The sequence below is a fragment of the Ammospiza caudacuta genome, chromosome 37 (genome assembly GCF_027887145.1).
Source record: "Ammospiza caudacuta isolate bAmmCau1 chromosome 37, bAmmCau1.pri, whole genome shotgun sequence".
Taxonomy (NCBI): Eukaryota; Metazoa; Chordata; class Aves; order Passeriformes; family Passerellidae; genus Ammospiza; species Ammospiza caudacuta.
The window spans coordinates 502707-638519 of NC_080629.1; the positions used below are offsets into that span (position 1 = coordinate 502707).

The window sequence follows — 135813 nt, forward strand, 5'->3', positions numbered from 1 at the left end:
ATTGGGTTGTTGGGTCATGGTGGTCATTGGGTCATGGTGGGGTTTGGGGTCGTCATTGGGTTGTGGTGGTCGCTGGGTCATGGTGGGTCTTGGTCATGGTGAGGTTTGGGGTCATCGTTGGGTTGTTGGGTTATGGTGGATCATGGTGGGTTTTGGGGTCATCATTGAGTCATGGTCATGGAGGGTTTGGGGTCATTGTTGGGTCGTGGTGGTCGTTGGGTCATGGTGGGGTTTGGGGTCATTGTTGGGTTGTTGGGTTATGGTGGATCATGGTCATGGTGGGTTTTGGGGTCATCGTTGGGTTGTGGTGGTCGTTGGGTCACGGTGGTCATGGAGTCGTGGCGGGTCTTGGTCATGGGGTTTGGGGTCATTGTTGGGTCATGATGGTGATTGCGTCACGGTGGGCGTTGGTCATGGAGGGGTTTGAGGTCATCGCCGAGTTGTTGGACCATGGTGGTCATGGGCTCATGGTGGGTCTTGGTGGTGGTGGGGTTTGGGGTCATTGTTGGGTCATGGCGGTCATTGGGTCACGGTGGGGTTTGGGGTCATCGTTGGGTCACAACGGCCATTGGGGTCGTTGGGGTCTTGGTGGGACTGGTGGGGCTTGGGGACATCGTCCTGGTCACTGGTGGCGCTGGTCGGCGAGTGGCCACACTGCTGGCCGCCGTTGGTCACCATTGGTCACCACTGGTCAGTCACTGGCCACACCAGTGGTCACTGCTGGTCACCATTGGTCACCATTGGTCACTGATGGCCACCATTGGTCACCGTTGGTCACCACTGGTCAGTCACTGGCCACACCGGTGGTCACCGGTGGTCACCATTGGTCACCATTGGTCACTGATGGCCACTGGTGACACCGGTCACTCACTGGTCACACTGGTGGTCACCGTTGGTCACCACTGGTCACTGCTGACCACCATTGGTCACCATTGGTCACCACTGGTCAGTCACTGGCCACACCGGTGGTCACCGTTGGTCACCATTGGTCACCGTTGGTCACTGCTGGCCACTGGTGACACCGGTCAGTCACTGGCCACACCGGTGGTCACTGCTGGTCACCGTTGGTCAACATTGGTCACTGCTGGTCACTGGTGATCACCATTGGCTTCCATTGGTCACCACTGGTCACTGGTGACACCGGTCAGTCACTGGCCACACCGGTGGTCACTGCTGGTCATCATTGGTCACTGCTGGCCGCCATTGGTCACCACTGGTCAGTCACTGGCCACACCAGTGGTCACCATTGGTCACCACTGGTCACTGCTGGCCGCCATTGGTCACCATTGGTCACTGATGGCCACTGGTGACACCGGTCAGTCACTGGCCACACCGGTGGTCACCGTTGGTCACCGGTGGTCACTGCTGGTCACTGCTGGCCGCCATTGGTCACCACTGGTCACCGTTGGTCACTGCTGGTCACCATTGGTCACTGCTGGCCGCCATTGGTCACCACTGGTCACCGTTGGTCACTGCTGGTCACCATTGGTCACTGCTGGTCATCATTGGTCACCACTGGTCACCGCTGGTCACTGCTGGTCACTCCGCAGGCCGGACCACCTCAACAGCCACGTCCGGCAGGTTCACTCCACCGAGCGGCCGTTCAAGTGCCAGGTGAGGCCACGCCCACTGACCACACCCACCGACTGACCACGCCCATTGACCACGCCCACTGGTACCTGACCATGCCCACCAACTGACCACGCCCATCAAGCATGCCCATCAACTGACCACACCCACTGACCACGCCCACTGACCACACCATGAACTGACCCCTTGACCACCTGAGTGACCCCTGAGTGACCCCTTGACCACCTGAGTGACCCCTTGACCCCTCAAATGACCAATTACCCCTCGAATGACTCCCGAGTGACCCCAAACAAGCCCCAAATGACCCTTTGACCCCCCCAAACCACTCCTGAGTGACCCCTTGACCACTCCAATGACCCCAACTGACCCCTTGAGCGCCTGAGTGACCCCTTGACCACCTGAGTGACCACTGCCTGACTCCTTGACCCTCCAAATGACCCGGGTGGCCCCGGACAAGCCCCGAATGACCCTTTGACCCCCTGAGTGACCCCTCAGTCACTCCAATGACATCCGAGTGACCCCTCGGCCACTGTGCTGACCGAGTGACCGCTCGAGTGTCCGGCAGACGTGCGAGGCGGCGTTCGCCACGCGTGACCGGCTGCGCGCCCACGCCGTGCGCCACGAGGACAAGGTGCCGTGCCACGTCTGCGGGAAGCTGCTCAGCGCCGCCTACGTCAGCGACCACCTGCGCGTGCACGGCCCCGCCCCCGCGCGCCAGGCCACGCCAGAGGTGGGGGAGGGGCCGGCGGGGAAGGGGGAGGGGCCGGCGGGGAAGGGGGCGGGGTTTGGTCAGCGGTCAGTGGTCAGTGAGGGAGGGGACATTGTGGCCACTTGGGGTTGGGGGGGGGATAAAGGGCCTCAGGGGGCGTGGCCTAAATCGGTGTGGTCGGTGGGTGTGGTCAGTGGTCAGTGGTCAGGGTCAGTGGTCACTCAGGGGTCAGTGGTCACTCAGGGAGGACTTTGGTCACTCCGGGAAGGATCAGTGGGTGTGGTCAATGGTCGATGGGTGTGGTCAGTGGGAGGGGTCAGTGGTCAGTGGGAGGGGTCAGTGGTCACTCAGGGGTCAGGGGTCAGTGGGTGTGGTCAGTGGTCACTCAGGGGTCAGGGGTCAGTGGGGGAGGGCTCAGTGGTCACTCAGGGGTCAGGGGTCAGTGGGTGTGGTCAGTGGGAGGGGTCAGTGGTCAGTGGGTGTGGTCAGTGGTCACTCGGGTCAGGGGGTCAGTGGGTGTGGTCACAATGGTCAGTGGTCAGTGGGGGAGGGAAAAAGGAGAAACGAATCGTGGCCAATAGGGGGCAGTAGAGAACCGGGAGGGGGGGCGTGGCCTAAATGGGTGTGGTCAGTGGGTGTGGTCAGTGGGGGAGGGGGCTGAGGGGCTGTGGGAATTTGGGGAGTGGCAAAAAAGTGGGGGAGGGGCTAAAAGATAAGGGGAGGGGCTAAAAGTGACAGGGAGGGACTTTAAAAGAGGGAGGGGCTTAAATTGTGGGAGGGGCTAAAAGAGAAGGGGAGGGGCTTTAAAGGAGGGGGAGGGGCTAAAAGAGAAGGGGAGGGGCTAGAGGAGAAAGATTAAAGTGAAGGGTTAAAAGAAAGAGGGGGGCTGAAAAGGGGGAGGGGCTAAAGGACTGTGGGTGGGGCTAAAATAGGGGGAGGGGCTAAAGGGGAGAGCCCAAAGGGGTGTGGGGGGAGTGGCTTTAAAAAGGGGAGGGGCTAAAAGCGTGGGGGAGGGGCTAAAGGAGTAGGGGAGGGGCTCCAGTAAATGAGGGAGGGGCTAAAAGGGGGAGGGGATTGAAAGGAGTGGGAGGGGCTTAAGTGGTAGGGGAGGGGCTAAACAAATGAGGAGGAGCTTTAAAAGGGGGAGGGGCTACAAATGTGGGAGGGGCTAAAATAGCTGGGGATGGGCTTTAAAGGGGGAGGAGCTTAAGTGGAGGAGGGGCTAAAAGAATGGGGGAGAATTTTTTAAAAAGGGGGAGGAGCTAAAATAATGGGGAGGGGTGAAAGGGGGAGGGGCTAAATGGAAGAGGGAGGGGCTTTAAAAGTGGGAGGGACTTAAGTGGTGGAGGGGCTGAAATAGTTGGGGGAGGGGCTTAAAAATGGGAGGGGCTCTGTGGGTGGGGGAGGGGCTTTGCTCCACTCACCTTTCATGGTGGGGGAGGGGCATTCATTGACCCCGCCCCCTTTTTTTTTTCCCCTTTTCTTTCCCCTCCCCCTTTGCAGGTTCCGGCTGCCCCGCCCCCTCCCCAAGCCCCGCCCCCGCCCCTCCCCCACCCCTGGACGGGACCCCCGGGGGCAGCCAGGGCTGGTGAGGGGGGAGGGGCCAAACAACCCCGCCCCCACCCCAAGCTCCACCCATTTCCCCCCTCGAGCCCCGCCCCCAAACGGGGGTGGGGGGAGGGGCCGGACGGGGCCGACCAATAAAAAAATTGTGTGTAAAAAAAAAAGGCTCCGCCCACTTTTTATAGGGAGGGCTGGGATTGGATGGCGAGGGAGGGGGCGGGGCTAAGCAGTGATGATGTCATGGCCACGCCCAGGTGGGGATTTGGACCAAAATTGGCAATTTCGGCCCAGAAATATACATTTTTTTCTTAAAATTCGGACTTTTTTTCCCAAAATTGAGAAATTTGCCCAGAAGTTAAACTTCTTTCGTCCTAAAATTTAAAATTTTACCTCCAAATTGAGACTTTTTAACCCAAATTTTGAATTTCCTGCCCCAAATCCAAAACTTTTCTCAAAAAAGAATCAAAAGTTTTACCCAAAAGTTGATCTTTTTTCCCAAAAACTTGCATTTTTTACCTCCCACACCACTTTTTATTCCTTAAAACCACACAGTTTTCCACAAAATCTTTGAGTTTTCCAAAACTCTTTTTATTTCCTGCCTAAAATGTATTTTTTCTTTTAAAATCTGACTTTTCCCCCCAAAATTTCATATTTTCAAACAGAAACTGGGTTTTTTCCCCAAAAACCCATTTTTTCCTCGCAAAATACCTTAAAAAAATTGGATTTTTTTCTCCAAAATTTTTGGACATTTTTCTCCAAAAATTTTGTTTTTTTCTCCAAATATTTTGGGTTTTTTCCCTAAATTTCCTTTTTTACCTCCCAAAATTCCATTTTCCCCCCTCCAAAAAATTCAATTTTTTCCTTCTAAAATTCTACCTTTTTCACCCCCAAACTTAAAATTTTCCCAAATTTTAATTTTTTTTTTTTTTTTTTTTGCATTTTTAAAAACCTTTTAAGTTTTACTTGCTGGATTTTGTCGGAATTTTCCCAAAACCTGGAGTTTTTTCCTCAATTTTTTGTAGTGTTTTTTTTTTTCCTCCCAAAATTTCCCAAATTTTCCCCCAAAATCTTTCGGTGTTTCCGTGTCCAGTTGTGGTCACTCCATGGTCGGTGGTCACTCAGTGGTCACTCAGTGGTCACTCGATGGTCACTCAGTGGTCAGTGGTCACTCAGTGGTCACTCCATGGTCAGTGGTCACTCAGTGGTCACTCCACCGTGTCAATGACCAATGGTCACTCAGCGGTCACTCAGTGGTCACTAGATGGTCACTCGATGGTCACTCCATGGTCAGTGGTCACTCCATCATGTCGATGACCAGTGGTCACTCAGTGGTCACTCTATGGTCACTCCATGGTCAGTGGTCACTCAGTGGTCACTCCATTGTGCTGATGACCAATGGTGACTCAGTGGTCACTCGATGGTCACTCCATGGTCAGTGGTCACTCCATCATGTTGATGACCAGTGGTCACTCAGTGGTCACTCAGTGATCACTCCGTGGTCACTCCATGGTCAGTGGTCACTCAGTGTTTAGTCCATCATTTCCCTGACCAATGGTCACTCAGTGGTCACTCAGTGGTCACTCGATGGTCACTCCGTGGTCAGTGGTCACTCAGTGGTCACTCCGTGGTCAGTGGTCACTCAGTGTTTAGTCCATCATTTCCACGACCAATGGTCACTCCGTGGTCAGTGGTCACTCAGTGGTCACTCAATGGTCATTCAGTGGTCAGTGGTCACTTCAAGATCTCGATGACCAACTGGGGAATGGTCACTCCGCAATCCCGATGACCAGTGGTCACTCAGTGGTCAGCTGGTCACTTCAGGTGGTCGATGGCCAGCTCCTGTTGGTTGATGGTCACTCTGTGGTCAGTGGTCATTCACTGGTCACTCAGGCAGGTTGATGGTCACTCCCAGAGCTCAATGACCACGGGTCACTCAGTGGTCACTCAGTGGTCACTCAGTGGTCACTCAGGGATCACTGGTCACTTGGCGGTCACTCAGAGACATCAATGACCAGCTCAGGGAGGCTGATGACCGATGGTCACTCAATGGTCATTCAGTGATCACTGAATGGTCACTCAAGCAGGTCAGCGGTCACTCAGGGAGGCCAGTGGTCACTCAGTGGTCACTGAATGGTCATTTAGCCAGGTCGATGACCAGCTCAGGGAGGCTGATGGTCACTCCATGGTCAGTGGTCACTCAGCGGTCACTCAGGCAGGTCGATGACCAGCTCAGGGTGGTTGATGATAACTCAGCGGTCACTGCAGGGGGCCAATGGTCAGTGGTCACTCAGGCATCACTGGTCACTCAGTGGTCACTCAGTGGTCACTCAGTGGTCACTAGGCCGTCATTCGGGCAGATCGATGGTCACTCAGGTGGGTTGATGGTCACTCCATGGTCAGTGTCACTCAGGCAGGTTGATGGTAACTCAGGAAGGTCAGTGGTCACTCAGTGGTCATTCAGTGGTCACTCAGTGGTCACTCTGGTCACTCAGCGGTCACTCTGGTCACTCAGTGGTCACTCTGGTCACTCGGGCAGGTCGATGGTCACTCAGCGGTCACTCTGGTCACTCTGGTCACTCGGGCAGGTCGATGGTCACTCAGTGGTCACTCTGGTCACTCAGCGGTCACTCGGTCAGGTCGATGGTCACTCAGTGGTCACTCAGCGGTCACTCTGGTCACTCGGGCAGGTCGATGGTCACTCAGGGAGGTCGATGGTCACTCTGGTCACTCAGCGGTCACTCAGCGGTCACTCTGGTCACTCGGGCAGGTCGATGACCAGCTCGTCGTCCCCGTCCAGGGGGTCATCGCTGCCCTCCCCCTCCCCCTCGCCGGGGTCGCTCAGGAGGCGCCGCGGGAGCGTGGCCGGCACGGGGGGCGGGGCCGGGGGCGGGGCCAGCGCCGGCGGGGGGAGGGGCGAGCCGGGGCCACGCCCCCCGGACAGCCCCGCCCCTCCCGTGCCGGTGGTGAAGGCGAGAGGGGGAGGGGCCGGGGGAGGCTGGGGGGGGAGAAAAGGGGAGGGGTCAGCGAGGAGTGACCAATGAGGGACCACTGACACAATGACCCCTAAGTGACCCTTGGGAGGCCCCAATGACCCCTCCCCCTTTAGCCCCTCCCCCTTTGCTATTCCCCCAATGACCCCTCCCCCTTTAGCCCCACCCCCTTTGCTATTCCCCCAATGACCCCTCCCCCTTTAGCCCCACCCCCTTTGCTATTCCCACAGTGACCCCTCCCCCTTTAGCCCCTCCCCCTTTGCTATTCCCCCAATGACCCCTCCCCCTTTAGCCCCACCCCCTTTGCTATTCCCACAGTGACTCCTTCCCCTTTAGCCCCTCCCACTTTAGCCCACTCCCCCTTTAGCCCCACCCCCTTTGCTAATTCCCACAAAGACTCCTCCCACTTAAGCCCCACCCCCTTTAATCCCTCCCCCATGACCCCTCCCCCTTTAGCCCCACCCCCTTTGCAACTCCCCAATGACTCCTCCCCTTTAGCCCCGCCCACGTTTCCGGTTCCACGTTGACTTCTCCCCTTTTAGCCCCGCCCACTTTGCTTTTCCGCAATGGTTCCTCCCCCCTTAGCCCCGCCCCCTTTGGCATCTCCCCGTTTAGCTCCGCCCCTTTTGTTATTCCCCCATTGACTCCTCCCCCATTAGCCCCGCCCCCTTTGTGTCTCCCTGTTTAGCTCCGCCCCTTTTGTTATTCCCCCATTGACTCCTCCCCCCTTAGCCCCGCCCCTTTGGCATTTCCCCCATCAGCCTCGCCCCCAATGAGTCCTCCCCTTTTAGCCCCGCCCCCTTCGGCCCCGCCCCCTTTACCTGCCCCCTCCGTGTCCCTTTGCTGCGCCGGGCGGGGGAGGGGCGTGGCCTGGCCCCGCCCCCAGGGGGGAGGGGCGGGAACTGCGCCGGGAAGGGGCTGTAGGGCGGCGACGCCATCTTGGGGGGAGGAGCAAAGGTTAAGCCACGCCCACTTTTTAATAAAGTGGGCAGGGCTTTAAAAGGGGGGAGGGGCACTCACCATGTAGGGGGAGGGGCCAAAGCCTGAGGGGGGAGGGGACGGCGAGCGGCGCCTGTGGGGGGAAGGACAGCATTGGCCACGCCCACTTTGTGGCGGCCATCTTGGATTGATACCCTCATAAAGGAAGCCATCTTGGATTTTGACCTCTGTGACGGCAGCCATCTTGGATTTTGAGCTCCATTATGGCAGCCATCTTGGATTTTGACCGCCATGACGGCAGCCATCTTGGATTTATACCCTCATAAAGGAAGCCATTTTGGATTTTGACCTCTGTGATGGCAGCCATCTTGGATTTTGAGATCCATTATGGCAGCCATCTTGGATTTTGACCGCCATGATGGCAGCCATCTTGAATCCTACCCATTCTGATGCTCCACCCACTTAAAGCTGTGACCACGCCCACTTCATGTGGAGGCCATCTTGGATCTCCCACTTTCCCTATAGAGGCGACCACATTGAAGCCACGCCCAGTTCAGGCAGCCATTTTGAATCAGTCCCACAAGTGCAGCGGCCATTTTGAAGCTGCCTTTTCTTTAAGCCACACTCACAAAAGTGATTGGCCATCATCAAGCCCCACCCACACCGAGCAGCCATTTTAAGCCCCACCCACTTCTGGCAGCCATCTTGAATCCACACCCCCTTCAAGTGCCACCATTTTGAAGTCCCAGTCAAACACTGGGCAGCCATTTTGAAGCCACGCCCACTTTGGCTGCCATCTTGGCTCCCTTTAACCCTTTCCTGACCTCTTGGCGGGCGTTGGCTCCGCCCCCTTGGGGCCGTCCCCGTCGCTGTTGTCGGACGACGCCGTCGCCTCCGAGTCTGGGCAGGGGGAGGAGCCAATCAGAGGAAGGGGGGCGGGGCCACGGCCAGGGTTGACCTTTGACCCTGCCCCGCCCACCCCGAGGTACCTGAGGAATCATCGTCGACGTTTTCGTACTGGAGGAGGCGGTCCAGGAGAAAACTGGGGGGAAATGAGGAAAAATTGGGAAATTTTAATTAAAAATAAAAAGAAAATCTTTAAAAAATATTAAACCAAAAAAAAAATTGGGAAATTCGAATAAAGGAATTAAATCGAAAAATAAAAATGAAAATGGAGATTAAATAAAAGCAAAAATAAACAGTAGGGAAGTTCAAAGGTAAAATAAAAATGCAAATTAAAATTAAACTTTAAAAATTGAGAAAATTGAAGGAAAAATAATGAAAATGTAAACAAAAATGAAAGAGAAAAAATTTGGGAATTTTGAAAAAAAAAAAAAGAAAAGAAAAATTATAATGGAAATAACAATAAAAATAAAATATTGGGAAATCTGAGGGAAAATTAAAACTAAAACTAAGCGCAAAAATAAGGGTAAAAAATAGAAAAACTTGAATAAAAAATAAAAATTAAAAAAATACAAAGAAAAAGAAAACAAAGTTAAAATAAAAATTCAAAAAATTAATAAAAACTTCATAATTTCAGCAGAAATTAAAAATTTAAAATGGACAATTTTAAAGGGAGGAGAAAAATTATTTTACTAAAAAAAAGGAAATTGAGGAAAAGAATTTAGAATTAAAAATGAAAATATAAAAATTGGGAATTTTGGGAATGAAATAAAAATATAAAGTATAAATTGGGAGGTTTGGGGAGGAAAAAAAGCAAACCCAAAACTAAAAATCGAAAACAAAAATTGGGAATGCCAGGAAAAAAGACATAAATTAAACTAAAAATTGGGAATTTGGGAAAAAACGAAAAAATAAGCAATATAAAATAAGAATTTTGGAAAAAACTGAAAAATAAAATTAAAATAGAGAAATAAAAAATAAAAATGGGATTTTTGGGGTGAATGTGGGGGATTTTTGTACCTTTTATCCCGTGACACTTTCAGCAGTTTGCGCTGTGCCCTTCTCAGCTCCTCCTGGAAACATTCCTGCTCCTGTGGGCGGGGCCAAAAGGTGGGCGGGGCCAATTTAGCCACGCCCACCCACAGTGGGGGAGGGGAAAACAACCCTGAAAACCTCAGCCACAAAATCCTGGGGATTTACCCCAAAATTGCCTCTAAATTTCACCTTTTTTACCCCAAAATTTGGCTTTTTTGACACCCTAAAATTCTTCTTTTCCCCCCTAAATTTTGGGCTTTTTTTCGCCAAAAATTCAGCTTTTACACCCCAAAATTTGGCTTTTTTTCCCCACACCTATTTGATTTTTTACTCCTCCAAATTCACCTTTTCCTCCTCAATATTTGGCCTTTTTAATTGCCAAAATTCAGCTTTTATTCCCTAAAATCTGGGGGACTTTCCCACTAAAATTTCACATTTTTTCTTCCAAAATTTGGGTTTTTCACTCCAAAAATTTACCTTTTTCCCCTCTAAGCTTCTATTCTTTTTCTCCCAAAATTGAGATTTTTCCCCTTAAAATTTGGAACTTTTCCCCCCAAAATTGGCCTTTTTTCCCCCCTAAAATTCATCTTTCTTCCCCCAAAAATTCGGCTTTTTTCTCCATACAAATTTGGGTTTTTTAATTGTCAAATTTCACCTTTCCCACTCCTGAAAATTGGTGGTTTTAACCCCCAAAATTCACCTTTTTTCCTCCCAAATTTGTGGTTTTTCCCCATAAAAACCCGGGTTTTTTAATAGTTAGAATTTACCTTTCTCTCTCCTAAAATCTGGGGATTTTACGCCCCAAAAATTCATCTTTTTTCCCCCCAAATTTGCCTTTTTTCCCCATAAAACTCAGCATTTCCCCCAAAATCGAACAATTCTCCCCCAAAATTAATTTTCCCTCAAAAAATCAAAGTTTTGCACTTAAGAACTCCAATTTTCCCCTTTAGTATTTCAAATTACCCCCCCCAATTCCATTTTTCCCCTAAAAAACCCCCAATTTTCCCCCCAAAACCCCAAATTATCCCTCAGGTTTCCAATTTCACGCCCAAATTTTCACTATATTTCCCCTCATATTTTAAATTTTTTCCTCACATTTTAAAGTTTTCCCTCAAATTTTTAATTTTCGCTCACCCCCCCCCGGGACCCCCGGGCTCCCCTCACGCTTAAGCCCCGCCCCTTTCCCTTCCCGCCCTTTTTAGGCCACGCCCTTCACGTCAGGTCCCGCCCCTCACGTAGAGCAGCAGCTTCAGGCGCCGTTTCAGGGCCCGGCAGCGCCGTTTGTAGCCGCCGACATCGCCCTCGCTCGCCCCGTTCATGGCGGACGAGCCCCGCCCTTCCCCTCGCTGCTCATTGGTTGCTACGTTCGCGCGCCGCCGCCTGATTGGTTGGCGATGCGGAAATGCCGCTTGCCGCTTCCTCGTTCTTCCCTGAGCGTGGCTGGCTGGGCGGGATAAGTCCCGCCTGTTCGTATTGCTGATTGGTTGAGCTTTTAAAATCCTAAAATCTCATTAGATCGCGCTGCTGTCAGTCATTTCTCAGCCTCTTCCCGTGTGGGTTTTACCGGTATTGAGTCAGCGGCTTTGTCCCACCCCCAGACGCTTCCTATTCGCTGCTGTAGCTCAAATCAGCCTTCTGACTGGCTGAAGGGGCCGCCGCTCACTCCCGCCCGTTGTTCCGCCTCCCCGTCAGTCCTATTGGCCAGCGCTGCTTTCTGAGGCTTCCGATTGGCTCCTTATGCTGTCACTCATTTACATCCGGCCTTTTCCTTGCCTCTATTAGTTGTTTTGACTTCCGGGTATATAGCGCGTCCTTGTAATTGGTCCCGCGCTTTAAGCCCCGCCCCGCTGTCTTTTATCTCAATCCTCATTGGCTGCCGCCCTGAGGGCTGAAAAATGGCGGCGGCGGCGGCGCCGAGCGGCTGCGAACGGTACCGGGAGGGGGAGGGGAGGCACCGGAGACCCCCCGGGGCCACGCCCTGAGCTGGCCACGCCCTCGGGGAGACCACGCCCTGCTTGACTCCGCCCTTTTTTCCTCCGCAGGGCGCCGGATTGGAGCGAAGCCGACAGCGCATGCGCGGATCTGGGAGGGGGCGTGGCCAGTGGGGACCACGCCTTGTGCGTGGCGCGCCCTAGCGGAGAGATGGAAGGGCGGGAAAATGGCGGGAAAGGCGGGAAAAATGAGGAAAAAGGCGGGAAAAATGGGAGTGAGGATGAGGAGGAGGAAGAGGAGAAGGAAATTGCGATGAAAAACGGGGAAAATGGTGAAAAAATTGAGGAAAATGGGGTGAAAATGAGGGAAATGGAGGGGGAGGAAAATGGGGAAAAATTGGAAAAAAATGGGGAAAATTTGGGGGAGATTGGGAGCGAGGAGGAAGAGGAGGAGAAAATTGGGGTGAAAAAGGGGAAAAATGAGGAAAAATCCAAAAATTCTGGGGAAAATGGGGTAGAAAAGGACAAAAGTGGGGGAAAAGAGGAAAAAATGGGGGAAAATGGGGCAAAAAAGGGGAAAATTGAGAGTGAGGATGAGGAGGAGGAAGAAGAGCAGGAGAGGGAGAAAAATGGGGCAAAAAAGGGAAAAAAGGAAGAAAAATTGGGGGAAAATGAGGCAAAAAGGAGAAAAACTGAGAGTGAGGAAGAGAGAGGTGAGGATGAAGGTGAAGATGAGGAAGAGGAGGAGGAGAGGAAGAAAATTGGGGTGAAAAAGGGAAAAAATGAGGAAAAATCAAAAAAATTGGGGGAAAAATTGGGGAAAATTGGGACAAAAAGGAAGAAAATTGAGAGTGAGGAAGAGGAGGAAGATGAGGAGGAAGAGGAAGATGAGGAGAGGAAGAAAATTGGGGTGAAAAGGGGAAAAATTGGGGAAAAATCTGGAAAAAATGAAGAAAAAATGGGGAAAATTGGGACAAAAAGGAAGAAAATTGAGAGTGAGGAAGAGGAGGAGGAGGAAGAAGAGGAAGATGAGGAGAGGAAGAAAATTGGGGTGAAAAAGGGAAAAAATGAGGAAAAATCTGGGAAAAATGAGGGGAAAATGGGGCAAAAAAGGGAAAAAAGGAGAAAATTTGAGAGTGAGGAAGAGGGAGATGAAGATGAAGATGAGGAAGAGGAGAAGAGGAAAACTGGGGTGAAAAAGGGAAAAATTGGGGAAAAAACGGGGAAAAATTGGGGGAAAAGGAGGAAAATTGAGAGTGAGGATGAGGAGGATGAAAATGAGGATGAAGAGGAGGAAGAGGAAGATCCAGGTGGGCAAAATAGGAAAAAAACAGGAAAAATTGTGAAAAAACCCCAAAAAACAACAAAAAAGGGGAAAAGTGACAGTGAGGAAGAGGAGGATGAAGATGAGGAGGAAGAGGAAGATTCAGATGGAAAAAATGGGAAAAAATTGGGGAAAAACGTGAAAAAAACCCCAAAAATGGCAAAAAAAGGGAAAAGTGAAAGTGAGGAAGAGGAGGATGAAGAGGAAGACTCAGAGTGGGAAAATGAGAGAAAAAAAGGAAAAAATGGGAAAAAAATAGAAACAATCGTGAAATCACCCCAAAAAACGGCAAGAAAAGGGAAAATGGAAAGTGAGGAAGAGGAGGATGAAGATGAGGAGGAAGAGGAGGAGGAAGATGAAGATTCAGACTGGGAAAATGAGAGGAGAAAAGGGAAAAAAGGAGGAAAAAATGGGAAAAAACCCCCAAAAACAGCAAAAAAAGAGGCAAAAAAATCCAAAATGGAGAGTGAGGAAGAGGAGGATGAAGATGAGGAGGAGGAAGATGAAGATGAAGATTCAGACCCGGAAAATAGGAGAAAAACGGGAAAAAATGGGAAAAAACGCCAAAAAATTATTAAAAAAAGGGCCAAAAAAGGGAAAATGGAGAGTGAGGAAGAGGAGGATGAAGATGAGGAGGAAGATGAGGAAGAGGAAGATTCAGAGCGGGAAAATGAACGAAAAAAGGGAAAAAATGGGAAAAAATCGGGAAAAAATGTGAAAAAAACCCCAAAAACGGCAAAAAAAGGGAAAATGGAGAGTGAGGAAGAGGAGGATGAAGAAGAGGAGGATGAGGAGGAAGATTCAGATGGAAAAAATGGGAAAAAATCAGGAAAAATCGAGGAAAAGACCCAAAAAATGGCAAAAAATGAGGCCAAAAAATCCAAAATTAAGAGTGAGGAAGAGGAGGAAGAGGAAGATGAAGATGAGGAAGACTCAGATGGAAAAAATGGGAAAAAAACGGGAAAAAATGGGAAAAAAGGAGGAAAAAACGTGAAAAAAATCCCAAAAATGGCAAAAAAAAGGAAAAGTGAAAGTGAGGAAGAGGAGGATGAAGATGAGGAGGAAGAGGAGGAGGAAGAGGAAGATTCAGACCGGGAAAATGGGAAAAAAACAGGAAAAAATGGGAAAAAAACTGAAAAAATGGTGAAAAAAACCCCAAAAACAGCAAAAAGAGGGAAAAGTGAAAGCGAGGAAGAGGAGGATGAAGATGAGGAGGAAGAAAAACCCAAAAAATCTCAGAAAATTCCCAAAAAATCCCCAAAAATTCCCGGAAATTCCTCGGGCTCGGATTCCGAGGATTTGCCGTTGGCGAAATGGGCGGAAAAAAGGAAAAATCGGGCAAAGGAGGAAGAGGAGGAGAGGAGGAAGAGGAGGAGGAGGAGGAAGGACGAGGAGGAGGAAGAGGAGGAGTGGTGGAGGCGCGGGAAGGTGAAAATTTCAGAATTTTTGGGGTTTTTTTTGGAAAATTTGTGGATTTTGGGGGGAGATTTTGAGGGAAACAATTGGAAATTTTGGGGGAAATTTTGGGGATTTTGGGGGGAGGAATTGGGGAGATGTGGGGGTTTTTTGGTGGGAAAATTTGGGATTTTTTGGGGAATTTTGGGGGAAAACTTGGAGGGAAATTTGGGGGGAAATTTTGGGGGGAAATTTGGAATTTTGGCAGGAATTCCCTGAGAAAATTTGGGAATTTTGAGGGGAAACTTGGAGGGAAATTTGGGGGGAAATTTTGGGGGGAAATTTGGAATTTTGGCAGGAATTCCCTGAGAAAATTTGGGAATTTTGGGGGTAAAATTTGGGGGGTTTGGGGGGAAATTTGGATTTTTTGGGTAATTTTTGGGGGAAAAATTCGAAAACTTGGGGGAAATTTTGAAATTTCTGGGGGACATTTTTGGGAGAAAGTTTTGGGAATTTGGGGGAAAATTAGTGGCAAAAAAAAATTGGATTTTGGGGGGGAAATTTTCGGGGAATATTTGCGGCGATTTCAGCAAATCTGTGGGAGGATTTTTGAGAATTTCACTCAAATTTCGGTCAAATTTTGCATGAATTTCATGAAATTTAACATTAATTCCTGAATTTCCTCTGATTTCCCCACACCCCCCCTGAATTTTCCCCTCAAATCACTCCCCACCCCAATTCCCGCCAAAATTCCCACAAAAATCCCCAATTTTCCCGCATTTCCCGCCAATTCCCCATGAGGGGGCGTGGCTTCATACAAGCCCCGCCTCCACGACACAAACCCCGCCCCCTCACGCTAAGCCCCGCCCCCAGGACCCGCCGGAAGTGGCGCGGTTGAAGCGATACCTCCGAGCCGCCGGGGGGCGCCCCAACTACAAACAGCTCTTCCGGAAGTGCCGCAGCCGCCGCGAGGTCCTGGAGGCGCTCAGGGGCGCCCTGCGCGACCTGGGGCTGCGAGGTACCGAGAATTTGGGGTGAAATCCGGGAAATTTGGGGATTTTTTGAGGATTTTTGTGGGATTTTGGGGGGTTTGGGGTGGATTTCAGGGGGTTTTGGGTGGGTTTGAGGGGACTTTGAGGGGTTTTAGGGCGTTTTTTGGGGGGATTTGGGATCTCGGCGTGGAGCGGAACTCGATGGTACGTGAGGGGAATTGGGGAATTGTGAGGGAATTTTGGCAAAAAATGGGGAAAATTTCGAATTTTTTTGGGAAAATTTGGGGAATTTTGGGGGGAATTTGGGGATTTTGAGACGATTTTGGTGGAATTTTGGGGAAATTTTGGGGAGATTTCAGGGGATTTGAGGAACTCAGGGGCGCCCTGCGCGACCTGGGGCTGCGAGGTACCGAGAATTTGGGGGGTAATCCGGGAAATTTGGGAGTTTTTGGGGATTATTTTTCAATTTTTGTGGGATTTTGAGGGGTTTGGGGTGGATTTGAGGGGGTTTTGGGTGGGTTTGAGGGGACTTTGAGGGGTTTTAGGGGGTTTTTAGGGGGGATTTGGGGGCTGGGCGCGGAGCGGAACTCGATGGTAAGTGAGGGGAATTGGGGAATTGTGAGGGAATTTTGGCAAAAAATGGGGAAAATTTCGAATTTTTTTGGGAAAATTTGGGGAATTTTGGGGAGAATTTGGGGATTTTGAGGCGATTTTGGTGGAATTTTGGGGGAAATTTTGGGGAGATTTCAGGGGATTTGAGGAACTCAGGGGCGCCCTGCGCGACCCGGGGCTGCGAGGTCCCGAGAATTTGGGGTGAAACCCGGGAAATTTGGGAGTTTTTTGGGATTATTTTTTTATTTTTGTGGGATTTGGGGGGTTTGGGGTGGATTTGAGGGGGTTTTGGGTGGGTTTGAGGAGACTTTGAGGGGTTTTTAGGGGGATTTGGGGGCTGGGCGCGGAGCGGAACTCGATGGTAAGTGAGGGGAATTGGGGAATTGTGAGGGAATTTTGGCAAAAAATGGGGAAAATTTCGAATTTTTTGGGGAAAATTTGGGGAATTTTGGGGGGAATTTGGGGATTTGGAGGCGATTTTGGTGGAATTTTGGGGGAAATTTTGGGGAGATTTCAGGGGATTTGAGGAACTCAGGGGCGCCCTGCGCGACCTGGGGCTGCGAGGTCCCGAGAATTTGGGGGGTAATCCGGGAAATTTGGGAGTTTTTGGGGATTATTTTTCAATTTTTGTGGGATTTGGGGGGTTTGGGGTGGATTTGAGGGGGTTTTGGGTGGGTTTGAGGAGACTTTGAGGGGTTTTTAGGGGGATTTGGGGGCTGGGCGCGGAGCGGAACTCGATGGTACGTGAGGGGAATTGGGGAATTGTGAGGGAATTTTGGAAAAAAATGGGGAAAATTTCGAACTTTTTGGGGAAAATTTGGGGAATTTGGGGGGAAAATGGGAATTTTGGGGGGAATTTGGGGATTTTGAGGCGATTTTGGTGGAATTTTGGGGAAAATTTTCGGGAGAGTTCAGGGGATTTGAGGAACTCAGGGGCGCCCTGCGCGACCTGCGGGGCTGCGAGGTCCCGAGAATTTGGGGTGAAACCCGGGAAATTTGGGGGTTTTTTGGGATTATTTTTTTATTTTTGTGGGATTTGGGGGGTTTTGGGGTGGATTTGAGGGGGTTTAGGGGAAATTTGGGGCAGTTTTGGGGATTTTAGGGCGTTTTTTGGGGGGATTTGGGGTCTCGGCGCGGGGCAGAACTCGATGGTACGTGAAGGGAATTGGGGAATTGTGAGGGAATTATGCAGAAAATTGGGAAAAATTTGGAATTTTGGGGGGTATTTTATAATTTTGGGGAGATTTTTGGGATTTTGGATGGAATTTTGGTGGAATTTCGGGATTTTGAGGATATTTGGGTGGAATTTTGGGAAGATTTCAGGGAATTTTGGTGGAATTTTGAGATTTTGGGTGGAATTTTGGGCTATTAAAGATGATTTTGGTGGAATTTTGGGTGAAACTTCGGGATTTTGAGGCAGATTTTTGGAATTTCGGGATTTTGAGGCAGAGTTTTGGGTCCATTTTGGAATTTTGGGTGGAATTTTGAGATTTTAAGGCAATTTATGGGGAGAATTATGGAGTTTGGGGAGGGGGGGGGATTTTGGGAAGGACTTCAGGATCTTTGAGTGGAATTTTGGGATTTTTTAAGGGGGATTTTGGGGCTTTTTGGGGGGATTTCCGGGAATTTTGCGGGAATTTTATGGATTTATTGGAATTGCGTGGAATTTGTGGATTTTGGCCGGATTTTGGGGTGGATTTTGGGGTGGATTTTGGCCTTTTCCAGGCGCCCCCTCCCTGGCCCGGTGCCGCCGCCTCGGCCGCCGCCGCGAGGAAAAAGCCGAACTCGCCGCCCTCGACGCCTCCAACATTTTACCCGGTAAAAACCCAAAAAAACCCCCCAAAAAAACCCAATTTTCCCCAAATTCACAATTTTTTAACCTCTTTTTCTCCATCCCCAGCGAGATCCCGGCGGAGAAACCCCGAAAATGCCCCAAAGTCGCCCCCGAAATCGCCCCTGCCCCCCCCGGATTGGTCGCGGCTCCGCGGCGTCGTCAGCTCCGACAGCGAGTGAAGGATTTCGGACTTTTTTTGGGGGCAATTCTCGGGGTTTCGGGGTTTTTATGGGCTTGGGGGTTGGTGTTGTAAAGTTGTAATAAAGATTTAAGATGTTGTTGTAAAAAACGGCCTAAAAAAATCGATGGGAAAATGGGCAAAATGGCCTCAGGAATTGCTCAAAAAAAAAACCATAAAAATCCCCAAATTCAGCCCAAAAATCACTCAAAAATAGCCCAAAATCGCTGTAAAAATCCCAAAAAAATCATGCAAAAATCAGCCCAAAAATGTCCCCAAAAATCACCATAAAACCCCCAAAACCACTCCTAAAAAATCACTAAAAAATCCCCAAAATCATCCCAAAAATTGGCATAAAAATCCTCAAAAAATCACTTAAAAATTGCCCAAAAATCCTCAAAATTCCCCAGTAAATCCACATAAAAATATTTTTAAAAATCCCTGAAAAATCAATTTAAAAATCACTCAAAAATCACCATTAAAATCCCAAAATTACAAAAAAATTCACCCAAAAATTAACATAAAAATCCCAAAAATCACCAAAAAATTCACCCCAAAATCAAAATAAAAATCCCAAAAATCACCAAAAAATTCACCCAAAAATCAACATAAAATCACTGAAAAACCACCTAAAAATGCCCAAAAAAATCAATACAAAAATGCCAAAAATCAATGGAAAATCACCGAAAAATCACCTAAAATCACCCAAAAATGACCCAAAATCACATCTAACACTGATAATTTTATATTTTTGATTTTTTTTTGTGATTTTCAGAATTTCCTGGTCCTGAGGAAGAGCCCCGGGGGCCGCTTGGGGCTCTGGGGGCCCTCGGGGGAGAAGAGGTCCCGGCCAAAAATCCTCCAAAAAATCACCAAAAATTAATGTAAAAACACCAAAAAATCACCAAAAAATCACCATAAAAACCCCAAAAATCACCAAAAAATTCACCCAGAAATCAACACAAAATCACTGAAAAACCACCTAAAAATGCCCAAAAAAATCAATATAAAAATCCCAAAAATCAACGTAAAATCACCAAAAAATCACCAAAAATCACCCGAAAACGACCCAAAATCACATCTAACACTGATAATTTTAATTTTTTAATGTTTTTTGTGATTTTCAGAATTTCCTGGTCCTGAGGAAGAGCCCCGGGGGCCGCTTGGGGCTCTGGGGGCCCTCGGGGGGGAAGAGGTCCCGGCCGGTTCTCAGGATTTGCTCCTCGAGTTTCTTGTGGCGCTTCATGTCCGACAGGACCTTGTCCAGCCGCGCCTCGCGCTTCTGCCCGCGGCTCGGGGGCCCTGCGGGGAATTTGGGGCAAAATTCACAAATTTGGGCACTTTTGGGATGCCTCAAACCGCCCCCAAAACCACCCTGAAATCGCGGTGAGGATGCACCAAAAATCCTCCCAGAAATCGCTGTGGAAATGCCCCAAATCAGCCCCAAATCAGCCCAAAATCTCCACGAGAATTGCTGTGGAAATTCCCAAAATCGCCCCGAAAATCACCCCAAAATCGCCCCAAAAATCACCAAAAAATCGCCTCAAAATCACTCCAAAAATTGCCTCAAAATCACTCCAAAAATCACCATACGAATCCCCAAAATCCCCCCCAAATCACCCCCAAAATCAGCCCAAAAACCGTCACAAAAAACCCCAAAATCGGCCCCAAAATTTGCCCTAAAATAGCCTAAAAATCACCATAAAAATCTATAAAATCATCCTAAAATTGCCCCAAAAATGCCCCCAAAATTACCTCAAAATTGCCCCCAAAATCACCCTGAAATCACGGTTAGAATGCACCAAAAATCCTCCCAAAAATCGCTGTAGAAATGCCCCAAATCAGCCCCAAATCAGCCCAAAATCTCCACGAGAATTGCTGTGGAAATTTCCAAAATCGCCCCGAAAATCACCCGAAAATCACCCCAAAAATCACCCCAAAAATCACCATAAGAATCCCCAAAATCCCCCCCAAATCACCTCAAAATCACCCCAAAAATCAGCCTAAAATCAGCCCCAAAATTTGCCCTGAAATCGCCTAAAAATGACCATGAAAATCCATCAAATCACCCAAAAATCACCCCAAAATTGCCCCAAAAAATCCCCAAACCCCCAAAAAAACCCAAAATTCACCCCAAAACCACTGAAAAATCCCCCAAAATCACTCCAAACCCCCAAAATTTCCCCAAAATTTGCCCCAAAACCCCCAAAAACCCAAAATTCCACCAAAAACCACCCCAAAAATCGCCTCTAAAACCACCCCAAAAACCCCCAAAATTGCTACAGAAATCCCCCCAAAATTTCCACAAAAATCTCCAAAAATCCCTTTCAAACCCCAAATGTCCCCAAACCCCAAAATCGCCGGAATTTGCCCCAAATTTGGGGATTTTTTGGGTACCTGGGGTTCGGCGCCGGTCGATGAGGGCGGGGTTGGGGGGGAGGGGCTCGTCGTCAAAATCGAATTCCGTGGGGGGAGGGGGCCTGAAAATGGGAAATTTGGGGTTAAAATGGCCCCAAAATCTCCCTAAAATCACCCCTAAATCACCAAAAAATCCCATTTTTTTCCCAAAAAATCCCAAATTTTTTTCCCCCAATTTTTACTTTTCCTCCTCGTTGTCGTGGCCGGGGCTGCCGGGGTTGTCCCCGGCGGGGTCGGGCAGGCTGGGGGGCTCCGGGGTGGGGTCCCAAACCCCCTAAAAACCCCCAAAATCCCCCCAAATCCACCCAAAATCCACCCCAAACCTGCCTAAACCCATCCTAAATCATCCTAAATCCACCCTAAACCTGCTTAAATCCATCTTAAACCTCCCGAAATCCATCCTAAATCACCTGAAATCCATCCTAAACCTTCCCAAATCCCCCAAAATCCACCCAAAATCCACCCAAACCTTCCTAAATCCATCCTAAATCCCCCAAAATCCATCCTAAATCCATCCCAAACCTTCCCAAATCCATCCTAAATCCCACAAAATCCATCCTAAATCCATCCTAAATCATCCTAAATCTTCCTAAATCCATCCCAAATCCCCCAAAATCCACCCAAAATCCATCCCAAACCTTCCTAAATCCATCCTAAATCCCCCAAAATCCATCCTAAATCCATTCTAAATCATCCTAAATCTTCCTAAATCCATCCCAAAATCCATCCCAAACCTTCCTAATTCATCCTAAATCCATCCCAAACCTGGTAAAATCCATCCTAAACCTTTCTCAATCCATCCAAAATCCCATAAAATCCACCCAAAATCCATCCCAAACCTTCCTAAATCCCCCAAAATTCAACCCAAATCCAACTTAAACCTTCCCAAACCCATCCCAAACCTTCCCAAATCCTCCATTTTCCCTCTGAAATGGCCCCAAAATCTCCCTAAACCACCCCAAAATCCCATTTTTTTTCCCAAAAAATCCCAATTTTTTTTCCCAAAATCCCATTTTTTTTCCCAAAAAATCCCAATTTTTTTTCCCAAAATCCCATTTTTTTTTACTTTTCCTCCTCGTTGTGGTGGCCGGGGCTGCCGGGGTTGTCCCCGGCGGGGTCGGGCAGGCTGGGGACCTTCCGGAGCGGGAGGGTCCCAAACCCCCTAAAAACCCCCAAAATCCCCCAAAATCCCCCAAAATTCACCCAAAATCCATCCCAAAATCCACCCAAACCTGCCTAAACCCATCCTAAATCATCCTAAATCCATCCTAAACCTTCCGAAATCCATCCTAAATCCATCTTAAACCTTTCTCAATCCATCCTAAATCCACCCCAAACTTGCCTAAATCCATCCCAAACCTTCCCAAATCCATCCCAAATCCCCTAAAATCCTTCTTAAATCCGTCCTAAATTATTCCTAAACCTCCTTAAACCCATCCTAAATCCCCCAAAATCCACCCAGAATCTTCCTAAATCCATCTTAAACCTGCTGAAACCCCCCAAAATCCACCCAGAACCTTCCTCAATCCATCCCAAAATATCCTAAATCCACCCTAAATCCCCCAAAATCCATCCCACACTTTCCTAAATCCATCCCAAACTTTCCTAAATCCATCCTAAACCTTCCTAAATCCATCCTAAATCCCCCAAAATCCATCCTAAATCCATCCCAAACCTTCCCAAGTCCTCCATTTTCCCTCTGAAATGGCCCAAAAATCACTCTAAAAGCACCCCTAAAACACCCAAAAATCCCATTTTTTTCCCAAAAAATCCCAAATTTTTTTCCCCCAATTTTTACTTTTCCTCCTCGTTGTCGCGGCCGGGGCTGCCGGGGTTGTCCCCGGCGGGGTCGGGCAGGCTGGGGGGCTCCGGGGTGGGGTCCCAAACCCCCTAAAAACCCCCAAAATCCCCCAAAATCCATCCTAAACCTTCCTAAATCCACCCTAAACCTTCCTAAATCCATCCTAAACCTTCCTAAATCCACCCTAAACCTTCCTAAATCCATCCCAAACTTTCCTAAATCCACCCTAAACCTTCCTAAATCCACCCTAAACCTTCCTAAATCCATCTAAAATCCCCCCAAATCCACCCCAAATGGATCCTAAATCCATCGCAAATCCCCTAAAACCCACCCTAAACCTTCCTCAATTGATCTCAAACCTTCCCAAACCCTCCATTTTCCCTCTGAAATGACCCCAAAATCCCTCAAAATCCCGCTAAAAGTCACCCAAAACCCCCCCATAAAATCCCACGAAAATCACCTCAAAATCCCATTTTTTTCCCAAAAAATCCCAATTTTTTTTCCCAAAATCCCATTTTTTTCCCAAAAAATCCCAATTTTTTTTCCCAAAATCCCATTTTTTTTTTACTTTTCCTCCTCGTTGTCGCGGCCGGGGCTGCCGGGGTTGTCCCCGGCGGGGTCGGGCAGGCTGGGGGGCTCCGGGGTGGGGTCTCTGCGCGGGAAGGGAACGTTCCGGAGCGGGAGGGTCCCGGCGCGGGCGATGCCCTCGAAGAGCTCGCGGATCTCCTCGGGCCGGGGGGTCCAGCCCTCGGCGCCTTCCTCCTCCTCCTCCTCGCTCCAGGGCACGCCCCACTCCTCATCCTCATCCTCCTCATCCTCCTCCTCCTCGTCCCCCTCGGGGCCGTTTGGGGCCGATTCCGGCGCTTCCGGGGGGTCCTGGGGCCGCTCCGGGGGGGGGAGGGGATTGGGGGGGGATCCCGGGGGGGATGGGGGGGGAGGGGTGAGGGACAGGGAGTGCAGCGAGGGGGGGGAGGGGCGGGGCGTGGACATGGGGGGCTGGGGGGGATGGCGGGGGTGGGGAAAAATGGGGGAAAATGGGGGAAAAAACAGGGAAAATTGGGGGAAAATTGGGGGAAAAAAAGGGGTAAAAATTGGGGGGGAAATGGGGGAAATTGGGGGAAAAATGGGGAAAATTGGGGGAAAATTGGGAAATTTGGGGGAAAATGAGGGAAAAAAACGGGGAAAATTGGGGGAAAAAATGGGGAAAATTGGGGGAAAATGGGGGAAAAATTAGGGAAAATTGGGGGAAAATGGGGGAAATTGGGGGAAAAATTGGGGAAAAATGGGGGAAAATTGGGGGGAAAATGGGGGAAATTGGGGGAAAAATTGGGGAAAATTGGGGGAAAATGGGGGAAAAATTGGGGAAAAATGGGGGAAAATGGGGGAAACAACGGGAAAATTGGGGGAAAAAATGGGGAAAATTGGGGGAAAATTGGGGGGAAAATGGGGGAAAAAAACGGGGAAAATTGGGGGAAAAATGGGGGAAAAAATGGGAAAAATGGGGGGAAAAATGGGGAAAATTGGGGGAAAATGGGGGAAAAATTGGGGAAAAATGGGGGAAAATTGGGGGGAAAATGGGGGAAAAAAACGGGGAAAATTGGGGGAAAAATGGGGGAAAAAATGGGAAAAATGGGGGGAAAAATGGGGAAAATTGGGGGAAAATGGGGGAAAAAATGGGGAAAATTGGGGGAAAATGGGGGAAAAATTGAGGAAAAATGGGGGAAAATGGGGGAAATTGGGGGAAAAATTGGGGAAAAATTGGGGGGAAAATGGGGGAAAAAAACGGGGAAAATTGGGGGAAAAATGGGGGAAAAAATGGGAAAAATGGGGGGAAAAATGGGGAAAATTGGGGGAAAATGGGGGAAAATGGGGAGAAATGGGGAAAATTGGGGGAAAATTGGGGGAAAATTGGGAAATTTGGGGGAAAATGAGGGAAAAAAACGGGGAAAATTGGGGGGAAAAAGGGGTAAAAATTGGGAGAAAATGGGGAAAATTTGGGATAAAAATTGGGAAAATTGGGGGAAAATTGGGGAAAAAACAGGGTAAATTGGGGGAAAAACGGGGTAAAAATTGGGGAAAATTGGGGGAAAAATGGGGAAAAATGGGGGAAAGTGGGGGGAAAAACAGGGAAAATTGGGGAAAAAACGGGGGAAAAACAGGGAAAATTGGGGTAAAATGGGGGAAAATTGGGGAAAAAAACCGGGAAAATTGGGGGGAAATGGGGGAAAAACAGGGAAAATTGGGGGAAAAATGGGGAAAAATGGGGGGAATTGGGGAAAATTGGGGGAAAAAAGGGGTAAAAATTGGGGAAAATGGGGGAAAAACGGGAAAATTGGGGGTAAAAATTGGGGGAAAATGGGGAAAAATGGGGGAAATAATGGGGAAAATTGGGGGAAAAATGGGGGGAAAATGGGGAAAAATTGGGAAAAATTGGGGGAAAAAACGGGGGAAATTGGGAAAAAAACGGGAAAATTGGGGGAAAAAAAGGGGGAAAAATTGGGAAAAAAAGGGGAAAATTTGGGATAAAAATTGGGAAAAATTGGGAACCCTGAGGGCTCCCAGTGCTCCCAGTTTGATCCCTGAGCGTTCCCAGTGCTCCCAGTTTGATCTCTGAGGGTTCCCAGTGCTCCCAGTTTGATTCCTGGGGGGTTCCCAGTGCTCCCAGTTTGATCTCTGAGGGTTCCCAGTGCTCCCAGTTTGATCTCTGAGGGTTCCCAGTGCTCCCAGTTGGATCCCTGAGGGTTCCCAGTGCTCCCAGTTTGACTCCTGAGAGTTCCCAGTGCTCCCAGTTTGATCTCTGAGGGTTCCCAGTGCTCCCAGTTGGATCCCTGAGGGTTCCCAGTGCTCCCAGTTTGATTCCTGAGGGTTCCCAGTGCTCCCAGTTTGATCCCTGAGCGTTCCCAGTGCTCCCAGTTTGATCTCTGAGGGTTCCCAGTGCTCCCAGTTTGATCCCTGAGGGTTCCCAGTGCTCCCAGTTTGATCTCTGAGGGTTCCCAGTGCTCCCAGTTTGATTCCTGAGGGTTCCCAGTGCTCCCAGTTTGATCCCTGAGCGTTCCCAGTGCTCCCAGTTTGATCTCTGAGGGCTCCCAGTGCTCCCAGTTTGATCTCTGAGGGTTCCCAGTGCTCCCAGTTTGATCCCTGAGCGTTCCCAGTGCTCCCAGTTTGATTCCTGAGGGTTCCCAGTGCTCCCAGTTTGATTCCTGAGCGTTCCCAGTGCTCCCAGTTTGACTCCTGAGAGTTCCCAGTGCTCCCAGTTTGATCTCTGAGGGTTCCCAGTGCTCCCAGTTTGATCCCTGAGCGTTCCCAGTGCTCCCAGTTTGATCTCTGAGGGTTCCCAGTGCTCCCAGTTGGATCCCTGAGGGTTCCCAGTGCTCCCAGTTTGATTCCTGAGCGTTCCCAGTGCTCCCAGTTTGACTCCTGAGAGTTCCCAGTGCTCCCAGTTTGATCTCTGAGGGCTCCCAGTGCTCCCAGTTTGATCTCTGAGGGTTCCCAGTGCTCCCAGTTGGATCCCTGAGGGTTCCCAGTGCTCCCAGTTTGATTCCTGAGCGTTCCCAGTGCTCCCAGTTTGACTCCTGAGAGTTCCCAGTGCTCCCAGTTTGATCTCTGAGGGTTCCCAGTGCTCCCAGTTTGATCCCTGAGGGTTCCCAGTGCTCCCAGTTTGATCCCTGAGGGTTCCCAGTGCTCCCAGTTTGATTCCTGGGGGGTTCCCAGTGCTCCCAGTTCTTTATTTCTCCCCTGAGTGAATCTCCCACCATTTCCCTCCTCCCCTTCCCTCACCCCCCTCACGCCGCCGCCGCCATCTTGCCCCGTGACGTCACCGCGACCCCTCCCCATCAATTCCCTCCCGTCCCCGCCACCCCCGCGACCCCCGGGTCCCCTCCGGGCCTCACTCACCGAGCCCCGGCCTTCCCCCAGCGCCTCCGGGGGGCTCCGGAGCGGCGGGGCCGAGCCCGAGCCCTCACTCAGCTCCCCACCGCCATCTTGGCCGCGCTCCCGCCATTTTTTAGTCGCGGTCTTCCGTCCCCCTCACGCCACCGCGCATGCGCAAGCGCCAGAACTACACCTCCCATCATCCCCAGCAGCAAAACAGGAGGAAAGACGGGGCTTTATCGCTGTCGACCAATCAGCGGAGAGGGAAGGTGGGAGTGGCAGCGGCTCCGCCCAATCGGGGTTGAACGATGGCGGGGGTGCTGCGGGCGGTGCTGTGCGCGGCGGGCGCGGCGCTGTCGGTGTACGCGCTGCATGTGGAGCACCAGGCGGCCAAGGACCCGTCCTACCGAGCCGCCTGCGACCTGGGGCCCTCCGTGTCCTGCACCCGGGTGTTCTCCTCCCGGTAAAAAGACCGGGAACGGCCCGGGAGTAACGGGAAGGGGAGGGAGGGAACGGGAGTGGGCGGGGCTTGCGTGAGGCGGCGGCCAATGGGAGTGAGGGGAAGGGCGGGCCGCTAGGGGTCGCGGAATGGGAGTGGGCGGGGCTTGCGTGAGGCGCCGGCCAATGGGAGTGAGGGGAAGGGCGGGCCGCTGGGGAGCGCTGTGAAAGAGGCGGGGCTTAAAGTGGTAGGAGTGGGTGTGGGGGGCGTGGCTTGGTTTATGGTAATTAGACCCATATATGGCATAATGACGGGTGCTGTACGTCCATGTATGTCGATAAAGGTGTGGCTTGTGTCCATACATGGCCACAGGGGCGTGGCTTGCATGTTATGTCCATATATGGGTGCGAAGGCGTGGCTTCAGATGGTGCCATGTATGGTCGAGGCTGTGGTTGTGTTACACCCATATACAGCTATGTGGGCGTGGCTTATGTTTATATTAATAAAGGGGAGGGGCTTGCATCACTTATGTCTATATACGTGGGAATAAAGGGGATGCCTATGACCATATATGGTCATAAGGGTGTGGTTTGTGTTAGTAATTTCCATATATGGACATGAGGGCGTGGCTTGGGAGTTTCCATATATGGGCATGAGGGCGTGGCCTCTGCTTGTTTGCCACATGGGGTGTGGCCAAGCTATGCCCATATATGGCTATGGGGGGCGTGGTTTAACAATTTATAACCATATATGTGCATGAGGAGTGGGAATTGGGTGTGGCCTCACTAAGTGGGCGTGGCTTAGAGAAGCAAAACATCTGTGCAATCGGGGGCGTGGCTTAAGACTGATAAGGGGCGTGGCTTATCCACCTGTGCACACCATAAATGGGCATGGGGGTGTGGTTTAGCCTAGTTATGACCATATATGGACATGAAGAAGTGGAAATGGGTGTGGCTTAGCTAAGGGGGCGTGGCTTAGCGCAGCAAAGCAACCTGGGGCGAGGCTTAACAACAATAAGGGGCGTGGTTTATCCACTTATGCACACCATATATGGGCACAGGGGGCGTGCCTACCTGGGTGGCGGGCGTGTCTCAGCGTTGCCCCGCCCCTTTTTTCAGGTGGGGGCGTGGCCTGGGGCTGCTGGAGCTGCTGGTGGGCAGGGACAGCGCCCTGAACGTCCCCAACGGCGCCATCGGGCTGCTCTTCTACCTGCTGCAGGGCATGCTGGGTAAGCAGGGACTGGGACAAACTGGGAGGGACTGGGAGGGACTGGGAGGGGATTGGGACAAACTGGGAGGGACTGGGTTATACTGGGAGGGACTGGGAGGGACTGGTTTATACTGGGAATGGGTTGGGTTATACTGGGGGGGACTGGGAGGGAACTGGGATAAACTGGGAAGGGATTGGGGCCACACTGGGAGGGACTGGGGACAAACTGGGGATACTGGGAGGGACTGGAGGGAACTGGGGACAAATTTGGGATGTTTTGGGGACACAATGGGGACAAACTGGGGACACTGGTGACCCTTTGGTGCCATTTCGGTGCCATTTCGGTGCCATTTTGGTGACCCTTTAGTGGCCCCTTTAGTGACCCCTTTGGTGCCATTTTGGCGCCATTTTGGTGCCATTTTGGCGCCGTTTTGGTGCCATTTGGTGCCCCCTCCCTCCCCAGGTACCTGGCGGGGCCGGGCGGCCGCGCTGGCGCTCGTGGGCACCTCGGTGGCCTCGGCGCTGGCGTCGCTCTGGCTCGGCGCCGTGCTGCTCTTCGGCCTCAGGGACCTGTGCGTGGTCTGCCTCAGCACCTACGGGGTTAACCTGGCCCTGCTGGCGCTCAACCTGCAGCGATGGAAACGGCACAAAACCAGCCCCAAAACGGAGTGAAAGTGGCACAAAATGGAGTGAAAGTGACAGAAAATGAACCAAAATTGAGAGAAACCCACCCAAAATGGAGAGAGACCCACCCAAAATGGAGTGAAAGTGACCCAAAATGGAGTGAAACCCACCCAAAATGGAGTGAAACCCACCCAAAATGGAGTGAAAGTGACAGAAAATGAACCAAAATTGAGAGAAACCCACCCAAAATGGAGAGAGACCCACCCAAAATGGAGTGAAACCCACCCAAAATGGAGTGAAACCCACCCAAAATGGAGTGAAAGTGACAGAAAATGAACCAAAATTGAGAGAAATCCACCCAAAACTGAGAAAAATGCACCTGAGACCACCCAAAATGGAGAGAAACTGTCGCAAAATGGAGTGAAACCGACCTGAAACCACCTAAAATGGTGTGGAAGTGACCCAAAACCGAGAGAAACCCACCTAAAATGGAGGGAAAGTGACCCAAAATGATCCAAAATGGAGAGAAACCCACCGAAAATGGAGTGAAAGTGACAGAAAATGGAGTGAAACCCACCCAAAATGGCCCAAAACTGAGAGAAACCCACCTAAAATGGAGTGAAACCCACCCAAAATGGAGTGAAATCCATTTGAAGCCACCCAAAAATGAGAGAAAATGACACAAAATGGAGTGAAAGTGACCCAAAATGGAGTCAAAGTGACCCAAAATGAACGAAAACTGAGAGAAACTGGCCCAAAACTGAGAGAAATCCACCCAAAACTGAGAGAAATGTACCTGAAACCATCAAAAAATGAGAGAAACTGACCTAAAACCCACCTGAAACCACCCAAAATGGAGTGAAAATGACCCAAAACTGAGAGAAAATGACCCAAAACTGACTGAAACCAACCCAAAATTGCCTGAAACCGACCTGAAACCACCCCAAACGGAGAGAAATTCACCCAAAATGGAGTGAAATCCACCTGAAACTGCCCAAAACTGAGTGAAAATGACCCAAAACTGAGGAAAAACAACCCAAAATTGAGTGAAAATGATCAAAAACAGAGTGAAAACCACCCAATATTGAGTGAAACCGACCCAAAACCGACTGAAAATGACCCAAAATTGTGTGAAACCAACTGAAACTGCCCAAAACTGAGAGAAACCACCCAAAACTGAGAGAAACAACCTAAAAGTGACTGAAATCCACCCAAAATTGGGGTACAAGGAGGCAAAGTTACAGGAAATGGAGGAAAAGTTACATTAAAGTGTCTTAAATGGAGAAAAAATGGCATTAAAGTGACCAAAAGTGACAAAAAATGGCATTAAAGTGATCAAAAATGGCATTAAAGTGACCAAAAGTGACATTGAAGTGTCTTAAAAGGGTCAAAAATGGCATTAAGATAAAGAAAAGTGACATTAAAGTGAGCAAAAGTTACAGAAAAGCGTCTTAAATGAATTTAAAATGGCATTAAAGTTACCAAAAGTGACATTAAAATGATCAAAAGTGACATTGAGGTGTTTTAAATGAGTAAAAAATGGCATTAAAATGATCAAAATTTACAAAGAGTGTCCAAAATCCACCAAAATTCTTTGTGTGACCCCTTGTACCCTAAATCTCCCCCCCCCCCCCCCCAAAAAAAGAGAATTTAGGATTTGAAATTCACTTTTTTCCTGAATTTTCAACCCAAATGTCTCCAGAATTTCCCCCCATTTTTTTTTTTTCTTAATTTTCACCTTAAAATTCTCTGGGACCCCCTTTTCCCCTCAAATTTCCTCAAAAATCTTGGATTTGGAGCTTTTTCCCCTCAGAAAAAAAAAATCCCAAAATCTCTTTTTTTTCCTCAAAAAAAAACTCCAACTCACTTTCTCCCTCAAATTTCCCCAAAAAGTTTGAATTTAGAGCTTGGGGATCCCTTTTTCCCCTCAGAAAATTCGCAAATTCACATTTTTTTGCCCCAAAATCCTGAGCCCCCCTCACACCTCGGCCGCCAGGGGGCGCCACGTTCCCGCCGCTCCCCCTCAGGTTCCCGCGCACGCGCACTGCGGCCGGACCGTACCACCCTGAGGGGAACGCGCGGGGGGGGGGACAAAACAACGGGAGGGGCGGGAACGGACGAATCCATTACGAGCCGAACTCGGGGGAGGTGTCGGGGAGGCCCCGGGGCCGCTGGTTGGTGAGGGGGAACATTTGGGGGAGTTTTTGGGGAAAATTTAAGGGATTTTGGGGTAAAATTGAAGGGGTTTTTGTGGGAAAATTTCAGAGGGAAAAGGGAGTGTCCGGACACCGGGGTTGTGTTTGGGACACGGGGTTGTGGAGAAGGGAGGGCGGAGAGGTGGGAATGGAGGAGGGTTAAGGGGAAAAAGGGGTCCCTGAGCAGTTTTTGGAGTAATTCTGAGGGGAAAAAAAGGGTCGTGGAGCGGTTTTGGGGGGAATTTAAGGAAAAAAAATGAGTTCCGGACACTTAAATTCCCTTGTAGGGGTGTCCTGAACCTTTTGAGTTTCTATTTTGAGGGAACTCTGAAGGGAAAACGGGGTTTCAGAGCGGTTTTGGGTGGAATCCTGAGGGGAAAAAGGGGTCCCGGAGCGGTTTTGGGGTGAATTTGAGGGAAAAAAGGAGTTCTAGATACTTAAATTCCCTTACAGGGCTGTCCTGAACCTTTTGAGTTTCTATTTTGAGGGAACTCTGAGGGAAAAAGGAGGTCCCGGAGCAATTTGTGGGGGATTCTGAGGAGAAAAGGGAGTCCTGGAGGGATTTTGGGGTGAATTTGAGGGAAAAAATGAGTTCCGGACTCTTAAATCCCTCATAGGGGTGTTCTGGACCTTTTCAGTTTCTATTTTGGGGGAACTCTGAGGGGAAAGGGGGTCCCGGAGCCATTTGTGGGGGATTCTGAGGGGGAAAAGGGTCCCCAAGCTCTAAATCGTGAGGGGATTCTGAGGAGAAAAAGGGATCCCAGATACTTAAATCTCTTTTTTTGTGGTTCGGCACCTTTTGAGGTTTTATTTTGGGGAAACTCTGAGGGGAAAAGGGATCCCGGAGGAGTTTTGGGGGTAATCCTGAGGAGAAGAGGGATCCCGGAGCGGTTTTGGGGTGAATTTGAGGGGAAAAACGAAGGTGTTGGACCATTCAAATTTTGATTTTGGGGAAACTTTGAGGGGAAAAGTGGTTTTGGGACAGTTTTTGAGGGGATTTTGAGGTAAAAAATGCGTCCTTGAGCAGTTTTTGGGGTAGTTCTGAGGAGGAAAGGGAGTCCCAGAGCGGTTTTGGGAGGATTCTGAGGGGAAAAAGGCTTCCCAGATACTTAAATCCTCTTTTTTTGGGGTTCTGGACATTTTAAGAAGAAATTCTGAGGGGAAAATTGGTTTTGGGACAGTTTTTTGGGGGATTTTGAGGGAAAAACGGGTCCTTGAGCAGTTTTTGGGGAGATTCTGAGGGGGAAAAGGGATCCCAGATACTTAAATCCTCTTTTTTGGAGGTTTTGGGCATTTTGAGAAGAAGTTCTGAGGGGAAAAGTGGTTTTGAGACAATTTTGGGGGGAATTCTGAAAGGAAAACGGATCCCAGATACTTTTTGAGGTTTTATTTTGGGGAAACTCTGAGGAGAAAAGGGATCCCGGAGCGGTTTTGGGGTGAATTTGAGGGAAAAAAGAAGGTCTTGGACCTTTCAAATTTTGATTTTGGGGAAACTCTGAGGGGAAAAGTGGTTTTGGGACAGTTTTTGGGGGAATTTTGAGGTAAAAAATGCGTCCTTGAGCAGTTTTTGGGGTAGTTCTGAGGGGGAAAAAGGGTCCCCAAGCTCTAAATCCTGAGGGAATTCTGAGGGGGAAAAGGGATCCCAGATACTTAAATCGTCTTTTTTGGGGGGTTCTGGACATTTTGAGAAGAAATTCTGAGGGGAAAATTGGTTTGGGGACAGTTTTTGAGGGGATTTTGAGGTAAAAAATGCGTCCTTGAGCAGTTTTGGGGTAGTTCTGAGGGGGAAAGGGAGTCCCAGAGCGGTTTTGGGAGGATTCTGAGGGGGAAAAGGGATCCCAGATATTTAAATCTTCTTTTTTTGGGGGGTTCTGGACATTTTGAGGTTTTATTTTGAAGAAACTGTGAGGGGAAAAGTGGTTTTGAGACAGTTTTTTGGGGGAATTTTGAGGGAAAAAAGGGATTTTTGAGGCCAACTCTGAGGGGTTAAGGGTCCATGGGTGATTTTTGGGGTAATTTCAGGAGATTTTTAGGGGTTTTGGGCTGAATTTTGGGGTCCTTGGGGAATTTTTGGGGTTCCTGAGAGGATTTTTGGGGTCATTTTAGGGGTTTTTGGGGGTCCCTGAGGGGATTTTGGGGGTCTTTACTTGAGGGGACTTTTGGGGTTTTCTTGAGGGGATTTTTGGTGTTCTTTGGATTTTTGGGGGTTTTGGGTGAATTTTTTTGGGTATTTTGGGTTCCCTTCCCTATTAACCCTTTCCTTGCCCCCATGCAGGAGATGGGGTGGGATTTTTCATGTTTTTTTGGGTGGATTTTTGGGGGTTTTGGGTGGATTTTTCGGGGTTGGGATTTTGGGGGTTTCGGGGGGAATTTTTGGGGGTTTTTTTGGATGGATTTTGGGGTTTTTTGGTGTTGGATTTTTGGGGTTTTTTTGGGTTTTTTTAGGTGGATTTTTGAGGTTTTTGGGTGTCTAACCCCATTAACCCTTTCCTTCCCACACAGGGGATGCTGCGGCGCGTTTTGGGGGGGATTTTTGGGGTGAATTTTGGGTTTTTTTGGGGGGGATTTTTGGGTGAATTGTGGGTTTTTTTAGGGGGATTTTTGGGTGAATTTTGGGTTTTTTTGGGGGGATTTTGGGGTGAATTTTGGGGTTTTTTGTGTGGCATTTTTGGGTGAATTTTGGGGTTTTTTGGGGGGGATTTTTGGGTGAATTTTGGGCTTTTTTGGGTGGGTTTTTTGGGTGGATTTTGGTGTTTTTTTGGGGGGATTTTTGGGTGAATATTGGGGTTTTTTGTGTGGGATTTTTGGTTTTTTTGGGTTCCTAACCCCATTAACCCTTTCCCCCCCACACAGGAGATACTGGGGCGCGTTTGGGGGGGGATTTTTGGGTGAATTTTGGGGTTTTTTGGGGGAGGATTTTTGGGTGAATTTTGGGGTTTTTTGTGTGGCATTTTTGGGTTTTTTTGGGGGGGATTTTTGGGTGAATTTTTGCGTTTTTTTGGGTGGGGGTTTTTGGGTGAATTTTGGAGTTTTTTGGGTGGAATTTTTGGGTTTTTTTTGTGTTCCCCACCCCATTAACCCTTTCCCCCCCCCCACAGGAGATGCTGGGGCGCCTTTTGGGGGGGGATTTTTGGGGTGAATTTTGGGGTTTTTTGTGTGGGATTTTTGGGTGAATTTTGGTTTTTTGTGTGGGATTTTTGGGTGAATTTTGGTTTTTTTTGTGTGGGATTTTTGGGTTTTTTTGGGGGGGATTTTTGGGCGAATATTGGGGTTTTTTGGGTGGAATTTTTGGTTTTTTTGTGTTCCCCACCCCATTAACCCTTTCCCCCCCCCCCACAGGAGATGCTGGGGCGCCTTTTGGGGGGGGGTCTGCGGGGGGCTGGGGGAGGGGCCCCCCTCCTGCCCCCCCTCCTTCCCCCCGCCCGCGGCGCCGCCGACCAAACCCCCCCGGACCTGGCGCGGGAGCGCTGCAAGGCCGTCACCTCCTTCTACCACCAGCCCGCCATCGACGCCGCTGCAGAGAGGGTGAGACCCCTCCCCAAATTGGGGAGACCCCCCCCCAAATTTCCCAGGGATTTGGGGCCGTTTCGGGGAGATTTGGGGCCATTCTGGGGCCATTTGGTATGAATTTAGGGGGATTCTTCAGGGATTTTGGGGCCATTGATGGTGATGCAGAGAGGGTGAGACCCCTCCCCAAATTGGGGAGACCCCTCCCCAAATTCCTCAAAATCCGGGGAGACCCCGCCCCAAATTTACCTCAGATTTGGGGTCGTTTCGGGGAGATTTGGGGCCGTTTTGGGTCAGTTTGGGGGAGATTTGGGGTCATCAATGCTGCTGCCGAGAGGGTGAGACCCCTCCCCAAATTACCCCAAACCCGGGGAGACCCCTCCCCAAATTTACCTCAGATTTGGGGTCATTTTGGGGAGATTTGGGGCCATTTTGGGGAGATTTGGGGCCGTTTTGGGTCAGTTTGGGGGGGATTTGGGGTTACTGGTGTGGCCACAGTGAGGTTGAGACCCCTCCCCAAATTACCCAAAATGGGGAGACCCCTCCCCAAATTTCCCAGGGATTTGGGGTCATTTCAGGGAGATTTGGGGCCATTTTGGGGAGATTTGGGGCCATTTCGGGTCAGTTTGGGGGAGATTTGGGGTCATCAATGCTGCTGCCGAGAGGGTGAGACCCCTCCCCAAATTACCCCAAACCCGGGGAGACCCCTCCCCAAATTTACCTCAGATTTGGGGCCATTTTGGGGAGATTTGGGGCCATTTTGGGGAGATTTGGGGCCGTTTTGGGTCAGTTTGGGGGGGATTTGGGGTTACTGGTGTGGCCACAGTGAGGTTGAGACCCCTCCCCAAATTACCCAAAATGGGGAGACCCCTCCCCAAATTTCCGAGGGATTTGGGGTCATTTCAGGGAGATTTGGGGCCATTTTGGAGCCGTTTGGGGCCATTTTGGGGAGATTTGGGGCCATTTTGGGGGGGATTTTGGGGGATTTGGGGTCATTGATGTGGCCACAGAGAGGGTGAGACCCCTCCCCAAATTAGGGAGACCCCTCCCCAAATTTCACGGAGGTTTGGGGCCATTTTGGGTGATTTTGGAGGGGATTTGGGGTCAATTTGGAGCCATTTTAGGGGGGATTTTTCAGGGATTTTGGGTCATTGATGCTGCTGCTGAGAGGGTGAGACCCCTCCCCAAAATCCCCAAAATCCGGGGAGACCCTGCCCCAAATTGGGGAGACCCCTCCCCAAATTAACCGCAGATTTGGGGCCGTTTTGGGTCACTTTAGAGAGGATTTGGGGTCAATTTTGGGCTGTTTTGGTTGAGTTTTTTGGGGGATTTCGGGGGGATTTGGGGTCCCTGATGTGGCCACAGAGAGGGTGAGACCCCTCCCCAAAATGGGGAGACCCCTCCCCAAATTCCCCAGGGGTTTGGAGTAACTTGGAGGGGATTTGGGGCCATTTTGGGTTAATTTGGGGCCATTTTGGGGGAGATTTGGGGGGATTTGGGGAGGATTCTGGGGATTTTTTTGGGGGGAATTTTAGGGGGATTTTGGAGCTTTTTTTGAGGGTATTTTAGGGGGATTTTGTGCCCATTTTTGAGGGGATTTTGGGGCGTTTCTGAGGAGAAATTTGGGGTGGAATTCGGGGCCATTTCAAGGGGATTTTGGGGCTTCTTTGGAGAGAATTTTAGGGGAATTTTGGGGGAATTTTCAGGGGATTTTGGGGCCATTTTGAGAGAATTTGAGGGGAATTTTGGGGCCATTTTAGAGCTGATTTTGGGGCCTTTTGGGGGGGAATTTTGGGGGCATTGTAGGGAGATTTTAGGGAGATTTTGGGGAAGATTTTAGGGGAATTTTGGGGCGCTTTTTTGGGAAATTTTAGGGGGGATTTTGTGGCCATTTTTGGGGGAATTTTAGGGGGGTTTTAGGGCCATTTTTAGGGGATTTCGGGGCCATTTTTTGGGGGGAATTTTATGAGGATTTGGAGGTAATTTTTGTCTGATTCTGTGTCCATTTTGGGGCCATTTTAGGGCTGATTTTGGGGCCCCTTTAAATTGATTTTGGGGGGATTTTGAGGGGATTTTGAGGGGATTTTCCGGCCATTTTTGGGGCTTTTTTGGGGGGGATTTGGGGCGGATTTTAGGGGGATTTTGGGACCATTTCAGGAGGATTTTGGGAGGATTTTGGAGCTTTTTTGGGGGGGAATTTTAGGGAGATTTTGGGGCCATTTGGGGAAGATTTTAGGGGAATTTTTGGGGGATTTTGGGGCTTTTTTTTGGGAATTTTAGGGGGATTTTGTGGCCATTTTGGGGGGAATTTTAGGGGGGTTTTGGGGCCGTTTTTCCTTGATTTTGGTGTCATTTTTAGGGGATTTTGGGGCTTTTTGGGGGGAATTTTATGAGGATTTGGAGGTAATTTTTGCCTGATTCTGGGTGCATTTTGGGTGCGTTTTGGGGCTCCTTTAAATTGATTTTGGGGGGATTTTGAGGGGATTTTGAGGGGATTTTCTGGCCATTTTTGGGGCTTTTGGGGGGGGGATTTGGGGCGGATTTTAGGGGGATTTTGGACCATTTTAGGAGGATTTTGGGGGGATGTTGGAGCTTTTTTGGGGGGAATTTTAAGGGCATTTTGTGACCATTTTTGGCCGATTGCGGGGCCTTTTTTGGGCTTTTTCGGGGGGGATTTTTAGGGGGGTTTTAGCTCCATTTTGGGATGGATTCCATCCCAAATTTGGGGTCCCCCAAACCCCAATATCTCCTTTTTTGCCCCCAAACCAGCCCTCGGTGCGCCTGACCCCCACCACCATGCTCTACTCGGGGCGCTCGCAGGACGGCAGCCACATCCTGGTGAGGGGGGGGTGAACCCCAAATTCGGGGCTCCCCAAAATCTGGGGGAGGCTCCCCAAAACTTGGGGTAAAAGAAGAGGGAGGGCCCCCCAAAATTGCACCAAAATTTGGGGATTTTTCCCCGAATTTTGGGGGATTTTGGGGGGAAAAAAAGGGTTAAGGAGGCCAAAAGTTGGGGGGGTCCCCAAATTCTGGGGGGGTGCCAAAAATTTGGGGTGTTCTAAAATTGGGGGGGGTCCCCTAAAATTTGGGGGAATTTTCGTGAATTTTGGGGGTGAAATGGGTGGGGAGTCCCCAAAATTTGGGGAGAAATAAGAGGGGGGTCCCTAAAAATTGGGAGTTTTCCTGAATTTTGGGTGTTTTGGGGGAGGGAGAAAGGGATGGGGGTCCCCAAAATTTGGGGGTGAAAGGAGAGGGGGGGATCCCCAAAATTTTGGGGGGAGATCCTTAAAATATGGGGGGGTTCTGAAATTTGGGAGGCTCCCCAAAATTTGGGGGGGGCGTTTTCCTAAATTTTGGGGGTGAAATGGGTGGGGATCCCCAAAATTTGGAGGGTGAAGGGATTTGGGAAAGGAGTCTTAAAATTTGTGGTAAAAACTCAAAAAATTGGGGAGATACATCAAAAATTTGGGGTGAAAGTCAAGATTTTGGGATGAAACATTCAGAATTTAGGGCAAAAACTTGAAAATTTCAGTAAAACTTCCAGAATTAAGGTTGAAACCTGAAAATTTTAAGGTAAAACTTCAGAAATTTGATGAAAATATTAAAAATTTGGGGGTAAAACCTCCAAAATTTGGGGTGAAAATTTAAAAATTTGGATTTAAAACCTCAATTTTTTAAAAATTTTGTTGGTTTGGCTGGGCAGGATTTGGGTGTGAAAATTCCCAAATTGCCAGAAATCCCCAAAGGTGCTAAAAATTCAGGATTTGCCCAAAATTTGGGGCGAAAACTCAAAAATTTGGGGCAAAACCTCCAAAATTTGGCTTGCAAACTCAAAATTTTGGAGCAAAATGTTAAAAATTTGGGCTGAAACCTAAAAAAATTTGGGGTAAAAAGTAAAAAATTTGGGGCAAAATATCAAAAATTTGAGGTAACAACTCAAAACTTTGGCACGAGAGCTCAAAAAATGGGGGTGAAACTGAAAAAAAAAATTGGAGTAAAACCTCCAAAACTGGGGGCAAAATACCAAAAATTTAGGGGAAAGTCTCAAAAATTTGAGGTAAAAATCCCAGAATTTGGGGTGAAAACTCATAAATTTGGGGGTAAAACTTAAAAAGTTGGGGTTAAAATTCAAAAGTTTGTGGAGAAACCTTTAAAATTTGGGGTGAAAAATCAAAATTTTGGGGTGAAACTTGAAAAAAGTTGGGGTGAAACCTCCAGAATTTGAGGTGAAAGCCTCAGGATTTTGTTGGTTTTGTGGGATTTGCCCAAACTTTGGGTTTTTTGGCGCAGAAAAGCGCCCGGTACCTGCAGCAGGAGCTGCCCGTGCGCATCGCCCACCGCATCCAGGGCTTCCGGAACCTTCCCTTCATCATCGGCTGCAACCCCACCATCCTGCACGTGGTGAGCCCCAAAAAGCACCAAAACCACCCCAAAATCACCCCGGGAATTATTGGGAATTCCCAACATTTCTAACATTGCCAAAATTCTGAAAAAATTCTGAAAAGAAATCCAAAAAATATCGTAAAAACTCTGAAGAAATCCCCCCCAAAAGATTCCTAAATTTACCTAAATATTATCTGAAAATGTTCCCAAAATATTCCCCAAATATTCCCAAGAATTTTAAGGGAATCCCAAAATTCCCCAAAATTAAAAGAAAAAAAATTCTGAGAAAAAAACAATCTGAAAAAATAATAATAAAAAAATTTCCTCAAAAAATCTCCCCAAAATTAAAAAAAAAAAAATCCTAAAATTAATCCGAAATTATCTGAAAATAGTCCCAAAATATTTTCCAAAAAATTAAGGGAATCCTGAAGTCCTCAAAACTAAAAAAAAAAAAAAGATTCCAAAAAAAATCCCCAAAAATCTGAAAAAAATCCGAAGAAATCCAAGAAAAAATCTAAAACATTCCCAAAATTACCCAGAATGAAAGAATTCTCAAAATTCCCAAAATTTCAAAGTATCCCCAAATTCCCCAAAATTACCAAAATCTCCCAAAATTCCAAAATTTCCCAAAACCCTTAAAATCCCCCAAATCCGCCAAATTTCCCGAATTCCTAAAATGCCAAAAATTCTCAAAAATTTCCAGAAAATTCCCAAGAATTCCAAAATCCCTGGATGGCCCAGAAAATTCCAAAATTCCCAACATTTACCAAAGTGCTCAAAATTTCTAAAAATTCTCCTAAAATTCCCAAGGATCCCAAAATGCTCAAAAATTCCCAGAATTCAAAAAATTGCCCAAAAATCCAGAAAATTTCCAAATATTTCAGGGGGAATCCCAAGAATCCCCAGAATCCCAAGATTCCCGAAATTTCCCTGGAATTTTCCGGAATTTCCTGATGTTTTCCCTCTCTCTGCCCCCCAGCACGAGCTGTACATCCGCGCCTTCCAGAAACTGAGCGACTTCCCCCCGGTGAGTGACAAACACACCCGAAACACACCCGAAACACACCCGAAACACACCCAAAATACACCTGAGATACACCTAAAAATGCATCTGAGATACACCAAAAATACACCCAAAATACACCTGGAACACACCCAAAACACACCCAAAGTACATCTGAAGTACACCCAAAATACACCCAAAAATACACCCAAAGTACACCCAAAATACACCAAAAACACGCCCAAAATACACCCACACTACACCCAAACTACACCTGAAATACACCCAAAAAACACCCCAAAAATACACCCAAAATACACGTGAAATACACCCAAAAAAACGCCCAAACCACACCCAAAATAAGTGTAAAATACACCCAAAACACACCCAAAATAAATGTAAAATACACCCAAAACACACCTGAGGTACACCCAAAATACACCCAAAAACACACCTAAAATACACCCAAAATACACCTGAAATTACAGCTGAGATACACCCAGAACACACCCAAAATACACCCAAAAATACACCGAAAATACACCTGGAACACACCCAAAAATACACCTGGAACACACCCAAAACACACCCAAAAATACACCCAAGCTACACCCAAAATACACCTGGGATACACCTAAAAATACACCTGAGGTACACCAAAAATACACCCAAAATAAACGTAAAATACACCCAAAATACACCTGGAACACACCCAAAACACACCCAAAAATACACCAAAAATACACCTTGGATACACCCGAAATACAGCCAAAAATACACCTGAAACATACCTGGGATACACCCAAAAATACACCTGAGGTACACCTAAAAAATACACCTGAGATACACCAATAATACACCCAAAATAACCGTAAAACACACCCAAAATACACCTGAAACACACCCGAAACACACCCGAAATACACCTGAAACACACCCAAAGTACACCTGAAATACACCCAAAATACATCTGGGATACACCTAAAAATACACCCGAGATACACCAAAAATACACCCAAAATACACCTGGAACACACCCAAAACACACCCAAAGTACACCTGAAGTACACCCAAAATACACCCAAAAATACACCCAAAGTACACCCAAAATACACCAAAAACACGCCCAAAATACACCCACACTACACCCAAACTACACCTGAAATACACCCAAAAAACACCCCAAAAATACACCCAAAATACACGTGAAATACACCCAAAAATACGCCCAAACCACACCCAAAATAAGTGTAAAATACACCCAAAACACACCCAAAATAAACGTAAAATACACCCAAAATACACCTGAGGTACACCCAAAATACACCCAAAAACACACCTAAAATACACCCAAAATACACCTGAAATTACAGCTGAGATACACCCAGAACACACCCAAAATACACCCAAAAATACACCGAAAATACACCTGGAACACACCCAAAAATACACCTGGAACACACCCAAAACACACCCAAAAATACACCCAAACTACACCCAAAATACACCTGGGATACACCTAAAAATACACCTGAGGTACACCAAAAATACACCCAAAATAAACGTAAAATACACCCAAAATACACCTGGAACACACCCAAAACACACCCAAAAATACACCTGGGATACACCCAAAATACAGCCAAAAATACACCTGAAACATACCTGGGATACACCCAAAAATACACCCGAGGTACACCTGAGATACACCCTGAGGTACACCCTGAAATACACCCAGAACACACCTGGGCACACCTGGGGGCACCTGGGGTTGCAAAAAGACACCTGGGCACACCTGGGGTGGTAAAACACCTGTGTCACAGCTGTGTCACACCTGTCTCACCTGTGTCTCACCTGTGTCACAGCTGTTTCACACCTGGCTCACCTGTGTCTCACCTGTGTCACAGCTGTTTCACACCTGGCTCACCTGTGTCTCACCTGTGTCTCACCTGTGTCACACCTGTGTCTCACCTGTGTCTCACCTGTGCAGATCCAGACTCACGCTGACGAGTCGCAGTACTGTGTGTCACCTGTGTCTCACCTGTGTCACACCTGTGTCTCACCTGTGTCACACCTGTGTCACACCTGTGTCACACCTGTGTCACACCTGTGTCTCACCTGTCTCACCTGTGTCACACCTGTGTCTCACCTGTCTCACCTGTGTCTCACCTGTGTCTCACCTGTGTCACACCTGTGTCACACCTGTGTCACACCTGTGTCACACCTGTGTCTCACCTGTGTCACACCTGTGTCTCACCTGTCTCACCTGTGTCACACCTGTGTCTCACCTGTCTCACCTGCAGATCCAGACTCACGGTGACGAGTCGCAGTACTGTGTGTCACCTGTGTCACACCTGTGTCACACCTGTGTCTCACCTGTGTCACACCTGTGTCTCACCTGTGTCTCACCTGTGTCTCACCTGTCTCACCTGCAGGTCCAGACTCACGGTGACGAGTCGCAGTACAGTGTGTCACCTGTGTCACACCTGTGTCACACCTGTGTCACACCTGTGTCACACCTGTGCAGATCCAGACTCACGGTGACGAGTCGCAGTACAGTGTGTCACCTGTGTCTCACCTGAGTCTCACCTGAGTCTCACCTGTGTCTCACCTGTGTCACACCTGTGTCTCACCTGTCTCACCTGTGTCACACCTGTGTCTCACCTGTCTCACCTGTGTCACACCTGTGTCTCACCTGTCTCACCTGCAGATCCAGACTCACGCTGACGAGTCGCAGTACTGTGTGTCACCTGTGTCTCACCTGTGTCACACCTGTGTCTCACCTGTGTCACACCTGTGTCTCACCTGTGTCTCACCTTTGTCACACCTGTGTCACACCTGTGTCTCACCTGCAGATCCAGACCCACGCTGACGAGTCGCAGTACTGTGTGTCACCTGTGTCACACCTGTGTCTCACCTGTGTCTCACCTGTGTCACACCTGTGTCTCACCTGTGTCTCACCTGTGTCACACCTGTGTCTCACCTGCAGATCCAGACCCACGCTGACGAGTCGCAGTACTGTGTGTCACCTGTGTCACACCTGTGTCTCACCTGTGTCTCACCTGTGTCTCACCTGTGTCTCACCTGCAGATCCAGACCCACGCTGACGAGTCGCAGTACTGCGCGCTGCTGCGGCAGCTGCTGGAGGATCACAAGGACGTGGTGACGCTGCTGGCCGAGGGGCTGAGGGAGTGCCGCAGGCACATACAGGTAACCGACACACCTGGGACACACCTGGGACAGGTAACCCTCACCTGGGACACACCCATACACACCTGTGACACACCTGTGTTACACACGCTGCTGGCCGAGGGGCTCAGGGAGCGCTGCAGGCACATACAGGTAACTGAGACACCTGGGACACACCTGGGACACACCTGGGACACACCTGGGACAGGTAACCTCACCTGGGACACACCCACACACACCTGTGTTACACACGCTGCTGGCCGAGGGGCTGAGGGAGCGCTGCAGGCACATACAGGTAACTGACACACCTGGGACACACCTGGGACAGGTAACCCTCACCTGGGACACACCTGACATACACCCACACACACCTGGGACACACCTGTGACACACACGCTGCTGGCCGAGGGAGTGCTGCAGGCACATACAGGTAACTGAGACACACCTGGGACAGGTAACCTCACCTGGGACACACCCACACACACCTGTGTTACACACTCACATACAGGTAACTGACACACCTGAGACAGGTAACCTCACCTGGACACACCTGAGATAGATAAACACACCTGGGACACACCCACACACACCTGTGTTACACGCACTGCTGGCCGAGGGGCTGAGGGAGCGCCGCAGGCACATACAGGTAACTGAGACACCTGGGACACACCTGGGACACACCTGGGACAGGTAACTCACCTGGGACACACCTGAGACAGGTAACTCACCTGGGACACACCTGAGACACACCTGGGACAGGTAACCCTCACCTGGGACACACCCACACACACCTGTGACACACACGCACATACAGGTAACTGAGACACCTGGGACAGGTAACTCACCTGTGCCTCACCTGTGCCTCACCTGTGTGTCCCTCACCTGTGTGTCCCTCACCTGTGTGTCCCTCACCTGGCAGGACGAGCGGCTGCTGCGGCCGTTCCTGGACAAGACGCTGACGTCGCGCCTGGGCATGCGGATGCTGGCGGCGCATCACCTGGCGCTGCACGAGGACAAGGTGAGCGCTCACCTGTGCACACCTGGACAGGTACACAAATCACCTACAGCTCACCTGTGCGGGTGCGCGTCACCCGGCGCTGCACGAGGACAAGGTGAGAACTCACCTGTGCAGGTGTGGCAGGTATTGATAGCTCACCTGTGTGGGTGCGCATCACCTGGCGCTGCACGAGGACAAGGTGAGCACACCTGTACAGGTGTGGCAGGTATTGATAGCTCACCTGTGCGGGTGTGCGTCGCCCGGCGCTGCACGAGGACAAGGTGAGCACACCTGGATACACCTGGACAGGTGTTATAGATCCCTAAAGATCACCTGTACATCACCTGATAGAGCCCTGTAGCTCACCTGTGCAGGTGTGCCAGGTACCAATAGTTCACCTGTACAGGTGTGTGAGATCCCTATAGCTCACCTGTACAGGTGTGGCAGGTATTGATAGCTCACCTGTGCAGGTGTGTGAGATCCCTGTAGCTCACCTGTACAGGTGTGGCAGGTATTGATAGCTCACCTGTACAGGTGTGTGAGATCCCTATAGCTCACCTGTACAGGTGTGCCAGGTACCAATAGCTCACCTGTGCAGGTGTGTGAGATCCCTATAGCTCACCTGTGCAGGTGTGCTAGGTACCAATAGCTCACCTGTGCAGGTGTGTGAGATCCCTGTAGCTCACCTGTGCAGGTGTGCCAGATACCAATAGCTCACCTGTGCAGGTGTGTGAGATCCCTGTAGCTCACCTGTGCAGGTGTGCTAGGTACCAATAGCTCACCTGTGCAGGTGTGTGAGATCCCTGGAGATCCCCGTAGCTCACCTGTGCAGGTGTGTCACGTACCAGTAGCTCACCTGCACAGGTGTGTGAGATCCCCGTAGCTCACCTGTACAGGTGTGTGAGATCCCTGGAGATCCCCGTAGCTCACCTGTACAGGTGTGCCAGGTACCCATAGCTCACCTGTACAGGTGTGTGAGATCCCTGTAGCTCACCTGTACAGGTGTGTGAGATCCCTGGAGATCCCCGTAGCTCACCTGTACAGGTGTGCCAGGTACCCATAGCTCACCTGTGCAGGTGTGTGAGATCCCTGGAGATCCCCGTGGCTCACCTGTACAGGTGTGTGAGATCCCCATAGCTCACCTGTGCAGGTGTGCCAGGTACCCATAGCTCACCTGTACAGGTGTGTGAGATCCCCGTAGCTCACCTGTGCAGGTGTGCTAGGTACCAATAGCTCACCTGTGCAGGTGTGTGAGATCCCTGAAGATCCCCGTAGCTCACCTGTGCAGGTGTGTCACGTACCAGTAGCTCACCTGCACAGGTGTGTGAGATCCCTGGAGATCCCCGTAGCTCACCTGTACAGGTGTGCCAGGTACCCATAGCTCACCTGTACAGGTGTGTGAGATCCCTGGAGATCCCCGTAGCTCACCTGTGCAGGTGTGCCAGGTACCCATAGCTCACCTGTGCAGGTGTGTGAGATCCCCGTAGCTCACCTGTACAGGTGTGCCAGGTACCAATAGCTCACCTGTACAGGTGTGTCGGGTCGCTCATCTCAGTTTTGCCCGGTTTTCCCCCGTTTTCCCCCAGTTTTTCCCAATTTCCCCTGTTCTTTCCTCTTTTTTAACAATTTTTTTCTCGACTTTCCCCCCGTTTTTGCTCGTTTTTCCCGTTTTTCCCGTTTTCCCCGTTTCTGCCCCCGATTCGCAGCCGGATTTCGTCGGCATCATCTGCACCCGCCTGAGCCCCAAGAAACTCATCGAGAAATGGGTGGACTTCGCCAGGTGAGCGCACCTGGGCACACCTGGGGGCACCCAAAACACGCCTGGGCACACCTGGGTACACCTGGGACACACCTGGGGGGGAGAAACACACCTGGAACATACCTGAGATACACCTGGGCACACCCCAAACACACCTGGGCACACCTGGGGGCACCCAAAATACACCTGGGCACACCTGGAACACACCTGGGCACACCTGAGATACACCTGGGCACACCTGGGGGCACCCAAAACACACCTGGGGGCACCTGGGCACACCTGAGATACACCTGGGCACACCTGGAACACACCTGGGGGCACCCAAAATACACCTGGGGGCACCTGGGCACACCTGAGATACACCTGGGCACACCTGGGGGCACACCTGGGGGCACACCTGGAACACACCTCAGATACACCTGAGCACACCTGGGGCACACATGGGGGGGAGAAACACACCTGGGCACACCTGAGATACACCTGGGGGCACCCAAAACACACCTGAGATACACCTGGGCACACCCCAAACACACCTGTCGCACACCTGTCACACCTGTCCCAGGCATCTGTGCGAGCACCAGTGCGGGAACGCGCCCCGCGTGCGCATCAACGACAGGGTGGCACTGAGGGACAGGGGGTGGCACAGGTGTCACAGGTGTGTCACAGGTGTCACTCAGGTGTGTCACACACCTGTCACACACCTGTGTCACACCTGTGCAGGCGTTTATGTGAGCACCAGTACGGGAACGCGCCCCGTGTGCGCATCAACGGCTGACACTGAGGGACAGGGGGTGGCACAGGTGACACAGGTGTCACACTCAGGTGTGTCACATACCTGTCACACACCTGTCACACACCTGTCACACACCTGTCACACCTGTCCCAGGCGTCTGTGCGAGCACCAGTACGGGAACGCGCCCCACGTGCGCATCCATGACAGGGTGGCACTGAGGGACAGGGGGTGGCACAGGTGACACAGATCACACCCAGATGTGTCACACACCTGTCACACACCTGTCACACCTGTGCAGGCGTCTGTGCGAGCACCAGTACGGGAACGCGCCCCGCGTGCGCATCAACGACAGGGTGGCACTGAGGGACAGGGGGTGACACAGGTGACACAGGGGACAGGTGAGGTGTCACTCAGGTGTGTCCCAGGTGTCACTCAGGTGTGTCACACCTGTGCAGGCATCTGTGCGAGCACCAGTGCGGGAACGCGCCCCGCGTGCGCATCAACGACAGGGTGGCACTGAGGGACAGGGGGTGGCACAGGTGACACAGGTGTGTCACAGGTGTCACTCAGGTGTGTCCCAGGTGTCACTCAGGTGTGTCACACCTGTGCAGGCATCTGTGCGAGCACCAGTACGGGAACGCGCCCCGCGTGCGCATCAACGACAGGGTGGCACTGAGGGACGGGGGGTGACACAGGTGACACAGGTGTCACACTCAGGTGTGTCACACACCTGTCACACACCTGTCACACACCTGTCACACACCTGTGTCACACCTGTGCAGGCGTCTGTGCGAGCACCAGTACGGGAACGCGCCCCGCGTGCGCATCAACGGCCACGTGGCCGCGCGGTTCCCGTTCATCCCCCTGCCCCTGGACTACGTCCTGCCCGAGCTGCTCAAGAACGCCATGAGGTACCCGGGGCAGGGGGTTTGGGGCAAAATCCGGCGATTTTGGGACATTTTGGGGGGAAATTCTGGGCATTTTGGGGGGTTTTGGGGCAGTTTTGGGGAATTTATTAGCGATTTTGGGGTGATTTTAGGGGAGTTTTAGGAGGGGGTTTGGCAGCTCAAGAATGCCGTGAGATACCCAGGAGGGGCATTTTGGGGGAAAATTCAGGGATTTTGGGCAATTTTGGGGATTTTGGGGGGATTTTAGGGGATTTAAGGGTGATTTTGGGGGATTTAGGAGCGATTTTAGGGCAATTTTGGGGCGATTTTAAGGGAATTTTAGGAGGAGGTTTGGCAGCTCAAGAACACCGTGAGGTACCCAGGAAGGGCATTTTGGGGGAAAATTCAGGGATTTTGGGCAATTTTGGGGATATTTTGGGGGGATTTTAGGGGGTTTTGGGGCAGTTTTGTGGAATTTATTAGCGATTTTGGGGCGATTTTAGGGGAATTTTGGAGGGGGTTTGGCAGCTCAAGAACGCCATGAGGTACCCGGGGCAGGGGGGGTTTGGGGGAAAATCCGGCGATTTTGGGACATTTTGGGAAATTTGGGGGGAAATTCTGGGGATTTTGGGGGGTTTTGGGGCAGTTTTGTGGAATTTATTAGCGATTTTGGGGCGATTTTAGGGGAATTTTAAGAGGGGATTTGGGCACTCAGGAACGACATGAGGTACCCGGGGTGACCCCGGCGCCATTTTGGGGTGACCCCGGCGCCATTTTGGGGTGACCCCAGCGCCATTTTGGGGTGACATCAGTGACATTTTGGGGTGACATCAGCGCCATTTTGGGGTGACCCTGGTGCCGTTTTGGGGTGACCCCAGCGCCATTTTGGGGTGACATCAGCGCCATTTTGGGGTGACCCCGGCGCCATTTTGGGGTGACATCGGCGCCGTTTTGGGGTGACATCAGGGCCATTTTGGGGTGACATCAGCGCCATTTTGGGGTGACCCCGGCGCCATTTTGGGGTGACCCCAGCGCCATTTTGGGGTGACCCTGGCACCATTTTGGGGTGACATCAGCGCCATTTTGGGGTGACATCGGCGCCATTTTGGGGTGACATCAGTGACATTTTGGGGTGACATCAGTGACATTTTGGGGTGACCCTGGCGCCATTTTGGGGTGACCCCGGCGCCATTTTGGGGTGACATCGGTGCCATTTTGGGGTGACCCTGGCGCCATTTTGGGGTGACCCTGGCACCATTTTGGGGTGACGCCGGCGCCATTTTGTGCCCCAGGGCCACCATGGAGTCGCACCTGGACACGCCCTACAACGTCCCCGACATCGTGGTGACAATCGCCAACAACGACATCGACCTCGTCATCCGGTACGGGGACACCAGCGTGTCCCCGAGTGTCCCCAGGGTGTCCCCAGGGTGTCCCCAGAGCGTCCCCAAGTGTCCCCAGGGTGTCCCCAAAGGGTCCTTGTGGTGTCCCCAATCCCCTGAATGTCCCCAAATGTCCCCAAATGTCCCCAAAGTGTCCCTGAACTGTCCCTAAGGTGTCCCCAATGTCCCCGAATGTCCCCATTGTCCCCAAATGTCCCCAAACGTCCCCAAATGTCCCCAAATGTCCCCAAATGTTCCCAATGTCCCCAATGTCCCCAATCTCTCAGATGTCCCCAATGTCCCCATTGTCCCCAATATCCCCAAATGTCCCCAAATGTCCCCAGGATCTCTGACCGTGGCGGTGGCATCCCCCACGAGCTGCTGGACAAACCCAATGTCCCCAGTGTCCCCAATGCTCTGAATGTCCCCAATGTCCCCAGTGTCCCCAATGTCCCCAAATGTCCCCAGGATCTCTGACCGGGGCGGTGGCATCCCCCACGATCTCCTGGACAAACCCAACGTCCCCAATGTCCCCAATCCTCTGAATGTCTTCAATGTCCCCAATGTCCCAAATGTCCCCAGTGTCCCCTTTGATGTCCCCAGGATCTCGGACTGGGGCGGTGGCATCCCCCACGATCTCCTGGACAAACCCAACGTCCCCAATGTCCCCAATCCTCTGAATGTCCCCAATGTCCCCAATCCTCTGAATGTCTTCAATGTCCCCAATGTCCCCAAATGTCCCCAATCTCTCAGATGTCCCCAATGTCCCCAATCTCCCCAATCTCTCAGATGTCCCCAATGTCCCCAACATCCCCAACGTCCCCAATGTCCCCGATGTCCCCAAATGTCCCCAAATGTCCCCAGGATCTCTGACCGGGGCGGTGGCATCCCCCACGAGCTGCTGGACAAACCCAACGTCCCCAGTGTCCCCAATGTCCCCAATGTCCCCAATGCTCTGAATGTCCCCAATGTCCCAAATTTCTCAGATGTCCCCGATGTCCCCAATGTCCTCGATGTCCCCAAATGACCCCAAATGTCCCCAGGATCTCGGACCGTGGCGGTGGCATCCCGCACGATCTCCTGGACAAGGTCACCGAGTACCACTTCAGCCCCTGCACAGACCCAACGTCCCCAACGTCCCCAATGTCCCCAATGTCCCCAATGTCCCCAATGTCCCCAATGTCCCCAATCTCTCAGATGTCCCCAATGCCCCCAACATCCCCAATGTCCCCAATGTCCCCGATGTCCCCAAATGTCCCCAAGTGTCCCCAGGATCTCTGACCGGGGCGGTGGCATCCCCCACGAGCTGCTGGACAAACCCAACGTCCCCAGTGTCCCCAATCCCCCCAATGTCCCCAATGTCCCCAATGTCCCCAATCTCTCAGATGTCCCCAATGTCCCCTCTGATGTCCCCAGGATCTCGGACCGTGGCAGTGGCATCCCCCACGAGCTGCTGGACAAACCCAACGTCCCCAATGTCCCCAATCCTCTGAATGTCCCCAATGTCCCCAATGTCCCCAAATGTCCCCAATCTCTCAGATGTCCCCAATGTCCCCAATCTCCCCAATCTCTCAGATGTCCCCAATGTCCCCAACATCCCCAACGTCCCCAATGTCCCCGATGTCCCCAAATGTCCCCAAATGTCCCCAGGATCTCTGACCGGGGCGGTGGCATCCCCCACGAGCTGCTGGACAAACCCAACGTCCCCAGTGTCCCCAATGTCCCCAATGTCCCCAATGCTCTGAATGTCCCCAATGTCCCAAATTTCCCCGATGTCCCCGATGTCCCCAATGTCCTCGATGTCCCCAAATGTCCCCAGGATCTCTGACCGTGGCGGTGGCATCCCGCACGAGCTGCTGGACAAGGTCACCGAGTACCACTTCAGCCCCTGCACAGACCCAACGTCCCCAATGTCCCCAATCCCCCCAATGTCCCCAATGTCCCCAATGTCCCCAATCTCTCAGATGTCCCCGATGTCCCCAAATGTCCCCAGGATCTCTGACCGTGGCGGTGGCATCCCGCACGAGCTGCTGGACAAGGTCACCGAGTACCACTTCAGCACGGCCGAGGCGAGCGCGCAGGACCCGCGCCTGGGGGGGCCCTTCCGCACCCTGATGGACGCCAGCGGCCAGCCCGGGCCCATGCACGGGTCAGGGACCCCTCCCCAAATTGGAGACCCCTCCCCACACCGGGGACCCCCTCCCCAAATTGGGGACAGACCCCAAAAATTGGGGACAATCTCTGAAAGTTGGGGACAACACCCGAAAATTGGGGATTTTGCTTGGAGCCGTGCCCAGGGTTGGGGTTTTGGGGGGGATTTGGGGGGGTTTAGGGGATCCCTGAGACCCCTCCCCAAATTGGAGACCCCCTCCTCAAATCGGGGACCCCCTCCCCAAATTGGGGACAGACCCCAAAAGTTGGGGACAACACCCGAAAATTGGGGACAATCTCTGAAAGTTGGGGACAAGCTCCAGAAATTGGGGACAATCCCAGGGTTGGGGTTTTGGGGGGGGGATGTGGGGGGGGGTTTAGGGATCCCTGGGACCCCTCCCCAAATTGGAGACCCCTCCTCAAATCGGGGACCCCCTCCTCAAACTGGGGACCCCCTCCCCAAACCGGGGACCCCCTCCCCAAATTGGGGACAGACCCCAAAAATTGGGGACAGACCCCAAAAATTGGGGATTTCGCTTGGAGCCGTGCCCAGGGTTGGGGTTTTGGGGGGGATTTGGGGGGATTTGGGGGGGTTTAGGGGATCCCTGAGACCCCTCCCCAAATTGGAGACCCCCTCCTCAAATCGGGGACCCCCTCCCCAAATTGGGGACCCCCTCCCCAAACCGAGGACAGACCCCCAAAGTTGGGGATAATCTCTGAAAGTTGGGGACAGCACCCAAAAATTGGGGATTTCGCTTGGAGCCGTGCCCAGGGTTGGGGTTTGGGGGGGATTTGGGGGGGTTTAGGGGATCCCTGAGACCCCTCCCCAAATTGGAGACCCCTCCCCAAATCAGGGACAGACCCCCGAAAGTTGGGGACAGACCCCGAAAATTGGGGACAATCTCTGAAAGTTGGGGACAAGCTCCAGAAATTGGGGACAATCCCAGGGTTGGGGTTTTGGGGGGGATTTGGGGGGGGGTTTAGGGGATCCCTGAGACCCCTCCCCAAATTGGAGACCCCTCCTCAAATCGGGGACCCCCTCCTCAAACTGGGGACCCCCTCCCCAAACCGGGGACCCCCTCCCCAAATTGGGGACAGACCCCAAAAATTGGGGACAGACCCCAAAAATTGGGGATTTCGCTTGGAGCCGTGCCCAGGGTTGGGGTTTTGGGGGGGATTTGGGGGGATTTGGGGGGGTTTAGGGGATCCCTGAGACCCCTCCCCAAATTGGAGACCCCCTCCTCAAATCGGGGACCCCCTCCCCAAATTGGGGACCCCCTCCCCAAACCGAGGACAGACCCCCAAAGTTGGGGACAACACCCAAAAATTGGGGACAACACCCGAAAATTGGGGATTTCGCTTGGAGCCGTGCCCAGGGTTGGGGTTTGGGGGGGATTTGGGGGGGTTTAGGGGATCCCTGAGACCCCTCCCCAAATTGGAGACCCCTCCCCAAATCAGGGACAGACCCCCGAAAGTTGGGGACAGACCCCGAAAATTGGGGACAATCTCTGAAAGTTGGGGTCAAGCTCCAGCAATTGGGGACAATCCCAGGGTTGGGGTTTTGGGGGGGATTTGGGGGGGGGTTTAGGGGATCCCTGAGACCCCTCCCCAAATTGGAGACCCCTCCTCAAATCGGGGACCCCTCCCCAAATTGGGGACAGACCCTAAAAAATTGGGGACAACGTCCAGAAATTGGAGATACCCCCCCAAAATCTGGGGACAAACTCCAGAAATTTGGGACAATCCCATTGTTGGGTTTTGGGGGGTTTTGGGGGGTTCTGGGGAGATTTCGGGATCCCTGGGACCCCTCCCCAAATTGGAGACCCCTCCTCAAAATATGGGACACTCCCAGGTCTGGCATTTGGGGTTTTTATGGGATTTTGGGGATAATTTTTGGAATTTTTGGGGATAATTTTCGGCTTCCCTCTCTCAGGGTCAACTTCGGGGTAAATTTAGGGAATTTTGGGGGGATTTGGGGGTATTTCTTGGGGATTTGAGGTATTTAATGGGATTTTGGGGTGGGAGAATTTGATGGATTTTGGGACTTTTGGTACAACCTGGTGCAAATTTTGGTCATTTTGGTGTCGCCCAGGTTCGGCTTCGGGCTGGAATTTGGGGACATTTCTGTGGTTTTTGGGGTGGGATTTGGGGGCATTTTTGGGGGGAATTCTCTGGGATTTTAGGACACGTGAAATTTAGGTATTTTTGGTACAACCTGGTGCAAATTTTTGTTATTTTGGTGTCACCAAGATTCAGGTTCAGGCTGGATTTTGGGGACATTTCTGTGGTTTTTGGGGTGGGATTTGGGGCATTTTTGGGAGGAATTCTCTGGGATTTTGGGACACTTAAGGAATTTTGGTATTTTTGGTACAACCTGGTTCAAATTTTGGTCATTTTGGTGTCCCCCAGGTTCGGCTTCAGGCTGGAATTTGGGGACATTTCTGTGGGATTTGGGGCATTTTTGGGAGGAATTCTCTGGGATTTTGGGACACTTAAGGAATTTTGGTATTTTTGGTACAACCTGGTGCAAATTTTCATTATTTTTGTGTCGCCCAGTTTCAGGTTGGGGCTGGAATTTGGGGACATTTCTGTGGGTTTTGGGGTGGGATTTCGGGGCATTTTTGGGAGGAATTCTCTGGGATTTTGGGACACGTGAAATTTAGATATTTTTGGTACAACCCGGTGCAAATTTTGGTCATTTTGGCGTCCCCCAGGTTCGGCTTCGGGCTGGATTTTGGGGACGTTTCTGTGGTTTTTGGGGTGGGGTTTGGGGCATTTTTGGGGGGAATTCTCTGGGATTTTGGGACACTTAAGGAATTTTGGTATTTCTGGTAGAACCCGGTGCAAATTTTCATTATTTTGGCGTCCCCCAGGTTCGGCTTCGGGCTGCCGACGTCGCGCGCCTACGCCGAGTACCTGGGGGGCTCCCTGGTGCTGCAGTCGCTGCAGGGCGTCGGCACCGACGTCTACCTGAGGCTGCGCCACATCGACGGCAAGGCCGAGAGCTTCCGCATCTAGGGGGGCTCCGCGGGACCCCCGGGGCGGGCAGGGGTCCTGGAGAACCCCCAGGGCCGGGGGAACCCGCCAAAGTTGGACTTGTGGGGTGAGGAACCCCGAAAACGGGGCGGGAGGGGGGGGTTTTTGGTCGTTAAAATCATGGAGAAGCTTCCAAGGTCGGGGAGAACCTTCCAGAGCTGGGGTTTGGTCAGCAAGGTCATGGAGAAGCTTCCAAAGTTGGGGTTTGGTTAACAAGGTCATGGAGAACCTTCCAAGGTCGGGGAGAACCTTCCAGAGTTGGGGTTTGGTCAGCAAGGTCATGGAGAACCTTCCAAGGTCATGGAGAACCTTCCAGAGTTGGGTTTTGGTCATTAAAACCAATGAGAACCTTCAAAAGTTGAACTTTGGGGTCATTAAAGTAATGGAGAACCTTCCAAAGTAATGGAGAACCTTCCAAAGTTGGGGAGAACCTTCCAGAGCTGGGGTTTGGTCAGCAAGGTCTTGGAGAACCTTCCAAAGTTGGGTTTTGGTCATTAAAGCCAATGAGAACCTTCAAAAGTTGGACTTTTAAAGTCATTAAAGTAATGGAGAACCTTCCAAAGTCGGGGAGAACCTTCTGAAGTTGGGGAGAACCTTCCAAAGTTGGGTTCTGGTCATTAAAACCAATGAGAACCTTCAAAAGTTGGACTTTGGGGTCATTAAAGTAATGGACAAGCTTCCAAAGTCGGGGAGAACCCTCCAGAGTTGGGGTTTGGTCAACAAGGTCATGGAGAAGCTTCTAAAGTTGGGTTTTGGTCATTAAAACCAATGAGAACCTTCAAAAGTTGGATTTTTAAACTCATTAAAATTGTGGAGAAGCTTCCAAAGTCGGGGAGAACCTTCCAGAGTTGGGGTTTGGTCAGCAAGGTCATGGAGAAGCTTCCAAAGTTGGGTTCTGGTCATTAAAACCAATGAGAACCTTCAAAAGTTGAACTTTGGGGTCATTAAAGTAATGGAGAACCTTCCAAAGTTGGGTTTTGGTCGTCAAGGCCACGGAGAACCTCCCAGAGTTGGACTTTTGGGTGGAGGAACCCCGAAAATTGGGGGTTTTGGTCATTGAAATCGCGGAGAACCTTCCAGAGTGACCATTGGTCATTGTCAGGTCAAGGCCACGCCCCCAGAGTGACCATTGGTCATTGTGAGGTCAAGGCCACGCCCCCATAGTGACCATTGGTCATCGTGGAGGTCAAGGAGAACCCTGAGTGGACAAAGCCGAGGGGGCGGGGCTTTATTGTGGGTGAGGCTTTGTTGTGGGCGGGGCTTTATTGTGGGTGGGGCTTTGTTGTGGGCGGGGCTTTATTGTGGGTGGGGCTTTGTTGTGGGTGGGGCTTTATTGTGGGCGGGGCTTTGTGGGTGGGGTTTATTGTGGGCGGGGCTTAGTTGTGGGGCTTTAGCTTTATTGTGGGTGGGGCTTTATTGTGGGCGGGGCTTTATTGTGGGCGGGGCTTTGTTGTGGGCAGGGCTTTGATGTGGGTGGGGCTTTATTGTGGGCGGGGCTTTATGGGTGGGGTTTATTGTGGGCGGGGCTTTATTGTGGCGAGGTTTTGTTGGGGCGGGGCTTTATTGTGGGCGGGGCTCTATTGTGGGCGGGGCTCTATTGTGGGCGGGGCTTTATTGTGGGCGGGGCTTTGTTGTGGGTGGGGCTTTTTGGGTGGGGTTTATTGTGGGCGGAGCTTTGTTGTGGGCGGGGCTTTATGGGGTAGGGCTTTATTGTGGGCGGGGCTTTGTTGTGGGCGGGGCTTTATTGCGGGAGGGGTGAGGGGGAGGAGGGGCGGGAGGAAGGCTCCGGGTGGGGGTGGGGTGGGACAATGACCCAATTTGGGCTTTTTTTGACCCAAAATTCTTCATCATCATCGTCGTCTTCATCATCATGGAGGCCCAAGTGTCCATTCTGGGCTTTTTTTGACCCAAAGTTCCTCCTCATCTTCACCTGCATCGTCTTGACCTTCATCATCATCGTCATGGAGGCCCAAGTGTCCATTTTTGGGGGTTTTTGACCCAGAATTCATCGTCTTCATCATCATCATCATCATCATGGAGGCCATCTTCATCATCATCCAGAGTTCCATTTTGGGCATTTCTTGACCCAAAATTCCTCATCTTCGTCGTCATCGTCGTGGAGGCCACCATCATCATCATCATCGTCGTCGTCTTCATCATCGTCATCATCATCATCATCATCATGGAGGCCATCTTCATCATCATCCGGAGTTCCATTTTGGGCATTTCTTGACCCAAAATTCCTCATCTTCGTCGTCATCGTCGTGGAGGCCGTCATCATCGTCATCATCATCATCATCGTCATCATCATCATCATCGTCATCTTCGTCATCATCTTCATCATCGTCATCGTCATCTTCATCATCATCATCATCTTCATCATCGCGACCCAAGTGTCCATTTTGGGCATTTTTGGTTTTTTTGACCCAAAATTCCTCCCCATCTCCATCTCCTCCATCATCTTCCTCCCCACCCTCCTCCTCCTCCTCCTCAGCCCCTCCCTTTAATCTTCATCCCCTCCTCCTCCTCCTCCTCCACCACCATCATCATCGTCACCACTGGGGCCTTCATCGCCTCCGCCGCCGTCATCTTCATCATCATCCCCTCCACCTTCATCGCCTTCATCTTCATCATCCCCTCCACCACCACCACCATCATCATCATCATCATCCTCGGGGCCTTCATCGCCGTTTTTGGGTTCTTCCTCACCCTCGGGGCCTTCATCGCCGCCATTTCCGGGCTCTCCCTCCTCATCCTCGCCGTCTCCTCCCTCGTTCTCGGTTTCTCCTTCGCCGTTTCCGCCGTTTTCTTCCTCGTTTTCGGCCTCTCCCTCCTCCTCCTCCTCCTCCTCCTCGGGGCCTTCCTCCCCGGGTTTGGGTCCCTCATCATCCTCACGGGGCCGGCAGCACGGACAGTCCGAGCGGTGCGCGGGGGCGGCGTCGCGCTGCGGGTCATAAAAATCTGCGAGAAACGGGGAAAACGGGCAAAAAATGGGCACGGAGTGACCAATGAGTGACCAATGAGTGACCACAGAGTGACCACAGAGTGACCAATGAGTGACCACTGAGTGACCAATGAGTGACCACTGAGTGACCAGAGTGACCAATGGAGTGACCACAGAGTGACCAATGAGTGACCAATGAGTGACCAATGAGTGACCGCAGAGTGACCAATGAGTGACCAATGAGTGACCACAGAGTGACCACTGAGTGACCAATGAGTGACCAATGAGTGACCACTGAGTGACCAATGAGTGACCAATGAGTGACCAATGAGTGACCACCGGAGTGACCAATGGAGTGACCACAGAGTGACCAATGAGTGACCAATGAGTGACCAATGAGTGACCGCAGAGTGACCAATGAGTGACCAATGAGTGACCACTGAGTGACCAATGAGTGACCACTGAGTGACCAGAGTGACCACTGAGTGACCAGAGTGACCAATGAGTGACCAATGAGTGACCACCGGAGTGACCAATGGAGTGACCGCAGAGTGACCAATGGAGTGACCACAGAGTGACCACAGAGTGACCACAGAGTGACCAATGAGTGACCAATGAGTGACCAATGAGTGACCGCAGAGTGACCAATGAGTGACCAATGAGTGACCACTGAGTGACCAATGAGTGACCACTGAGTGACCAGAGTGACCAATGGAGTGACCGCAGAGTGACCAATGAGTGACCAATGCAGTGACCACTGGGCATTGCTCCTATGGCTGGACATGGCAGTGGTCACTCACTGAAATTTGGGTCATAAAAATTGGGAAAAATGGGAAAAAATCCCCAAAAAATCCCCAAATGACCACCAGAGTGACCAATGGAGTGACCACAGAGTGACCAATGGAGTGACCCCATGGCTGGACATTGGAGTGGTCACTCAATGAAGTTTGGGTCATAAAAATTGGGGAAAATGTGAAAAAAATCCCAAAACATCCCCAAAATGACCACCGGAGTGACCACCGGAGTGACCACCGGAGTGACCACGGCCCGCGGCCGGACACGGCAGTGGTCACTCACTCGGTCACTCCCTCACTCACCGAAGGGCCCCGGCGGGGGCGGCCCCTCGAGCCCCTCGAGCACGGCCAGCAGCGTCCGGCACGTCCCCTCGCCTTTGGCCGCGGCCAGAGCGCGGAGTCGCCGCGTCCAGCCCCCGCCGTCCGGCCGGCCGAGCGCGGCCGCCTCGGGCTCGGACACGGCTCCGGCCGCCCGCAGCCCGGCCAGCAGCGCCGCGCCGGACACTCGGGCCAGGCGGCGATCCAGGCTCCGGCCGCCGCCGCGGACAATGTCCAGCGCCGACATGGGGACGGACGGACGGACGCCGGAGTGGACACGGAGTGGACAGTGGGAGTGGGGAGTGGACACGGAGTGGACACTGAGAGTGGGGAGTGGACACTGAGAGTGGGGAGTGGACACAGTGGACACGGAGTGGACACTGAGAGTGGGGAGTGGACACGGAGTGGACACGGAGTGGACACTGGGAGTGGGGAGTGGACACTGAGAGTGGGGAGTGGACACGGAGTGGACACTGAGAGTGGGGAGTGGACACAGTGGACACGGAGTGGACAGTGGGAGTGGGGAGTGGACACGGAGTGGACAGTGGGAGTGGGGAGTGGACACGGAGTGGACACTGAGAGTGGGGAGTGGACACTGGGAATGAGGAGTGGACGCTGAGAGTGGGGAGTGGACAGTGGAGTGGACACGGAGTGGACACTGGGAGTGGGGAGTGGACACGGAGTGGACACTGAGAGTGGGGAGTGGACACAGTGGACACGGAGTGGACAGTGGGAGTGGGGAGTGGACACGGAGTGGACACGGAGTGGACAGTGAGAGTGGGGAGTGGACACAGTGGACACGGAGTGGACAGTGGGAGTGGGGAGTGGACACGGAGTGGACACGGAGTGGAAACAGAGTGGACAGTGAGAGTGGGGAGTGGACAGTGGAGTGGACAGTGGGGCGAACACTGGGAATCGGGAGTGGACGCTGGAGTGGACACAGAGTGGACACAGAGTGGACACAGAGTGGACTCAGAGTGGACACGGAGTGGACACAGAGTGGACAGTGAGAGTGGGGAGTGGACACTGGGAATGAGGAGTGGACACTGAGAGTGGGGAGTGGACAGTGGAGTGGACAGTGGGGCGAACACTGGGAATGGGGAGTGGACGCTGGAGTGGACACAGAGTGGACTCAGAGTGGACACGGAGTGGACTCAGAGTGGACACGGAGTGGACAGTGGGAGTGGGGAGTGGACAGTGGGGTGGACGGGGGCAGTGGGGAGTGGACAGTGGGAGTGGACCCTGGACACAATGGGGTCCCTATAGAGCCCTCCCCCACCCCCTCTATGGGCCTTTCCCCCATAGAGCCCCCCCACAGCCCCCCATAGCCCCCCCACAGCCCCAAATCCCCCCCATAGCCCCCCATAGCCCCCCCATAGCCCCCCATGTGCCCCATAGCCCCTATAGCCCCTATAGAGCCCCCCCACAGCCCCCCATAGCCCCCCACAGCCCCAAATCCCCCCCATATCCCCCCATAGCCCCCCCATATGCCCCATAGCCCCCCCATATGCCCCATAGCCCCTATAGAGCCCCCCCAAATCCCCCCATAGCCCCCCAAATCCCCCATAGGCCCCTATAGAGCCCGCATATCCCCCCCATATGCCCCCAATGCCCCCCAAATCCCCCCATAGCCCCTATAGAGCCCCCCCAAATCCCCCCCATATCCCCCCATAGAGCCCCCATAGCCCCCCCATATAGCCCCCCATAGAGCCCAGAGCCCCTATAGAGCCCCCGTAGCCCCCCAAATCCCCCCATAGAGCCCCCCCATAGCCCCTATAGAGCCCCCCCATAGCCCCCCCAAATCCCCCCATAGCCCCCCATAGAGCCCCCATAGCCCCCCCATATGCCCCATAGCCCCCATAGAGCCCCTCCATATCCCCCCCATAGCCCCTCCATATCCCCCATAGCCCCAATGCCCCCCAAATCCCCCCATAGCCCCCCCATAGCCCCTATAGAGCCCCCCCATAGCCTCCCCAAATCCCCCCCATATCCCCCCATAGAGCCCCCATAGCCCCCCATAGAGCCCCCATAGCCCCCCATAGAGCCCCTAGCCCCTATAGAGCCCCCGTAGCCCCCCAAATCCCCCCATAGAGCCCCCCCATAGCCCCCCATAGAGCCCCCCCCAACCCCTATAGAGCCCCCGTAGCCCCCCCAGCCCCCCATAGCCCCCCCCGTAGCCCCCCAAATCCCCCCCATAGGCCTCTATAGAGCCCCCATAGCCCCCCCATATCCCCCATAGCCCCAATGCCCCCCAAATCCCCCCATAGCCCCTATAGAGCCCCCCCATATCCCCCCATAGCCCCCCCATAGAGCCCCTATAGAGCCCCCGTAGCCCCCCAAATCCCCCCATAGCCCCCCCATAGAGCCCCCCTAGCCCCTATAGAGCCCCCGTAGCCCCCCCATAGCACCCCAAATCCCCCCCATAGGCCCCTATAGAGCCCCCAAATCCCCCCAGAGCCCCCCAGAGCCCCCCGGCACCTGCCCGCGCCCCTCTCTCGCCGCCCGTTGCTATTTATAGCCCCGCGACCTTTACGGGGCCGGACAGGCCCCGCCCCCCTTCCTCTGACGTCACCGCGCGTGGGCGGGGCCGCATACGGGATCCCGTAGGGGGACGGGGGGGGGGGGGGACGGGGGGGGGGGGGGGCGGGGGGGTTTATGGGGGTCCTGACGCGGTTTTGGGGGTCCTATAGGGTCCCATAGGGGTCCCATAGGATTCTGAAGGGGTCTGTGGGGTTCTATGGGGTCCCATAGGGGTCTATGGGGTTCTATAGGGATCTATGGGGTTCTATGGGGTCCCATAGGGGTCTATGGGGTTCTATAGGGTTCTATGGGGTTCTATGGGGTTCTATAGCGATCTATGGGGTTCTATGGGGTCCCATAGGGATCTGTGGGGTTCTATGGGGTCCCATAGGGGTCTATGGGGTTCTATAGGGTTCTATGGGGTTCTATGGGGTCCCATAGGGGTCTATGGGGTTCTATAGGGTTCTATGGGGTTCTATGGGGTTCTATAGCGATCTATGGGGTTCTATGGGTCCCATAGGGGTCCTATGGGGTCCCATAGGGATCTATGGGGTTCTATGGGGTCCCATAGGGGTCTATGGGGTTCTATAGGGATCTATGGGGTTCTATGGGGTTCTATAGCGATCTATGGGGTTCTATGGGGTCCCATAGGGGTCTATGGGTTCGATAGGGTTCTATGGGGTTCTATGGGGTCCCATAGGGGTCTATGGGGTTCTATGGGGGTTCTATGGGGTTCTATAGGGTCCCATAGCGATCTATGGGGTTCTATAGGGTCCCATAGGGATCTGTGGGGTTCTGTGGGGTTCTATAGCGATCTATGGGGTTCTATAGGGTCCCATAGGGGTCTATGGGGTTCTATAGGGTCCCATAGGGGTCCCATAGGATTCTGAAGCGGTCTGTGGGGTTCTATAGGGGATCTATGGGGTTCTATAGGATCCCGTGGGGTTCTGTAGGGGGTCTAGGGGTTTCACAGGGGGTCCTGAAGTGGTTTGGGGGCGCATTCTATAGGGTCCCATAGGGGTTTAGGGGTTCTATAGGGTCCCATAGGGATCTATGGGGTTCTATGGGGTTCTATAGGGGTCTATGGGGTTCTGTAGGGTCCCATAGGGGTCTATGGGGTTCTATAGGGATCTATGGGTTTCTATAGGGGTCCCATAGAATTCTATGGGGTTCTATGGGGTCCCATAAGGGTCTATGGGGTTTTATAGGGTCCCATAGGGATCTATGGGGTTCTATGGGGTCTATGGGGTTCTATGGGGTCCCATAGGGGTCTATGGGGTTCTATGCGGTTCTATAGGGACCCATGGGGTTCTATAGGGTCCCATAGGGATCTATGGGGTTTCTATGGGGTCCCATAGGGGTCTATGGGGTTCTATAGGGTCCTTTAGGGATCTATGGAGCTCTATGGGGTTCTATAAGGGTCCCATAGGGTTTCTATGGGTCCCATAGGGTTTCTATAGGGTTTCTATAGGGCCCTATAGGGATCTATGGGGTTCTGTAGGGTCCCATAGGGGTTTATAGGGGTTCTATAGGGTCCTTTAGGGGTCTATGGGGTTCTATGTGGTCCCATAGGGATCTATGGGGTTCCATGGGGTTCTATAGCAATCTATGGGGTTCTATGGGGTTCTATAGGGTCCTTTAGGGGTCTATGGGGTTCTATGGGGTCCTATAGGGATCTATGGGATTCTATAGGGTCCCATAGGGATCTATCAGGTTCTATGGGGTCCCATAGGGGTCTATGGGGTTCTATAAGGGTCTATGGGGGTTCTATAGGGTCCCATAAGGGTCTATGGCGTTCTATAGGGTCCCATAGGGATCTATGGGGTTCCATGGGGTTCTATAGCAATCTATGGGGTTTTATAGAGTCCTATAGGGATCTATGGGGTTCTATGGGGGTCCCATAGAATTCTATGGGGTTCTATAGGGTCCTATAGGGGATCTGTGGGGTTCCATAGGGTCCCATAGAATTCTATGGGGTTCTATAGGGTTCTATAGGGATCTATGGGGTTCCATAGGGTCCCATAGAATTCTATGGGGTTCTATAGGGTTCTATAGGGATCTATGGGGTTCTATGGGGTCCCATAGGTTCTATAGGGTCCCCATAGGGGGTTCTATAGGGTCCTATAGGGATCTATGGGGTTCTATAGGGGTCTATGGGGTTCTATAGGGGTCTATGGGGTTCTATGGGGTCCCATAGGTTCTGTAGGGGTTTACATGGTTCTGCAGGGTCCCACAGGGGTTTATGGGGGACCTCAAACGACCCTCAACCCCCCCCCCCCCCCCCAAAATTCCCCCCCCGGAGAAGCCCCCCACCACCCCCAAAACGCCCCCCGAGATGTTTCCAGCACCCCAACTCGCTCTGACCCACCGAGCCCTCCATGAATCAATGGTGGGAGGAGCCAAGTGACCTCGCAGACCCCAACACACCTCAAACCCACCCAAAATTCCCCCTCCTAAACCCCCCTGAGATGTTTCCACCACCCCAAACCCCACTGACCAACCGAGATCTTCCTTAATTAGAGGTGGGAGGAGCCAAGTGACCTCGCAGACCCCAACACACCTCAAACTGCCCCCAAAAAATCCCACCCCAGAACCCCCCGAGATGTTTCCACCACCCCAAACCTTACTGACCAACCGAAATCTTCCTTAATTAGAGGTGGGAGGAGCCAAGTGACCTCGCAGACCCCAAAACACCTCAAACCCACCCAAACCCCCACCCCCTGGAGATGCCACCACCACCCCCAGAACCCCCCCGGAGATATTTCCACCACCCCAACCCCGACCAATCAATCAACGCTGGGCCTTTATTGAGGGCGGGGTCAACACAAAGGGGGGGGGGGTGGGGCGCGTCCGGAAGGGGGCGTGGCGCGCGCGCGGGCGTGGCCCGGGGCCGGGCGCGGCCCCCTCAGAGGCGCCGGATCTTCATCTCGCTGCGCTTGAGGGAGTAGTAGAAGCCCTTCCACTGGGCCCAGTTGATGCCGTTGGCGTAGGAGAGGTGGGGCCCGGCCAGGTAGAAGCCGTTGAGGTTGGAGAAGTGGCAGGAGCGGAACCACCAGGCGCCCGAGGAGAGCGCGGCGCAGTTCTGCGCAAACAGGTCCTGGTCGCGGTCGAAGGTGGAGAACTTCTGCCCGTTGTGGTAGCTCAGGGAGTCGCCTGCCAGGGGCACACGGGGGGCGGGCGGTGAGCGGGGAGCGGCGTTGGTGTCCCCGCGGCCGAGCGTGGCTTGGTGGAGCTCCACTGACCACCCGATGGTCAACCTTGAGTCGGCCGACCACCCTGAACTACCACTGACCACCCAATGGTCAACCTTGAGTCGGCCGACCACCAGGAGCTACCATTGACCACGCCAATGGTCAACCTTGACTTGGTCGATAACCAGGAACTATCACTGACCACCCAATGGTCAACCTTGACTCGCCGACCACCAGGAGCTACCATTGACCACCACTGACCACCCAATGGTCAACCTTGACTTGGCTGATAACCAGGAGCTACCATTGACCACCACTGACCTCCCGATGGTCAACCTTGACTCGGCTGCCCACCATTGATCACCGTTGACCACCATTGACCACCCGATGGTCAACCTTGACTCGGCTGCCCACCAGGAACTACCATTGACCACCATTGACCACCTGATGGTCAACCTTGACTCGGCCGACCACCGTGAACTTCCATTGACCACCACTGACCACCCAATGGTCAACCTTGACTCACTTCACCATCGTTGACCACCATTGACCACCCAATGGTCAACCTTGACTCGGCCGACCACCAGGAGCTACCATTGACCACCACTGACCACCCGATGGTCAACCTTGACTCGGCTGCCCACCAGGAACTACCATTGACCACCCAATGGTCAACCTTGACTCGGTTGTCCACCATTGACCACCATTGACCACCCAATGGTCAGCCTTGGTTTGCTTGACCACCATTGACTCCCATTGACCACCCAATGGATCAACCTTGACTTGCTTGACCACCATGGACCACCATTGACTCCTATTGACCACCATTGACCACCCAATGGTCAACCTTGACTCGGTTGTCCACCATTGACCACCGTTGACCACCCAATGGTCAACCTTGGTTTGCTTGACCACCACTGACCCCCATTGACCACCCAATGGTCAACCTTGATTTCGTTGACCATTGTTGACCACCATTGATCACCCAATGGTCAGCCTTGGTTTGCTTGACCTCCATTGACCACCGTTGACCTCCCAATGGTGAACCTTGACTCAGTTGACCACCATTGACAACCCAATGGTCGGCCTCAATTTCCTTGACCATCATTGGCCTCGCAATGGCCAACCTCGACTCGGTTGACCACCGTTGACCACCCAATGGTCAACCTTGACTCAGCTGACCCCCATTGACCACCATTGACTCCCACTGACCACCGTTGACCTCCCAATGGTCAACCTTGACTCAGTTGACCGTCATTGACCCCCATTGATCACCATTGACCCCCACTGACCTCCATTGACCACCGTTGACTCCCATTGACCCCCATTGACCATTGTTGACCTCCCAATGGTGAACCTTGACTCAGTTGACCACCATTGACAACCCAATGGTCAACCTTGATTTGCTTGACCTCAATTGACCGCCATTGACCTCCATTGACCACCATTGACCCCCATTGACCACCATTGACCCCCATTGACCTCCCAATAGTCAACCTTGACCCCCATTGACCACCATGGACCTCCATTGACCACCATTGACCCCCATTGACCACCATTGACCCCCATTGATCACCCAATGGTCAACCTTGGTTTGCTTGACCACCATTGACCTCCTTTGACCCCCATTGCCCCCCATTGACTCCCGTTGACCACCGTTGACCACCATTGACCCCCCATTGACCACCATTGACCCCCATTGACCACCCAATGGTCAACCTTGACCCCCATTGACCACCATGGACCACCATTGACTCCTATTGACCCCCATTGACCACCCAATGGTCAACCTTGACCCCCATTGCCCCCCATTGACTCCCGTTGACCACCGTTGACCACCATTGACCCCCATTGACCACCCAATGGTCAACCTTGACCCCCATTGACCACCATGGACCGCCATGGACCACCATTGACTCCTATTGACCCCCATTGACCACCATTGACCACCCAACGGTCAACCATGATTTGCTTGACCTCCATTGACTCCTCAATGGATCAACCTTGGTTTGCTTGACCACCGTTGACCACCGTTGATCCCCGTTGACCACCGTTGACCACCGTTGACCACCCTTGACCACCCTTGACCACCGTTGACCACCGTTGACCACCATTGACCACCCTTGACCACCCTTGACCACCGTTGACCCCCGTTGACCACCGTTGACCCCCGTTGACCCCCGTTGACCACAGTTGACTCCCGTTGACCGCCCAACGGCCATCCCCGCCTCAGTTTTCCCCCCCGCGCCCGCGCGCCGCGCTCACCGGCGCCGCCGTCGACGAAGCGGCCACGTGCAGGGTGTAGCCGTCCTCGTCGGCGCTCACGGCCGTGGGCGACAGCGCGAAGGAGCCGTAGGTGGCCGAGGCCGAGTTGTTCTCGAAGTCCTCGAGCTCCACGCGCAGCTCGTAGCGGCCCTGCAGCGTCAGCAGCGCCAGGCTCTGCAGGCCTGCGGGGGGGCACCAATCGTCCATACTGGTCCATACTGGTTTATACTGGTCCACACTGGTTTATAGTGGTGCATACTGGTCCATACTGGTCCATACTGGTCCATACTGGTTTATACTGATTTCTATGGATTTCTATGGGGGTTTTTGGGTCCATACTGTTCCATACTGGTCTATACTGGTCCATACTGGTTTGTACTGGTTTCTATGGATTTCTATGGGGATTTTTGGATCCATACTGGTCCATAATGGTCCATACTGGTTTGTACTGGTCTGTACTGGCCTGTACTGGTTTCTACTGGTCCATACTGGTTTGTACTGGTTTATGCTGGTTGGTACTGGTTTCTATGGATTTCTATGGGGATTTTTGGATCCATACTGGTTTATACTGGTTTATACTGGTCCGTACTGGTTTGTACTGGTCTGTACTGGTCCATACTGGTCTATACTGGTCCATACTAGTTTATACTGGTTTGTACTGGTCCGTACTGGTCTATACTGGTTTATACTGGTCTATACTGGTCCATACTAGTTTATACTGGTTTGTATTGGTCCGTACTGGTCTATACTGGTCCATACTGGTTTATGCTGGTCCGTACTGGTTTGTACTGGTTTCTATGGATTTCTATGGGGATTTTTGGGTCCATACTGGTTTCTATTGGTCCCATACTGGTTTATACTGGTTTCTACTGGTCCCTACTGGTCCATACAGGTCCATACTGGGTCCATACTGGTCCATACTGGTCCATACTGGTCTATACTGGTCCATACTGGTCTATACTGGTCTATACTGGTCCATACTGGTCCATACTGGTCTATACTGGTCCATACTGGTCCGTGATGGTTTATACTGGTCCATACTGGTCCATACTGGTCCATACTGGTTTGTACTGGTCCCTACTGGTCCATACTGGTTTATACTGGTTTCTATGAATTTTTATGGATTTTTATGAGGATTTTTGGGTCCATACTGGTCCATACTGGTTTTATACTGGTTTATACTGGTTTCTATGGATTTCTATGGGGATTTTTGAGTCCATACTGGTCCATACTGGTCCCTACTGGTCCCTACTGGTCCATACTGGTCCATACTGGTCCATACTGGTTTCTATGAATTTTTATGGATTTCTATGGGGATTTTTGGGTCCATACTGGTTTATACTGGTCCATACTGGTTTATACTGGTTTATACTGATTTCTATGGATTTCTATGGGGATTTTTGTGTCCATACTGGTCCATACTGGTCTATACTGGTTTCTATGAATTTTTACGGGGATTTTTGGATCCATACTGGTCCATACTGATTTATACTGGTTTATACTGGTCCATACAGGTCCATACTGGTCCATACTGGTTTATACTGGTCCGTACTGGTCCCTACTGGTTTTTACTGGTTTCTATGAATTTTTATGGATTTTTACGGGGATTTTTGGGTCCCTACTGGTTTCTACTGGTCCGTACTGGTCCATACTGGTTTCTGTGGATTTTTATGGATTTCTATGGGGATTTTTGGGTCCATACTGGTCTCTACTGGTCCATACTGGTTTATACTGGTCCATACTGGTCTATACTGGTTTCTATGGATTTCTATGGGTTTTTTTTGGTCCATACTGGTTTATAGTGGTCCATACTGGTTTATACTGGTTTCTATGAATTTTTATGGATTTTTATGGGGATTTTTGGGTCCCTACCGGTCCCTACTGGTCCATACTGGTTTCTACTGGTTTCTATGGATTTCTATGGATTTCTATGGGGATTTTTGGGTCCATACTGGTCCATACTGGTCCATACTGGTTTCTACTGGTCTGTACTGGTCCATACTGGTTTCTGTGGATTTTTATGGATTTCTATGGGGATTTTTGGATCCATACTGGTCCATACTGGTCTATACTGGTTTCTATGAATTTTTACGGGGATTTTTGGATCCATACTGGTCCATACTGATTTATACTGGTTTATACTGGTCCGTACTGGTCCTGGTTTTTACTGGTTTCTATGAATTTTTATGGATTTTTACGGGGATTTTTGGGTCCCTACTGGTTTATACTGGTTTATACTGGTCCATACTGGTTTATACTGATTTCTATGGATTTCTATGGGGATTTTTGTGTCCATACTGGTCCATACTGGTCCATACTGGTTTCTACTGGTCCGTACTGGTCCATGCTGGTTTCTGTGGATTTTTATGGATTTCTATGGGGATTTTTGGGTCCATACTGGTCTCTACTGGTCCATACTGGTTTATACTGGTCCATACTGGTCTATACTGGTTTCTATGGATTTCTATGGGGATTTTTGAGTCCATACTGGTTTATACTGGTCCGTACTGGTCCATACTGGTTTATACTGGTTTCTATGGATTTTTATGGATTTTTACAGGGATTTTTGGATCCATACTGGTCCATACTGGTCCATACTGGTCCGTACTGGTCCATACTGGTCCATACTGGTTTCTATGAATTTTTATGGATTTTTACAGGGGTTTTTGAGTCCCTACTGGTTTATACTGGTCCGTACTGGTCCCTACTGGTTTATACTGGTTTCTATGGATTTTTATGGATTTTTACAGGGATTTTTGGATCCATACTGGTCCATACTGGTCCATACTGGTCCATACTGGTCCCTACTGGTCCGTACTGGTCCATACTGGTTTCTATGAATTTTTATGGATTTTTACAGGGATTTTTGGGTCCATACTGGTTTATACTGGTCCCTACTGGTCCATACTGGTTTATACTGGTTTCTATGGATTTTTATGGATTTTTACGGGGATTTTTGTGTCCCTACTGGTTTCTACTGGTCCGTACTGGTCCATACTGGTTTATACTGGTCCGTACTGGTCCCTACTGGTTTATACTGGTTTCTATGGATTTTTATGGATTTTTACGGGGATTTTTGTGTCCCTACTGGTTTCTACTGGTCCCTCCTGGTCGTACCCAGCCAGTACTCGCCGTCGGCGCGCCCGAAGCCGGCCCTGTAGTCGTTCCAGCCGCGGAAGAAGCTGACGGAGCCGTTGAAGCGGCGCTGGAACACCTGGGGGGAGGGGCGGGAAAAAAAGGGGGGGAGGGGCAAAAAAATGGGGGAGGGGCGGGAAAAAAAGGGGGGGAGGGGCAAAAAAATGGGGGAGGGGCGGGAAAAAAAGGGGGGGGAGGGGCAAAAAAATGGGGGAGGGGTAAAAGAGGTGGGGGAGGGAAAAAAATGGGGGAGGGGTGAGGAACGGGGGGGAGGGGCAAAAAAAAGGGGAATGGGGGAGGGGTAAAAGAGGTGGGGGAGGGGCAGGGAAAGAGGAGGGAGGGGCAAAAAATGGGGGAGGGGCAAAAGGGAAAGGGGGAGGAGCAGAAGAGGGGAATGGGGGAGGGGCGATTTAGGGGGGGGGTCAAAATGGGATTTTGGGGGTGGGGGAGGGGCGATTCAGGGGTGGGGGAGGGGCAATCGGGGGGGTCGTTTTGAGGGTGGGGGAGGGGCAATCCTGGGGTCATTTTGAAGGTGGGGGAGGGGCAATCCTGGGGTCGTTTTGAGGGTGGGGGAGGGGCAATCAGGGGGTCATTTTGAAGGTGGGGGAGGGGCAATCCTGGGGCCATTTTGAAGGTGGGGGAGGGGCAATCCTGGGGTCATTTTGAAGGTGGGGGAGGGGCAATTCTGGGGTCATTTTGAAGGTGGGGGAGGGGCAATTCAAGGGGTCATTTTGAAGGTGGGGGAGGGGCAATCAGGGGGTCATTTTGAAGGTGGGGGAGGGGCAATCCTGGGGTCATTTTGAGGGTGGGGGAGGGGCAATCGGGGGGGTCGTTTTGAAGGTGGGGGAGGGGCAATCGGGGGGGTCATTTTGAAGGTGGGGGAGGGGCAATCAGGGGGTCATTTTGAGGGTGGGGGAGGGGCAATTCTGGGGTCATTTTGAAGGTGGGGGAGGGGCAATTCAAGGGGTCGTTTTGAAGGTGGGGGAGGGGCAATCAGGGGGTCATTTTGAAGGTGGGGGAGGGGCAATTCAAGGGGTCGTTTTGAAGGTGGGGGAGGGGCAATCAGGGGGTCATTTTGAGGGTGGGGGAGGGGCAATCGGGGGGGTCGTTTTGAGGGTGGGGGAGGGGGCAATCAGGGGGTCATTTTGAGGATGGGGGAGGGGCAATCAGGGGGTCATTTTGAAGGTGGGGGAGGGGCAATCGGGGGGTCATTTTGAACGTGGGGGAGGGGCAATCGGGGGGGTCGTTTTGAAGGTGGGGGAGGGGCGGTACCGTCCACACGTGTCCCTCGGTGCTCATGTCGCAGTAGACGGGCACGGGCGCCCCTCCCCCCCCGGGGGACACCAGGTACACGCCGTCCTCGCGCGCCCCCCCCCGCGTGCACGTCCTGGCAGTCGCGGGGGGGGAGGGGCGGGCACAGCGAGGGGAACGCTGGGGGGGGGGGAGGGGAGGGGAGAGGGGGGAGGGGGGAAATGTTAATGCGGGGGGGGGCGGGGGAGGGGGGGTGAAATGGGGCCGGGTGTGTGAGCCCCTCCCCCCCCAGCGCAGGCCCCTCCCAGTGTGGGGAATCCCCTCCCAGTTCATCCCAGTTCATCCCAGTTCAGCCCAATCCCCTCCCAGTTCATCCCAGTTCATCCCAGTTCATCCCAGTTCATCCCAATCCCCTCCCAGTTCATCCCAGTTCATCCCAGTTCATCCCAATCCCCTCCCAGTCCATCCCAGTTCATCCCAGTCGCTCCCAGTATAAACCGATCCCCTCCCGCTTCATCCCAGTCCCTCCCAGTTCAGCCCAGTATCACCAGTGCCACACCCAGTCCGATCCCAGTGTCCTGAATCCCCCCCCCAGTTCCCTCCCAGTTTGTCCCAGTCCATCCCAGTTCCCTCCCAGTATCCTGAATCCCCTCCCAGTTCATCCCAGTTCATCCCAGTCCCATCCCAGTCTCTCCCAGTCCCTCCCAGTTCATCCCAGTTTGTCTCAATCCCCTCCCAGTCTGTCCCAGACCATCCCAGTCCCTCTCAATCCCCTCCCAGTCCATCCCAGTTTGTTCCAGTCCCTCCCAGTATAAACAAATCCCCTCCCAGTTCATCCCAGTATCCCCAGTTCCCTCCCGGTTTGTCCCAGTTCCCTCCCACTGTCCTGAATCCCCTCCCAGTCCATCCCAGTCCCTCCCAGTTTCTCCCAGTTCATCCCAGTTTGTCCCAGTCCGTCCCAGTCTGTCCCTGTTTGTCCCAGTTCATCCCAGTTTGTCCCAGTCCGTCCCAGTCTGTCCCAGTTCATCCCAGTTCATCCCAGTCTGTCCCAGTCTGTCCCAGTTCATCCCAGTTCATCCCAGTTTGTCCCAGTTCATCCCAGTCCGTCCCAGTTCATCCCAGTTCATCCCATTCTGTCCCAGTCTGTCCCAGTCCATCCCAGTCCATCCCAGTCCATCCCAGTCCCTCCCAGTCCATCCCAGTCCATCCCAGTCCATCCCAGTCCATCCCAGTCCGTCCCAGTCTCACCCTGGGGCCGGATCGGCTGCCCCTGGCTCAGCGTCCCCAGCGCCACCAGCAGCGCCACGGCCACGAACTGGGGGGGAAATTGGGGCAAATTTGGGGGATTTTGGGTCCGTTTGGGGGAATTCGGGGGATTTGGGGTCTCTGAGGGGAATTTTGGGGTCTCTGAGGGGGATTTTGGGGGGATTTGGGGAAAATTTTGGGAAATTTTGGGGGAAATTTTGAGGGATTTTGAGGGGAATTTGGAGGAAATTTGGGGGGAATCTTGGGGGGTTCCTGAAGGGAATTTGGGGAGAATTCTGGAGGATTTGGGGGTTCCTGAAGGGAATTTGGGGAATTTTGGGTTAATTTGCGTCAATTTAGGGGAAATTTGAGGTTTCCTAAGGGAATTTTGGGGGGATTTGGGGGGAATTTTGGAGTTCCTGGGTGGAATTTGGGCAGATTTGGGGGATTTGAGGCGATTTTGGAGTAAAATTGGGGAATTTTGGGGCTTTTTTTTTTGGGGGGGGGGAGATTTGAGGGAATTTTGGAGCTTTTTGGGGTGGATTTGGGGCATTTTGGGGTGAATTCAGGGGATTTTGGGGCTTTTTTGGGGTCGATTTGGGGGGATTTGAGGCGATTTTGGGGTGAATTTGGGGCAGTTTTGGGGGTGAATTCAGGGGATTTGAGGCAATTTTAGGAGGTTTTGGAGTGAAATTGGGGAATTTTGGGGCTTTTTGGGGTGGATTTGGGGCATTTTGGGGTGAATTCAGGGAGTTTGAGGGAATTTTGGGAGTTTTATGGGGTGAATTCCGGGGATTTTGGGGCTTTTTTGGGGTCGATTTTGGGGTGGATTTGAGGGATTTTTGGGGTTCTCGAGGCGAATTTGAAAAGGAATTTCAGGGATATTTTTTGGGGTGAATTTGGGGGATTTTGGGGGTGAATTCCGGGGATTTGAGGCAATTTTGGGAGGTTTTGGAGTGAAATTGGGGAATTTTGGGGCTTTTTTGGGTGGATTTGGGGCATTTTGGGGTGAATTCAGGGAGTTTGAGGGAATTTTGAGAGTTTTTGGGGTGAATTCAGGGGATTTTGGGGCTTTTTTGGGGGCGATTTTGGGGTGGATTTGAGGCGATTTTGGGGTGGATTTGAGGGATTTTTGGGGTTCTCGAGTCGAATTCGGGAGGAATTTCAGGGATATTTTTTTTGGGGTGAATTTGGGGCAGTTTTGGGGGTGAATTCAGGGGATTTGAGGCAATTTTAGGAGGTTTTGGAGTGAAATTGGGGAATTTTGGGGCTTTTTGGGGTGGATTCGGGGCATTTTGGGGTGAATTCAGGGAGTTTGAGGGAATTTTGGGAGTTTTATGGGGTGAATTCCGGGGATTTTGGGGCTTTTTTGGGGTCGATTTTGGGGTGGATTTGAGGCGATTTTGGGGTGGATTTGAGGGATTTTTGGGGTTCTCGAGTCGAATTCGGGAGGAATTTCAGGGATATTTTTTGGGGTGAATTTGGGGGATTTTGGGGCAGTTTTGGGGGTGAATTCAGGGGATTTGAGGCAATTTTGGGAGGTTTTGAGGTGACTTTGGGGAATTTTGGGGCTTTTTGGGGTGGATTTGGGGCATTTTGGGGTGAATTCAGGGAGTTCGAGGGAATTTTCGGGAGTTTTTGGGGTGAATTCCGGGGATTTGAGGCAATTTTGGGAGGTTTTGAGGTGACTTTGGGGAATTTTGGGGTTAATCCGGGGGGATTTTGAGGCTTTTTGGGGTGATTTGAGGAGTTTTTGGGGTGGATTCGGGGGATTTTTGAGGCTTTTTTGGGGTGGATTTGGGCGGAATTTGGGGTTCCCAGGGTGGATTTTTCTGATTTTCCCGTTCCCGGGTTGGTTTGGGGTGGGATCTGAAGGGTTCGGGGGCGTTTTTTAGGGGTGAATTCGGGGGATTTTGGGGCAATTTCGGGGGTCCCGTTACCTCCATGGCTCCGGAGCGGCTCCGAATCCGGGCGGGGGTGGGGGAGGGGCTCGGGGGCCCCTTTTGGGGGGGGGGGGAGGGGGAGGGACCCCCCGGCCCTGCCCTTTTTTGGGAGAAAAATCCCAAAATCCGCCCTTTTATCCCTCAGGGAAAAAAAAAAAAAAATACCATTTTTATCATTATTAATTTTTTATTATTTTTTTATCCCTTTTTTTTGGGGGCGTTTTTCACCCAAAGGAAAAAAAAAAAAAAAATCAGATTTTACAGCTGGAGAAGGGGGAAAAAAAACATCCAAACATCCCAGATTTGGGCGTTTTTGTGGCAAAACTTAAATTTTTATTTATTTATTTATTATTTTTGGGGGAAGGAAATGCCACAAATTCGCTCTTTTGGGGGATATTCCCTCACACTTGGCCCCCCCCCCCCCAAAAGACCAAAAATCCAAAATTTTCTTCTAAAAGGAGGGAAAATGCCAAAGTTTTGTTCCTGTCTGGGGGTTCTGCCCCTGATTTTCCCTTTTTTCCTGTTTTTTTCCCTATTTTTCCTCTTTTTCACTCTTTTATATCCCTGGTTTTCCCCTTTTCCTCCCTGATTTTCCCCTTTTTTCCTTATTTTCACTCTTTTTTCTCCCATATTTATCCTCTTTTTCGCAGAATTTCCCTCTTTTTTCCGTGATTTTCCCTCTTTTTTCCCGATTTTCCCCCCTTTTCATCCTCAATTTTTCCTTTTTCCCCCCTCATTTTTCCCCATTTCCCCCCAAATTTTCCCGATTTTTGCCTTTTTCGAAGGAAAAACACCCCCGACCCCGCCCCTCCGAGACACCGCCAGCATTTCTGAGCTTTTTTAAGGGAATAAACCCTAAAATTCCCTTTTTTAAGGGTAAAACTCTCTAAACCCCGGAGAAAAGAGGGAAAATCGAGAATTTAGGGGATTTTTTTGCCTGATTTTGGTTTTTTTATTAAATATTTTATTATCGATCCTTGACTCTGCGTGTTTCATGGAAAAACCCCTGAGTTCTGCAGGTTATAAAGGAAAAAATCCGCGAATTGTGTAATTTTATAATCCTTAATTTTGTTTATTTGTAGGAAAAATTCCTTTTGCCTTCCCTCATCTGTCGGGTAACCCCCCCCAATTTCGCCTCTTTACGAAGAAAACCATCGTAACCCCACCCTCTACAAGGAGCCCACCCAATCCCCGCCCCTTTGTTGGGGAAACGCCCCGAATTCCACGTTTTTATCCGGAAAAAAAAGCCGAAAATCGCATTTTTTTTTATTAAAACCCTCGGGTGTTTCCTTGCGCCCCTTAGCGGCTCGGCTGACCCCGCTGAGGGCGGCGGGTTGTGGTTGTCACAAGATGGCGGCCGCGCGCGGTGCACGCCGGGAGTCGTAGTCCAAGCCTCCTTACTAACCAATGAACGTTGTCGCTAAATGACTACAACTCCCAGCGCGCACCGCGCCGCAGGAGAGGCAGAAGATGGCGGCGCCCCGCGGTGCACGCTGGGAGTTGCAGTCCTCACTCACAGCCGTTGGCGGAACGGGCGGAGCTAACGGACTACCAGCCCCGTCACCGCCCGCGCCCGCGCATGCGCTCCTAGCGGAAGTGGAGGCGGGGGCGCGCGTGGCGTCGCCTTAGCGTCGGCTCCGCTCGGCGGCGAGGCCGCGTAGGGATCGCGAGGGTTCTGTCGCGATAGAGCGGAGCTGTCGGCGATAGAGGAACAGGTGAGGGTCGGGGGGAACTCGGCGGGAGGGTCTGGGGGGTATCGGGGGGCGGTGGAACGGGGGGGGAGGGGCGAGGCCCGCGCGGCCTTGGCGGGATCGTGAGGGGGAAGGGCGGGGTGGCGTGAGGGGGAGGGGGGGGAAACGGACTTGGGGGGGGGGAAAATGGGGAATTTGAGGAAAAATAAAATTAAAAGGGGGAGTTTTGGGGGTGGGTATTGGGGGAAAAATTGGGGTTTGGGGGCAAAATGGGGGTTTGGGTGAAAAACGGAGGCGTGAGGGGACAAAATGGGAGTTGGGGGCGGAAGAGGAAATTTGGGGGGAAAAAAGGAAATGTGAGGTAAAAAGGGGAAATTTCAGGCTAAAAGGGGAAATTTCAGGCTAAAAGGGGAAAGCTGGGGTGTAAAAAAGGAGTTTTGAGGGGGAAAGTGAAAGTTTAGGGGGAGGAAAAGGTGTGAGGGGGGAAAAAAAGGGGTTCGGGTGAAAAAGGGAAGGTTTCGGTTAAAAAGAAGTTTTGGGGGAAATTGGAATTTTTTTAGAGGAGGAATTGGGGGTGAAGAGTTGAGATCGGCGGAGTTGTGAGGGGAAAAATGGGTTTTAAAGAAAAAAAAGGGGATTTTGGGGGAAAATCAGAACATTTCGGGGCACGGGAGGAGAAAATGAAAGTTTGGCGGTGAAAAGAGATTTTTTTTGGGGGAGAAAATGGGATTTGAGGTTAAAAATGGGGGTTTTGGGCTTCGTGAGGGGAAAGTTGGGAGTTCGGGGAGTTTTGAGAGGAAAATGGGAATTTTGGAGGGGGAAAAGGGAATTTCTGAGGGGGAAATGGGAATTTTTGAGGAGAAAAAGGAAATTTTGAGGGGAAAATTGGGGTTGTTAGGGCGTTTGTGAGGGGAAAAGCGGAATTTGGGATAAAATCAGGATTTTGGGGTTCGTGAGGGGAAAGTTGGGAGTTCGGCGAGTTTTGAGGGGAAAAAAAGGAATTTCTGAGGGGAAAATGGGGTTTTTGAGGGAAAAAATGCAATTTTTGAGGGGAAAATGGGGTTTTTTGAGGGAAAAAATGCAATTTCTGAGGGGAAAATGGGGTTTTTTGAGGGAAAAAATGCAATTTTTGAGGGGAAAATTGGGATTTTTGAGGGGAAAGTGGGAATTTTTGGAAGGTTTGTGAGGGGAAAAGCGGAACTTGGGATAAAAATCAGAATTTTTGAGTCGGTTTGAGGGGAAAAATAGAGGATTTGAGGGAAAATGAAGGTTTGAGGAGGGAAAAGCAGATTCGAGTGGAAAAAAGGCGATTTTGGGTGAAAAAAAGGCGTTTTTTGTTAAGCTTTAGGGGAAATTGGGGTAAATCAGGGAAAATTGTGAATTTTGGGGTGGAAAATGCAGGTTTGGAGCGAGTTTTCAGGGGAAAATGGGAATTTTGGGGTATTTCTGCAGGAAATGGGAATATGAGGAAAAAAGTGAATTTTTTTTTGGTGGAAAATTCGTGGTGTGATGTTGTTTGGGAAGTTTTTTGTGGGTAAAGTTGGTTTTTTGAGGGGTTTGTGAGGGAAAAATTGGAGATTTTTGGGGGAAAAAGGGCGTTTAGAGGGGAAAAAATGAATTTTAAAAAGTTTGTGAAGGGGAAAAATAATATTTTAAAAAGTTTTGAAGGAATTGAAGGTTTTTAGGAGAAGTCTGAGGAGTAAAAGTTTAATTTATTTTAGTTTTAAAGTAAAAATTGGAGTTTGGAGGGTTCTGAGGGGAAAAATTGTTTTTGGAGTGGTTTTGGGAGAAAAATCTGGGATTTTTGGGGTGTTTGAAGGCGAAAAATGCAAATTTAGAGTTATGAGGTAAAATTTAAATGAAATTAAGTTTGTGAGGTAAAAATGTCATTTTTTTTTAAGTTCATGAAGTAAAAAAGTGATTTTGAGGGGGAAATTGGGGAATTTTGGGGAGATTTGAGGAGAAAAATGACAAATTTGGAGTTGTGAGGGGGGAGAGGGATTTTATGTGAATTCTGAGGTAAAAAATGGGAATTTTTTTGGAGATTTGAGGGAAAAATTGGCGGTTTTGGGAATTTTGAGGGGAAAAGTGAATTTGGGGGAAAGTTCTGAGGGGAAAATTTGATTTTTTGGGGGGAGTTTTGTATTAAAAAAGTAATTTTCATTTCCACTCCCTAAACTTCATAAAATTTCTGGTTGTGAGTAGGAAAAAAGTGATTTTAGTGTGGAAAAAAGAGATTTTTGTGGGAATTGTGAGGGGAAATTTGGTTTTTAGGACAGTTCTGAGGGGAACATGAGGGATTTTGGGGAGAAAAAAAGCATTTTTTGGGAAGTTATGGGGGAGAAAAGTGAAATTTTGAGAGAAAAGTGAATTTTTTGGGGGAAATGTGAGGAGAAAAAAGAGGATTTGAGGGGAGTCTTGAGAGGAAAAAGGGGAAAAATTTGAATTTTAGGGGTGTTTTGAGTGAAAAAAAAGTGATTTTGGGAGGGAAAAGGGGATTTTTTTGGGGTGATTTGAGTGGAATATGGAATTTCTGAGGGAAAAAAGGGAATTAATGAGTTTTGTGAGAGAAAAATGAGCTTTTTTTTGAGAGGATTAATGAGTTTTGAGGTAAAAAATAATATTTGAGAAAGTTTTTATGGGAAAAGGGGAATTTTAAAGGTATTTCAAGAGTTTTGGGGAGTTAGTGAAGGGAAATGGGCATTTTGAGGAGAAAAATGAGGATTTTGGGTAAAAAAATGAGAATTTTTGTAGGAAAATGGGATTTTGGGTTAAAAAATGAGAATTTTTATAGGAAAATGGGAATTTTGAGGAGAAAAGTGGGAATTTGGGGTATAAAATGGGAATTCATGGAGAAAAAAAATGGGATTTTGGGTTAAAAAATGAGAATTTTTTAGGAAAATGGGAATTTTGAGGAGAAAAGTGGGAATTTGGGGTATGAAGTGGGAATTCATGGAGAAGAAAATGGGCTTTTGGGTTAAAAAATGAGAATTTTTTAGGAAAATGGGAATTTTGAGGAGAAAAATGGGAATTTGGGGTATAAAGTGGGAATTCATGGAGAAGAAAAAATGGGATTTTGGGTTAAAAATGAGAATTTTTTAGGAAAATGGGAATTTTGAGGAGAAAAGTGGGAATTTGGGGTTAGAAAAGTTGAGGTTTTTTAAGGTGTATGGGGGGAAGGGGGTGGGAGGATTTGGGGATTTTGGGGCTTGAAAAATGGGGGGATTTGGTGAATTTTGGGGCTGTAGGAATGGGTGGATTTGGGGTTTAGGAATGGGGGGATTTGGGGAATTTTGGGGCTTGAAAAATGGGATTTTGGGGGATTTGTGGCTGTAGGAATGGGGGATTTTGGGGTTTAGGAATGGGGGATTTGGGGGATTTTGGGCTTTAGGAATGGGGGGATTTGGGGATTTTGGGGCTTGAAAAATGGGGGAATTTGGGGAATTTTGGGGCTTTAGGAATGGGGGATTTGGGGGATTTTGGGGCTGTAGAAATGGGGGATTTTGGGGTTTAGGAATGGGGAATTTAGGGTTGTAGGATTGGGGGAATTTGGGGGATTTGGGGGATTTTGGGGCTTGAAAAATTGGGATTTTGGGGGATTTGGGGCTGTAGGAATGGGGGATTTGGGGATTTAGGAATGGGGGAATTTGGGGAATTTTAGGGCTTGAAAAATTGGATTTTGGGGGATTTGGGGCTGTAGGAATGGGGGAATTTGGGGTTTAGGAACGGGGGATTTAGGGTTGTAGGATTTGGGGGAATTTGGGGGGTTCGGGGGCTTTAAAAATGGGGGGATTTGGGGGATTTTGGGCTTTAGGAATTGGGGGATTTAGGACTTCAGGAATGAGGGGATTTTGGGCTTTAGGAGTGGGGAATTTTGGGGCTTGGAAAATGGGATTTTGGGGATTTTGGGGGTGCAGGAACGGGGGAATTTGAGGGATTTTGGGGTTTAGGAATGGGGGGATTTCGGGTTTTAGGAATGGCACATTTGGGGCTGCAGGAATGGGGGGATTTGGGAAATTTTGGGGCTGTAGGAATGGGGGATTTTGGGGATTTTGGGGCTTTAGGAATGGGGGAATTTTGGGGCTTGAAAAATGGGATTTTGGGGGATTTGGGGATTTAGGAATGGGGGATTTGGGGCTGTAGGAATTGGGGGATTTAGGACTTCAGGAATGGGGGCAATTTGGGGGATTTTGGGCTTTAGGAATGGGGGAATTTGGGGCTTGAAAAATGGGGTTTTGGGGGATTTGGGGCTGTAGGAATGGGGATTTGGGGATTTAGGAATGGGGGAATTTGGGAAATTTTGGGGCTGTAGGAATGGGGGGATTTGGGGAATTTTGGGGCTTGAAAAATGGGATTTTGGGGGATTTGGGGCTGCAGGAATGGGGGATTTGGGGGATTTAGGACTTCAGGAATGAGGGGATTTTGGGGCTGTAGGAATTGGGGGATTTGGGAAATTTTGGGGCTTTAGGAATGGGGAAATTTGGGGCTTGAAAAATGGGATTTTGGGGGGTTTGGGGCTTTAGGAATAGGGGAATTTGGGGGATTTTGGGGCTTTAGGAATTGGGGGATTTGGGGTTTAGGAATGGGGGATTTGGGGGATTTGGGATTTCAGGAATGAGGGGATTTTGGGCTTTAGGAATGGGGGGTTTGGGGGATTTTGGGGCTGATTTGGGGGATTTGGGGCTATAGGATCAGGGGGATTTGGGGCTGCAGGAACGAGGGGATTTGGGGCTGTAGGAATGGGGGAATTTGGAGTTATAGGAATAAGGGGATTTCAGGGATTTGGGGTTATAGGAATGGGGGAATTTGGAGTTACAGGAATAAGGGGATTTCAGGGATTTGGGGTTATAGGAATAAGGGGATTTCGGGGATTTGGGGTTATAGGAATGGGGGAATTTGGAGCTGTAGGAATGGGGGAATTTGGGGTTATAGGAATAAGGGGATTTCAGGGATTTGGGGTTATAGGAGTGGGGGAATTTGGGGCTGTAGGAATGGGGGATTTGGGGCTGTAGGAATGAGAGGATTTGGGGTTATAGGAATAAGGGGATTTCAGGGATTTGGGGCTGTAGGAATGGGGGAATTTGGGGCTCTAGGAATAAGGGGATTTCAGGGATTTGGGGTTATAGGAATGGGGGATCAGGGGCTGTAGGAATGAGGGGATTTGGGGCTGTAGGAATGGGGGATTTGGGGTTATAGGAACAAGGGGATTTCAGGGATTTGGGGCTATAGGAACGCGGGGGTTTCAGGGATTTGGGGCTATAGGATCAGAGGGATTTGGGGCTATAGGAACGAGGGGATTTCAGGGATTTGGGGCTGTAGGAACGAGGGGATCTCAGGGATTTTTAGCACAGGGATCTCAGGGATTTGGGGCTGTAGGATCAGGGATTTGGGGCTATAGGAACGAGGGGATTTCAGGGATTTTGGGCACAGGGGTTTCAGGGATTTGGGGCCGTAGGATTGGGGGGATTTGGGGCACAGGGATTGCAGGGATTTGGGGTTATAGGAATGAGGGGATTTCAGGGATTTTTGGCACAGGGATCTCAGGGATTTGGGGCCAGAGGAACATGGGGATTTTTGGCCCAGGGGTTTCAGGGATTTGGGGCTGTAGGATCTCAGGGATTTGGGGCCATAGGAACACGGGGGTTTCAGGGATTTGGGGCCAGAGGAACACGGGGATTTTTGGCCCAGGGGTTTCAGGGATTTGGGGCTGTAGGATCACAGGGATTTGGGGCCATAGGAACACGGGGGTTTCAGGGATTTGGGGCTATAGGAACAAGGGGATTTTTGGCACAGGGGTTTCAGGGATTTGGGGCCGTAGGAACGAGGGGATTTCAGGGATTTTGGGCACAGGGTTTTCAGGGATTTGGGGCACAGGGATTTCAGCGATTTGGGGCCGTAGGAACGAGGGGGTTTCAGCGATTTGGGGCTGTGGGCTCAGGGGGTTCTGGGGGATTTGGGGGGCCCTGACTCCCCCGTTCCCAGCGCTGGGATGTACAATGGGATCGGGCTGTAGGAACGGGGGGATCTCAGGGATTTAGGGTTATAGGAACACAGGGATTTGGGGCACAGGGGTTTCAGGGATTTGGGGTTATAGGAACGAGGGGATTTCAGGGATTTTTAGCACAGGGGTCTCAGCGATTTGGGGCTATAGGATCAGAGGGATTTGGGGCCGTAGGAACGAGGGGATTTCAGGGATTTGGGGTTATAGGAATAAGGGGATTTCAGGGATTTTGGGCACAGGGATCCCAGGGATTTGGGGCCAGAGGAACACGGGGATTTGGGGCCATAGGATCAGAGGGATTTGGGGCCATAGGAACAAGGGGATTTCAGGGATTTTGGGCACAGGAGTTTCAGGGATTTGGGGCTATAGGAACACGGGGGTTTGGGGCACAGCGATCTCAGGGATTTGGGGTTATAGGATTGGGGGGAATTGGGGCACAGGGATTGCAGGGATTTGGGGTTATAGGAACAAGGGGGTTTCAGGGATTTTGGGTTATAGAATTGGGATTTTTGGCACAGGGGTTTCAGGGATTTGGGGCCGTAGGAACAAGGGGATTTGGGGCACAGGGATTGCAGGGATTTGGGGTTATAGGAACGAGGGGGTTTCAGGGATTTTTGGCATGGGGGTTTCAGGGATTTGGGGCCATAGGAACGAGGGGATTTCAGGGATTTTGGGCACAGAGGTTTCAGGGATTTGGGGCCATAGGATTGGGGGGATTTGGGGCACAGGGGTTTCAGGGATTTGGGGTTATAGGATTGGGAAGATTTTTGGCACAGGGATTGCAGGGATTTGGGGTTATAGGAATGAGGGGATTTCAGGGATTTTTGGCACAGGGATCTCAGGGATTTGGGGCCAGAGGAACACGGGGATTTTTGGCCCAGGGGTTTCAGGGATTTGGGGCTGTAGGATCACAGGGATTTGGGGCCAGAGGAACACGGGGGTTTCAGGGATTTGGGGCCAGAGGAACACGGGGATTTTGGGCACAGGGGTTTCAGGGATTTGGGGCCGTAGGAACGAGGGGATTTCAGGGATTTTGGGCACAGGGATTTCAGCGATTTGGGGCCGTAGGAACGAGGGGGTTTCAGGGATTTGGGGCCATAGGAACAAGGGGATTTGGGGCTGTAGGATCAGGGATTTGGGGCTGTAGGAACGCGGGGGTTTCAGGGATTTGGGGCTATAGGATCAGAGGGATTTGGGGCTATAGGAACGAGGGGATTTCAGGGATTTGGGGCTGTAGGAACGAGGCGATCTCAGGGATTTTTGGCACAGGGATCTCAGGGATTTGGGGCCGTAGGATTGGGGGGATTTGGGGCACAGGGATCTCAGGGATTTGGGGCTGTAGGAACGAGGGGGTTTCAGGGATTTGGGGCTATAGGATCAGGGATTTGGGGCTATAGGAACGAGGGGATTTCAGGGATTTGGGGCTGTAGGAACGAGGCGATCTCAGGGATTTTTAGCACAGGGATCTCAGGGATTTGGGGCTATAGGAACGAGGGGATTTCAGGGATTTTTGGCACAGGGGTTTCAGGGATTTGGGGCACAGGGATTTCAGGGATTTGGGGCCGTAGGATTGGGGGGATTTGGGGCACAGGGATTGCAGGGATTTGGGGCTGTAGGAACGAGGGGGTTTCAGGGATTTTGGGCACGGGGGTTTCAGGGATTTGGGGCACAGGGGTCTCAGCGATTTGGGGCCGTAGGAACGAGGGGGTTTCAGCGATTTGGGGCTGTGGGCTCAGGGGGTTCTGGGGGATTTGGGGGGCCCTGACTCCCCCGTTCCCAGCGCTGGGATGTACAATGGGATCGGGCTGCCGACGCCGCGGGGCAGCGGCACCAACGGCTACGTCCAGCGCAACCTCTCGGCCCTGCGGCCCAAGAAAGGGGGGGCGGGCGGGGACCCCCCCCCCCGGCGAGGAGGAGCTGAAACGCCTCGAGGCCGCCCTGGCCAAGAAACCCAACGCCGACATCCTCGACCACCAGCGCAAGAGGAGGGTGGAGCTGAAATGCCTGGAGCTGGCCGAGCTCATGGAGGAGCAGGGGTGAGCTTGAAAAATGGGAAAATTGTCACAAAAATTGGGAAAAATCACCCCCAAAATGGGCTGGAAAACAGAGTCCAAAATACCAAAAACAGCCCCAAAATACCCTGGAAAAAGGAGCCCAAAATACCCATAAATAACCCCAAACACCCCAAAAATACCCTGAAAAAAAAAACACCCTGAAATATCCAAAAATATCCTGAAATTCTCAGTGAAATGCTTGGAGCTGGCCGAGCTCATGGAGGAGCAGGGGTGAGTTTGAAACGAGCTGGAAAACATCACAAAAATTGGGAAAAATCACCCCAAAAATGGGTTAAAGCAACCCCAAAATGGGCTGGAAAAAAGAGTCCAAAATACCAAAAATTTGGCCCAAAAATAGCCCCAAACAGCCCCAAAATACCCTGGAAAAAGGAGCCCAAAATACCCAGAATTAGCCCCACAAATAACCCCAAACACCCCAAAAATATCCTGAAATTCTCAGTGAAATGCCTGGAGCTGGCCGAGCTCATGGAGGAGCAGGGGTGAGCTTGAAAAATGGGAAAATTGTCACAAAAATTGGGAAAAATCACCCCCAAAATGGGCTGAAACAACCCCAAAATGGGCTGGAAAAAAGAGTCCAAAATACCAAAAATTTGGCCCCAAAATAGCCCCAAACAGCCCCAAAATACCCTGGAAAAATCAACATAAAATACCTCAAGATGGCCCCAAAATACTCTGGAAAAAGGAGCCCAAAATACCCAGAAATAACCCCAAACACCCCAAAAATACCCTGAAAAAAACCACCCTGAAATATTTAAAAGTATCCTGAAATTCTCAGTGAAATGCCTTGAAAAATGGGAAAATTGTCACAAAAATTGGGAAAAATCACCCCAAAAATGGGTTAAAGCAACCCCAAAATGGGCTGGAAAAAAGAGTCCAAAATACCAAAAATTTGGCCCAAAAAGAGCCCCAAAATCCCCTGGAAAAACCAACATAAAATACTCCAAGATAGCCCCAAATGCCCAAATTTTTCCATTTCCCCCCATTTTTTCCCCAAATTTCCCTTCCCCCATTTTTCCCCCCCAAATTCCCCAAATTTTCCCAATTCATTTCCCCAATTTTCCCATTTCCCCCCAATCATTTCCCCCAAATTTCCCAATTCCCATTTTTCCCAATTTTCTCATTTTCCCCCCAAATTCCCTTTTTCCAAATTTTTTCCCATTTTCCCCCATTTTTCTCCCCATTTCCCCCCAATTTTTTTCCAAATTTCCCAATTTTTTTGCCCAAGTTTTCCCTTTTTGTCCCCATTTTTCCCCATTTTTTCCAATTTCCCCCATTTTCCCCCCATTTTTCCCCATTTACCCCCATTTTTTCCCAAATTTCCCATTTTCCCCTCCCAATTTTCCCAAATTTCCCAATTTTCCCCAATTTTTTCTCATTTCCCCCCATTTTCCCCCATTTTTCTCCCCATTTTCCCCCCATTTTTTCCCAAATTTCCTAATTTTTTCCCATTTTTCCCCCATTTTTTCCCAAATTTTCCAACTTTTTTCCCAAATTTTCCCGTTTTGTCCCCATTTTTACCCATTTTTTCCCATTTCCCCCCCATTTTTTCCCATTTCCCCCCATTTTCTCCCCAAATTTTGCATTTTTTCCCCATTTTTTCCCCGAATTTTGTAATTTTTTCCCAAATTTTCCCATTTTCCCCAAATTTCATAATTTTTTTCCCAAATTTTCCCCATTTTTTCCGCTATTTTTTTCCTATTCCCCCCCATTTTCTCCCCAAATTTCCCATTTTTTTCCCAAATTTCCCATTTTTCCCCCCCAAATTTCCCAAATTTTTTCCCAATTTTTTCCCATTTTCCTCCATTTCCCCCCAATTTTCTCCCCATTTTTTCCCATTTTCTCCCCAAATTTTCCCATTTTCTCCCCAAATATCCCATTTTTCCTCGTTTTTTTCCCATTTTTTCCCAAATTTTCCCATTTTCTCCCCAACTTTCCCATTTTTTCCTCATTTTTTCCCATTTTTTCCCAAATTTTCCCATTTTTTCCCCAAATTTCCCATTTTTCCCATTTTTTCCCAAATTTTCCCGTTTTCTCCCCAAATTTCCAATTTTTCCCCCGTTTTTTTCCATTTTTTCCCCGTTTTTTCCCATTTTCTCCCCAAATTTTCCCATTTTCTCCCCAAATTTCCCATTTTCTCCCCATTTTCTCCCCATTTTCTCCCCTTTTCCCCCCATTTTCTCCCAATTTTTCCCCCATTTTTCCCCAATTTTTCTGTTTTCTCCCCAAATTTCCCATTTTCTCCCCATTTTTTCCCAATTTTTTCCCATTTTCCCCCTTTTCCCCCCCATTTTCTCCCAATTTTTCCCCCATTTTTTCCCCAATTTTCCCGTTTTCTCCCCAAATTTCCCATTTTCTCCCCATTTTCTCCCCATTTTTTCCCATTTTTTTCCCATTTTTCCCCATTTTTGCAGCTACTCCGCCGAGGAGATCGAGGCCAAGGTGGCCACGTTCCGCACGATGCTGCTGGAGAAGGACGAGGGGCCCGGGGACCCCGAGCAGAAACCCACGTGAGACCCTTAATTACCTTAATTAATCAATTGTTAATTAGCTCCGGGTAATCGGGAGGGGATTTGGGGCTGAAAAAAGGAAATTTTGGGTGGGAAAAATGAGATTTTTGGGGTGATTTCAATGGAATTTTTTGGTTTTTTTTTGGGGTCGCTAGTACCCACTAGTAATTAAGTTTATTTGCTTAATTACTGCTTATTAATTAGCTGTTGGTAATTAGGAGGGGGTTTGCTGGGGGGGAAAAGAGGGGTTGAAAGGGGAAAAAAGGGATTTTTGGGGTGGTTTGAGGAGGGGAAAAGGGAATTTAGGGAGGGAAAAATGGGAATTTTTGAGGTGATTTGAGGTGGAAAATTGGGAGGGAAAACTTGAGATTTTTGGGGTGATTTTAGGGGAAAAAACCAGGTTGTGTTTGTGGGAAAAAAGAGACTTTTTTGGAGTGTTTTAAGCTTAAAAAACTTTTTTTTTTGAGGGGAAAAGAGAATTTTTGGGGTGATTTGGGTGGAAAGAAAAGAGATATTTTCTTTTAGGGAAAAAAGGGGACTTTTTTGGGCTTTTTAAGCCAAAAAAAAAAATTTTTTTTGAGGGGAAATAGACAATTTTTGGAATTAAAAAAAATAAGGACTTGTGGGAGGAAGAAAAGAAAAAAGGACTTTTTTGTGGGTGATTTGGGGGAGGAAAATCCAGATTTTTGGAGCAAAAAACGATTTTGGGCCATTTCAACCTAAAGAAATCTTTGAGAGTAGAAAAGAGAATTCTTGGGCTGATTTGGATGGTAAAAATATGATTTTTTTTTGGGATTTTTGCTGCGGTTTTGGTGGGAATTGGGAGGTTTTTTGGATCCTTGGTACCCCTAACTTTTCATTGGCGGTGTTAATTAACGGATTGGGTTAATTAGCGCCACGGAGACGCACCAGCTGGCCGAGGCTAACGAGCGCAAGAACGAGCGGCTCCGCGCCGCCTTCGGCATCAGCGACTCCTACGTGGACGGCAGCGCCTTCGACCCCGCCCGGAGGGCAAAGGAGGCGCCCCCGGAGCCGCCCGAGCCGCCCAGGTAACCCCAAAAACCCCAAAATTCACCCCAAAAAATCTCACAAAGGTTCCACGAAAATCTCACAAAAATCCCCACAAAAATCCCCAAAATTTACCCCAAAAAATCCCAAAAAGATTCCACAAAAATCCCCACAAAAATCCCCAAAATTTACTCCTAAAAACCCCAAATTTCTCCTGCCCCGGAGCCCCCCGAGCCGCCCAGGTAACCCCAAAAACCCCAAAATTCACCCCAAAAAATCCCACAAATTTACCCCAAAATCCCACAAAAATCTCACAGAAAAATTCCCACAAATCCCCACAAAAATCCCCAAAATTTACCCCTAAAAACCCCCAAATTTCTCCTCCCCCCGAGCCGCCCAGGTAACCCCAAAAACCCCAAAATTCACCCCAAAAAATTCCACAAAGGTTCCACGAAAATCCCCAAAAATTCACCCCAAAAAATCCGACAAAGGTTCCATGAAAATCTCACAAAAATCCCCACAAAAAATCCCAAAAAATTACACCAAAAATGCCCATAAAAAATCCCCAAAATTTACCCCTAAAAACCCCAAATTTCTCCTCCCTCGGAGCCCCCCGAGCCGCCCAGGTAACCCCAAAAACCCCAAAATTCACCCCAAAAAATCTCACAAAGGTTCCACGAAAATCTCACAAAAATCCCCACAAAAATCCCCAAAATTTACCCCAAAAAATCCCAAAAAGATTCCACAAAAATCCCCACAAAAATCCCCAAAATTTACCCCTAAAAACCCCAAATTTCTCCTCCCCCCGAGCTTCCCAGGTAACCCCAAAAACCCCAAAATTCACCCCAAAAAATCTCACAAAGGTTCCACCAAAATCTCACAAAAATCCCCACAAAAATCCCCAAAATTTACTCCTAAAAACCCCAAATTTCTCCTGCCCCGGAGCCACCCGAGCCGCCCAGGTAACCCCAAAAACCTCAAAATTCACCCCAAAAAATCCGACAAAGGTTCCATGAAAATCCCCAAAAATTCACCCCAAAAAATCCGACAAAGGTTCCATGAAAATCTCACAAAAATCCCCACAAAAAATCCCAAAAAATTACACCAAAAATGCCCATAAAAAATCCCCAAAATTTAGCCCAAAAACCCCAACTTTCTCCTCCCCTGAGCCACAAAGGTAACCCCAAAAGCGCCGAAATTCACCCCAAAAAATCCCACAAAGGTTCCACCAAAATCCCCCAAAATTCACCCCAAAAAATCCCCAAAAGATTGCACAAAAATCCCCATAAAAAATTTCCAAAATTTACCCCGAAAAACCCCTCAAAAATCCCCATTAATCCCACAAAAAAACCCAAAAATTTGCCCCAAAAATCCCCATAAAATGCCTCAAATCCCCCTAAAACCCCCCAAAATCCCCCCAAACCTCCCCCTAAAATCCCCCCAAATTCCCCCAAAATTCCCAAAAAACCCCAAACTTCTCTCAAATTTCCCCCAAAATCCCCAAATCCCCCCAAAATCCCCTAAAACTCCCTCGAAAACCTCCCTAAAACGCCCCCAAATTCCCCCCTAAATCTCCTAAAAACCCAAAAATCTCCCCCCAAACCGCCCTGATTCACCCAGAAATCCCCAAATTCCCCTAAAAATCCCCCCAAAATCCCCCTAAATCCCCAAAAATTCCCCCAAAATTTTCCCAAATCCCCCCGAACCTCCCCCTAAAATCCCCCCAAAATCCCCCAAAACCCCAAAATTTCCCAAATTCCCCCAAAATTCTGCCTAAAAATTCCCCGAACCCCCCAAAAAATCCCCAAAAATTCCCCCAAAATTTCCCAAATCCCCCCAAAAATCCCCCAAACCTCCCCCTAAAATCCCCCCAAAACCCCAAAATTTCCCCCAAAATTTCCCAAATCCCCCCAAAAATCCCCCTAAAAATCCCCCAAAAAATCACCCCAAAAAATCCCCCAAAATCCCCAAAAATTCCCCCAAAATCCCACAAAAAATCCCCTAAAAATCCCCCAAAATCCCCCAAAAACCCCAAAATTTCCCCCAAAACGCCCCAAATACCCCAAAATTTCCCCAAAAAATCCCCCAAAATTCCCCCAAAATCCCAAAATTTCCTCCAAAATTTCCCAAATCCCCCCCAAAATCCCCAAAAAATCGCCCAAAATCCCCCTAAAACCCCCCAAAATCCCTCCAAACTTCTCCCTAAAATCCCCCCAAAATCCCAAATTCCCCCAAAATCCCCCAAAAACCCCAAAATTTCCCCCAAAATTTCCCAAATCCCCCCAAAAATCCCCCTAAAAATCCCCCAAACCCCCCAAAAAATCCCCCCAAAAAACCCCCCAAAAACCCCAAAAATCCCCCAAAATCCCCCTAAAACCCCTCCAAAATCCCCCCAAACTTCTCCCTAAAATTCCCCCAAAATCCCAAATTCCCCCAAAAACCCCAAATTCCCCCAAAAACCCCAAAATTCCCCCAAAAACCCCAAAATTCCCCAAATTTCCCCCAATTTTTTCCCAGCGCCGCCCCCGAGGAGCTGAGCTCCCGCTCGCCGTCCCCGAAGCAGAAGAAGAAGAAAAAGAAGAAGGATCGGGGCAGGTTTGGCAAATTTGGGAATTTTTGGGATGAAAATTTGGGAAATTTGATGAAATTTGAAAATTTTGGCAAAAATCCGGGAAATTTTGGGGGTTCTTGGGGCGATTTTTGAGGATTTTGGGGCTTTTTTTTGGAGTTTTGGAGGGGTTTTTTTGGGAATTTTCAGGGAAGATTTTGGGGAGATTTTGGGGTTTTTGGGGTGAATTTGGGTTTTTGGTTTTTTTTTTGGGATTTCTGAGTTTTTTGGGGAATTTTGAGGGGATTTGAGGTGGAATTTTGGGAGGAATTTTGGGTGGAATTTGGAATTTCAGGGGGGAATTTTGGGAGGAATTTTGGGAGGAATTTTGGGTGGAATTTGGAATTTCAGGGGGGAATTTTGGGAGGAATTTTGGGAGGAATTTTGGGTGGAATTTGGAATTTCAGGGGGGAATTTTGGAGCAATTTTGGGAGGAATTTGGAATTTTTGGAGGAATTTTGGAGGAATTTTGGGTAGAATTTGGAATTTCAGGGGGGAATTTCAGGGGGGAATTTTGGGTGGAATTTTGGGTTGAATTGGGAATTTCAGGGGGGAATTTTGGAGGAATTTTGGGAGGAATTTTGGGTGGAATTTGGAATTTCAGGGGGGAATTTTGGGTGGAATTTGGAATTTCAGGGGGGAATTTTGGAGGAATTTTGGGAGGAATTTTGGGTGGAATTGGGAATTTCAGGGAGGAATTTTGGGTGGAATTTGGAATTTCAGGGGGGAATTTGGGAGGAATTTTGGGTGGAATTTTGGAGTTTTTTTGGCTGGAAATTTGGGGACTTTGAAGTGGAATTGTTGGGTGGAATTTGGGGGATTTTGGGTGGAATTTTAGAAAATTTCGGGTGGAATTTAACGAATTTGAGGGGAAAATTGGTGGAATTTGGATGATTTGAGGCAGAATTTTTGTGGGAATTTCAGGTTGGATTTTTTGTGCAATTTTTGGTGGAATTTGGGGGATTTCAGGTGGAATTTTCGGTAGAATTTTTGTCTTATTTTGGGTGGAATTTTAGGGGATTCTGGGTGAAATTTGAGGAATTTTGGGTGGAATTTGAGGTAGAATTTTGGATGGAAGTTTGGGTGGAATTTGGAAGATTTTGGGTGAAATTTGAGGAATTTCAGGTGAAAATTTGGTTGAAATTTGGGGAATTTCAGGTGGAATTTTGGGGAATTTCGGGTGGAATTTGGGGGAATTTCAGTTGGAATTTTCTGTACCATTTTTGTCTAATTTTGGGTGAAAATTTGGGGAGGAATTTCTGTTGGGATTCCTGGTGGAATTTGGAGGATTTCAGGTGGAATTTCCAATAGAACTTTTGTCTTATTTTGGGTGGAATTTGAGGAATTTCAGATGAAATTTTGGGTAAAATTTGGGCAATTTCAGGTGAAATTTTGGGTAAAATTTGAGCGATTTCAGATGAAATTTTGGGTAAAATTTTGGCAAATTCAGATGAAAATTTGCGTAAAATTTGGGCAATTTGAGGTGAAATTTTGGGTAAAATTTGAGCGATTTCAGATGAAATTTTGGGTAAAAATTCGGCAATTTCAGATGAAATTTTGGGTAAAATTTGGGCAATTTCCGATGAAATTTTGGGTAAAATTTGGGCAATTTCAGGTGAAATTTTGGGTAAAATTTGGGCAATTTGAGGTGAAATTTTGGGTAAAATTTGGGCAAATTCAGGTGAAATTTTGGGTAAAATTTGGGCAATTTCAGATGAAATTTTGGGAAAAATTTGGGCAATTTCAGGTGAAATTTTCAGTGGCATTTTGGGTGGAATTTTTGGGATTTCGGGGTCTCCCATCCCTTTGTGCCCCCCCAGGTCCGCCAGTCGCTCTGGGGAGAGGAAGAAGAGCAAGAAGAAGAAGCACAGGTGCGAGGGGGCGTGGCCAAACACTGGGTGGGCGTGGTTATCGCAAAAGGGGGCGTGGCCAAACCGTTAACGCACTGGGGCACCGCCTAATATGGAAAAATGGGCGTGGCCGATGACCAAATAAAAATGGGCGTGGCCTGAAGATAATGGCGCTTAGGACTGGTAAAGGGGGCGTGGCTTTACCAAGATGAGGGGTGTGGCCTCGCTAAGCCCCGCCCCTTTTCTATGCTCTTAGGTCTGAGTCTGAAGCGAAGAAGCGAAAGCACCGGTAAGGAGGGGGCGGGGCAAATGCAAATATGGACGGGTGGGCGTGGTCACAGGGTGGGCGTGGTCACAGGGTGGGCGTGGTCACAGGGTGGGCGTGGCTTCCCTGCTGACGTCACTGCTCCTCTCGTAGCTCTCCCAGCCCCAAGGCCAAGCACAAGGCCAAGGAGAAGAAGCGCAAGAGGTGAGAGAGCCCCGCCCCCTTGAAGCCCCTCCCCCTCCATTTTAAACCCCTCCCCCCTCACCCGTTTAACCCCTCCCCCCCCCCCCGCAGATCCACCAGCCAATCGCAGAAGCCGGAGCGCTCTTCCTCCCCGGCCGGCTCCTCCTCCTCCTCAGGCTCCTCCCGCAGCAGGTAAACCCCTCCCCCACGCCTCCCCACATCTCATTAGCATATAATTACCGCCTCATTAGCATACCGAGCCCCGCCCACCCAACGCCCCGCCCCCCTCCCCCGCAGGTCCCGCAGCGCCACGGCCCCGACCCCGGCGCCGCCGCCGCGCCGCGAGGAAGAGGAGGAGGCGCCGCCGCCGCCCTCGGCCTCACCTGCCGCCGCCGCCCCTCCCCCCCCGCCGCAGGTGAGCGCCGGGGGCGGGGCCTGGGGGAGAGGGGGCGTGGCCTCGGGAAACGGGGGGCAGGGGGCGGGGCTCCCCGGGCGTTGATTGACGGCGGGTTTTCGTCCCGATCAGGAGCCGCAGCCGCAGCCGGAGCCGCTCCCGCCACCGTCCCCGGTCCCCGCGGAGCCGCCGCCCGTGAGGAGCCCCTCCCCCTCCCCCGCCGCCGACCCCTCCCCCCCCGTCCTCGCCCACCCCTCCCCCGCCCCCCAAACGCTCCGCCGCCCCTCCCCCCTCCGCCCCGCCCGCCCTTCCTCCCCCTCCCCCCCCTCCGTCCTCCTCCTCCTCCTCCCGCCGCTCCCGCTCCCGCTCGCGCTCCCGCCGCCCCCCCCGGCGCCGCTCCCGCTCCCGGCGCCGCTCCCGGCACCGCTCCCGCCGCCGCTCCCGGCACCGCCGCTCGCGCTCCCGCACCCCGCTCTGGACGCCGAGCGCCGCCGGGACGTCCCCGCTGCGCTGGCCCGGCCTCGGCGCCGCGCTGCCGCCGCCGCTCACCATGCCCAACTGCATCCCCACCGGCGGCAACGCCACGCGGCTCCGGTCGCGGTCGCGCTCGCGGCGGTCGCGCTCGCGGCGGAGGTCGCGCTCGCGGAGGTGGGGCCGCTCGCGGTCGCGGTCGCGCTCGCCGATCCGGAGGTCGCGGTCGCCGATCCGCCGGTCGCGGTCGCCGCGGAGGTCGCGGTCGGCGAGGAGGTCGCGGTCGGCGCGGAGGTCCCGGTCGACGAGGAGGTCGCGGTCGGCGCGCCGCTCGCGCTCCGCCGTCCGCCGGTCCCGGTCGGCGCGGAGATCCCGATCGCCGATCCGCCGCTCCCGCTCGGCGCGCCGCTCGCGGTCCGCGATCCGGCGCTCGCGGTCGGCGCGGCGCTCCCGCTCGGCGCGGCGCTCCCGCTCCTCCATCCGCCGCTCGCGCTCCCGCCGCCGCTCGCGCTCGTTGATGCGCCGCTCCCGCTCCCGCGGCCGCCGCTCGCGCTCCCGCCGCCGCTCGCGCCGCTCGCCGTCCCCGTCGCCGTCCCCCGAGCGCCGCCGCCGCCGCCGGGCCGGGACGCGCCGGAGCCGCTCGGAATCTTCGGGGAAATCGCGACGCGGCGGCGCCGGATCGCGACGGAGCCGCTCGCCGTCGCCGCCGACGCCCAAGAAACGCACGCGGGAGCGCTCGGCGTCGCCGCGGAGGGGACGGAGCGACAGCGCCTCGCCGACGCCGCCGCCCCCGCCACCCACGGGTGCCGCCGGCGTCACCGGCGCGGGCGGCGTCGCCTCCCCGGCGCCGCCGAGGCCCAAGTGGGTGCCCTTGGCCGAGCTGCACCCGGCGGCGCCGCAGCCGCCAAAGGGGGTGACAACGGGGGTGACAACGGGGACAGCGGGCGCGGCAGCGTCCAAATGGGTCCCCATAGGGGGGGCACAGCCGGCACCGCCTGGCACGGAGGGTGGTGGTGGCGCCAAGGCCGCCCCCGAGGGCACAAAAGCCACCGCGGATGTCACCAAAGGCACCCCTGAGGGCATCAAAGCCAACTCAGATGTCACCAAAACGACCCCAGAGGTGACCCAAGCCACCCCTGATGGCGCCAAAGCCACCCCGGAGGGGACAGCGGCGGTGACGCCGGAGAAGCCGCCTGTGGTGGCCGAGGGGACGCCGGGGATGTCACCAAGGGTGTCGCCAGCCGGTAAAGCGGCCCCAAGTGACAACAAAATGGCCGCAAGTGACAACAAGATGGCGGCAAGTGACAACAAAATGGCGGCAAGTGACAACAAGATGGCCGCAAGTGAAAACAAAATGGCCGCAAGTGACAACAAAATGGCGGCAACTGACAACAAGATGGCCGCAAGTGACAACAAAACGGCCGCAAGTGACACCAAGGTGGCCAACGGTGACCCCAAGGCCGCCTCAGGTGACACCAAGCCGCCGCTGTCCCCGACCGTCCCCAAGCTGGAGGTGACGCCGCCCCCCCTCCCCAAAGTCGCGTCCCCAAATGTCCCCAAAGCGTCCCCGGCGCCGCCGCCCGAGCCCAAACCCGCGGTGGCCTCGTCCCCCCGCCCGTCGCCGTCGCCGTCCCGCCCGTCCCCGCGCTTGGGGACGCCCTTGGGGACGTTGGGGACGCCGCCGCCGCCGCCGCCGGGGCTGCCCCGGGCGCTGGCGCGGGCGCCCGGCGGTGGCACCTTGGGGACGTCCTTGGGGACGCTGCTGCCCGCCGCGCGCCTCAGCCTGCCGTCGTCGCCCGTGGCGGCCTCGGCGCTGCCGCCGGTGCCGCCGGTGCCGCTCGTCACCAAGGGCGTCCCGCCGCGGCTCGGCGGCGTCCCCAAGGGGGGCGGCGTTGTCCCTAAGGCCGCCGGCGTCGCCAAAACGGGGGTGGCGCCGGTTAAAGCCACCAGTGTCACCGTGGGGGTGGCGCTGGCGGACGGCAAGGGCGCCAACGTCACCAAAGCTGGCGTTGTCACCGCGGACGTCACCAAGGGCGGTGTTGTCACCGTGGATGTCACCAAGGGTGTTGTTGTCACCGCAGATGTCACCAAGGCTGGGGTTGTCCCCACGGGAGCCACTCCGGGTGACAAGGGCGGCGTTGTCGCCGCGGCCGACACCGAGGGTGGTGGCATCGTCACCTCGGGTGTCCCCAAGGCCACCACCCCAGGTGACGCCAAAGGTGGGATTGTCACCACGGGAGCCAGCACAAGTGACGCCAAGGCTGGGGTTGTCACCACGGATGTCCCCAAGGCCACCCCAGGTGACGCCGGGGCGGGTGGCACCGTCCCCTCGGGTGTCCCCAGGCCTGTCCCCGCCGGCGTCAGTCCCCTGGGCGCCGCCATCCTCAGGGCCAGCGCCGATGCCACCGCCATGGCCACCGTGGCCGCTGTCCCCAAGGCCACCCTCGGTGCCACCAGGGCCACCGGCGGGAGCAGCGTCACCGCTTCCAGTGCCACCAGTGCCACCAGCGGGGGCAGCAATGGCGGCGTCACCGTTGTCACCGGTGCCACCGCTTTGGGCGCTGCTGGTGTGGCCGCCACCCCCGGTGTCACCAGGGCCACTCCTCCCAGTGCCACCAGTTTGAGCAGCGTCACCGTTCCCAGTGCTCCCAGTACGACCAGCGCGACCACGGCAGCGCCTCCCAGTGCCGCCGGTTCCGGTGTCACCGTTGTCACCAGCGCCGCCAGTTGCGGTGTCACCGTTGTCACCAGTGTGGGCGTTACTGGTGGTGCCTCCAGTGTCACCAAGGCCGCCGGTTTGACCAGTACGGCTGCTCCCAGTTTGACCAGTTTGAGCAGTGCCGCGGCTCCCAGTGCCACCAGTTTGACCAGTGCTGCATCTCCCGGTGTGACCAGCGTCACCGGTACGGCGACCAGTTTGACCAGTTTGACGAACGCTGCGGCTCCCAGTGCTCCCAGTTCGACCAGTTTGACCAGTGCAGCTCCCAGCGTCACCGGCGTCGCCGTTCCTGCGGCCCCCAGTGCTCCCAGTATGACCGGTACCACCGTGACGTCATCTCCCAGTGCTCCCAGTATAACCAGTGCAACCATGACGTCATCTCCCAGTGCTCCCAGTATGACCGGTACCACCGTGACATCATCTCCCAGTGCTCCCAGTATGACCAGTGCTGCGCCTCAGAGCGTTCCCAGTGCTCCCAGTATGACCAGTGCGACCATGACGTCATCTCCCAGTATGACCAGTGCGACCACGGCAGCGGCTCCCAGTGCTCCCAGTACGACCATGACGTCATCTCCCAGCGCTCCCAGTATGACCAGTAACATCATGGCGGCTCCCAGTATGACCAGTAACATCATGGCGGCTCCCAGTATGACCAGTACGACCACGGCAGCGGCCCCCAGTGCTCCCAGTGCTCCCAGTGCTCCCAGTACCATCGTGGCGGCTCCCAGTACGACCATGACGTCATTTCCCAGTGCTCCCAGTATGACCAGTACCACCATGGCAGCGGCTCCCAGTATGACCAGTAACATCGTGGCGGCTCCCAGTGTGACCAGTACCACCATGGCTGCGGCTCCCAGTGCTCCCAGTATGACCAGTACCACCATGGCTGCGCTTCCCAGTGCTCCCAGTATAACCAGTCCCACCGTGACGTCATCTCCCAGTGCTCCCAGTATAACCAGTCCCACCGTGACGTCATCTCCCAGTGCTCCCAGTATAACCAGTACCACCGTGACGTCATCTCCCAGTGCTCCCAGTATGACCAGTACCAACGTGGCTGCGCCTCCCAGTGCTCCCAGTATGACCAGTACCAACATGGCTGCGCCTCCCAGTGCTCCCAGTATGACCAGTACCAACATGGCTGCGCCTCCCAGTGCTCCCAGTATGACCAGTACCAACATGGCTGCGGCTCCCAGTGCTCCCAGTCCCACCATGGCGTCATCTCCCAGTGCTCCCTGTATAACCGGTACCAACATGGCTGCGCCTCCCAGTGCTCCCAGTTCCACCACCACGACGTCGTCTCCCGGCGTCACCGGTGCCACCGACGCCGCCCCCGCGGACGCCGGCGCTCCCGGTTTGCCGCCGCCCGCCGCCGACGTCACCGCCGACGTCACCGCCGACGTCACGGCCGCCAAGAGCTCCTCGTCGTCGTCTTCGTCGTCCTCCTCTTCCTCCTCGTCCTCCTCCTCCTCCTCGTCCGACTCCGACTCCGACTCGAGCTCCAGCGACTCCGACTCCGCCCCGCCCTCGCCGGCCCCGCCCACCGGGTAAGGACACGCCCCCTCTCGATGTAGCCCCGCCCCCATTGTGCAAAGCGGGGGAATTCCTGTCCTAAATCAGGCCCCGCCCACCGAGTAAGGACACGCCCACTCTTTCGGTGGGCACGCCCCTCTCGATGTAACCCCGCCCCCATTGTGCAAAGCGGGGGAATTCGTAAATCAGGCCCCGCCCACCGGGTAAGGACACGCCCCCTCTGTCGGTGGGCACGCCCCTCTCGATGTAACCCCGCCCCCATTGTGCAAAGCGGGGGAATTCGTAAATCAGGCCCCGCCCACCGGGTAAGGACACGCCCCCTCTGTCGGTGGACACGCCCCTCTCGATGTAGCCCCGCCCCCGTTGTGCAAAGCGTGGGAATTCCTGTCCGAAATCAGGCCCCGCCCACCGGGTAAGGACACGCCCCACTCGATGTAACCCCGCCCCCCCATAAAGCAAATTGGGGGAGAAAATTGCCATCCTTAAATTAGGCCACGCCCATCAGATGAAGCCCCGCCTCCTGTGCAGATTAGGGGAATTGTCTTCCTAAAATTAGGCCACGCCCACTGAGTTAAGCCCCTCCCCCATAATGCAGGTTATGTAAACTCCTTGTCCAAATTAGGCCCCGCCCCCTTCACGGATTGGATAAATTCCCTTCCCACAGTTTGCCCACCAGGTGAGGCCCCGCCCTCTATGCAGATTATAAGGAATCCCTCCCAAAAATTAGGTCACGCCCACCAGGTGAGGCCACACCCCCTAATGCAGATTATATTAAGTCTTTTTCTAGAATTTGGCCACGCCCACCAGGTGATACCCCACCCCTTATGCAGATTATATTATACATCTCCAAAATTTGGCCACGCCCACTGGGTGTAGCCCCACCCCTTTCATATGGATTGGACAAATTCCTTTCCTAAAATCAGGCTCCTCCCATCCGATGAGGCCCCGCCCCCTAATGCAGAGAATTAGAATTCCCTTTCTAAAATCAGGCCACGCCCCTTGGCCGAGGCCCCGCCCACAATGCAAATTTCATTGTCTTCCTAAGTTAGGCTCCGCCCATCGGGTGACGCCCTGCCCCCCCCCCCCCCCCCCAGCTCACATTGGGTGAATGCCCCGCCCCAAAATTGGGCCCCGCCCCAAAATTGGGCCCCGCCCACGTCCGTGAGGGTGTCCCCGTGTCCCCAAGGGTGTCCCCGTGTCCCCAAGGGTGTCACCAATTCCCGTCCTGTGTCCCCAAGGGTGTCCCTGTGTCCCCAACGTGCCACCCACCCCCTTGCTGTGTCCCCAAGGGTGTCACCCACCCCTGTCCCGTGTCCCCAAGGTGTCACCAATCCCCATGCTGTGTCCCCAAGGGTGTCACCGTGTCCCCAAGGGTGTCCCCGTGTCCCCAAGGTGTCACCCACCCGTGCCCCGTGTCCCTGAGGGTGTCCCTGTGTCCCCAAGGGTGTCACCCACCCCTGTCCCAATGTCCCCAAGGGTGTGCCTGTGTCCCTCAGGGTCACTGCCATCAGTGTCCAGTGTCCCCAAGGGTGTCACCGACCCCATTCCCAATGTCCCTCAGGGTGTCCCCGTGTCCCCAAGGTGTCACCCACCCGTGCCCCGTGTCCCCAAGGTGCCACCCACCCTGTCCCATGTCCCCCAGGGTGTCCCTGTGTCCCCAAGGGTGTCACCCACCTGTGTCCCATGTCCCCCAGGGTGTCCCTGTGTCCCCAGTGGTCACTGCCATCAGTGTCCCGTGTCCCCAAGGGTGTCACCGACCCGTGTCCCGCGTCCCTGAGGGTGTCCCTGTGTCCCCAAGGGTGTCACCCAGCCCTGCCCCAGTGTCCCCAAGGGTGTCCCTGTGTCCCCAAGATTGTCACTCACCCGTGTCCCGTGTCCCTAAGGTGTCACCCACCCCTGTCCTGTGTCCCCAAGCGTGTCCCTGTGTCCCCAAGGGTGCCACCCACCGTGTCCCATGTCCCCCAGGGTGTCCCTGTGTCCCCAAGGGTGTCACCCACCCCTGTCCCAATGTCCCCAAGGGTGTGCCTGTGTCCCTCAGGGTCACTGCCATCAGTGTCCAGTGTCCCCAAGGGTGTCACCGACCCCATTCCCAATGTCCCTCAGGGTGTCCCCGTGTCCCCAAGGTGTCACCCACCCGTGCCCCGTGTCCCCAAGGTGCCACCCACCCTGTCCCATGTCCCCCAGGGTGTCCCTGTGTCCCCAAGGGTGTCACCCACCTGTGTCCCATGTCCCCCAGGGTGTCCCTGTGTCCCCAGTGGTCACTGCCATCAGTGTCCCGTGTCCCCAAGGGTGTCACCGACCCGTGTCCCGCGTCCCTGAGGGTGTCCCTGTGTCCCCAAGGGTGTCACCCAGCCCTGCCCCAGTGTCCCCAAGGGTGTCCCTGTGTCCCCAAGATTGTCACTCACCCGTGTCCCGTGTCCCTAAGGTGTCACCCACCCCTGTCCTGTGTCCCCAAGCGTGTCCCTGTGTCCCCAAGGGTGCCACCCACCGTGTCCCATGTCCCCCAGGGTGTCCCTGTGTCCCCAAGGGTGTCATCCACCTGTGTCCCAATGTCCCCAAGGGTGTCCCTGTGTGCCTCAGGGTCACTGCCATCAGTGTCCAGTGTCCCCAAGGGTGTCACCGACCCCGTTCCCAATGTCCCCCAGGGTGTCCCTGTGTCCCCAAGGGTGTCACCCACCCGTGTCCCATGTCCCCAAGGGTGCCCTCATTATGGTCTCTTGTCCCCGAGGGTGTCACCAAGCCCTGTCCAGTGTCTCCAAGTGTGTCACCGACCCGTGTCCCGCATCCCTGAGGGTGTCCCCGTGTCCCCAAGGTGCCACCCGCCCTGTCCTATGTCCCCAAAGGTGTCCCCGTGTCCCCAAGGTGCCACCCGCCCTGTCCTATGTCCCCAAAGGTGTCCCCGTGTCCCCAAGGGTCACTGCCATCAGTGTCCTGTGTCCCCGAGGGTGTCCCAGCGTCCCCGAGGGTGTCCCCAAGGTGTCCCCAAGGGTGTCACCCACCCCTGTCTGTGTCCCCAAGGGTGTCCCCGAGGTGTCCCCAAGGTGTCACCCAGCCCTGCCCCAGCGTCCCCCTGATGTCCCCCCCGTGTCCCCGCAGGTCCCCGAGCGCCGTCCCCGCCGTGGCCGCCGCAGCCGCAGCCGCTGTCGCCTCCTGCGCCGCCGCCGTCACCGCCCCGGAGCCGCCGCCCCTCGGTGACGTCACCGCGGCGCCGCCCGAAGGCTCCGCCCCCTCCGCGGCCGCGCCCGCGGCCGCCATCTTGCCGGCGCCCCGTCAGCGCAAGCGGCGCCGCTCTTCCTCCTCCTCCTCCTCCTCCTCGTCCTCCTCGTCCTCCTCTTCCTCCTCCTCGTCCAGCTCCTCCTCCTCCTCCTCGTCCTCCTCGTCCTCGTCCTCCTCCTCCTCCTCGTCCTCCTCCTCTTCCTCTTCTTCCTCCTCCTCCTCCTCCTCCTCTTCCGAGGAGGCCCCGCCCACAGCCCCGCCCGAGCCCGCCCCTCCCCCCGCCACCACCGACCCCACGCCCCCGGCAGGCCCCGCCCCCTCCGCGCCCACCCCGGCCACGCCCACCGCCGCCACGGCCACGCCCTCCCCGGCCACGCCCTCGGTGCCCGCGTCCCCGGCGGCCACGCCCACCAGCACGGCGGCCACGCCCACCAGCACGGCGGCCACGCCCACCGCGGCCACGCCCTTGCTGTCGCTCAAGCCCGCGGCCATGGGCGGGGCCACGGCGTTGCCCCGCCCACCGGGCTCGCTGTTGTCACTCACGCCGGGCGGGGGGCGTGGCTTGCGCCCTTCGACCCGCCCTCCCGGCTCTCTGCTCTCATTGGCCGCAGCCGGGAGGGGTGTGGCTGGGCGGGGCGGAGGCCCCTTCCCCCTATTGGCTGCCCGCAGCCCAGGCTCCGCCTCCTTCCAGCGGGCGGCCACGCCCTTTCTGGCCACGCCCACACGCGGGGGGTGGAGCCCTCGCTCCCCCTCCTCCCCGTTCCTCCGGGGGGGCGTGTCCGGGGGGGCGTGGCCTCGGCTGGGCGGGGGCGGTTCCTGCCTGCACCGTTTCCACGGCAACCTCGGGGGGGCGGGGCTGGGCTGCTCCGCCCGCTTAGGGGGCGGGGCCTGCATGCACCGTTTCCACGGCGGCATGGGCGTGGCCTCGGTGGCGGCGGCGGCCAATCGCGCGAGCCCCTGCGGCCACCGCGGCTGCTGCTACCACGGCAGGGGCGGGGCCTCGCTGGGAGGGGGCGGGGCCACGCCCAGAAGCCCCTCCCCTTTCGCCATGACGCCCAGCATGGCCGCCCGCATGGCCCAGTACTCCCAGTACGGCTCCGCCTCCTCCCAGTACGGAACCGCCTCCTCCCAGTACGGCTCCGCCTCCTCCCAGTACAGCCCCGCCTCCTCCCAGTACAGCCCCGCCTCCTCCCAGTACAGCCCCGCCTCCTCGCAGCTGAGCTCCCAGTACTCCCAGTACTCCCAGTACGCCCAGCTGGCCTCCCAGTACTCCCAGTACTCCCAGTACGGCGCCGCCGAGGGCTCCCAGTACGGCGCCGGCGACGCCTCCCAGTACGCCCAGTACGCCGCCAGCGCCGCCCAGTACGCGGCCGCAGCCAATAGCGGCGCGGGGGGCGTGGCCAGCGACGCCTCCCAGTACGCGGCGGCGACCGGGAACCAGTACGCGGCCGGGGGCGGGGCTCAAAGCGCGGCGGGGGGCGGGGCCTCGGCGGGAGGGGGCGGGGTTACCGCGGGAGGGGGCGGGGCCGCGTGGGCGGGGGAGGGCGGGGCGCAGGAAGGGTGGGCGGGGAGCGGGGGAGGGGTGAGCTGGGGGAATTGGGTGTCGCCCGCTCAGTAGGAAAACGAGCGGAGTTTTGCAGTTTTTTTTTTAGGGGGTTCGGGGGGTGTTGACCCGAAATTTGGAAGGTTTGGACCCAAAATTGGGGCCCCCACGCGGTGGTTTGGGGGTTCACGATGGAAGTTTGGGGGTTGGCGGGAAGAAAATTGGGGGTTTCTGGGTGGGGATTTGGGGTTTTTAGCCCCAAATGTGTGCGAGAGAAGCCGCGCGAGGGGCGTGGCTAAAGGGTGAAGCCCCGCCCCCTCCTGGTCCGGAGGCGGAGTCAGCGTCGGCGCTTCCCGGCTGGGCCCCGCCCCCTGCACGTGATTGGCGGAGGTGAGAGCCGGGGGCGGGGCCCTGGGGGAAAGGGGCGGGGCTAAGGGTGGGCGGGTGCAATGGGGATTTGAGGGGGGGGGAAATTCCCGATTTTGGGGTAAAAATTCTCATTTTTGGGGGCGGGTTTGGGGTGAAAAATGCCCAGTTTGGGGTGGATTTTAGGGTGGAAATTCCCAGTTTTGGGGCAAAAAAATCCCAGTTTTGGGGTGGATTTTAAGGTGGAAATTCCCAGTTTTTGGGGTGGATTTTGGGATAAAAATTCCTAATTTTAGGGGCAAAAATTCCCAATTTTGGGGTGGATTTTAAGGTGAAAATTCCCAGTTTTGGGGTTAAAAATTCCCGGTTTGGGGGTGGATTCTGAGGTGAGAATTTCCATTTTTGGGGTGGATTTTAAGGTGGCAATTCCCAATTTTGGGGTGGATTTTAAGGTGGAAATTCCCAGTTTTGGGGTGGATTTTGGGGCAAAAATTCCCAATTTTGGGGTGGATTTTAAGGTGGAAATTCCCAGTTTTGGGGTGGATTTTGGGGCAAAAAAATCCCAATTTTGGGGTGGATTTTAAGGTGGAAATTCCCAGTTATGGGGTGGATTTTGGGATAAAAATTCCCAATTTTAGGGGCAAAAATTCCTAATTTTGGGGTGGATTTTAAGGTGGAAATTCCCAGTTTTGGGGTGGATTTTGGGGCAAAAAAATCCCAATTTTGGGGTGGATTTTAAGGTGGAAATTCCCAGTTATGGGGTGGATTTTGGGATAAAAATTCCCAATTTTAGGGGCAAAAATTCCCAATTTTGGGGTGGATTTTAAGGTGGAAATTCCCAGTTTTGGGGTGGATTTTGGGGCAAAAAAATCCCAATTTTGGGGTGGATTTTAAGGTGGAAATTCCCGATTTTGGGGTGGATTTTGGGATAAAAATTCCCAATTTTAGGGGCAAAAATTCCCAATTTTGGGGTGGATTTTAAGGTGAAAATTCCCAGTTTTGGGGTTAAAAATTCCCGGTTTGGGGGTGGATTCTGAGGTGAGAATTTCCATTTTTGGGGTGGATTTTAAGGTGGAAATTCCCAATTTTGGGGTGGATTTTAAGGTGGAAATTCCCAGTTTTGGGGTGGATTTTGGGGCAAAAATTCCCAATTTTGGGGTGGATTTTAAGGTGGAAATTCCCAGTTTAGGGGTGGATTTGGGATAAAAATTCCCAATTTTAGGGGCAAAAATTCCCAATTTTGGGGTGGATTTTAAGGTGGAAATTCCCAGTTTAGGGGTGGATTTTGGGGTGAAAAATTCCCGGTTTGGGGGTGGATTCTGAGGTGAGAATTTCCATTTTTGGGGTGGATTTTAAGGTGGCAATTCCCAATTTTGGGGTGGATTTTAAGGTGGAAATTCCCAGTTTTGGGGTGGATTTTGGGGCAAAAAAATCCCAATTTTGGCGTGGATTTTAAGGTGGAAATTCCCAGTTTTGGGGTGGATTTTGGGGCAAAAAAATCCCAATTTTGGGGTGGATTTTAAGGTGGAAATTCCCGATTTTGGGGTGGATTTTGGGATAAAAATTCCCAATTTTAGGGGCAAAAATTCCCAATTTTGGGGTGGATTTTAAGGTGGAAATTCCCAGTTTTGGGGTGGATTTTGGGGTTTAAATTCCCATTTTTGGGGTGGATTTTAGAGCAGAAATTCCCAATTCCGGGGCTAAATTTGGGGTAAAAAATTCCCATTTTTGGGGCTTATTTTAAGGTGGAAATCCCGATTTTTGGGGTAAAAATTCCCAATTTTTGGGTGGATTTTTAAGTGGAGTTTGGGCTGAAAAAGTCAGGTTTTGGTTGGTGGAGTTTGGGGTGAAAATGTTCAGTTTTGGGGTGAAAATTCCTGCTTTTGGTGGTGAATTTTGGGCTGAAAATTTGCAATTTTGGGGTGGATTTAAAGGGTAAAAATTCCCAATTTTGAGGTCAAAATTTGCATTATTGGGGTGGGTTTTGGAGTCAAAATTCTCAGTTTTGGGGTGGAATTTTGGGTGAAAAATTCCCAGTTTTGGGGTTAAAAAAATCCCAGTTTTGTAGTGGGTTTTGGGGTTAAAATCTGGAGTTTGGGAGTGAAAAAAAATCCTTGTTTTGGGTTAAAAAATCCCAGTTTCGGGTTAAAAAAATCCCTATTTTTGGGTGGGTTTTTGGAGTAAAAATTTGCATTTTTGGGGGTGGATTTTAAGGTGAAAATGCCGAATTTTGGGGTGAAAATGCCAAAATTTGGGGGAGATTTTGGGTTAAAAAATTCCCAATATCGGGGTGGAATCGGAGGGAACATTTGGAGTTTTGGGGGTAAATTTTGGGGTGAAATTTCCCATTTTTAGGGGTGGATTTTGGGGTGAAAATTCCCATTTTTAGGGTGGATTTTGGGTTGAATTCCTGTAATTTTTGGGGTGAAAAATCATGTTTTTGGTGTGAGTTTTGGGGTGAAATTTCCCATTTTTTGGGGTGAATTTTGGGGTGAATTTTCTGGTTTTTGGGGTGAATTTTGGGGTGAATTTTCTGGTTTTTGGGGTGAGTTTGGGGGTTCAAATTTCCCATTTTTAGGGGTGAATTTTGGGGCGAATTTTCCTATGTTAGGTGTGAGTTTTGGGGTTGAAATTTCCCATTTTTAGGGTGGATTTTGGGTTGAATATCTGTAAATTTTGGGGTAGATTTTGGGGTGAAAAATCACGTTTTTGGTGTGAGTTTTGGGGTGAAATTTCCCATTTTTGGTTTGACTTTTGGGGTTGAAATTTCCCATTTTTAGGGGTGGATTTTGGGGTGAATTTTCCCATTTTTTGTGTGAGTTTTGGGGCGAAATTTCCCATTTTTTGGGGTGGATTTCGGGGAGAAAATTCCCATTTTTGGGGGGGGGATTTTGGGGTGAATTTTCCCATTTTTGGGGTGGATTTTGGGTTGAATATCTGTAGGTTTTGGGGAAGATTTTGGGGCGAAAATTCCCATTTTTGGTGTGAGCTTGGGGGTTGAAATTTCCCATTTTTAGGGGTGGATTTTGGGGTGAAATTTCCCGTTTTAGGTGTGAGTTTTGGGGTTGAAATTTCCCATTTTTAGGGGTGAGTTTTGGGGTGAAAATTCTCATTTTTAGGGGTGGATTTTGGGGTTGAAATTTCCCATTTTAGGTGTGAGTTCTGGGGTGAAATTTCTCATTTTTTGGGGTAGATTTTGGGGCGAATTTTCCCATTTTTGGTGTGAGTTTGGGGGTTGAAATTTCCCATCTTTAGGGGTGGATTTTGGGGTGAATTTTCCAGTTTTTGGGGTGAGTTTGGGGGTTCAAATTTCCCATTTTTAGGGGTGAATTTTGGGGTGAATTTTCCCGTTTTTGGTGTGAATTTTGGGTTGAAATTTCCCATTTTTAGGGGTGGATTTTGGGTTGAATATCTGTAGTTTTTGGGGCAGATTTTGGGGTGAATTTTCTGGTTTTTGGGGTGAATTTTGGGGTGAAATTTCCCATTTTAGGTGTGAGTTTTGGGGTTGATATTTCCCATTTTTGGTGTGAGTTTTGGGCTTGAATATTCTCATTTTTAGGGGTGGATTTTGGGGTGAATTTTCCGGGTTTTGGGGCGAAAATTCCCATTTTTGGTTTGACTTTTGGGGTTGAAATTTCTCATTTTTAGGGGTGGATTTTGGGGTGAATTTTCCTGTTTTTGGTGTGAGTTTTGGGATTGAAATTTCCCATTTTTGGTTTGGCTTTTGGGGTTGAAATTTCTCATTTTTAGGGGTGGATTTTGGGGTGAATTTTCTGGGTTTTGGGGTGAATTTTGGGGCGAAATTTCCCATTTTTGGTGTGAATTTTGGGGAGAAAATTCCCATTTTTGGTGTGAGTTTTGGGGTGAAAATTCCCATTTTTGGTGTGAGTTTTGGGGTGAAAATTCCCATTTTTGGTGTGGGTTTTGGGGTTGGAATTTCCCATTTTTGGGGGTGGATTTTGGGGTGAATTTTGGGGTTTTTGGGGGTGTCTGGGCCCTGACCTGTGCCCATTGCAGGTGGCACCGGGGGTGGCACCTGGGGGTGACCGCGGTGGCCTCGTGCGGGGTGAGCAATTTTGGGGTAAAAATGTGGAATTTTGGGGGCAAAATTTGGTGCAGAAATTCCCTTTTTAAGGGGGGAAATGTGGGGGAAAATTCCTCTTTTGGGGCTGGAAATTTGGGGTAAAAAATTCCTGTTTTGGGCTTAAAATTTCCCGTTTTGGGGTGAAAGTCTCCCATTTTGAGGGTGGAAATTTGGGGTAAAAAATTCCCATTTTGGGGGTGGGTTTTGGGATTAAAAATTCCCATTTTGGGGTGAAAATTTCCCATTTTGGGGGTGGAAATTTGGAGTAAAAATTTCCCATTTTGGGGTGAAAATTTGGTGTAAAAAATTCCCATTTTAGGGGGGAAATTTGGGAGTAAAAAATTCCGGTTTTGGGGGAGGAAGTTTGGGGCAAAGTAATTCCCATTTTGGAGTTGGAATTTTAGGTAAAAGTTTGTATTTTAGGGTTAAAAATCTCCATTTTGGGCGGAAAATTTGGGGTAAAAACATTCCCATTTTGGGGTGGAAATTTTGGGGGAAAAGTTCCCATTTCGGGGATGGATTTCGGGGTAAAAATTTCCTTTTTTGAGGTAAAAATTCCCATTTTTGGAGCAGGTTGCTGGGTGGAATTTGGGGCAAAAGCGCTGAATTTAAGGGGCAGATTTTGGGGTAGAATTTGGGGTAAAAATTCCTAATTTGGGGCTGGAATTTGGGTTGAAAATGTCCCATTTGGGGGTGGAATTTGGGGTGAAAAATGCCCAATCTGGGGTTGGATTTTGGGGTTAAAAACCACCAATTTTGGGGCAGAATTTGGGGTAGAAATGTTGGATTTTGGGGTCGTTTTTAGGATGAAAATGCCCAGTTTGGGGGTTGTTTTTAGGGTGAAAACGCTCAGTTTGCAGGTGGATTTTGGGATGGAAACGCCCGCTCTGAGGGCGGATTTTAGGGTAAAAATGTCATTTTTTGGGGGCAAAAAATGTCGAATTTTGGGGTGAAAATGTCTGGTTTTGGGGTGGGGTTTGGGGGTAAAAATGCTGAATTTGGGGGTGGGTTTTGGAGGTGAAAATTGCCAATTTAAGGGTGGATTTTAGGCTGGATTTGTCCCTTTTGGGGGTGGATTTTGGGGTGAATTTTGCCACGTTTGGGGGTGGATTTTGGGGTGAAATTTCTGAACTTTGGGGGTGGAATTTGGGCTGAAATTTCTCAGTTTTGGGGGTGGAATTTGCCCAGTTTGGGGGTGGAATTTGGGCTGAGAACTCTTGAATTTTGGGGTTCGTTTTATGCTGAAAATTCCAATTTTGGGGGTCGGGTTTTGGGGTGCCAAGGTTCTGTCTGGGGGGGGAGAATTTTGGGTCAAATTTGGGGAATTTTGGGGTAAATTTGAGGAATTTTGGGGTAAATTTGGGGAATTTCGGGGCAAATTTGGGGAATTTTGGGGTAAATTTGAGGGATTTTGGGGTAAATTTGGGGAATTTTGGGGGTAAATTTGGGGAATTTGGGGGTAAATTTGGGGAATATTGGGGTAAATTTGGGGAATTTTGGGGTAAATTTGGGGAATTTTGGGGTAAATTTGAGGGATTTTGTGTCAAATTTGGGGAATTTTGTGGTAAATTTGAGGGATTTCGGGGTAAATTTGAGGGATTTTGGGGCACATTTGGGGAATTTTGGGGTAAATCTGAGGGATTTTGGGGCAAATTTGGGGAATTTTGTGGTAAATTTGAGGGATTTCGGGGTAAATTTGAGGGATTTTTGGGGCAAATTTGGGGAATTTTGGGTAAATTTGGGGAATTTCGGGGCAAATTTGGGGGATTTCGGGTCTGGGCTCTTTGACCTTTGCCCCATTGAAGGATTTGGGGTGGGGTCATTCCGGGGTCACTCCGGGGTCACTTCGGGGTCACTCCGGGGTCATTCCGGGGTCGCTCCGGGGTCACTTCGGGGTCACTCCGGGGTCGCTCTGGGGTCGCTCCGTGGGTCCCCACGTGGGGTCACCGCGGGGGGGTCACTCCTCAGGTCACGGCGGGGTCACGGCGGGGTCACGGCTGGGGCCGACCCCTCCCCCCACCCTCCCAGCCCGGCCGGCGCTGCAGGGACCCTCGGGTACGTGCGGGGGAGGGGCCAAAGGGACCCCCCCCAAAACGGCTCCGGGACCCCCAAATTTGGGGAGGGGTCACAACCCCCGGCCCCGCCCCCCCCACCCCGACCCCGCCCCCTCCCGGCCGCTGGGGGCGCCGTGGCCCCGCCCCCCTCACCCCTCTCTTCTCTTACAGCTCCGCCCCCCGAAGCTCCGCCCCCCGACTTCAGGCCCCGCCCCCTTTTTAACCGCCTGACCCCTCCCCTTTTATCTGCAAGCTCCGCCCCTTTTCCTGTCCAAGCTCCGCCTGTTTTTTCCCTGACCACGCCCCCTTGCTTTGACCCCGCCCTCTCCTGTTCGAGCCCTGCCCTTTTCCTCCAAGCTCCGCCCCTTTCTTTCCAGGCTCCGCCCATTTTATCTGTAAGCCCCGCCCCCTTTTTGGTTCTGTTTCCTGTTTTACATTAAAACGACCCAAAATGGAGTGGGCGTGGTCTCTGTTTGGGGCGTGGTCTGTTTGGGGCGTGGTCTCGGCTTGGGGAGGCGGGGCTTGGGGAGGGGAGGGGCTTGGGGAGGGGCGGGGCTTGGGTTGGTCCATTTTGGGCTGGGGGGGGGGGGTGGGAAGACCCCGAAAAAGCCAAAAATTCCTCAAAAAACGTCGAAATTCCCCCCAGAGCCCCAAAATCGCCACTCCAAACACCAAATATTCCCTCGGTTCCCCAAAATTCCCAAATTTCCGTTTTTCACCCCAAAATTTTCCCCTCAAACTCCCCCAGGAGCCCCAAAATCCCCTCCCCCACCCCCCCGAACCCCAAATATTCTCTTGGAACCCCAAAATTTCCGTTTTTCACCCCAAAATTTTCCCCTCAAACCCCCCCAGGAGCCCCAAAATTGACCCCAAAATTCCTTTGGGATCCCCAAAATCCCAAAATTTCCACCCAAAATCCTCCCGGGACCCCCAAAAATCCCAAAATTCCCCCAAAAATTCACTTTAAAACCCCTCGGATGTTGAAAGGGAATTTTTTTTTTAATTGGAATATTTTTAATTGGAGTTTTTTTATTGGAATTTTTTAATGGGAATTTTTTTATTGGAGCTTTTTAATTGGAATTTTTTTAATTGGAATTTTTTTATTGGAGTTTCTTAATTGGAATTTTTTTAATTGGAATTTTTTAATTGGTGATTTTTATTGGAGTTTTTAATTGGAATTTTTTAAATAGAATTTTTTAATTACAATTTTTTTATTGGAATATTTTTTATTGGAGTTTTTAAATTGGAGTTTTTTAATTGGAATTTTTTAATTGGAATTTTTTTACTGGAATTTTTTTTTGGAGTTTTTTAATTGGAGTTTTTTTATTGGATTTTTTTAATTGGAGTTTTTTAATTGGAGTTTTTTAATTGGAGTTTTTTTATTGGAATTTTTTTATTGAAATTTTTAATTGGAGTTTTTAATTGGGAGTTTTTAATTGGAATTTTTTTATTGCAGTTTTTTTATTGGGAGTTTTTTTATTGGAGTTTTTTAATTGAAGTTTTTAAATTGCAGCTTTTTAATTGGAATTTTTTAATTAGAGTTTTTTTATTGGAATTTTTTTATTGGTGTTTTTTTATTGGAGTTTTTTTATTGGAGTTTTTTGATTGGAGTTTTTTAATTGGAATTTTTTTTTTGGAGTTTTTTTATTGGAATTTTTTTATCTGAGTTTTTTATTGAAGTTTTTTCTATTGGAATTTTTTTATTGGAGTTTTTTAATTGGAGATTTTTTAATTGGAATTTTTTTCTTGGAATTTTTTTCTTGGACTTTTTAATTGGAATTTTTTTAATTGGAATTTTTTTAATTGGAGTTTTTTAAACGGAGTTTTTTAATTGGAGTTTTTTAATTGGAATTTTTTTAATTGGAATTTTTTTATTGGAGTTTTTTTATTGGGAGTTTTTATTGGAGTTTTTTAATTGAAGTTTTTTATTGGAGTTTTTTAATTGCAGTTTTTAAATTGGAGTTTTTTAATTGGAATTTTTTAATTGGAGTTTTTTTATTGGGGTTTTTTATTGGAGTTTTTTTATTGGAGTTTTTTAATTGGAATTTTTTTATTGCAGTTTTTTATTGAAGTTTTTTTATTGGAATTTTTTTAATGGGAGTTTTTTAATTGGAATTTTTTTTATTGGAAGTTTTCAATTTGAATTTTTTAATTGCAATTTTTTTATAGGAATTTTTAATTGGAGTTTTTTTATTGGAATTTTTTAAATGGAATTTTTTTATTGGAATTTTTTAATTGGAATTTTTTATTGGAGTTTTTTTATTGGAGTTTTTTATTGGAATTTTTTTATTGGAGTTTTTTAATTGGAGTTTTTTATTGGGTTTTTTTTATTGGAGTTTTTTAATTGGATTTTTTTAATTGGAGTTTTTAAATTGGAATTTTTTTAATTTGAGTTTTTTAATTGGAATTTTTTTATTGAAATTTTTAATTGGAGTTTATAATTGGGAGTTTTTTAATTGGAATTTTTTAATTCGAATTTTTTTACTGGAATTTTTTTATTGGGGTTTTTTATTGGAGTTTTTTTATTGGAGTTTTTTAATTGGAATTTTTTTTTTTGGAGTTTTTTTATCGGAATTTTTTTATCTGAGTTTTTTATTGAAGTTTTTTTTATTGGAATTTTTTTATTGGAGTTTTTAAATTGGAATTTTTAATTGGAGTTTTTTAAATGGAGTTTTTTAATTGGAGTGTTTTTATCGGAATCTTTTTATGGGAGTTTTTAATTGAAGTTTTTTTTATTGGAATTTTTTTATTGGAATTTTTTAATTGCAATTTTTTATTGCAATTTTTTTATTGCAATTTTTTAATTGGAATTTTTTAATTGGAGTTTTTTTATTGGAGTGTTTTTATCGGAATCTTTTTATGGGAGTTTTTAATTGAAGTTTTTTTTATTGGAATTTTTTTATTGGAATTTTTTAATTGCAATTTTTTATTGCAATTTTTTTATTGCAATTTTTTAATTGGAATTTTTTAATTGGAATTTTTTCTTGGAATTTTTTAATTGGAGTTTTTTTTATTGGTGTTTTTATCGGAATCTTTTTATGGGAGTTTTTAATTGAAGTTTTTTTTATTGGAATTTTTTTATAGGAATTTTTTAATTGCAATTTTTTATTGAAATTTTTTTATTGCAATATTGTCATTGCAATTTTTTATTGGAATTTTTTTATCGCAATTTTTTTTATTGGAGTTTTTTTTATTGGAGTTTTTTATTGAAGTTTTTTTTATTGGAATGTTTTAATTGCAATTTTTTTATTGAAATTTTTTTATTGCAATATTGTCATTGCAATTTTTTATTGGAATTTTTTTTATCGGAATTTTTTTTTATTGGAGTTTTTTTTAATTGCGATTTTTTATCGCAATTTTTTATCGCAATTTTTTATTGCAATTTTTTATTGGAATTTTTTAATTCCTCCCCTCCCCTTCCCCCCCCAGAGCCCCAAAATCTCCGGATTTGAGCCCAAAAGGGCCTCAGGGCAGGGGGGGCTCGGTGGCGGCGCCGGTGCCGTCCTGGGGCTTCATCACGTCCGGCAGCTCCGGGGGGCTCGAGAAGGGCTCGATGCGCAGCCCCTCGAAGGACTCCTCTGCTGGGGCACGAAGGGTTAAAATCAACCCTGGGAACCCCAAAAACCCCAAAAAAACCCCAAAAATCCAACCCAGAACGGCCAAAAACCCCAAAATTCCAGTCCAGGGACCCCAAAAACCCCAAAATTCCAACCCAGAATGGCCCAAAACCCCAAAAAAAACCCAAAAATTCCAACCCAGAATGGCCCAAAACCCCAAAATCCCAGCCTGGAATCCCCTCAGCAGCCCCTCGATGGGTTCCTCTGCTGGGGGCACGAAGGGTTAAAATCACACCTGGGAACCCCAAAAAAATCCCAAAAAAACCCCAAAAAATCCAACCCAGAACGGCCAAAAACCCCAAAATTCCAGTCCAGGGACTCCAAAAACCCCAAAATTGTAACCCAGAACGGACAAAAACCCCAAAAAAACCCAAAAAATGACACCAAAAATCCAACCCAGAATGGCCCAAAACCCCAAAAAAACCCAAAAATTCCAACCCAGAATGGCCCAAAACCCCAAAATCCCAGCCTGGAATCCCCTCAGAAGCCCCTCAATGGGTTCCTCTGCTGGGGGCACAAAGGGTTAAAATCAACCCTGGGAACCCCAAAAAAACCCAAAATATCCAACCCGGAATGACCAAAAACCCCAAAATTCCAGTCCAGGGACCCCAAAAACCCCAAAATTCCAACCCAGAATGGCCAAAAACCCCAAAGAAACCCCAAAATTTCATGCTGAAATCCCCTCAGATGCCCCTCAAAGGATTCCTCTGGGGATTGGGGGGGAAAGGGTTAAAATCACACCTGGGAACCCCAAAAAAATCCCAAAAAAACCCAAAAAATCGAACCCAGAATGGCCCAAAACCCCAAGATTCCAGTCCAGAGACCCCAAAAACCCCAAAATTCAAACCCAGAACGGCCAAAAACCCCAAAGAAACCCCAAAAATTTGCCCCCAAACTCCCCCCCAGGATCCCCAAATCCCCATTTTTCCCCCATTTTTCCCCCCAAATCCTCATTTTTTGCCCCCAGGACCCCCCAAATCCCCGTTTTTCTCCCCATTTTTCCCCCCAAGACCCCCAAATCCCCATTTTTCTCCCCATTTTTCCCCCAGGGCCCCCCCAAATCCCCATGTTTTGTCCCCAGGATCCCCAAATCCCCATTTTTCCCCCCAAACTCCCCCCAGATCCTCATTTTTTGTCCCCAGGACCCCCCAAATCCCCATTTTTCTCCCCATTTTTCCCCCCAGGACCCCCAAATCCCCATTTTTCTCCCCAGGACTCCCAAACTTCCCATTTTTCCCCCTATTTTTCCCTCCAGGACCCCCCAAATCCCCAATTTTTCCCCCAAACTCCCCCCCAGGACCCCCAAAATCCCCATTTTTCCCCCCAGGGTGCCCAAAATCCCCATTTTTCTCCCCATTTTCCCCCCCAAACTCCCCCCAAATCCCCATTTTTCCCCCATTTTTCCCCCCAAACCCCCCCAAATCCCCATTTTCCCCCCAAATCCCCATTTTTCTCCCCAATTTTCCCCCCAAACCCCCCCCAATCCCCATTTTCCCCCATTTTCCCCCCAAATCCCCATTTTTCTCCCCAGAACCCCCCAAATCCCCATTTTTCCCCCCAGGACCCCCCAAATCCCCATTTTTCTCCCCATTTTTTGCCCCCAGGACCCCCAAATCCCCGTGTTTTGCCCCATTTTTTCCCCCAGAACTCCCCCAAATCCCCATTTTTCCCCCATTTTTCCCCCCAAATCCCCATTTTTCTCCCCAGGACCCCCCAAATCCCCATTTTTCTCCCCATTTTTCCCCCCAAACTCCCCATTTTTCCCCCCCAAATCCCCATTTTTCCCCCCAAACTCCCCATTTTTCCCCCCCAAATCCCCATTTTTCCCCCCAAACCCCCCCAAATCCCCATTTTTCTCCCCAAACTCCCCATTTCTCCCCATTTTTCCCCCCAAATCCCCATTTTTCCCCCCAAACTCCCCATTTCTCCCCATTTTTCCCCCATTTTTCTCCCCAAACTCCCCATTTCTCCCCATTTCTCCCCATTTTCCCCCCCAAATCCCCATTTTTCCCCCCAAATCCCCATTTTTCTCCCCATTTTTCCCCCCAAACTCCCCATTTCTCCCCATTTTTCCCCCATTTTTCCCCCCAAACTCCCCATTTCTCCCCATTTCTCCCCATTTTCCCCCCCAAATCCCCATTTTCTCCCCGTTCCCCACCGCCGTTGCTCAGGGCCAGCCCCACGGTGGCCGGTGCCTGCGGCCGCGCCGTCTGGCTCGTGAAGCCGCAGTCGCCCAAAGTCTTGGAGTCCTCCAGCAGCTGGTCGTCCTGCAAGGGGTAAAACCACGGGGAGTCACCCCAAAACAGCCCCAAAATATCCACAAATAGCCCCAAAATAGCCCCAAAAGATCCCCTGAAATTACCCAAAAATAACACCAAAAAATCCCCAAAATATCCCCTGAAATTACCCCAAAATAGCCCCAAATATCCCCTGAAATTACCCCAAAATTACCCCAAAATATCCCCTGAAATTACCCCAAAATAGCCCCAAAATAGCCGCTGAAATTACCCCAAAATTACCCCAAAATATCCCCTGAAATTACCCCAAAATAGCCCCAAATATCCTCTGAAATTACACCAAAATTACCCCAAAATATCCCCTGAAATTACCCCAAAATAGCCCCAAAATAGCCGCTGAAATTACCCCAAATCACCTCAAAATATCGCCGAAATTATCCCAAAAAATCACCTGAAATACGCCCAAAATATCCCCAAAATAGCCCCTGAAATTACCCCAAAATATCCCCTGAAATTACCCCAAAATAGCACCAAAATATCCCCACAATAGCACCAAAATATCCCCTGAAATTACCCCAAAATAGCCCCTGAAATTACCCCAAATCACCTCAAAATATCGCCGAAATTATCCCAAAATATCACCTGAAATTACCCCAAAATATCCCTAAAACAGCCCCTGAAATTACCCCAAAATAGCACCAAAATACCCCCTGAAATTACACCAAAATAGCACCAAAATATCCCCAAAATAGCCCCTGAAATTACCCCAAAATAGCCCCCAAAAAAACCCTGAAATTACACCAAAATAGCCCCAAAATATCCCCTGAAATTACACCAAAATAGCACCAAAAAATTCCCTGAAATTAAACCAAAATAGCCCCAAAATATCCCCAAAATATCCCCTGAAATTACTCCAAAATAGCCCCAAAATATCCCCAAAATATCCCCTGAAATTACCCCAAAATAGCCCCTGAAATTACCCCAAATCACCCCAAAATATCGCTGAAATTATTCCAAAATATCACCTGAAATATGCCCAAAATATCCCCAAAATATCCCCTGAAATTACCCCAAAATAGCCCCAAAATATCCCCAAAATAGCCCCTGAAATTACACCAAAATATCTCCTGAAATTACACCAAAATAGCCCCAAAATATCCCCAAAATAGCACTAACATATCCCCTGAAATTACCCCAAATCACCCCAAAATATCACCGAAATTATCCCAAAATATCACCTGAAATATCCCCAAAATAATATGCCCTGAAATATCCTCAAAATATCCCTGAAATTACCCCAAAATATCCCCAAAATATCCCGGAAATTACCCCAAAATTACCTCAAAATATCTCCCTGAAATTACCCCAAAATATCTCGTGAAATTACCCCAAAATCACCCCAAAATATCCCTGAAATGATCCCAAAACACCTCCTGAAACACCCCCAAAAAAGCCTTAAAATCCCCTCAAATCCTCCTAAAACCCCCAAATTTCCCCTAAAACCCCAAAATCCCCCTAAAAATCCCCCAAACCCCCAAAATTTCCCCTAAAATCCCCAAATCCCCCTCAAATCCCCCCTAAAACCTCCCCAATTCTCCCTCACACCCCGCACTAAAACTCCCCAAATCCTCCCCAATTCTCCCCCAAAAATCCCCCCAAAACCCCCTAAAACCCCCCAAATTTAACCTAAAACTCCCAAATTTCCCCTAAAACCCCCAAAATCCCCCTAAAAATCCCCCAAACCCCCAAAATTTCCCCTAAAATCCCCAAATCCCCCCTCAAATCCCCCCTCAAATCCCCCCTAAAACCTCCCCAATTCTCCCCCAAAATTCCCCCAAACCCCCCTAAAACTCCCAAATTTCCCCTAAAACCCCCAAATTTTCCCTAAAACCTCCCAAATTTCCCCTAAATATCCCCCAAACCCCCAAAATTTCCCCTAAAAAACCCCAAATCCCCAAAATTTCCCCTAAAACCCCCAAATCCCCCTCAAATCCCCCCTAAAACCTCCCCAATTCTCCCTCACACCCCCACTGAAACTCCCCAAATCCTCCCCAATTCTCCCCCAAAAATCCCCCCCAAAACCCCCCGAAAAGCCCCAAAATTTCCCTAAAATGCCCAAAATCTCCCCGAAAACCCCAAAATTTCCCCTAAATCCCCGAAATTTCCCCATGAACCCCTCACTGCCCGCCTTGTAGAGCCGCTGCTCCTCGGGCGGCCGGTGCAGGATTCCCTGCACGATTCTCTTCAGCTCCAGCACGGTCGAGGATTCCTTGGCCTCGGTGAAAATCGTGGTTTTGTGCCGCCGGATCATCAGGAACACGTCCTGGAGGCGAAAAAATTCCGATTTTTAAAACTTTTATTCCATTTTGGAGCGTTTTTAGTCCATTTTTTAGGGGTTTTTAATTCCATTTTAGGCCGCGGCTCCTGAGGGAGTGGGCGTGGTTAAGCTTAAGGGGGCGTGGCTTGTTTAAAAAAGGAGGCGGCCACCACATAAAATAAGGCGGAGTTTGCCTTTAAAGGGCATAACTGATTAATAAAGCATGTAATTAAAGCAGAAAGGGGCGTGGTTATTAAAATTTAAACGTTATTTGCATAAAAATAATAAAAGGTTGAGACTATTAACGGGCGTGGTTTGAGTGAGGGGGAGGTGGGCGTGGCCTCGCTGAGGGGGCGCGCGGAGTGGGCGTGGCCTCGCTGAGGGAAGCCGCCCGCGCTCCCTTATATAGGGGGCGGGGGGGGGAAAGCGGATTTGAGGCGAAATTTCGGCATTTCGGGCAATTCCTTCGCGCTTCTCCCGATCCCGCCGTGATCCCAAAGTGACCAAAAAGCTCCGGAACGGCCCCAAAACCTCCGCGGAGCCGCCTCCCCCCCGGGGGCTCCCTCTCACCATGGCGGCCGCTCCGCCGGCTCCGTCTGCGCCGGGTCCGCCGCGATCCCAGCGGCCCCCGCGGCACCCGCGCACCCGCACAGAGGAGCGCGAAATCTCGCGAGAGCCGCCGCCATCTTGAGAAGGGCTGAGGGGGACGGTGAAGGGGGCGCCGCCATTTTGAAAAGGAAAAATGGCGGGGTGGCATTTTGGGGGGGGGGGGTTTGAGGCAATTTTGGGGGGATTTTGGGGGTTAAACAGTGCGGCCGTATGGATTTAGGGGTATTAAACACACTCTGAGGAGGAACTGTGCTGTTGGCGTGATTTTTTCCGGTGAAATTCGAGGAGGGGGATTTTGGGGGTCTCCCCCACCGTCATGGGATGAATTTCTGAGGGGGATTTTCACCCTCCCCTCCCACAGTCGATTCCCACCCCTCCCCCCCTCCCCCCCCACCTCCATTTTAATTTTAAGGGCGTCACCCCCAAAATTTTTTTCTTTTTGGGGGGGGGGGGGGAACCCCTCCCCCCCGGCGTGGGCGAACCCGTCGGACGGCGTCGGGCGGGGGTGGGCGTGGCCCCGCCCCTCCCCCACCCCGCCCCCGACCCGATTTAAGGGGGTGCGGGGGGTGGGGGAGGGGCGGGCGCCGCCATGGGGACCCCGCGGGCTCTGCGTCCCCTCCCCCCCCTCCTGCTGATAATGGTACTGGCCGCCCTCGCCTGTGACGTCATCAGGCCCGGGGACCCCCCCCCAGGTGAGACCCGAGGGGGGGGGGGGGGAAACCCCCGCCCCTCCCCCACCCGTGGGAGAGAAAATTTTGGGGATTTTTGGGGTTCCCGGGTGGAAATTTGGGGTTCCCGGGTTGGAATTTTTAAAGATTTCCCCCCAAAATTTAAAAATTCGGAGTCAAATTTTGGGGGTTCAGGTGGAAATTTGGGGATTTTGGGTGGAATTTTTGGAGTTTTGGGGGGAATTTTGGGGGTCGGGAGACAAATTTGGGGGTTTGGGGTGGAAATTTGGAAATTTTGGGGTTCCCGGCTTGGAAATTTGGGGATTTTGGGTGGAAAATTGGGAATTTGGGGGTTCCTGGCGTGGAAATTTGGGGAATTTTGGGGTTTTCCCCCAAATTTGGGACCTTAAATTTGGAGATTTTGGGGTTCCCGGGCGGAATTTGGGGGATTTGAGGTGAAATTTTGGGGGTTCGGGGTGGAAATTTCGGGATTTTCCCCAAATTTGGGGTTGAAAATTTGGGGTTCCCCAAATTGAGCATCCAAATTTTGGGGTTCCCGGGTTGGAATTTTTGGAGATTTCCCCCCAAAATTTAAAAATTCGGAGTCAAATTTTGGGGGTTCAGGTGGAAATTTGGGGATTTTGGGTGAAATTTTGGGGATTTTGGGTGGAAATTTTGGGGTTTTTTTCCCCCCAAATTTGGGGTTTGAAATTTGGGGTTCAGCAAATTTGGGGATTTGGGGTGAAAATTTGGGAATTTTGGGGTTCCCGGGTTGGAATTTTTGGAGATTTCCCCCCAAAATTTAAAAATTCGGAGTCAAATTTTGGGGGTTCAGGTGGAAATTTGGGGTTCCCGGGTGGAATTTTGGGGTTTTTGGGTGGAAATTTTGGGGTTTTTCCCCAAATTTGGGGTTGGAAATTTGGGGTTCCATAAATTTGGGACCAAATTTTGGGGTTTTGGGGTTTTTTTGGGTGGATTTGGGGGTTTTTTAAATGGATTTTTGGGGGTTTTTAAATGGATTTTGGGTTTTTTTTTGAGGGGGGATTTTGGGGTTTTTAAAATGGATTTTTGGGGTTTTTAAAATGGATTTTTTGGGGTTTTTAAAGTGGATTTTTGGGGGTTTTTTTGGGTGGATTTTGGGGTTTTTTTGGGTGGATTTTGGGGTTTTTTTGGGTGGATTTTGGGGCTTTTAAATGGATTTTTGGGGTTTTTTTGGGGGTGGATTTGGGGGTTTTTAGGTGGATTTTGGGGTTTTTGGGTGGATTTTGGGGTTTTTAAAATGGATTTTTTGGGGTTTTTAAAATGGATTTTTGGGGTTTTTTGGGTGGATTTTTGTGGTTTTTAAGATGGATTTTTGTGGTTTTTAAGATGGATTTTTGGGTGGATTTTTGGGGGGGGTTTTTTTGGGTGGATTTTGGGGTTTTTGGGGGTTCACCCTTCCCCCCCTTTCCCCCCAGATGCGTCCCAGGAGCTCTCGGAGACAGAGAGGGGTGAGAACACAAAATGTCCCCAAAATGTCCCCAAAATGGCCCCAAAATGTCCCCAAAATGTCCCCAAAATGTCACTGTCCCTAAATGTCCCCAAAATGTCCCCAAATCCTTTCCAAATGTCCCCAACCTGTCCCTAAGTGCCCCCAAATGTCCCCAAATCCCCTCTGTCCCCAAACCCCCCCAAATGTCCCCAAATCCCCTCTAACTGTCCCCAAATGTCCCCAAAGTGTCCCCAAACCCCCTCAAATGTCCCCAAACCCCCTTTAAATATCCCAAAATGTCCCCAAAATGTCCCCAACCCCCCCCAGATGTCCCCAAATCCCCTCTAACTGTCCCCAAATGTCCCCAAATGTCCCCAAATCCCCCTGAATTGTCCCCAAAATCTTCCCAAACTGTCCCCAAATGTCCCCAAACCCCTGAAATGTCCCCAAATGTCCCCAAAGTGTCCCCAAAGCCCCCCCAAATGTCGCCAACCTGTCCCTAAGTGTCCCCAAAATGTCCCCAAATCGCCTCTAAATGTCCCCAAATCCCCTCTAACTGTCCCCAAATGTCCCCAAATGTCCCCAAATCCCCCTGAAATGTCCCCAGACCCCCTCTAAATGTCCCCAAAATGTCCCCAAACCCCCCCAAATGTCCCCAAATCCCCTCTAACTGTCCCCAAATGTCCCCAAAGTGTCCCCAAACCCCCCCGAAATGTCCCCAAACCCCTCCCAAATGTCCCCAAAGTGTCCCCAAACCCCCTCAAATGTCCCCAAACCCCCTTTAAATATCCCAAAATGTCCCCAAAATGTCCCCAACCCCCCCCAGATGTCCCCAAATCCCCTCTAACTGTCCCCAAATGTCCCCAATTCCCCCTGAAATGTCCCCAAACCCCACCCAAACCCCCCCGAATGTCCCCAAATCCCCCCGAATGTCCCCAAACCCCCTCTAAATGTCCCCAAAATGTCCCCAAAATGTCCCCAAATCCCCCCAAATGTCCCCAACCTGTCCCTAAATGTCCCCAATTGTCCCCAAAACCCCCCCAAATGTCCCCAAGCCCCCCGAAATGTCCCCAACCTGTCCCTCAGTGTCCCCAAATGTCCCCAAACCCCACAAATGTCACCCCCAAAATGTCCCCAGACCCCCTCTAAATGTCCCCAAAATGTCCCCAAATCCTCCTGAAATGTCCCCAAACCCCCTCTGTCCCCAAAATGTCCCCAAAATGTCCCCAAATGTCCCCAAATCCCCCTGAAATGTCTCCAAACCCCACCCAAACCCCCCAAATGTCCCAAAATGTCCCCAAAATGTCCCCAAATCCTCCCCAAATGTCCCCAAATTGTGCCCAAATCCCCTCTAACTGTCCCCAAATGTCCCCAAACCCCCCCGAAACGTCCCCAAACCCCTCCCAAATGTCCCAAAGTGTCCCCAAAGCCCCCTGAAATGTCCCCAAACCCCCTCTAAATGTCCCCAAAATGTCCCCAAATCCTCCCCAAAATGTCCCCAACCTGTCCCTAAATGTCCCCAAATGTCCCCAAAACCCCCCCAAATGTCCCCAAGCCCCCCGAAATGTCCCCAACCTGTCCCTCAGTGTCCCCAAATGTCCCCAAACCCCACAAATGTCACCCCCAAAATGTCCCCAGACCCCCTCTAAATGTCCCCAAAATGTCCCCGAAACCCCCCCAAATGTCCCCAAGCCCCCCTGAAATGTCGCCAACCTGTCCCTAAGTGTCCCCAAATGCCCCCAAAGCCCCTCAAACCCCCCCCAAACTCTCCCCAGACCCCCTCTAACTGTCCCCAAACCCCCCCAAACGTCCCCAAATGTCCCCAACCTGTCCCCAAAATGTCCCCAACCCCCCCCCCCCCCCCGTGTAACCGTGTCTGTCCGTCTGTCTGTCCGCAGAGTGCGGCCGGCCCCGCCCCCCGCCCGGGCCCCGCCCCCGCGCCGTGGGGGGCTCTGAGGCGGGGGAGGGGCGCTGGCCCTGGCAGGGGTCCCTGCAGAGAGGGGGCGCCCACGTGTGTGGGGCCAGTCTGGTGTCCCCCGAGTGGGTGGTGACGGCCGCGCACTGCCTGCAGGGGTGAGTGACCGGTATAAACCAGTATAAACCAGTACGGACCAGTATGGACCAGTATGGGGGCCAAAATCCCCGTGAAAATCCATAGAAATATGTAGAAACCAGTATGGACCAGTATGGACCAGTATGGACTCAGAAATCCCCATAAAATCCATAGAAGTCAGTATAAACCAGTATAAACCAGTATGGACCAGTATGGACCCAGAAATCCTCATAGAAATCCATAGAAATCCATAGAAACCAGTATAGACCAGTACGGACCAGTATGGACCAGTATGGGGGCCAAAATCCCTGTGAAAATCCATAGAAATATGTAGAAACCAGTATGGACCAGTATGGACCAGTATGGGGGCAAAAATCGCGGGGAAAATCCATAAAAGTACATAGAAACCAGTATGGACCAGTATGGACCAGTATGGACCAGTATGGGGCCAAAAATCCCCATAGGAATCCATAGAAATCCATAGAAACCAGTATGGACCAGTATAGACCAGTATAGACCAGTATGGACCCAGAAATCCCCATAGGAATCCATAGAAACCAGTATAAACCAGTATGGACCAGTATGGGGGCCAAAAATCCCCGTGGAAATCCATAGAAATCCATAGAAACCAGTATGGACCAGTACGGACCAGTATGGACCAGTATGGGGGCAAAAATCCCTGTGAAAATCCATAAAAGTACATAGAAACCAGTATGGACCAGTATGGACCAGTATGGACCAGTACGGACCCAAAAATCCCCATAGAAATCCATAAAAATCCATAGAAACCAGTATAGACCAGTATGGACCAGTATAGACCAGTATGGACCCAGAAATCCCCATAAAATCCATAGAAGTCAGTATAAACCAGTACGGACCAGTATGGACCAGTATGGACCAGTATGGGGGCAAAAAACCCGGGGAAAATCCATAGAAATCCATAGAAACCAGTATGGACCAGTATAGACCAGTGTAAACCAGTATAAACCAGTATGGACCAGTACGGACCCAGAAATCCCCATAGGAATCCATAGAAATCCATAGAAACCAGTATGGACCAGTATGGACCACTATAAACCAGTATAAACCAGTATAGACCAGTATGGACCAGTATGGACCCAGAAATCCTCATAGGAATCCATAGAAACCAGTATGGACCAGTATAGACCAGTGTAAACCAGTATAAACCAGTATGGCCCAGTACGGACCAGTATAGACCAGCATGGACCAGTATGGACCAGTATAAACCAGTATAGACCAGTATGGACCAGTATGGGGCCAAAATCCCCATGAAAATCCATAGAAATCCATAGAAACCAGTATGGACCAGTAGAAACCAGTATGGACCAGTATGGACCAGTATGGACCAGTATAAACCAGTATGGACCAGTATAGACCAGTATAGACCAGTATGGACCAGTACGGACCAGTATAAACCAGTACAGATCATTTTTGGGTCATTTTTTGCCTGATTTTTGGGTGATTTTGGGGTCATTTTTTGGTCATTTTTGGGTCATTTTGGGGTCATTTTTTGGGTCATTTGGGGTCATTTTTGGGGTAATTTTTTCATCATTTTTGTGCCTTTTTTTGGTCATTTTGGGGTCACTTTTGGGTCATTTTGGGGTCACGTTTGGGTCATTTTGGGTCATTTTTATGGAGATTTTTGGGTCCTTTTGGGGTCATTTTTGGGGTCATTTTTGGGTCAAAATTTGAGTCTTTTTTGGGTCACTTTGGGGTCATTTTTAGGAGATTTTTAGGTCATTTTGGGGTCGTGTTTGGGTCATTTTTAGAGAGATTTTTTGGTAAGGTTTGGGTCATTTTTGGGTCATGTTGGGGTCATTTTTAGGGAGATTTTTAGGTCATTTTTGGGTCATTTTTGGGTCATTTTTGGGGTCATTTTTGGGTCGATTTTTGAGTCATTTTTGGGTCATTTTCCGGTCATTTTTTGGTCATTTTGGGGTCATTTTTAGGGAGATTTTTTGGTCATTTTTGGGTCATTTTTGGGTGATTTTTGGGTCATTTGGGGTCATTTTTCAGGTCATTTTCTGGTCATTTTTTAGTCGTTTTTGGGTCATTTTCGGCTCATTTTGGGATCATTTTTAGGGAGATTTTTTGGTCATTTGTGGGTCATTTTTTGCCTGATTTTTGGGTCATTTTGGGGTCATTTTTTGGGTCATTTTCCGGTCATTTTTAGGGAGATTTTAAAGTAATTTTTGGGGTCATTTTTTCATCATTTTTTGTGCCTTTTTTTGGTCCTTTTGGGGTGATTTTTGGGGTCATTTTGGGGTCACGTTTGGGTCATTTTGGGTCATTTTTATGGAGATTTTTGGGTCCTTTTGGGGTCATTTTTGGGGTCATTTTTGGGTCGATTTTTGAGTCATTTTTGGGTCACTTTGGGGTCATTTTTAGGAGATTTTTAGGTCATTTTGGGGTCGTGTTTGGGTCATTTTTAGAGAGATTTTTTGGTAAGGTTTGGGTCATTTTTTGGTCATTTTGGGGTCATTTTTAGGGAGATTTTTGGGTCATTTTTGGGGTCATTTTTGGGTCGATTTTTGAGTCATTTTTGGGTCATTTTCCGGTCATTTTTTGGTCATTTTGGGGTCATTTTTAGGGAGATTTTTTGGTCATTTTTGGGTCATTTTTGGGTGATTTGGGGTCATTTGGGGTCATTTTTCAGGTCATTTTCTGGTCATTTTTTAGTCGTTTTTGGGTCATTTTTGGGTCATTTTGGGGTCATTTTTAGGGAGATTTTAAAGTCATTTTTGGGGTCATTTTTTCATCATTTTTGTGTCTTTTTTTGGTCCTTTTGGGGTGATTTTTGGGGTCATTTTGGGGTCACGTTTGGGTCATTTTGGGTCATTTTTAGGGAGATTTTTGGGTCCTTTTGAGGTCATTTTTGGGGTCATTTTTGGGTCACTTTGGGGTCATTTTTAGGAGATTTTTAGGTCATTTTGGGGTCGTGTTTGGGTCATTTTTAGAGAGATTTTTTGGTAAGGTTTGGGTCATTTTTGGGGTCATTTTTATCATTTTTGTGTCTTTTTTTGGTTATTTTGGGGTCACTTTTGGGTCATTTTGGGGTCGTTTATACGCAGAATTTTTGGTCGTTTTGGGGTCATTTTGGGGTCATTTTTAGGGAGAATTTTAGGTCATTTTGGGGTCATGTTTGGGTCATTTTTAGAGAGATTTTTTGGTAAGGTTTGGGTCATTTTTTGGTCATTTTGGGGTCATTTTTAGGGAGATTTTAAAGTCATTTTTGGGTCATTTTTTCATCATTTTTGTGCCTTTTTTTTGGTCATTTTGGGGTCACTTTTGGGTCTCTTTGGGGTCATTTTTGGGTCGATTTTTGAGTCATTTTTGGGTCACTTTGGGGTCATTTTTAGGGAGATTTTTGGGTCATTTTTGGGTCATTTTTTCACCATTTTTGTGCCTTTTTTTTTGCTCATTTTGGGGTCATCCTTGGGTCATTTTGGGGTCACTTTTGGGTCATTTTTAGGGAGATTTTTGGGTCATTTTGGGGTCGTGTTTGGGTCATTTTGGGGTCACTTTTGGGTCATTTTGGGGTCATTTATACGCAGAATTTTTGGTCATTTTGGGGTCGTGTTTGGGTCATTTTCAGCTTCTTTTCCGCTCTCCTTTCGGTCATTTCTGGGGTCAATTTGGGGTCACTTCGTAGCGGGGGGGAAGGGCGGGTCTAACCGGGTGTGGGGGGCGGGGCACAGCTGCCGGTGGGCGTGTCCAGCCCCTCCCCCATTGACCCCTCCCCCACAGGAGCCACGACCCCCGCTCCTTCTCGGTGCTGCTGGGCACCCTGGAGCTGCCGGAGGGGGCGGGGCCAGCCCGCAACGTGGGCGTGGCCTCGCCGCCGGGAGGCGTGGCTTTGCCGCGCGGGGGCGTGGCCGTGGGCGTGGCGGAGCTGCTGCCCCACCCCCGGTACGCGGGCGAGGCCACGAGCGGCGACATCGCCCTGGCGCGGCTGGAGCGGCCGGTGCGGTTCGGGCCCGGGATAGGCCCGGTGTGCCTGCCCAGCGCCGGGCTCCGGTTCGCTGCGGGAACGGTGTGCGTCAGCACCGGCTGGGGGGACACCGGAGCTGGAGGTAACTGGGTTTTACTGGGTTATACTGGGATATACTGGGTTATACTGGGAGCGGCCGGTGCGGTTCGGGCCCGGGATAGGCCCGGTGTGCCTGCCCAGCGCCGGGCTGAGCTTTGCACCGGGAACGGTGTGCGTCAGCACCGGCTGGGGGGACACCGGAGCTGGAGGTAACTGGGTTATACTGGGTTATACTGGGTTATACTGGGTTATACTGGGTTATACTGGGAGCGGCCGGTGCGGTTCGGGCCCGGGATAGGCCCGGTGTGCCTGCCCAGCGCCGGGCTCCGGTTCGCTCCGGGAACGGTGTGCGTGAGCACCGGCTGGGGGGACACCGGAGCTGGAGGTAACTGGGTTATACTGGGTTATACTGGGGTGTACTGGGATATACTGGGTTGTACTGGGGTGTACTGGTTTATACTGGGATATACTGGTTATACTGGGTTATACTGGGTTATACTGGGATATACTGGGGTATACTGGTATATACTGGCTTATACTGCGGTATACTGGGGTGTACTGGGATATACTGGGATATACTGGGTTGTACTGGTTTATACTGGGATAAACTGGGACATACTGGGTTATACTGGGATTTACTGGGTTTTACTGGGTTATACTGGGGTGTACTGGGATATACTGGGATATACTGGTTTATACTGATTTATACTGGGATATACTGGGTTAAACTGGGATATACTGGGATGTACTGGGTTATACTGGGATATACTGGGATATACTGGGTTGTACTGGGATATATTGGTTTATACTGGGATAAACTGGGACATACTGGGATATACTGGGATATACTGGTTTATACTGGGACATACTGGGGTGTACTGGTTTATACTGGGTTATACTGGGTTATACTGGGTTGTACTGGGGTATACTGGGGTATACTGGGTTGTACTGGGGCATACTGGGGTGTACTGGGTTATACTGAGTTATACTGGGATATACTGGGATATACTGGGATATACTGGGTTGTACTGGGGCATACTGGGGTGTACTGGGTTATACTGGTTTATACTCGGATAAACTGGGACATACTGGGTTATACTGGGATGTACTGGGGTGTACTGGGATATACTGGGTTGTACTGGGGTATACTGGGGTGTACTGGGATATACTGGTTTATACTGGGATAAACTGGGACATACTGGGTTATACTGGGTTATATTGGGTTATACTGGGGAATACTGGGGAATACTGGGGTGTACTGGGTTATACTGGGTTATACTGGGAGCCGTTAATGGGGCACTGGGAGGGGTTAAAATGGGACTGGGATATACTGGGAGGGACTGGGACAAACTGGTTTATACTGGGAGGGTACTGGGCGGGACTGGGATCTACTGGGAACAAACTGGGAGGGGTTAAAAGGGGACTGGGAGGGACTGGGAGGTCAAGGGTTGGGGTCAGTGGTCAGTTTGAGGGTGGTGGTCACTCAGTGGTCACTCGGTCAGTGGTCAGTGGTCACTCAGTGGTCACTCATTGGTCAGTGGTCACTCAGTGGTCAGTGGTCACTCAGTGGTCACTCATTGGTCACTCATTGGTCAGTGGTCACTCAGTGGTCAGTGGTCACTCATTGGTCACTCAGCGGTCACTCAGTGGTCACTCAGTGGTCACTCATTGGTCACTCAGTGGTCAGTGGTCACTCAGTGGTCAGTGGTCACTCATTGGTCACTCAGTGGTCACTCAGTGGTCACTCATTGGTCAGTGGTCACTCATTGGTCACTCAGTGGTCAGTGGTCACTCAGCGGTCACTCAGTGGTCACTCATTGGTCACTCAGCCCCACGCCGCCTCCGGCAGCTCTCGGTTCCGCTGCTCCCCCTCGGGCTCTGCCGCCGCCTCTACGGCACCGACCTGGGCCCGGCGCTGCCCCCGCGGCGCATCCAGGACGACATGGTGTGCGCGGGGCACCTGCGCGGGGGCGGCGACACCTGCAAGGTGAGACTGGTACACCTGAGACACGCCCAACACACCTGGGGTACACCTGAACATACCTGAGATACACCTGGGTACACCTGGGTACAGCTGGGATGGGCCATGGTGTGCGCGGGGCACCTGCGCGGGGGCGGCGACACCTGCAAGGTGAGATGGGTACACCTGAGATACACCTGAACACACCTGGGACACACCTGGGTACACCTGGGCACAGCTGGGTACACCTGGGTACACCTGGGACACACCTGGGTATACCTGGGTACAGCTGGGACACACCTGGGTACACCTGGGCACAGCTGGGTACAGCTGGGACACACCTGGGTACACCTGGGTACAGCTGGGCACAGCTGGGACACACCCAAACACACCTGGGACACACCTGGGACACACCTGGGTACACCTGGGCACAGCTGGGATACACCTGGGACACACCTGGGTACAGCTGGGATGGGCCATGGTGTGCGCGGGGCACCTGCGCGGGGGCGGCGACACCTGCAAGGTGAGATGGGTACACCTGAGATACACCTGAACACACCTGGGCACAGCTGGGTACACCTGGGTACACCTGGGACACACCTGGGATACACCTGGGACACACTTGGGAACACCTGGGACACACCTGGGCACAGTTTGGTACACCTGGGACACACCCAAACCCACCTGGGCACACCTGGGTACAGCTGGGACACACCTGGGTACACCTGGGCACAGCTGGGACACACCTGGGTACACCTGGGCACAGCTGGGTACACCTGGGACACACCTGGGACACACCCAAACACACCTGGGTACACCTGGGTACACCTGGGATGGGCCATGGTGTGCGCGGGGCACCTGCGCGGGGGCGGCGACACCTGCAAGGTGAGACTGGTACACCTGAGACACACCTGGGTACAGCTGGGTATAGCTGGGTACACCCAAACACACCTGGGTACACCTGGGACACACCTGGGTACACCCAAACACACCTGGGTACACCTGGGAGGGGATGGGATACACCTGGGGACAATGGGGACACACCTGTGCACACCTGGTCGGGGGCGGGGTCACACCTGTGCTCACCTGGTGACACTGGGGCCACACCTGGGGACACCTGGGGACAACAGGGACACACCTGGTGACACTGGGGCCACACCTGTGCACACCTGGGGACAACGGGGTCACACCTGGTGACATTGGGGTCACACCTGGGCGGGGGCGGGGCCACACCTGCAGGCTCCCGAGGGCGACCCCCCATGACCCCTGACCGAGCCCCGGTGACCCCGGCGACACCGACACACCCACCTTTGACCCCCGTGTGACCTTTGCCCTTTGACCTTTGCCCCCTCTCTAGGGTGACTCGGGGGGGGTCCCCTGGCCTGCCCCTCCCCCTCCCCCCCGTGTGACCTTTGCCCTTTGCCCCCTCTCTAGGGTGACTCGGGGGGGGTCCCCTGGCCTGCCCCTCCCCCCCCCCGTGTGACCTTTGCCCTTTGCCCCCTCTCTAGGGTGACTCGGGGGGGTTCCCCTGGCCTGCCCCTCCCCCTCCCCCCCGTGTGACCTTTGCCCTTTGCCCCCTCTCTAGGGTGACTCGGGGGGGGTCCCCTGGCCTGCCCCTCCCCCTCCCCCCCGTGTGACCTTTGCCCTTTGCCCCCTCTCTAGGGTGACTCGGGGGGTCCCCTGGCCTGCCCCTCCCCCTCGGGCCGCTGGGTCCTGGCCGGGGTGGTCTCGTGGGGGGAGGGGTGCGGGGTCCCCGCCCGCCCCGGCGTCTACACGCGCGTCAGCGCCTTCGCTGATTGGATCGCCGCCCGCGCCGGGGGCGTGGCCTTCGTGCGGCCCCGCCCACTGCGGAGCGGCGGCGGGAGCGGCGGAGGGGGCGGGGCCGGCGGAGGGGGCGGGGCCTGGGGACTCGCGGTGGCGGCGGCGGCCGCGATGGCGGTGAGGGCGGGGCGGGCGTGAGGGGGGCCGGGGCAAAAACGGTTAAAAATGGATTAAAGTGGATTAAAAATTGGATTAAAAATGGTTAGAAATGGATTAAAAATTGGGTTAAAAATGGACTAAAAATTGGGTTAAAATGGGGGAAAATATCGTTAAATGTGGCGATGGCGGCCGTGATGGCGGTGAGGGCGGGGTGGGCGTGAGGGGGGCCGGGGCAAAACCGGATAAAAATGGATTAAAAATGGATAAAAATTGGGTTAAAAATGGATAAAAATTGGGTTAAAAATGGATTAAAAATTGGGTTAAAAATTGGGTTAAAAAGAGGGAAAACTTCGTTAAATGTGGCGATGGCCGCCATGATGGCGGTGAGGGCGGGGCGGGCGTGAGGGGGGCCGGGGTAAAAATGGATTAAAATGGATTAAAGTGGATTAAAAATTGGATAAAAATGGTTAGAAATGGATTAAAAATTGGGTTAAAAATGGTTAAAAATGGATTTAAAATTGGGTTAAAAATTGGGTTAAAAAGAGGGAAAATATCGTTAAATGTGGCGATGGCCGCCATGATGGCGGTGAGGGCGGGGCGGGCGTGAGGGGGGCCGGGGCAAAAACGGTTAAAAATGGATTAAAGTGGATTAAAAATTGGATTAAAAATGGTTAGAAATGGATTAAAAATTGGGTTAAAAATGGACTAAAAATTGGGTTAAAAATTGGGTTAAAAAGGGGGAAAATATCGTTAAATGTGGCGATGGCGGCCGTGATGGCGGTGAGGGCGGGGCGGGCGTGAGGGGGGCCGGGGCAAAAATGGATAAAAATGGATTAAAAATTGGGTTAAAAAGAGGGAAAACTTCGTTAAATGTGGTGATGGCGGCCATGATGGCGGTGAGGCCGGGGCAAAAATGGTTAAAAATGGATTAAAATTGGGTTAAAAATGGTTAAAAAGAGGGAAAATATCGTTAAATGTGGCGGCGGTGGCCATGATGGCGGTGAGGGCGGGGCGGGCGTGAGGGGGGCCGGGGCAAAACCGGATAAAAATGGATTAAAAATGGATAAAAATTGGGTTAAAAATGGATAAAAATTGGGTTAAAAATGGATTAAAAATTGGGTTTAAAATTGGGGTAAAAAGAGGGAAAACTTCGTTAAATGTGGCGATGGCCGCCATGAGGGCGGGGCGGGCGTAAGGGGGGCTGGGGCAAAAATGGATAAAAATTGATTAAAGTGGATTAAAAATTGGATAAAAATTGGGTTAAAAATGGATTAAAAATTGGGTTAAAAATTGGGTTAAAAAGGGGGAAAATATCGTTAAATGTGGCAATGGCGGCCGTGATGGCGGTGAGGGCGGGGCGGGCGTGAGGGGGGCCGGGGTAAAAATGGATTAAAATGGATTAAAGTGGATTAAAAATTGGATAAAAATGGTTAGAAATGGATTAAAAATTGGGTTAAAAATGGTTAAAAATGGATTAAAAATTGGGTTAAAAATTGGGTTAAAAAGAGGGAAAATATCGTTAAATGTGGCGATGGCCGCCATGATGGCGGTGAGGGCGGGGCGGGCGTGAGGGGGGCCGGGGCAAAAACGGTTAAAAATGGATTAAAGTGGATTAAAAATTGGATTAAAAATGGTTAGAAATGGATTAAAAATTGGGTTAAAAATGGACTAAAAATTGGGTTAAAAATTGGGTTAAAAAGGGGGAAAATATCGTTAAATGTGGCGATGGCGGCCGTGATGGCGGTGAGGGCGGGGCGGGCGTGAGGGGGGCCGGGGCAAAAATGGATAAAAATGGATTAAAAATTGGGTTAAAAAGAGGGAAAATTTCGTTAAATGTGGTGATGGCGGCCATGATGGCGGTGAGGCCGGGGCAAAAATGGTTAAAAATGGATTAAAATTGGGTTAAAAATGGTTAAAAAGAGGGAAAATATCGTTAAATGTGGCGGCGGTGGCCATGATGGCGGTGAGGGCGGGGCGGGCGTAAGGGGGGCCGGGGCAAAACCGGATAAAAATGGATTAAAAATGGATAAAAATTGGGTTAAAAATGGATAAAAATTGGGTTAAAAATGGATTAAAAATTGGGTTTAAAATTGGGGTAAAAAGAGGGAAAACTTCGTTAAATGTGGCGATGGCCGCCATGAGGGCGGGGCGGGCGTAAGGGGGGCTGGGGCAAAAATGGATAAAAATGGATTAAAGTGGATTAAAAATTGGATAAAAATTGGGTTAAAAATGGATTAAAAATTGGGTTAAAAATTGGGTTAAAAAGGGGGAAAATATCGTTAAATGTGGCAATGGCGGCCGTGATGGCGGTGAGGGCGGGGCGGGCGTGAGGGGGGCCGGGGCAAAAATGGATTAAAATGGATTAAAGTGGATTAAAAATTGGATAAAAATGGTTAGAAATGGATTAAAAATTGGGTTAAAAATGGTTAAAAATGGATTAAAAATTGGGTTAAAAATTGGGTTAAAAAGAGGGAAAATATCGTTAAATGTGGCGATGGCCGCCATGATGCCGGTGAGGGCGGGGCGGGCGTGATGGGGGCCAGGCAAAACCGGATAAAAATGGATTAAAAATGGATAAAAATTGGGTTAAAAATGGATAAAAATTGGGTTAAAAATGGATTAAAAATTGGGTTAAAAATTGGGTTAAAAATTGGATTAAAAATTGGGTTAAAAAGAGGGAAAATATCATTAAATGTGGCGATGGCGGCCGTGATGGCGGTGAGGGCGGGGCGGGCGTGAGGGGGGCCGGGGCAAAACCGGATAAAAATGGATTAAAATTGGGTTAAAAATGGTTAAAAAGGGGGAAAATATCGTTAAATGTGGCGATGGCGGCCATGATGGCGGCGGGGGCGGGGCAAAAATGGATAAAAATGGATTAAAAATGGATTAAAAATTGGGTTAAAAAGAGGGAAAATATCGTTAAATGTGGCGATGGCCGCCATGATGGCGGTGAGAGCGGGGCGGGCGTGAGGGGGGCCAGGGCAAAAATGGATAAAAATGGATTAAAATTGGGTTAAAAATGGATTAAAAATTGGGTTAAAAATGGTTAAAAATGGATTAAAAATTGGGTTAAAAATTGGGTTAAAAAGAAGGAAAATATCGTTAAATGTGGCGATGGCCGCCATGATGGCGGTGAGGGCAGGGCGGGCGTGAGGGGGGCCGGGGCAAAAATGGTTAAAAATGGATAAAAATGGATTAAAAATTGGGTTAAAAATGGTTAAAAATGGATTAAAAATTGGGTTAAAAATTGGGTTAAAAAGAGGGAAAATATTGTTAAATGTGGAGATGGCGGCCATGATGGCGGTGGGGATAAAAATTGGGTTAAAAATGGATAAAAATTGGGTTGAAAAAGAGGCAAAATATTGTTAAATATGAGGAGAAAATGGGAGTGAGAAAAGAGTAAAAAAAAATGGGAGAAAAAAATTGTAAGGGGTAAAAAAATAAAAGTTATTAAAATGGACGAAAATGGGTTAAGAATCAAGAGCGGAAATTCTCGAAGAGGGGTTAAAAATGGTTTAAAAAGGGGCAAAAATGGATAAAAATTGGGTTAAAAATGGTTTAAAAAAAGGGAAAATATCGTTTAAATACGAGGAGAAAATGGGAGTAAGGAAAGGGTAAAAAAAGGGAGAAAAAATTGCGAGAGAAAGGGGTAAAAAATTTAAAAAATTATTAAAATGGACGGAAATGGGTTAAGAAATGAGAGCGAAAATTCTTGAAAAGGGGTTAAAAATGGTTTAAAGGGGGGCAAAGTTGTTAAAATATGAGAGGGAAATTGGTTTAAAACGGCGGTGAAAAATTATTTTAAAAAGGGGTGAAAACGGTTGGAAATGAGACCAAAAATTGGGCAAAAAAGTAGGAGCAAAACTGTTTTAAAGGGGCCAAGAAATGGTTTTAAAAGGGGGTAGAAATGGGTAAAAAAATAAGAGGAAAAATGGTTAAAACGGGGGAGAAAAAGTGGGTAAAATGAGAGAAAAAATGGTTTAAAAGGGGACCAAAAAATGGGTAAAATCAGGGTGAAAAAGGCACCAAAAATGGCCTAAAAATGTCAAAAAGGATCCCAAAAAATCCCGCCTAAAATTGGCCAAAAAGGACCCAAAAATGGCAAAAAAAAAAAAAAGACCTCAAAAATGGTTCAAAAGGAGCTCAGAAAGGGTTAAAAAAAAGAGTTAAAATGGGGGAAAAATGGGTAAAAAATAGGGAGGAAAATGGAAAAAAATGGAGAAAAAATTGTGAAAAAAAGGGGGAGAAATGGGTGAAAATGGGAGAAAAAATTGTGAAAAAAGGGGGAGAAATGGGTAAAAATTAAAGAAAAAAATGGTTTAAAGGAGGAGGGAAATGGTAAAAAAAGGGGGGGAAAAGTAAAAAAGGGGAAAAATAGGAAAAAAAAAAAAAAGGGAGGAAATGGGAAAAGGAGGGGGGAAATTATTAAAAAGGAGGTTGAAAATGTGACCAAAAATTGGGGTTAAAACGAGGAGCAAAAATGGTTTGAAAGGGGACAAAAATAGTTAAAAATGGGGCCAAAAATTGGGTAAAAAGGGGGTGGAAATGGGGTTAAAAAAAAAGAGGAAAAATGGTAAAAGAGGCGGCAAAAAATGGGTAAAAAAGCACAAAAAAAAGGGTGGGAAAAGGCACCAAAAAATGCATAAAATGAGCCCTAAAAGTGGTCAGAAATAAGAAAATAAAGAAGCCCAAAAATGGGTTAAAAGGGGTGGAAATGGTTTAAAAAGGGGTAAAAAGAAATAAGAAATGGAAGATAAAAAATAATTTTAAGAATGTGGTAAAAATTATTAAAAAGGGGTCAAAAAAGAGAATATATGAAGAGAATAAATATATATAAAGAGGAAATAAAAACCTATTTAAAGGGAGTAGAAATGGTTAAAAACGAGGGGAAAATTGGGTTAAAAATAAGAGCAAAAATGGGTAAAAAGGGGCAATAAAATGGTTAAAAAAGGCGGGTGGAAATGGGTAAAAAAATGAGAGCAAAAATGGTTAAAATGCGGGAGAAAAAATGGGTTAAAAATGAGAGCAAAAATGGTAAAAGAGGTGGTAAAAAATGGGGTAAAAAAGCACCAAAAAAAGGGTGGAAAAGGCACCAAAAATAGGTAAAATTAGTCCCTAAAAGTGGTCAGAAAGGAGCAAAAAAAGGAGCCTTAAAAATGTCAAAAATCCCCCTAAAAACGGCCAAAAATGGTCAAAAAAAGGACCCTAAAAATGGTTTAAAATGGCCAAAAGTAGCTCAAAAAACGACCACGAAAGTGAAGGAAAATGGTCAAAAAAGGCCCAAAAAATCGCCCCAAATGACCCCGAAATTGGTGAAAAATCAGCCCAAAAATGAATAAAAAAAGGGCACCGAAAATTCTGGAAAAACTGACCCCGAAAACGCCGCAAAAGAACCAAAATTGGGTCAAAAAAACGCGAAAAAATTTCGGGGAAAAAAAGCGGGCGATTTCGGCTTGGGGGCGTGGTCACGGCGGGCGCGGGCGCTGATTGGTTATAAGCGGGAACGGGGCGTGGCCACGCGGCGCCGGCAGGAAGCCGCGGGCGGGATGGCGCCGCTGATTGGCCCCGGGTGGAATGGGCGTGGTTAAAAGGGAGGAAGCGCGCGGGGATTGGCGGGAAGGGGAAGGGGGGCGTGGCCTGGGCCGCGTTTGGCGGGAGCGGCGCGCGCGGGGACGGAGCGGGGCCCCCCTCCCCCACCAGCGGGAGCCACGTGACCGCCGGGAGGCCCCGCCCACCGCCCAGCGGGACACGTGACCGACGGGGGTGAGGAGGGGGAGGGGCTAAAAGGGGGAGGGGCTAAAAGGGGGGGTGGGGGAGGGGTTAAAGCGGGGGGGGCCTGAGGGGAGGGGGAGGGGCTAAAAGGCTGGGGGCGGGGTTTTAAGGGTGGGGCGGGGCCTGAAGGATGGGGAGGGGCTTTGGAAGGATTTTGGGGGAGGGGCGGCCCCGCCCCCACCTCCCATTCCTGACTTGCCCCTCCCCCTCCTTCTCTCTCTTTAGCCCCTCCCCCTTTCCTTTAGCCCCTCCCCCACCCCTCGATGCCCCTCCCCCCCACGCCCCCCTCCCCCCCGCCGCCCCTCTCGGCCAATCAGACGCACGCCAGCCCCGGCCGCGGAGGGGGCGGGGCCCGAGCGCCGAGGGGGCGTGGCCGTTTACCTGACCACGCCCACCTCGGCCCCGCCCCCTGCCTGGAGGATTTCGAGATCGTTCGGAGCCTCGGGAGAGGGAACCCGGGGGGAGGTGCTGGAGGTGAGGGGGCGGGGCCTAAAGGGGGCGGGGCCCGAGAGGGGCGGGGCCATAAACGTGAATGGGCGGGGCCAGAGGGGGGGACAAAAGGGGTGGGGGCGGGGCTAAGAGGGAGGGGGAGGAGCCACCTTTGCCCAGCCCCTCCCCCACCTGCGACCCCTGACATTTGAGTGACCCTTCCATGGCCCCTCCCCCACCCCTGGGTGACCCCCGGGTGACCTCTGACCCCTCCCTGACCCCCGCGTGACCCCTGACCCCGCAGGTTCGCCGCCTCTCGGACGGTTCCCGATTCGCCCTCAAGCGCTCGCTCCGCCCCCTCTCGGGCCCCGCCCAGCGCCGCCATTGGCTGCGGGAGTGCCACGCCCAGCTGGGGGCGGGGCCGGACCCGGGGCTCCTCCCCCTATTGGCCGCCTGGGAGCAGCGACGTCACTTCATGTTGCTGCTCCCGCTCTGCCCGGCCGGAAGTTTGGCCAGCCAATGGCGGCGAGGGGGCGGGGCCAGGCTGGAAAAGGGCGTGGCTCGGCTCTGGAGGGGCGTGGTCGCACCCCTGAGGGGCGTGGCTTGGTTGGTGCGGGGCGTGGTGAGGTGGGGTGGTGGGGAAAGGGGCGGGGCTTGGGATGTTGGGGGTGTGGCTTCATCCGCAAGGGGCGTGGCCTCTGTTTTTAGGGGTGTGGCTTCATTCTGGAGGGGCGTGGCTTCATTACGTGGGGGTGTGGCTTCATATTTAATGGGTGTGGCTTCATCTGGGGGCGTGGCTTCATCTTCTGGGGGCGTGGCTTCCTCCTCTGGCTCTATGACATCATCCTCTGGCAGTATGACGTCATCCTCCGTGGGCGTGGCTTCCTCGGCAGAGGGCGTGTTCGCTGTTTTTAGGGGCGTGGTCTCATTCTGGAGGGGCGTGACGTCATTGTTAAGGGG

The 135813-nt window shown here is 50.9% G+C and overlaps 7 protein-coding genes and 1 long non-coding RNA gene across 11 annotated transcripts; 4 read left to right on the forward strand and 4 right to left on the reverse strand.

Annotated features, from left to right (window-relative positions):
- Positions 1–6601: 6601 nt before the first annotated feature.
- INO80E (INO80 complex subunit E) lies at positions 6602–11050 on the reverse strand. Its single transcript, XM_058823057.1, has 7 exons — positions 10965–11050; positions 9715–9785; positions 8781–8833; positions 8616–8691; positions 7873–7924; positions 7674–7790; positions 6602–6857 (listed from the first exon to the last, which is right to left on the reverse strand). Exons 1-7 carry the CDS (start codon positions 11046–11048, stop codon positions 6618–6620), a joined length of 693 nt encoding a protein of 230 aa, XP_058679040.1. The 5' UTR covers positions 11049–11050; the 3' UTR covers positions 6602–6617.
- A 1697-nt stretch (positions 11051–12747) lies between these two features.
- On the forward strand, positions 12748–18794 carry HIRIP3 (HIRA interacting protein 3). Of its 2 annotated transcripts, XR_009275908.1 has the most exons (5): positions 12748–14412; positions 15253–15397; positions 17709–17801; positions 17884–18057; positions 18771–18794. XR_009275908.1 is itself a non-coding variant. In XM_058823088.1 (4 exons), the coding sequence occupies exons 1-4, from the start codon at positions 12760–12762 to the stop codon at positions 17994–17996; spliced, it is 2004 nt and encodes a 667-aa protein (XP_058679071.1). In that variant the 5' UTR covers positions 12748–12759; the 3' UTR covers positions 17997–18323. The 2 variants fall into 2 exon arrangements, 1 of the variants encoding a protein (XP_058679071.1); XM_058823088.1 differs by lacking the exon at positions 18771–18794 and having other exon boundaries at positions 17884–18323.
- Positions 18795–19084: 290 nt separating this feature from the next.
- LOC131570711 (PAXIP1-associated glutamate-rich protein 1A-like) lies at positions 19085–26186 on the reverse strand. Its single transcript, XM_058823093.1, has 4 exons — positions 26109–26186; positions 22783–23210; positions 20393–20475; positions 19085–19297 (listed from the first exon to the last, which is right to left on the reverse strand). Exons 2-4 carry the CDS (start codon positions 23202–23204, stop codon positions 19119–19121), a joined length of 684 nt encoding a protein of 227 aa, XP_058679076.1. The 5' UTR covers positions 23205–23210; positions 26109–26186; the 3' UTR covers positions 19085–19118.
- Positions 26187–26392: 206 nt separating this feature from the next.
- Positions 26393–28477, forward strand: LOC131570692 (vitamin K epoxide reductase complex subunit 1-like). Its single transcript, XM_058823066.1, has 3 exons — positions 26393–26547; positions 27642–27751; positions 28196–28477. The coding sequence occupies exons 1-3, from the start codon at positions 26393–26395 to the stop codon at positions 28402–28404; spliced, it is 474 nt and encodes a 157-aa protein (XP_058679049.1). The 3' UTR covers positions 28405–28477.
- A 5413-nt stretch (positions 28478–33890) lies between these two features.
- On the forward strand, positions 33891–54140 carry BCKDK (branched chain keto acid dehydrogenase kinase). Its single transcript, XM_058823065.1, has 11 exons — positions 33891–34076; positions 36828–36896; positions 38349–38459; positions 39421–39468; positions 42535–42654; positions 43553–43651; positions 45337–45410; positions 46905–47033; positions 48302–48391; positions 50385–50540; positions 53416–54140. The coding sequence occupies exons 1-11, from the start codon at positions 33894–33896 to the stop codon at positions 53558–53560; spliced, it is 1224 nt and encodes a 407-aa protein (XP_058679048.1). The 5' UTR covers positions 33891–33893; the 3' UTR covers positions 53561–54140.
- An 8818-nt stretch (positions 54141–62958) lies between these two features.
- On the reverse strand, positions 62959–80441 carry LOC131570669 (microfibril-associated glycoprotein 4-like). The gene is given in 10 exon segments (XM_058823041.1): positions 62959–63307; positions 65611–65637; positions 65640–65792; positions 68728–68824; positions 70018–70119; positions 70121–70176; positions 71245–71311; positions 73182–73241; positions 74737–75045; positions 80409–80441. Coding segments are annotated over 10 exon segments (1152 nt in total). The 3' UTR covers positions 62959–63059.
- A 21075-nt stretch (positions 80442–101516) lies between these two features.
- Positions 101517–108171, forward strand: LOC131570703 (uncharacterized). 2 transcript variants are annotated; one of them, XR_009275906.1, is made up of 5 exons: positions 101517–101635; positions 105629–105677; positions 106534–106600; positions 107664–107750; positions 107921–108171. It is a non-coding gene; the product is annotated as an uncharacterized LOC131570703 (long non-coding RNA). The 2 variants fall into 2 exon arrangements; XR_009275905.1 differs by lacking the exons at positions 101517–101635; positions 105629–105677 and having other exon boundaries at positions 105714–106600.
- Positions 108172–110210: 2039 nt separating this feature from the next.
- On the reverse strand, positions 110211–116546 carry ELOB (elongin B). Of its 2 annotated transcripts, none has more exons than XM_058823080.1 (4): positions 116491–116546; positions 115792–115926; positions 113525–113633; positions 110211–111327 (listed from the first exon to the last, which is right to left on the reverse strand). In XM_058823080.1, the coding sequence occupies exons 1-4, from the start codon at positions 116491–116493 to the stop codon at positions 111215–111217; spliced, it is 360 nt and encodes a 119-aa protein (XP_058679063.1). In that variant the 5' UTR covers positions 116494–116546; the 3' UTR covers positions 110211–111214. The 2 variants fall into 2 exon arrangements, with proteins under 2 accessions (XP_058679063.1, XP_058679062.1); XM_058823079.1 differs by having other exon boundaries at positions 110211–111330.
- Between the last annotated feature and the right edge of the window lie 19267 nt (positions 116547–135813).

Coding starts and splice junctions, on each gene's coding strand:
- LOC131570692 (XM_058823066.1), top strand. CDS start 26,393: ATGGCGGGGGTGCTGCGGGCGGTGCTGTGCGCGGCGGGCGCGGCGCTG. Junction 26,548..27,641: donor ACCCGGGTGTTCTCCTCCCG/GTAAAAAGACCG, acceptor CCCTTTTTTCAG/GTGGGGGCGTGGCCTGGGGC. Junction 27,752..28,195: donor CCTGCTGCAGGGCATGCTGG/GTAAGCAGGGAC, acceptor CTCCCTCCCCAG/GTACCTGGCGGGGCCGGGCG.
- BCKDK (XM_058823065.1), top strand. CDS start 33,894: ATGCTGGGGCGCCTTTTGGGGGGGGGTCTGCGGGGGGCTGGGGGAGGG. Junction 38,460..39,420: donor ACCCCACCATCCTGCACGTG/GTGAGCCCCAAA, acceptor TCTGCCCCCCAG/CACGAGCTGTACATCCGCGC. Junction 45,411..46,904: donor AAATGGGTGGACTTCGCCAG/GTGAGCGCACCT, acceptor ACACCTGTGCAG/GCGTCTGTGCGAGCACCAGT.
- INO80E (XM_058823057.1), bottom strand. CDS start 11,048: ATGAACGGGGCGAGCGAGGGCGATGTCGGCGGCTACAAACGGCGCTGC. Junction 9,786..10,964: donor GCCTGAAGCTGCTGCTCTAC/GTGAGGGGCGGG, acceptor CCCCGCCCACAG/GAGCAGGAATGTTTCCAGGA. Junction 7,925..8,615: donor GAGCCAACGCCCGCCAAGAG/GTCAGGAAAGGG, acceptor TTCCCCCCACAG/GCGCCGCTCGCCGTCCCCTC.
- HIRIP3 (XM_058823088.1), top strand. CDS start 12,760: ATGGGGCAAAAAAGGGAAAAAAGGAGAAAATTTGAGAGTGAGGAAGAG. Junction 14,413..15,252: donor AGTGGTGGAGGCGCGGGAAG/GTGAAAATTTCA, acceptor CCCCGCCCCCAG/GACCCGCCGGAAGTGGCGCG. Junction 15,398..17,708: donor GCGCGACCTGGGGCTGCGAG/GTACCGAGAATT, acceptor GGCCTTTTCCAG/GCGCCCCCTCCCTGGCCCGG.
- ELOB (XM_058823079.1), bottom strand. Junction 113,634..115,791: donor AGGAGCAGCGGCTCTACAAG/GCGGGCAGTGAG, acceptor TACCCCTTGCAG/GACGACCAGCTGCTGGAGGA. Junction 111,331..113,524: donor GCTGGCCCTGAGCAACGGCG/GTGGGGAACGGG, acceptor TTCGTGCCCCAG/CAGAGGAGTCCTTCGAGGGG.
- LOC131570711 (XM_058823093.1), bottom strand. CDS start 23,204: ATGTCCACGCCCCGCCCCTCCCCCCCCTCGCTGCACTCCCTGTCCCTC. Junction 20,476..22,782: donor CGCGACAACGAGGAGGAAAA/GTAAAAAAAAAA, acceptor TCCCATTTTCAG/GCCCCCTCCCCCCACGGAAT. Junction 19,298..20,392: donor CGACCGGCGCCGAACCCCAG/GTACCCAAAAAA, acceptor AATTCCCCGCAG/GGCCCCCGAGCCGCGGGCAG.